The sequence below is a fragment of the Phascolarctos cinereus genome, unplaced genomic scaffold, assembly GCF_003287225.1.
Source record: "Phascolarctos cinereus isolate Bilbo 61053 unplaced genomic scaffold, phaCin_HiC Scaffold_8;HRSCAF=390, whole genome shotgun sequence".
NCBI lineage: Eukaryota > Metazoa > Chordata > Mammalia > Diprotodontia > Phascolarctidae > Phascolarctos > Phascolarctos cinereus.
Window position 1 is genome coordinate 1,306,457 of NW_027556291.1, and position 141,345 is coordinate 1,447,801.

A 141,345-nucleotide genomic window follows, 5' to 3' on the forward strand; every position below is an offset into this window, starting at 1 on the left:
GGCTGGCTGCTTGGTGACTGAGCATCAACCTCCCTAAGTCCGCGGTGGCAACAGGGGGTTGGCCAGAGTAGGGAAGCTTTCAGTCATGGAGACTCTCAGAGACCAGTCACTAAGCCAGAAAGAGGCCGAGATCAGCATCCCCGGGGGAGTCGCCACCAATGAAATGGCCTGTCTTTGACATGTTCAAGTCAGTTATAGTGACAAAAACATATTCTGTGCGGCCCCAAGGGCAGATCCTCCAGTGTTACAAGGAGGCTCAGTTCAATGGTGCTCCTGCTTCTCCAGGGAGAGGCTGTCTTTGGGGTGCTCTTTCCAAAGCTAAATGTGATGAGGTCATGTCATGTCCGGATTGGTCAAAGGATTTGGAGATGGTTCACCCAGAGGACATTAAGGATGCAACGGGCTGACTTGTGGAAGAGGGGCCCGGTGCTGCCTGACCCTGGAGGCTAGAACTAAGAGCAGCTCTTGCCTCCCATCATTTGGTGATCGAGCTCCCAAGTTCCTGCAGGTGAGTCTCCCAGATTTTCCCACTGTGTTCCCAGCACACATCACCCTAACTTGGCGCACTTGGGCTCGGCCACTCTGAAATCACAGATGTTTTCCCCACCCCACAGTGGCAGCCAAGTTTCATGTTGGTGCATGATAGGGCCAGCTAGCCAATGCACGGCCCTGGATTGCAGCAGACAAGCCAACTTGACTTCAGCTGCTGCTGTTTGCCAACCCACAGCACCAAAGCAAACACACACACGCGCACACACACACACACATGCCCCAAGAATGCGAGCATAGAATCAGCCATCAGTAAGCTCAAAGGGGAGCCTGGAGGAAGCTACACTGGGCACGGCCTTGCCGGCTCACTTCCGCTTTTCAATAGCTGCTCCATGACATCCCCAATACCTTCTGGAAGGAACAATCAGCCAGGGCTAGTGTTTGGCAAAATCGGGAGGCCGACCAAAGTTGGTGAGAAGGCCGTCCTCCAGCCGCTCCTTTCCCACCTGCCCCTGCCCCCAGCTCACAGGAGGAGCCCTGGAGCCCGTGCATGCTGGTGGCAGAACGGTACCTGGATATTAGCAAGGTCCAGGAGGACTGAGTGGGGGTGGGCAGCAAGCATCCAGCTAGCCCAGACTATCCCATCCAAACAAAGAGGAAGGCAAAGTCCTCACAATGCTAAGGAAGCTGGACACAAAGGTGTCTGAGAGTTCCACATGAAGCTCCACAGGCCTGCAGCAGGTCCGCTCACACTGGAGGAGGCCCACTGGCCACACCTCTGGCCCTTCCTCTAGCACACCCGTCTGGTTCCTGACATCCTTCCCTCCCTCCCCACACCAGAGCAAAAAGCTCACAGATTCACAGCTTTAAAACAGAGAAGGCCCTGACATTTTCTAAGTGAGGAAACAGAGGCGCAGAAAGGTTCAGGGTGAGGTAAGGAGCATTGGATCATTTTCTTGCCTCTATTATAGATGGCGACTCTTAGACTCAGGGAAAGGGACTTGCCCACGGTCACCCACTTGGCCTAAGCCCCAGGCCGCCTGCCCCTCAGTGTATTGGCGCTGGAGGGGATTCAGTGCTCTTCCCAACTCGATTGAATTACATTCTCTCCTCGCAGAGAAGCTACAGTTTGTGAAGGCCACACAAAGCGAAGCCAGAGAGCTGAACTGAGGCAGGCGAAGACATCAGCACACCGCATGTGATTTTGAGCAGCGTCTGCTTGGGCTCAGACATCAGGGTGGCCTTTCAGAGTGGCTTTGGTGAACGCAGCCGGGGGCTTTCCTGAGTTCAGAGAGACGAGGGGGAGATGTGGGGAACTGGAGCTTTCTCGCTGGGGCTGCAGGACAGCACACAGGTCTGGCTGGTGGGGGACCCACTACCCTGTGTGACGCGTGGGACCAAAGAGCACTTTCAGGGGCTCAGCCATTCCCTGCCCCCACCTCAGGTGCCTGGAACAGAGACCATCTCAGGCTAGAGAGCTGCTCTCTCCTTGTCAGTAGTCAGCAAACATCAGTCAAGCCCCTACCGGGCACTGTGCTGAGTGCTGGGGACACAATGAAAGACAAGAGACGGTCCTCGCTATCAAGCAGGCCCAGTCTCTTGAATATTTTGTGCTGAGTGTAGACTCCTCTAGAGACAGCTGGTGTCAGGTGTCAGGTGATGGGCCTGGAGTCAGGAAGACCCGAGTTCAAATCCTACCTCAGACATGCCTAGCTGTATAACCCTGGGCAAGTTGCTTAACCTCAGTTTGCCTCAGTTTCCTCAACTGTAAAATGGGGACAGTGATAGCACCTACCTTGTAGAGTTGTGAGGATAAAAGGAGCTAATATGGTAGGGTACTAAGCCCAGTGTCTGGCCCATTCTAACTGCCATATAAATGTGTGTCATGATAATCGTATCACGAGGATCAAATGAGGAGATATTTGCAAAGTGCTTAGCACGTTGCTTAGCATACAGCAGGTGATAAATACATGCTTATTTCCTTCCTTCCTCCTTCCCCCCCTTCTTCCCTCCTTCCTTCTTCCTCCCTCTGTCTCTCCCTGCCAAGTTCCCCATTTCCATCAAGGGCACCATCAGAAAAATTTGATAAGGGTTGTGTAGTCCCTCTGCAGGAGCCTGTTCAAATTCCAGGGGAGATCCCAGTACCCTTGGAGGCCCAGTCATGCTCAGAAGTCAGGACAGTTCAGCGATAGGCGGCAGTCCCAGGACCAAGGTTCCAATTCCATCTCTGCCAGTTACTGCCTGTGTGAGTTTGGGGCTGACCTCTTCTCTCTCTCTCATCTCCAGGTGCTTTGTGGGTAACCTTAGTATGGGAACAACCATGAGCAGGTAACCTATGTTGGCCGATGGCGCCCAGTGCAGAGGGCCCAGGCCAGGTGACAAGGCCTAGATGGTCTTGAAGGAGGCCTATTCTGGAGCTGGCATCCAGTATATATGTTGGTGACACAAGTAGCAGAAGGTTGGTCATAATCAAGCTTCCCGATGGGTCTCTAGGCTAAATCGGCCACGACATGCAGATGCTTTCCTGCCCCACCCCGACTCCACCCTCCCAGCACACCTCACCCTCTTAGTGCACCCCACCCCTAGCACACCGTACCCCACCTTCCCAGCATGTGCCACCCCCAGCCCAGTGCAGCACCACTGAAAGACCGGGGGAATGGGGGTGCCACACATTGCTTAGCCTTACATACTCTGCTGGTAATTATTGGAACACGTGCCTCCTAGAATAGCCATAGAGACCATCTAAGCCAACACTGTCATTGGGTTCCCAGGGCAATGGGCCTGGTTTGGCGAAGGGCACCTTGCCTACATTCATACAGGGCAGAATAAAACCTAGTCAGTATACTGACTCCAAATGCAGGGTAGGAAGGGAAGAAGGGAAGAAGGGAAGAAGGGAAGAAGGGAGGGAGGGAGGGAGGGAAGGAGGAAAAGGAGAGAAGGAAGAGGAGGGAAGGAGGGAAGGAAACTGCAATGTGCCAAGCACTGCCCTAAGCCCTGGGGATAAGAAGAAGCAAAAGCAAGATGGTTTGTGCTCCCAAGGAGCTCCCTTTCCAAGGGTGCAGGTTTGGGGGCTACAACTCGAGAGTCTGGATCCAGCTGCAAGCTCAAAGGAAAAGTCCATGGTCCTTAGGGGGCAAGGCAAACAGAAGGGGAAGCAGCTTCTCCAGTGCCCCTGCCATTATTAAGCCTGAGTCACTGGACAGTGCCAAGGACACTTGGTGGGGGCGGACCTTTTGTTCCTCTGGCCCTGTGGAGCTAGTTGCCAGGTGCCATCTCCCAGGGTTGCTCCCTTGGACGATGTCTGTGGGGCCCCCAGGGGCAGGGGTGGCATTGAGGTGGTGGATGTAGGGTCCCTTCTCCAGAGGTGAATGAAGGTGGTGGGGGCAAGGCTGGAAGGAAGGTCAGTGGTCTGCAGGGTTCTTGGGCTCAGGGCATAGAGGGGGCTGTCAGTCACCAGGAAGGTGGTGCTAGAGATGACTGTGGAAGTTTGATCTGCCTGGCACATCCCATCTTCTGTGTCTTCATCAGGGGTACTTACTGTTTCAAGTGGGCTGGTTTACCTGCCATACTGGTGGCAATTCAGGTTGGTGGCAGCAAAGATAGCAGCCCCTTTTCCATAGGGAATGATTAACAATAATGACAATATAGCAATAATAATAACAGCTACCATTTATATAATGCTTAATACTTGCTTTCTGGTTTACAATTTGATCTTTCAATCTATCATTTGATCTTCACAACAACCCTGGGAAGTAGGGGCTATTATTATTATCCCCATTTTACAGATAAGGAAACCGAGGCAGAGAGAGGCGAAGTGACTTGTCCAGAGTCATAGGACTGGCACTCTATCCACTGCACCACCCAGCTACCTAGGAAGCAGGACAGGTGGTCTGGAAGGCATCGCCAATCCTGGGACTCGTGGCTGTCCCTACCAGTGCTGGTGATTTGACCCTGCTTGGCACGTAATGCCCCCGTATCTCCCTTAAGAGATGAGCAAACCTTTATTTATACACTTCTGATTTCTCTGTTTATAATAATTGCCCAATTAAAACCCATGCTCATATACACAAAGTTGTCACATACATACACAGTTATTTCCTGTCTGTTATGGTGAGCGTTTCTTTTCTGTGGTGGTGTTTGTTGCTCCCCATGCTCAGGACCTGGTGAACCTCCCCTCCTATACCCCTCATCCTCCAACCAAGCTGGGGCGGGGGGCCTGGGGGGGAGGGGAGAGAATAGTTAGTAGCAAAACAAGCTTCAGAGAAAGTACGAGAATGAGTGATTGGTGTCTGTGGTAGAGAGAAGAAAGGAAAGAGTTGTATACATTCCTCATGTTGATTACCATATTTCTCTTTCACCAACTTCTTTGTAAATAGGGTGAGTGTGGAGCAAAGTGAAGAAAAAGTATAAAGTGACATTATGGAGAGAAATACACAATTAACAATCATAACCAATAATATGACCGGGATATGAAGTCACCCAGAAGGTACGATAAGACAGCATGATGTATTAGAAAGGAGAATTGAATGCTATGTTGTTTACAAGAAACTCATTTGGAATAGAATCACATAGAGTTAAAATGTGAAGTCGGAGAAGAATTCATTACATCTCAGAAATTTTTAAATAGCAGGGATGGCTACCATGATCTTAGATAAGGCAATAGCAAAAACAGACAACGTAAAAAGGAATGAAAAGGAAACTGCAACATGCTTGAAGGAAACACAGATAATGAAATAAAACTATAAATGCACCACATTTCACAGCATCTAAGTACTCAAAGGAAATGCTATTTGAATTAAAGGCAGAAATAGAAAAACTATAATGCCTGGGAACTTCAACATACCCCTTTCAGACTTAGGCAAATCTAACAAAAAGATAAACAAGAAAAGAGCTAAGGACCTGGAAAGAATTTAGAAAAAGTTACATATGATAGATGTCTGGAAATTACTAGGTGTGAATTGAAAAGAGTATAGTTACTTCTAACTATGCATGGCAACTTGAGAAAAACTGACCACATCTTAGGGCATAAAAACCTCAAAAATCTATGTAGAAAAATTAAACACATCCTTTACCAACAATAATGCAATAAACGTTATCAATAAAGGTCATTCAAAACAGAGTTAAAATGAAATGGAGTCCAAATGATTTAATCTTAAAGCATTGGTGGGTCAAAGAACAAATCATGGAAACAATATATAATTTCATCAAAGAAAATGACAATAATGAGATAACATACTCCAAACACTTTCACTAGCAAAAGAGAAAAGGTATAGATCAATGAACTGAGTGTGTAATTAAAAACACTAGAAAAACAGCCAATCAGAACACCACAACTAACCCTAAACATGGAAATTCCGAAAATTCTGAAAATCTAGGAAGAGATAAAACTGAAAATAAAACACCACTAAATTATGTGTAACAGAGGGATGCCAAGTGAACACTGTGTATTTGACTGATGCAATCTTTGCACAGAAGAGGCTGGGGGTCTGCTTCCAGAAAGGCACGATAATGTGAAATAGAAGGGTCCTGCTCAAAGGTTTGTAATCATGTAGTAAAGAGCAGACTTTTGATTGGCTCTGGAGCTAGAACTAGAGTGCACTGAGAAGGGCTTGCTCCAGTTCTTTTCCTCTTTGGTGGCATTTGAAGAGAGACATTCTGTGAGCCTCTAGTCAGGGCACAGACCTCCTGGGTTGAGGAAGAGGTGTTCCCATCCAAGGCCTTGTTGTTGCCTGGGAAAATGAACCTCTTTGCCTCTGTTTCTGTTCTGTCTCGCTTTTAGATGAAATAGACTAGAGATGCCCATGACTTTATGAGATCTGACAAATTGGGCGAGCAAGGTACCAGGGGTCTGGGAGCCAGAGTTCATGTCAGATTGTGTGGTGGGGATCCCAGGAACAAGCCTAGGCCTCACCTGGCAGCAAGGCCCCACGGAATACCCTGAAAGATTGAGCTGGGCCTTGCCCAAGACGAGGACTTCTACAGCAGCTATGCCCCACTTGGAAGTGAACTTGGTGGGACAAATGTACCCTTCCCAGGGATCAAAGTGATATAGGGGAAAACCTTCTTTCACTGTCTCTCCCTTCTCTCTCTCTCTCTTTCCTCTCTCTCTCCTCTCTCTGTCTTTATCTTTATCTCCTTCTTTCTCTGTCTCTCCCTTCTCTCTCTCTCTTTCCTCTGTCTCTTTCTGTCTTTCTCTCTCTCTCTCCTCTCTGTCTTTATCTCCTTTCTGTCTCTCTCTCTCTCTTCTCTCTGTCTCTCTCTCTCTGTCTCTCTCTCCCCTCTCTGTCTTTATCTCCTTCTCTCTGTCTTTCTCTCTCCCTTCTCTCTGTCTCCCTTTCCTCTCTCTCCCCTCTGTCTTCCTTTATCTTTATCTCCCTTCTCTTTCTCTCTCTCTCCCTTCTCTCTGTCTCTCTCTCTCTCCCCTCTCTGTCTTTCTTTATCTTTATCTTTCTTTATCTCCTTCTTTCTCTCTCTCTCTCCCTTCTCTCTGTCTCTCCTCTGTCTCTCTCTGTCTCTCTGTTTCTCTCTCTCCTCTCTTTCTTTATCTTTATCTCCTTCTTTCTCTGTCTCTTTCTGTCTCTTTCTCTCTCCCCTCTCTGTCTTTATCTTTATCTCCTTCTTTATCTGTCTCTCTCTTCTCTCTGTCTCTCTCTCTCCCCTCTCTCTGTCTTTATCTCCTTCTTTCTCAGTCTCTCTCTCCCTCTTTCCCTCTCTCTCATAGATCCAGCTGTGGCCTTAGAATTCCTGTCTGGGATGCTCCAGAATCAGTCTGATGCCCTGAATGGGCCCATCAGTAGCCTGGGAGTCGGGAGCATTAGCTTCCAGTGCCACCTTGACCACTAACTCCCTGGTCTGCTCAGGCCTGCTGACCTAAGTCATAATGGCCCCAGCTTCCCTGATGCCTACCAGCTCTGACACGCGAAGGTTCCAGGAGACTGTTTGTTTGGTCACTGTCATTCTGGTTAGGCTGGCAACGGTGATTGCCAATGTTGTCTTAACTGAAGGGCCTGTCTCTTTGTCACTGGGGCCGATACAACTCTTGAGAGGAAGACTTGGGAAGGAAGTGACCAGGACTTTAAGGAACACAGTGGCTGCCAAATCTCTGTAGGCCGCTACATGGAGCAGGCTGAGAACATAGCACCTGGGCTGGAAGAGGGCCTACTCACCCACAGCCCCACTCTCTCCGATGGCAGCCTTGAGGCCGATTTCAAAGACCTGGACAAAGTGAAGTACTTTGCGGCCATACTTCAAAAATACCTGATGTGTAATGGCAAGATGCAGCTGCTGTCCCCTGACTCAGCCACAGCCACCCCTGTCACCAGCTGTGGGGCTGACCTGTGGCAGCCAGTGACCTTCAAGGCCCTAGAGCGTGTGAGGCAGCCCTGCCTCCCCAACACCAAGGCCCTCACGAGCCAACTGCACCAATGCTGGGAGGCTGGAGCCTGGCCTCGCCAACGGGCCTTCCTCTACAAGGGCGACAGCCTCCTGGGTACCCCCGGCCACCTGACAGACCTGGTCCTCTTCACCACCCAGGCCAGCTCCAGAGAGCAGCTGCTCAAGGCGCTGGCCCACGTGAACCCCTGGCTTCCATTCCTCATTGGCAGCGCTGTGCAGCAGCAGCAATTAGACCATGTCAAACTGGTGGCTTCAGGCACCAAGCTGCAGTGGGGGACCCCTTGGTCCAGCGCTGCACTCAGCCGCCTCTCCTGCACTGACTGCAACCCCTTAGAACCCATCCTCAAGTACAGAAGAAAGTTGAAGCGCCACACTCTGCTCATGCTCTGAGGAGACACTGGAAAATTAAAGGCGATTTGGCTATTTCCTTTACACGCTTGCTGGGTTTCAAGGAGCGCTTGTTCTGCTATCTGGGTGTCTCTGTGTGTGTGTGTTTTGTGTACCCACATGTGTGCATGTGTGTGTCTGTGTGCTCACGGATGTGCTTACAAGGAGCTGCATCCTTCATGATAAGTAATTGGTGGAGTTACATCTGGGCCTGGGGCTAAGCCTGACCTTCGAGGCTTTCGTATATCATACGTGTAGGAGGATCCGAGGGGCGCCGGATTTAGGAATGTAAGAGACCTTGCAGGTCATCGAGTCCAGGGGAAACTGAAGAAGCTCAGAGGAAAGAGCCTTGCCTAAGGGCCCACAGGAAGTAGGTGGTAAAGCCAGGGCCCAGTCCCAGGCCTTCTGACTCCCGTGCCTTTGCGCAGCTGTTGAAGGGTCCGAGGAGACCAGGTCTGTAAAGCATTTAGCACTGTTCCCCAAGCACAGTAGGCACCGTACAAATGCTCATTTCCTCCCTGACCCCTCCCCCAGAGGGCTCGGCCAACTGGGTGCCAGAGCCAGAGCATGGGAAGCAAGGCCGGAGAGCCAGCATTGGCCTCGAATCTGTCTCAGCCTCCCAACACTAATGTGCAGGAGGAATTCTCAGCAGCTCCTTTAATGTCTGAGGAAACTGGGGCTCAGATGGGTCTACCCACTACTTCACACTGCCTCTGGATTTGGGGAGTGTGTGAGCAGGTCTTTGTAGAGGGGTCACCGAAATAGGTAGGTTGGGGGAGCGAGGAGCCCCTGGCTGTGGCGGCTCCCTCCTGCTCAGAGCTTCATGGGGCCAGGGACCTGGGCCCTCTGCCATCTGTGACCTTCACCAAGGCCTTCCAGGCAGTGTTAAGAGGATGGTCCCGGGGTGCAGGGCAAAGTGAGGGCCAAGGAGATCCCTGGGCCAGATGGGAGGATGGACCACAAGATGCCCAGGCCGCCAGGAGCTGCAAAGATGGTAAAGACAGAGCCCCTGGCCTGGCCTTCGAGACTCTCAGTCCAGGGGCCCTCTAGCTCTGGCCTCCCCTCCAGGCCATCCCTTGTGCTTTGGAGTCACAGTGGGCAGGAGTGGAGGGCTCAATCCACAAACATTCTTTGAAGGAAGGCTGGGGTGCTCAGTGCAGTGCTGTTCCCAAAGCAGGTGGTGGAAGTAACACTGGTTGGGGGCGGGGGGTTGGAGGATCCCGGATAGGGCAAAGGCTGAACCATAGGGTGGGAGTCAGAGGCAGGAAGGTGGCCCAGGGAGGGTTGGGCTGGGGCAATGAACCCCCACCCTTCGAGCACAGTGGCATTCAAACCACTGGCATGCAGACGAAGCGCAGGCTCATCTGGTGACTTGGAAAAGGTCTCAACAACCTGGCCTCAACCTACTTCATTCGCTTTGCACCCTTTTCTCCAGTCAGGGCTACCTGTATTCAACAGGCTTGTTGTCTTTACCCCATATGTCCTCCCCACCATCTTCCCCCACAGCTCCCCAAACTCAACCCAACCTTCGAGGCCCAGCTGCAGTCCCGTCTTTTCAACTTCTTTGAACCCTTCCCAATTCTGACACAACAGTGCTCTATGCTATAGATTAGGGTCACCTAGGTGGGCCTGGGGTTAGGAAGACCTGAGTTCAAATCCAGCCTTGGACACATACTAAGTGTGTGACCCTTGGCCAGTCACTTTACCTCTGTCTGCCTTAGTTTCCATATCTGGAAAATAGGGATCATAATAGCACCTTCCCCTCAGGTTTGCCATGAGGATCAAATGAGAAAGTAATTGTAAAGTGCCCGGCCCAGGGCCTGCTCCAGGGCCGAGCACCGAGCACGTCTCACAAAAACGATTGTTGTGTTATGATATATTACAAATCATATGATAACGATTGTTACAAATGGCACACATTTCTGTACTTCCCAAGAGCTGGGCAGACTCCAAGGTCAGCACAGCCCAGAGCAAACCTTAGCGGAGGCCTCTACTCTGCCCATGGACTCAGTACATGTTCTCCTGGGCTCTAACTAGGACTCCCAACGAGGAAATGTGAGGGTGGAGATCATTGAGCTCACACATCAGTGGAGTCAGTTATGAGACCCAGAATTCTCTGACTCATTTCCAGCAGATGTCCAGTATCCCAAGTACAGCAAGGACCCCCCACTGAGGCAGATTGCTCCCCATCTCCTTAACTTAGAATTACAGCCTTGGAGAGCAGGCAGGGCCTTCCCAGGCCAAGCCATACCCCAAAGGAATCCGCACTATTCCCCATCTGACAAGTGGGCCTCCAGCTTAGAGCCCTGCTCAGGGCCCTCCAAGCGGGGTGGCAATGCCTTATCCTGAGGCCCGCATTCTACTCTGGGACAGCTCTCCAGTTAGCTAGCTCACCCAGCCCTCTGGCCTCAATCTGTGGGCTCTGTCCCTTCCCCCACACGGCTCTGTCCTCGAGCCCCAGCAGAACAAGTAATCTGTCCTCCTCCGGACAGGCCTTCAAGGACCTGAGGCCCCTCTCCTTCTCTTCCCCAAGCTAAACATCTTCTAGGCCTATTGATCTAAAATTAACAAGAGAGTCTTAGACTGTGGCAATGGGTATGTAAGAACAGAGAATAAGACAGTTCCTGTTCCCAGGAAGCAGACATACTTATGGGGGTCAAGATGACGACATAGAGGAACTTATAAAAGAAGATAAAATGTGAGTATTTACAAAGGAGCTGGATATGAGATTGTTGGGGAGGGAGGGAGGGCCAGGAAGAGGACAGTACCTGAGCGGCCTCTGAAAAGAAGTGAAGGGAAGCAGGAAGCCCATTGCAGTCATGAGGAATGACCAGTGCAAAGGTGTGGAGATGGGAAATGGAGTGTTCTATGTGGGGAACCAAGAGAAGTCCAGTTTGGCTTGGCGGGTCTGGCGAGATGGGGCCGGGCTCTGAATGTCTTTCAACACCAATCAGTTCTAGAGGTAATAAGGAGCCATAAGAGTTGACCAACTAAGGGAAAGACCATGAGAAGAAAAAAAAAGAGACACTGGCAGAAGCAGAGAAGGTAGAAATGGCAAGACCTGCCCAGAGCGTGGCTGTGGAGTCTGGCCACAGATTGAAGCATACTGTTTTCTCTCTCACTCCCTCTCTCTTTTTTTTTCTCTCTCATGGTCTTTCCCTTTTGTTTTGATTCTGCTTTCACAACATGACTAATGTGGAAATCTGTTCAATATGATCAGACGTATAGAGTCTCCATCAGATTGCATGCCACCTTGGGGAGGGGGAAAATTTAGAACTTAAAATCTTATCAAAGTGAATGCTGAAAATGAGAAATAAAGAAATCAATGTACTTAAAAATAAAGAGCTTGGGTGTGGAGTCCGGGCTAATGCTGAGCCTCTGAGCCTCTGCCATAAATGGGGGGAAGGCTTTCAGAGGTACTGGGGGGAGGCGAGATTAGTCGTGTTTGGGCTGGACCTGAGACTTGCTTTGTGGAATGTCCAGGGGCAATCAGTGATTGAGTGGAGGGGAGAGCTAGGGCCCGGACAAGGGAGATGTCTGAAGAGCTCCCATTCAAGCGCCTCTATTTTCTCGGGAAATCAGAGGCGAGGCCCTCAGCTGGGAGGGCTGGGAGACACAGGGTCACAGATTGGACCCCATCAGCCAGCTCAGAAAGATTCCGGGACCTGGCCAAGGTCTCCCGACCTCTTTAAATAAACTCCTCAAATGAACACATTCTCTTTGCCCCCAAGCCCTCCTGTCTTCCAAACTTTGCTAACAGGAAATTACTGTCTTGGGCGCCACCATTCTTCTGTCACAGCCTAGGTGTCATCCTTGACCCCTCACTCCCTCCAGCCCCTGTATCCAAGCCGCTGCCACGCTAATTTCATCTCCTCTACACCCCCTGCTCTCCTCTGCCAACGTGCCTCCCCCCCCCCCCCCGTGCAGGTCCTCATCCCCTCAAGCCTCAATTATTGCAGTAGCTGCTGGGAGGAGGAGTGGAGGGCTCTGCCCGCCTCATGTGTCTCCCCAGTCCAGTCCATCCCCCATTCAGCCACCAAAGTGATTTTCCTAAAGTGCAGGTCTGACTGTGTTCACTCTGCTCCTGTCCCCCAACTCCGGCAGCTTCCTATCACCTCCAGGATCAAATGTAAAATGCTCTGTTTGGTGTTCAAAGCCTTTCGTTACCCGGCCCCCCTCCCGGCCTCCTCCCCCCCTTTCTAGTCTTCTTATCCCTTACCCGCCCCCCCCCCCCATGTACTGTGCAGTCCAATGACCCTGGCCTCCTGGCTGTTCCTCCCACACGACCTAGCATTTTCACTAGCAATTAGCATTCCCACATGCCTGGGTGGGGCCAAGGACTTTAGTAGTCAGGACTTTCCTTTCTGGGGCCTCGGGAATTGGAAATTGTAGCCAGAGGCTCCCGGTGGGAGCAGTCTGTGCACAGGCTGCATCGCCCCAGGGTTTGCTTTCCAGGAGGATGGCTGAGGGGCCTGTGCTCCTGGGCTCACAGGCCTGGGCTGTTTCTCTTGGGATGCCTGGCTTCTTCAACTAGGCTAGCTCACCTGCCCTGACTGGCCTTCTCTCCACAGGAGCTGTGTCCCCAGATGACAGCTGTGAGGGCCCGGCTGGAGGTTCAGGGTCCAGGGCAGGCTCCTGCAAAGTCTAAGGGGCTTGAAGCAGTAGTAGTTCTACTGGCCCAGCACAGGCTTGCTCCCGGTGTCTCCCTGGCTGCTAGGAGAGGGCATTAGGAAGCAATTGACTGAAGAGTGGAGAGAATAGAATGACACTGTCAACAGCAGTAAGACAAAAGAAAGTAAATAAAGATAGGCAGAGAGGAGATGGTGGTGTTATTTCAGTCGTTTTTCAGTCACGTCTGACTCTTTGTGACCCCATTGGGGTTTTCTTGGCAAAGATACTGGAGTGGTTTGCCATTTTCTCATTGTACAGATGAGGAAACGGAGGCAAACACAGTTAAGTGACTTGCCCAAGGTCACACAGCTAGGAAGTGTCTGAGGTCAAATTTGAACTCAGGTCCTCCTGACTCCAGGCCGGGCACTCTTACCCACTGTGCCTATCTAGCTGTCCTTACAAAGAGGAGAGAAAACTCCCCCTATTTGATGACAATGTAATTGTTTACTTGGAAAATCTTAGGGAATCAGCACAGATGCTAATTGAGACAATCAATAGCTTTAGCAAAGTTCCAGGCTACAATAGCAACCACATTTCTATAGAATAATAACAAAGCCCAATAAGCCATAATAGAAAGGGAAAGCCCATTCCAAATAGCTACAAAATGCACACAGCGTCAATCTATCCCACACAGACTTATATAGGTGTGGTGACAAAGAGGTAGAATACCAAATGTACGTAACGTAACATGAGGGGCACCGCCTTTGGCATCTTGGGGTCACAAAGAGTGAACAGCAACGGCACATCCGGAAATAAAGTCCAGGAAGAGTCAATGTTTCTGGCCGGGCTGTGCCGACATAATTAAAATGACGATTTAATCCAATCACCAGAGGAATGCGTAATAGAACTTGATGAAATAATAACACAATTCATTTGGAAAAACAAAAGCTCTAGACTTAGAGCGGAAGGATGAAGGGGCCGTAGCACACCCAGACCTCCCACCTGTTACAGGCAGACCCATCTGGCATTTGTTAAAAAGTAGAGAGGTGGATCAATGGAATAGACTAGAGAAGGGAAACTCGGAAACCATGGAACTTTGAAACCCAGTGTTTGGTAAAGGGGAGAATAGAAATTCTCTAGAAAAGACAAAAACTGCTGGGAAAACTCGGCAGCAGTCTGCTGGAAATGAGGCTTAGCCCAGCAGCTTACAGCAGGGGGCCAAACACGTGGGGACTCGCCACCTGTGACACTCCCACTGCAGTCAGTCCCAGATTCGAATCTAAGGAGGAACAGTGAGCAAAACACATCAATATACCATAAAACGTCAACACTCTCAGTAATTCCATCTGCGGTGTGCAGGGAGCCTTGGGGACAGTTCAGTGGAGTCTGTTCCTATTTGAATTTGACACCACTGCCTCACCCCATCTTCCTCCAAATCTTTTAAATGGATGTAAGACCTTAACATTCATGTTCACACTACTTGAAAAAGAGCAGCCAAGCAGCCCCCGAGACCTCTCCCAGCTCTGGGTAGACGTGTCCTCCCCTGAACAAGAGACAGAGGCAATTACAAACATAAATCAGGAAGTTTGAGGACTTGAAGCTGCAAAGACTCTGGAAAGGCAACCTTAGTGCACCAAGGACAAGAAGGAATGTGTTTGAATGGGAAAAAAGTCTGTGTATCAAATTTCTCTGATAAAGGTTTGGTAGCCAAGACGCACAAGCAATTAATAAATATATAACACTAATAGTCATTCCCCAAAGGATATGAACAGTTTTAAAAAGAACTGCAAAGTATTCACAACCACAAGAAAGAGGGAAAAAAAGAAGGAAGGAGTAAGAAAGATAAAGAAAGGAGAAAGAGAGAGGAGAGAGAGATAGAAGAGAAGGATAGAGAAGAGAGAAAGAGAGAGAGGAGAAGAGGGAGAGGGAGGGGGGAGATAGGGAGAGAGAGAGAGAGAGAAGGACAGAAGGGAAAAGAGAGAGAGGTGGGGGAAGAGGGAGGGAGGGAGGGAAAGAGAGAGAAGGAAAGAGAGAAGAAAAGAGAGAAAGAGAGACAGATAGAGACACACACACAGACAGAGACAGAGAAGGACAGAAAGGAAAAGAGAGAGAGAGATGGGGGAAGAGGGAGGGAAGGAGGGAAAGAGAGAGAGAGGAAAAGAGAGAGAGAGCAAGAGACAGAGGAAAAGAGAGACAGGAGAGAGACAGACAGAGATAGAGAATACAGCACAGAGAGAGAGAGGAAAAGAGAGAGACAGAGCAAAAGAGAAAGGAAAAGAGAAGGAGAGGGAGAGATAGAGGAAAAGAGAGAGGAAGAGAAGAAGAGAGAGAGAGGAAAAGAGAGAGAGAGAGAGAGAGAGAGAGAGAGAGAGAGAGAGAGAGAGAGACAAAGACAGAGAAAGAGAGAGACAGAAAGAGAGAGAGAAAGGAAAGAAAAATAGAAAATCTATGGGTTAAGAGGGTTTTCTTTTTTTCTTTTAAATTGAAGTGGGAAATGGGAAGGAGAGAAAAAATACTTATTAATTGAAAAATAAAATAAAATGAGAAAAACCTCTCTGAGTTATAATCAAGGCTAGACTTGGAAAAAACCACAGCCTGATGAGGCCTAGTCAGCAAAACCATTCTTAGTGTCTACTGTGAAACGCAGCTTCATGATGGAGAATTCAAGAATCCGGTTCACAATTTCCCGACCTCAACGCTAAATTCTGTAAAACAAAGAATTACCCCAAAAGGAGCCGTTCCACACATGCATTTTTAGCATGGTGTGCAGTTTATTGGCTAAGTCAAGACAATGAATGGCTTTGGTTTTCCCAGCTAGCCTTCGGACCACTAGAGGCCCTGTCCAGGTTGCCGCCATGGGCTCCCAGTAATGCTTCTTGCCACCTGACTCCTGGATCTCGCTGCTTGGACTGGGGTCTTGCCACACACCTGAGGCACCTGGAGCTTCCCCTGTTCTGGGAATGATTCTGCACCATGCATCGCTCTGCAGTGCCAGTCTGGATCCCTCCAAGCAGAGCACTTCCATGATAAATAGGGGCAGCTGGAGGTGGAGCCATAGTTAGAGTTCTGAGGCTAGAGTCAAGAAGCCTCCTGCCCAGCCTCAGACACTTGCTAGCTGTGTGATCCTGGGCAAGTCATTTTACAGTCTCTCAGCCTCAGTTTCCTCATCTAAAAAATGGGGATCATGAAAGCTCCTTCCTCCTAGGGTTGTTATGAGGATCAGATGAGGTCATATTTGTAAAGCACTTTGCAAACCTTAAAGTGAGCTAGTTATTATTATTATAAATTAGAGAATTCTGCATTGCTCAGATTGAAATTCTGTGCCTTGTGTGACATCGTCATGGGATCAGGGCTGGACTTAGAGACTATCTAGTCGAACCTCCCCCCCTCCATCACTTTACAGAGAAGGAAACTGAGGCCCACAGAGGGCAGGGGACACACCCAAAGTCACAGATGTGTGGTTCAGGCCTTTGCTAGTAAACATGGGCGGTTTTTTTTGGTACAATACGCCCCTTGGGCAGGAGTCCAGCAAAGAAGCTTGTAGATGCCTCAGAACTGTATGCTTTTCAATGCATAAAATAAAATACACAAGATTGTAGGAAAAAAGTTCTATTGAAATAGTTATCAAAATACATATTTTTTTGTTTGTGTTTTGGCAATCGGGGTTAAGTTACTTGCCCAGGGTCACACAGCTAGTGAGCGTTTTTTTTGTGCCTGGGGTGGGATTTGAACTCGGGTCCCTCCTGACTCCAGGGCCGCTGCTCTATCCACTGTGCCACCTAGCTGCCCCTCAAGATACACGTTTTTAAAAATTCCTGGACACCTTGGTTAAGTAGCCCCGCTCTAGACAGACTACTTCTTAGGGACCCACAAATGGAGGGTCTCAGAATCATAGAATATGGAAGCTGGATGGAGCTTTAGAAACCATCTAATATATTCCATGCCCCCTCCCCTTTTATAGAGGATGAACCTGAAGCCTAGAGAAGGAAAGCTACTCTGAGGTATTACAGCCAGGGAGTAGGAGGGCGTAGATTCGAACCCCAGCTCTCTGGCTCCAAATATGGCAGCCGCCGTCCTACCACGCCGAGCTATAGAACCTACAGGTCTTGGTCCAAATTGTCAGAAAGTTAGATTGGAAAGAGTGATTAGGGGGGATCTGCTATTTATGGGGTGAGCGGGATATTTTCAAGATGGGGAAACTGAGGCACAGGAAGAAGGGGCTTGCCCATGATAACACAACCTGGATGGGCCGAGCCTGAGATTTGAATGTAAATAGCGCCCGGCTCCACAGCCGCACCCTTTTCCCACGGCCACAACCCTTTGCCTCCGCCGCAACCCTTCACCTCTGGCTCCCTTGGGCCCCCAGCGCTACCCCTTCCAGCACTTTCTGGAATCAGCCTTCTGGCGTCCTCTTTTGTTACATTGTTCCAGAAAGGGGCTCAGGGGGCGGCACCGGCACTTCTGCGTCTGCGCCAGCCCCGCGTGGAGCCCCAGACCGTTGGGGAGAGCGGTGAGGCAGCATCTCCTGGTAGAGCTCTGAGCCGGTGAGAGTGCGCCCCGCAGAACCGAGCCCAGCGCCCAACCCTTGGGCTCCTCCACTGCTCCTCCAGGCCGTCCTCTTGGGCCAGGTCCACATCCAGCTCTGTTCTGTTCCAGATCCAGCCTGTTCCTGATCCAGTGGGTTCCAGCTCCAGTGGGTTCCAGCTCCAGTGGGTTCCAGCTCCAGTGGGTTCCAGTTCCTGATCCAGCTCCAACCTGTTCCTGATCCAGCAGGTTCCACATCCAGCTCCGGCGGGTTCTGGACCCAGCTCGGGCCAGTTCCAGATCCAGCCAGGCTGCCCTAGAGCTGACCAATGGCTTTATCTAAGCACCAGAGTAAGAAAGGGCAGGTCCTGCCCATCGCCCGGGAGGGGGAGAAGGTGCTCACCTTCCTTGGGCCCGTAGTGCAGGAGGCTGAGTGTGTCCGCGTGGTGGTAGAAGGCAGTGAAGTCAAGTACCTGGTGCGGTACAAGTCCCAGGCCGTGAAGGGGATGGGCACGGGAGTAGGTGTGAGTGGGGCTTCACAAGGGGCCGGGGCCTATTCCTATGCCCCACCGAAGTCCAGCAGCAGCAGCGCCACCAGCACGGGCTCTGAGAGTGGCTTAGGAGGGGCTAGCGGCAGCCCTTGCCACAGTGGCGCCAGCTCGAGCAGTGCAGTCCCTAGTACCAGCTATGCTGTGGGCGGCCCCAGCGGCGCAGGGCCTGTGGCCGCTTCTAGTATCAGTGAGCCGCTTGGTGCCACGGCCTGTTGGGACTATGAGTGGGTCCCCGAGAGCCGTGTGCTTCGCTGTGGCAGCTCCATTGAGAAGGATAGCGATGATGATGATGATGATGGTGGAGAGCAGGAGGATGATTCCTCAACATCGTCCTCTGGGGCCTGTGGAGAGGCCTCGGATGTGGGGGAGGGGAGCAGCAATGGGGAGGGCGAGGGAGGGGGCCAGGGAGGGGCTGAGGGAGAGGGAGATGGGCCCAGAGGTGGGGCGGGGGCGCTGCCATTGCTCAAGCCCGGGGGCCCTGGTGCCCGTCAGAAATTGTACCTGAAAAGGCAGGAAGTCAAGGTGACCCTGCCCGATGCTCTAAAGCTCCTGCTCGTTAAAGATTGGGAGCTGGTGACCCACGGCAAAAAGCTGTTTAACCTGCCGGCCGAGAAATCGGTCGATGCCATCCTAGCTGAGTACAGCATTTTCCAGCAGAATAGTGGGGTCCTCGCCAAATACTATGCGGCTTATGAGCTAGTGGCGGGAATCAAAGAGTATTTCAATGTGATGTTGGGCACTCAACTGCTTTACACGTTCGAGAGGCCCCAGTACGCAGAGATCCTGGCCAGTCACCCCAACATGCGCATGTCCCAGATCTATGGCGGAGCCCACCTGCTGCGCTTATTTGTGCAGCTCGGCTCCGTGCTGGCCTACACCCCCCTGGATGATAGCAGCCTCAATCTGCTCCTGGGCCACTTGCAAGATTTCCTGAAATATCTGGCCGCCAACCCCTCTGGGCTGTTCACCGCTGCTGACTACCAGGTAGCATCGGCTGAGTACCAGCAGAGAGCTGAGTGAGTGGCCCGGGGCTGAGGTGGGAGCAGGCCGGGTTTGCTCAGGCTTGCACCCTATATCCAGTTGCAAGCCCGAATCATGTGGGGCTTGCTTTGTTTGCAGACCATTTGATACTTTGTTAAATGTTGTGTTCTGTCTGGAGAGGAGGGTGGTTCTTTTCTTGCTGAGCTTGTGGGGGTGTGTGCAGTAATAAGCTTTACAGGCTAGACATTGTATAGAATTGACTAGAGTACACATTGCCTTGTAACTTTCGAGGGTTTGCGTCCTGTGCGTCCCTGGCCGCTCTTGTCGCCCGTCCCTGTGACCTTGTCTTAGTGCTCTGTGTACTGTGATGGTTAATGCTTTGTGCCCAAAGACCCTAAAATCCCTGGGATGTCGTCTTCGTGTTCAGTGGCCGAGGGGACGGAAATGAGCCAAGACCTCCATGCATGCGCCTGTAACCAACGTTTCTGCCTGGCGACCAGAGACTCTGAGAAGCTGGACTTGTCTTCCTCGGTGCTCAGCGACCCGACATCTCCTTCCGTGCACCTGCAGCGACTGGGACCTGCTTCAGTGACTGTAGACCTTGACCTCTGATGGCCAAGGCTTCCCGCGGTAATAGGTAATAGATGTAGGCTTTGCCTTGTGAGCTCAGAGCAGGCATTGCAGTTGCCCAACATGGTTTTCATTCTGTAACATCCACGCTTTTCTTACTGGTCTTAATGCTTAGGGACCAAAAGGGCCTTAAAATGCCTCCCTGTGACCTTGTCTTACTCTGTGTGCCGGAACTGTTACCTTTATTGTTCAAAGACCTCGAGGCGCCTGCTAGCTTTCTTAATGCTTACTGACTAGATCTGGAAGGCCTGTATTAACTTTGTATTAACATTTAGTGACTTAAGACCCTGATCCCCCCAATGCCGAATATTTCCCAGCATACTTACTACCCCCACCCCCTGCCCCTGGTTTTTTATGCGGCCCTTAAGGTTCCCTGGTCATGTGCCCCTGCTCTCTGTGTCCCAGTTCTGGTGTTTTCCCTCTTGATCCCAGTGGCCTTTAGGTGATGGAAGGAAAGTGTTAGATTTGCTATTGACACGTTCTCCAGGAAGCTCTTGCCAAACTGTTCCACAAGTCTCAAAAATAAATTGTTTTTTGCTTCAGAAAACAGCTGTGTATTTGACTATTCTGTGCATACCGGTAGGCCCCAGGGCCCCCACCCACTGCGCAACCAATCAGCAGCAGACTGGCTGTCCTCTTCCTCCCCAGCCCCTGGCAGTAAGAGGTGGATATCCTAGACTCAGCCACGACTGTAGGAGGGGCTCCATTCCTTCCGGGTGAGGTCCTTTGGGCTGGGCTGCTCAGTGGTGCTCGTGATGGCCAGGGGCACTACTGGAAAGTGGGAGAATGAGTTCCTGCTGATGCCACCAGCAAGAGAAACAGGCAAGTGTAGGAGCAGCTAGGGGGTGCAGTGGATGGAGCACCGGCCCTAGATTGAGGAGGACCTGAGTTCAAATCTGGTTTCAGACACGTAACACTTACTAGCTGTGTGACCCTGGGCAAGTCACTTAACCCCATTGCCTGGCCAAAAAAAACCAAAACAAAACAGCCCAGTGGTTCCCCTCCAGGAGGCCTGTTAAGGCCACTCCTCCTTAAATGCCCTAGTGGTGGTGCTGCCACTGGCCCCCTTGGTCCCCTCTTCAGCCGCTTCCTGTGCTCCCCCTGATGAAAGTGCTGCCCAGTGCTCAGGAACGGTTATGGTGCCTTTATTGCCCGTAGTGACCTTTCGGCTTGAGTCTCCCTCTGCCATGCTGGCTCTCTCCCTCCAAGGGCTCTGACTGGAAGGGCCCTTAGGAACCACTGAGGTTTCCTGCTTTGCCTTGATGTGGCCAGCACCCAGCATGGGGCCTTGCACATAGCAGGTGTCCAAGAAAAGATGAAAATCAATCGTTTTGAAATGTTCATTAAAACTTCAAAGCCCAGTACATGTTCATATCAATCATATTTTGTAAAAAGTAACTTTTCCAAAACAAAATTTTGGGAGAAGAAAGCCACTGTGTTCTATGGGTGTCAGCTTTCACATCTGGCATTGCAGACGGCTGTTAGTTAGAGTCTCCTGTCTGCTTCTGCATCAGCCTGTTGGGATGCTGTCTGGAGTGGGGTGTCGCAAGAAAATCTGGCCTTGTGAAGAGAGTGGGTGGAAAGGAAGCATTGGAAAAAGCCAGTAACGTCTGGTAAGGAAAGTAGTGTGGATCTGTGGGCCACACTTTCAGAACCACTGATCTTGGCCGATCCCCTCATTTTACAGAAGGGGAGACTGGGGCCCAGAGAGGTGGGGGGAGAAATAAACATTTATTACTTGCCTACTACATCCCAGGCACTGTGCTAAGGGCATTACAAAAATTTGATCCTCACGCCAACCCTGGAAGGTTGGTGCTCTTATCCCCCCCCCCCCCGTTTTATAGATAAGGAAACAGGCAGACAGAGGTGAAGGGGCTTGCCAAGAGTCCCACAGCCATTAAGTGTCTGAGGCTAGATCTGAACTCAGGACTTCCTGCTTCTAGATCCAGCACAGACTCTAGGGACGGGGAATCTCATCCTGGACAGGTGGGCTTACCAGGCAGCCCCCTACCCATTTTGGTGGCCTTTGGCAACAGTGAGGATGACTACCGGCTTGCAGAGGGCAAAGGCCCTGAGCCCCCAGGAGCCAATAGCAAGAGCAGGTGAGCTCTGCCTCGGCCGGCCCTGTGCCCTGGCCAGCTCTGGGATCCCATGGGAGGGGGGTGGAACTGTGGTCTGGCAGTTGTTTCCATCTGTTCAGTGCCTGCCCAGGGCTGGGGTGGGGGTGGGGGGCAGCTATCACTTGCTAGCTTAGGCAGATCCAGGTCTGCCAAAGCTCTCGGGCCTGAACTAATGCCTGGGGAGGGAGAGGCCAAGACGTGGCTGGGCCCTTCAGGAAGGGAGGGGCCTGGAGGAAGTTGCACCATGCTGGATGAGTGACATGGTGAATAAGCCAGGAGCCTTTCCTTGGTGTGGCATTCAAGGCCCTCAGCACCCTGGCTGCCAGTCCTGGCTCTACTGAGTGACCTGCTCCGGGCCCAGTGGGCCAGTGTTCAGGCCACAAAATCAGGTGGTAGGAAGTGCTTCCTTCTCGTGGGAAGCCTGGTTTTTTGCCTGGCTGCTGGGCATCTGCCCACTAGCCAAGCAAATGGCCCAGTCTTTGCTGGGTAGGTCCCATTTGTCAGGGCCCAGCCTCCCCAGTGAAAGGTTCCTATGGACAGAAGGACAAGGCTCTGCAAACTGAGGGAGCCTCAGCTGAGGCATCTTTTGGGTTGGGAGGTCCACCTCTACATTCCAGCTGTCAGGCACTTGAGGAAGGGGAGGTCAAGGCTCAGGGGCCCTGGGTGTGCATGTGTGCTTTCTGTGTTCAGACCCTTAAGGAGCCGAGTCCTGAGCACAGGGTTTGGAGGCCCTTTTCCCCTGGGGGCCTCAGTTTCCTCATCTGTAAAATGAAGGGGTTGGGCCAACCCTCTGAACCTGATTGCACAAGAACAGAAATCCAAGGCCATTTGAGACATGGGGACAGGGGGCGAGGGGGGGCAGCCATCCCAGCTGAGGCTGAGGTAACATGTTGAGGGCTGGAGGAGTCAGCTGGGATGCTTCTGCTTCAACAGTCATACAGGAGCTTAGAGAAACCAGGGAAACCCCCCACCTCCACCACACCAAAGCAGGCCCCAGAGATCCCAGGGGGTCTGCAGAAAGATCTAGGAGCAGGCCCAGGGCTCAGCCCCCTCCCTGTCACTCATTTGCTTGTCTTAGGGTAGCTGTGCCTCCCAAACCCAGGGAAAGGCCCAGAGATGAAGACCCTGCCACACAGTAGGGAGTGAGAGTCGACACCAGGAAGGCCCCTGCAGGAGGCCCAGAGGGACTCCAAGGCCCTTAAGGTCCCTAACTTCTTCCACACCTACTCTTTGGAAGCAGCTGCTGCTGTGGGAGGGAGGCCCCCTAGCTTCCATCCCGTTGCCCTGGTAACGGCCTCCCGTGTGGTGCACCGGTGATGCTGTTCCGTGTTCTTGTGGCCCTCTTGTGGTGAGCTAGCTTTTCTCAGTCAACTCCAAGGACAAAGGAACCCAAATGTTTTCCCCCTTTCTTCCTTGCTTTGAGGCATCTCTGAGATCACATGCTCAAAATAACATTTCCCAGGTCCTTCCTCCCACCCTGCCCCCACTTTCCAGAATTCTGGGGCCGATTCCTCAGCCTTTGGCTGTCCCTGGCCCGTGGTCCGCCCCCCCCCCCCCCCCCAGCGCGTCTGGAGTCCACGAAGTAGGGATGGATTCTCTTGGAGTGAGCGCTGAGAAGGCTTATATGAACTGATTCAGAGTGAAGTGAATAGAACCAGGAGAATGGTGTGTATAAGAACAGCAGTATTATCAAGATAAACAGCTAGCTGTGAAAGACTTGGAAACTTGGGCCGATGCAATGACTAATCACAATTCCTGCCAGAGGAGTGGGGGACTCAGGGTACAGAATGAGGCACACATTTGTGGACACGGCCAATGCAGGAATCTCTGCTGTTTGTGTATTTGTTGCCAAGCTCCTGTTTTTGTTTTTGTTTTTCAATGGTGAGGGTGGGGAGAGTGAGGGAGGAGGTGGGAGGGAGACAAAGTAGATTTTTCTTTTTTTTTTCCTTTTTTTTTAGGCAGTTGGGGTTAAGTGACTTGGCCAGGGTCACACAGCTGTGTCAAGTGTTTGGTCTGAGGCTGGATTTGAACTCGGGGCCTCCTGACTTCAGAGCTGATACTCTATCCACTGTGCCACCAAGCTGCCCTGATTTTTCAAACTCTAAGTATGCAGTGAAATAAGAGGGCTGGCTCAGCTGCTTTTCAAGGTCTCTCCCAACACCACATCTAGGCACTTAGTCCATTATTTGAGGGAGAAATGCAGCCCCCAAGGTCATCCAGGCTGGGCGGCAGGTCCAGAGGGTCACACTGGACACGGAGGGGCTTCACACATGCTGCAGGAAGCGACTTCTCGAGGTCCCACGGCTCGGGGGCAGCACATTAGAATCTGGGGCCAGAGCACTTTCTTCCTTCAGATTTGCCTTCGAGGCTACCACAAGCACACTCTTGGCAAAGTCTATGTGTTCTGGGAATAAGGTGGAGTGAAGTAGAAGTGAAAAACAAAGAAACCATGAAATGGGCCCGGGCAGATTCAACGACTTGTCCAAGGCCACAAATCCACCATCAGAGGCACCATGTTAGTCCAGGCACACAGCGAGCAAGGGTTCGAGTCCTCTGGTTCTATTGGCCAGATCAGGAACCGAGGGTGGAGAGAATGTGTATGATGGAACAGGGACAGACAGATTAACCGCAGCGGGTGTGCGTTAGGGCACCTTATGTACACACAGATGAAGGCTTAGGGCCATGAAAGGGCTGGGGGGGGGTGCATGGGGTAAGGGGTAGAGAGGAAGAAAAATCAGCGTGATGGAGTCTGCCACATGACCCGAAGTCTGTGCTCGGCTACTGCAATGTCTCCGTGGGGAGGATTCTTTCTCCCTGAGAGAACTGGGAGAAGACTGTTGGCTAACCATGAGGTGTTGTCATTCATTCTTTTCTGTTCCAGGTGAACACAGGAATTTGGGAGTCAGAATCCAGGCCAGAGGTAGAACAATGCCCAAGGAGCAAGAAATGATCTTCAGGAGTAACCTTTGAGACCCCAGATGAGGGGAAGGATTCCACCCAGCAGTCAGGCTGCATTGGGACATCAGCATGGCATGTAGAAACTGAGTTAGGTTGGGAGCCCACTTCCCCAGAAACAGAGGCCATGCAGGGGAGAGTATATCCCTAAAGTGTTGGGGGAAATGTTTGCCCTTTGGTAATGGTCCCTTTGGAAAGGTCACTTGATGTTAAGTGGTTAAATTAATTAGTTAATTAATTAATGTTAAAGGGAATTAGGGTACTAGGCACCGGCCCTTAACAATGGCAGGGAAATAAAGCTGGTGAGGGCTCATGCTGATAGTAGTAGAGAAGGAAAAACCCTCTGGAACCCTGAGGAGATAGGTCAAGCAGGCCTGGCTTTGGGAGAGGCATTCTAAATGCCCTTGTCTCAGAAGGCCCAAATAAATTGGGTCAAGAAGTTGGCAAAGCACTTCTCCTAAGAATGCTAGAATTTAGGAGGAAGTTTCATTATAAAGCAATGAATAGAGGAGATGGCAACAGATATACTGGAGAATTTCAAACACATGAAACTGAAAAGATTTTGCACTAACAAAATGAACGTAGCTAGTGTGAAAAAGGAAAGCAGATGATTAGAAATTTTGAATTTCTTACTTGACTAGGTAGGGACAAAAGAGAGAGAAATATATTAACTGACTAAATAAAAGAAAAAAAACAATGATTTGAGTAAATTCCAAGAACTTGGATTAGGGCAAATAGGCACAGAAAAGGAGAGACCCTCCAGCATAAAAGCCGTATGAGCAAAACCAATCATAGACACAATGCACTGACTTAAAAGAGGAAAAGTCATACAAAAGAAATAAATAGGAAGACCTAAACCTAACCAGCACATTATTTATTTTTAAAAATAATTTATTTATTTTTAGTTTTCAACATTCATTTCCATAAGATTTCGAGCTCCAAATTTTCTCCCCTTCCCTCTCCTCTGCCCTCCCCAAGACAGCATGCGATCTGATATAGGCTCTACTTACATATTCATATTAAGCATATTTTCACATTAGTCATGATGTAAAGAACAACTAGAACTAAGGAGAGGAACCACGAGAATGAAGCAATAAAACAAAAAACAAAGGAAAAGGAGAGCAAAGAGTCTGCTTCGATCTGCGTTCAGACTCCATAGTTCTTTCTCTGGATGTGGATAGCATTTTCCATCATGAGCCCCTTGGAGATGTCTTAGATCCTTGCATTGCTGAGAAGGGCTAAGTCTATCAATGTTAGTCATCTTATACAAGTCTTTCCAGGTTTTTCTGAAGTCAGCCTGTTCATCATTTCTTATAGCACAATAGTATTCCATTACATTCATGTACCACAGCTTGTTCAGCCATTCCCCAATGGATGGGCATCCTCTCAATTTCCAATTCTTTGCCACCACAAAAAGAGCTGCTATGAATATTTTTTGTACATGTGGGTCCTTTTCCCACTTTTATGATCTCTTTGGAATACAGACCTAGTAGTGGTATTGCTGGTCAAAGGGCATGCACAGTTTTATAGCCCTTTGGGCATAGTTCCAGATTGCTCTCCAAAATGGTTGGATCAGTTCACAACTCCACCAACAATGCATTAGCATTCCAATTTTCCCACGTCTCCAACATTTATCATTGTCCTATTTTGTAACGTCACCAATCTGATAGGTGTGATGTGATATCTCAGAGCCATTTTGATTTGCATTTCTCTAGTCGATAGTGATTTAGAGCATTTTTTTCATATGACTAGAGATGGCTTTAATTTCTTCAACTGAAAACTGACTGTTCATATCCTTTGACCATTTGTCAATTGGGGAATGACTTGTATTCTTATAAATTTGACTTATTTCTCTATATATTTTAGAAATGAGGCCTTTATCAGAGACACTGGCTGTAAAAATTCTTTCTTGTTTTTCTGCTTCCCTCCTAATCTTGGTTGCATTGCCTTTGTGCAAAAACTTTTCAATTTAATGTAATCAAAATTATCCATTTTACCAGCACGACTTTAAATGTGAATGGGCTGAGCAACCCCCCCAAAATGAAAGAGAATGACAGAATGGAGAAGAAAACAGTCAACAGACATATCTAGAAAGTAGAGACATAGGGAGTATAGGAATGAGGGACTGAAAACAACATTTACTATGACTCAGATGAATCCACAAAAGTAGGAGTTAGAATCATGCTCTTAAACAAAGCAAGGAAAAATAAAAATATAAAGAAATTGAACAGAGAAAGGATATTATGTTTAAAAAAATCAAAGACAATGAACCAATATCAATATTGAGCTGATAATGTACCAACAGGCATAGCATCTACATTTATAATAGAAGAATTCTGAATTACAAAAAGGGAGACAGTAACATAAGAGTATTTGAATTGTTTCTGTCCGAGCTAGACAAAGCTAAGAGAAAGATAAACAAAAATAAAAAAAAAAATTTCTGAGATTCAGCTAAAGGAGTCCTCAATGGAAAAATCATCTCTGAAAACATTCATTAACGAAATAGAAAAAGTGGATTCATGAATTAAATACTCAATGTAAAAATGAGGAAATCGACAAATACAAAATAAGCACAAAAGAGGAAATTTTGAAAATGGTAAGAGGAAGTGATAAATTAGAAAACAAAAGGACTTAGTCTTTGACTGAATGTAAACTTTACAGAACAAATCCTTTTATTAAGAGATTTCTTCTGTGAAGTTTGGATTCAGTCAAAGGGCCCCACTTGAGGACCTAGAGGGCCACATGTGGCCCCAAGCCTGCAGGTTCCCCACCCCTGCTATAGAACAAAACTCTAAGCTGATTCTTTGGGAAAAACAAACAAACATATCAGTAAGCTCTTAGATAAACAGGTTAAAAAGAGGAAGGAAAATCAAATCTGCAAAATTAGAAAACAAAATGAATAAGTTGAAATCGCAATAGACAGAAAAAACAAAATTAATAATCAGATTCTGCTACGAACAAATATATGCCAGAAAAACTGGAAATGAGAAGAAATAGAAGAATGTCTGCAAAACCAAAAGTACCCACATAAACAGAAATGAAATAGGGATCTTAAACAATCCAGCTTCAGAAAAAGTCATCAGACGTGTAAAGCGCGATTAACATTTGTACTACCCATATTCTCAAAAACTGAGAAAGAAAGCACTTTGTCAAACTCCTTTTATAAAAAGAGACAAACACAGTCCTAATACCTAAACCAGGGAAGGACAAAGCAAAGAAAAGGAGCTATAGACCAATGCTATTATTGAATATTAATCCAAAAACTCAAAATAAAATCTAGGCAGAAATCCTAAAGGAATGGCTCCCTCAAAATTAGTCTCTGTGATCCGGTTGGATTTATACCAGAGATGCAGTGATGGACCAACATTAAGAAAACAATGAATAGAATTAATGATATTTAAAAAAAATTACACCTCAAGCCACATGGTCTTATCATCAGATAAAGAAAAATCTTTGACAACCTATTTGCATTTATGCTTTAAAAAACGATAACGCAAAACAGAGATATAGAAGAACCCTTCAAAAAACCCAACGTGATTAAAACATGTATCCCAAACTAAAGGTGAGCATTATGCATAATGTGGAAACAATGGAAACTGTTCCAATAAATATAAGAGTAAAGCAAGGATACCCCCTTTCTCCGATGTTTTATGACATAGTTCTAGAAATGTTATTGAGAACGATAAAGGAAGAAAAAGAAAGGCATAAAGATATGCAAAGAGGAGACGCAACTATTCCTGTTTGCTGACAATGTGATGGTTTACGCAGAAAACCCCAGATAATCATCCAAAACAGTAAAGCATTTCTGTATAACCAAACCCAAGATGAAATAATGGAAAGAGAAGTCCCGTCGAAAATCATTACAAAGTACATCACGTATTTGGGGAGAAATCTTCGAAGCCATGTTGAAGACCTGTATAGATGTTACAAAAACATTATTAAAAGATAGAACAAATGACTTAAATACCTTGTACTCCTGGCTGGGCTGTATCAAAATAATAAAAATGTGTGCTACTACCTACATTAATTTATAGATCTAATGCTATATTCTAACAAAGGGATACTTTACATGACTAGACAAATAATAAGACTCCTTTGGAGGAACAAAAAGTTTTCAATTTCAAGGGAAATGATGGGGTAAAAAAAGTAGGAGTGAAATGGTAATAGCACTTCCAGACCTCAAATAGTAAAATGGAATAGAAATCATCCAAAGCATTCCACACTGCTTCAAAACCTAGATAAGTTGACAAGCAGAACAGACTAGATAAGGCTAGATTAGAAATGGGTGAACTCATCAGTTTAGTGTTTAAGAAACTCAAGAGCATAACTACTTTGAAAAGACTTCCCTATTTGACAAGACCTTCTAGGAAAACTAGAAAGAGATCTGGCAGAAGTCTGCCTTTGAACTAAATCTCACACCATACATCACTGGGGAATTAGGGTCAAAATTGATGTGTGGCCTGAATATTAAAAAAGAAAACAAGACACTTCATAACAAAATCACAAGAAACACATGTTAGGTACTTTTCACAGTTACAACAAGTGGGGAAAATGTTTATTCAAATAAGCAATAGAGCTGATCACAAAAGATAAAACAGAATTTTGATTACAGAATTACAGAAATGCTTATGCACAAACAAAATCCATGCAACTAGGATAAGAAGGAAAGTGGTCAATTAGAAAAAAAAAACATCGAAAATCTCCACTAAGGATCTGAAATCTAATTTACACGTGGAACAAATAACACAAATACATAAGATCAAAAGCCATTCCCTGATGGGCATGAACAAATAGCTCTCGAAACAATTGTAAACTGCTAATTGCCACATGAAAGATTGTTTTGAAATATTAACAAAGAGAAATACAAATCAAAACAACTCAGAAGTTGTACCCCCGCCCCCCCCCCAACAAATGAGCAAAGATGAGAACAGATGGGAATAGTCAATGTTGGAAGGGCTGTAGAAAGAGAGGGATGTTGCTTCGTAGTTGGTGGAACTGGACTTGTCCAGCCACTCTGCAAAGCAATCTGGAATTACTTTATGAAAGTGACTATTAGTGACTAGACGTATACCCCAAGAAGGTCCATGATGAAAAAGAAAGGTCCCTTATACACCAAAAGATTCAGCACAAAAGCCTAGAAACAAAGAACATGCCCGTCACTTGGGGAATGGCTACACGGAATATGAGGAGGAAACTTCTGTAACATGAGGCAAAGTGAGTGGCACAGAAGCTAGAGCACATGACAACAATGTCAGTGGAATGACCAAAAACACCACGTGGTCACAATGAGCAAGCTGGGCACCAAAGAAGAAACATGAGAAAGCACCTATGGAGGACTATGGGTATGGAGCACTGCCTGTACTGTTGGATTCTGGGTAGTGGTTAGTGGCACTGAACTGTGCTTTTCTCCCTCTTTCTTTATTATTCTTTGTTCTAAGGGATGAGAGAGGGGAAATGAAGGGAGGGGATGTGAAGACAAAAGCAAACTAAAAGGCGTGTGTGATTCAGCCAGCCTGGTCTACTTGCTCATTCTCTGCCCTCCCCCCCCATGCTCTTATCTCCCACCTCCATGCCTTTGCCCCATGCCAGGAATGCCCTGCTTCCTCACTTGCTCCGATCAGAGCCAGTCACTGGCTTCTTTGGAGGCTCTCTGCTCCTGGTCCAGTTCTTGGCGCCTTCCCCTCTGAGAATGCTCCTCCATACGCTCTGTGTGTGGCTTGTATAGAGCTATGGATTGGCAGCTCATCCCTTCCGTCTCCCCTCTCCCCCAGGAGCTCCTTGCTTTTGCCTTTCTTTGTATCCTTAGCCCTTAGCACGGTGCCTGGCACAGAGGGGGCGCTGCATCTGGCCTTGGTGACTGACTGACTGAATTCCCATATCCCATGTCTAGCACTGATGTTCTCTGATTTTCACCAGAAGGTGGGGCTCTCTCTCCCTGGATTCAGGCATCTGTCCTCTCCCCATTGGTGAACAGATTTTGCAGCAGGGACCTGCCTTTTTTGGAAGCCCAAACTCACAATACACAGTGCCATCCGAATACAGAGTTCTGGTCCCTCACCCCCACAGTACAAAATCCCAAGCCACCTCCCAGTAGGGTCTGAGCAGAATGCCAGCTGGGCTGGCCCCTCTTTGGCCCCCTGGCCTCGAAGCCTCCTGCTCCCACCCTTGAGGACACGCTTACCTGGAGACCCTGAGTGCCCCACCTTTCTCCTCTATTCTCCTCCTACCCCGCCTCTCCAAAATCCTGCCTTGCGTTTTGCCTCCTCAGTATTGGCTGCCAAGACCCAGCCTAGATTTCAGTCTGGAGGGGACAGCATGCTCTGGGCTAAAAGCACGTCTCTCCTCCCCGGGGGCTTTGACCGAAGGCCTTGGGCCAACAGAGCCAGGATGGGGGTAGGAGAAGGAGAAGAAATGCTCAGGGATGAGCAGTCCTTTCAGAGTGTCCTGAGAGCAGCGAGGGGAGGGCTGGGCTTTTCTCCCTGGACTCTGCAGTTCTTGGCCAGCTGGTCAGGGAAGATGAACTGAATGTAGAGGGAGAGCTAGTGGTCACCAGGGTCCTGGGTGGCCGAGGCATGTTTCCTGGGGAAGAGGGAACTTGCCTGGGGTCTGGAGGGCACATGATAAGTGTCCCAGACAATAAGAAATCATGGGAGAAGAGACTGGTTAGGGTGAGGCTGCATCAATTTTGCCCAAAAGGGCCTCAGAATAGTTTTAAGTACCAAGTCGGCAGGCAGTAGATTTGGAATGATGGACAGTGCTGGGGCCAGGGAGATGGTAATGTAGCATGTAGCAAAGGAAAGTCCCAGTTGGGTCCCCCTGTTGGGAGGAAGGGGACCCCCATCCACTCCCACCTTTTTGGGAGCTCCCATACTGGATGAGGCCTTCTGACTGGGGGCCCCTGAGCCTTGGCTGCTAGGCAGACCTTGGAGAACCCCTCCCATATTGGAGACCAGCTGCAGCTGTCCCAAATGTGCCAAGATGCCAGGGGCCTCTCCCTGTTCCTGGGTGCCCCTCTGGGCACTGGGGAATGACTTCTTTCCATTCTGCACTGGTCTCTGTTGGCTTTTTCTCAGGGGCCACTTGCAGGGTGTGGGTGAATCAAGAGAGGCACATCTGGACCCCTGATGGCAGGAAGTCATTGATGGCCAAGAAGACATGAACCGGAACATCCAGGTGGATAGGGCCCCAGGCTCATACACCAAGCTGAAGCTGAAAGGGCCTCCAGGGGCTGTCAAGGCCAACCCCCTGATTTTACCCAGGGAGATGGCATAGCCTCCTCGGAGTCACGCAGTCATGTGTGAGGGGGGATGGGAAGCCAGGCCCTCCCCCTGCACCACACTGTTCAGAAGGCCCACACTGAGTACCCCACTTCTAGGGCACTAAACTGGGAGATCCTGGAGAGCATTTAACACAGTGTCTGGCCTACAGTGGGTCCATCCTCTACACCACCTGCTGAAGGTGTGGCAAAGGACCCTGAACCAGCCAGGTCCTGGTCCTGCCCTGGCCCCATTTCAGAAGCTGAGGGCAGGAAAACTTATAATGGGTGGAAATCCCAGTTCATTCCAGGAAGATAAGGGTAGCCTTCCGGCTGGCCACTAGCATGGTCCTGCCTCCTGCCTCTGCCTTTCCCATCCTTGCTGCACTAGATCAGAGGTAGGACGCCCATGCCCAGGCTGGGGCTGGGCCTGGTGGATTCTTTCTCCTTGTTCTGGCCTCTCTTTCCTCTTCATCTTCATCTCCCTTATGCTCCATGATGTTATAAATGGAGGGAGGGGTCCTGGCTGGCAGGAATCCATCCATCCTCCCCTCAAAGGAGAGCTCAGAATATCCCCTGGTAGCTAGATATCAGGGCAGCCAAGGGAAGAACCCATCTGGGAAAGAGCAGGGACTCTCTCTGCCCCCTCTTTTCCCTCCCTGCAACATGGCAAGAAAGGGTTGGTCCCACAGGACCACCGCCTTTTTCACTGAGCCCAAGGCAGGGGTGGGACTTGCTTGAAGTCACACAGGTGGTAATCAACATTTAAACCTAGGCAGAAAGCCTGCCTCCAAGGCTACCAGGAAATCTGAGGACAGATGTGTTCAGCATGTGCTCAAAAGGAGTCCCCAGGGCCCTAACCCCCACAGTCAGAGGCTCCATTCCACCATCCTGAGTGATATGCAGGGACAGGGGGTGCTAATAATGCTCAGTGTGCCCCAGGCAAGGGAGAACTGTCCCTGCTCACACCTAGAGGCTCAGGTGTGTGTCCTCAAGCCCACTTGCTGCCACAGGCAGGCCATCTTGGCCTAAGGATCTCCTTGGATGATGGGGCCAGGGCAAGGTTTTTAGCTTGATTAAAACCCTCCCTCCAGTCTCTTCTATTGATCCAGAGGGGCCTTGACTGCACCCCCAGTGGCCACCTGATCATAACCATATGTGGCCAGAGTTTCATTCTTTTTCAACCAAACCTCTCTGAATACCAGAGCCAGAAGGAAATGAAGCATCCTCAGGCAAGCCCAACCCCCTCAGGCTGTGGCTTGGGAAATTGAGGCTCAGAGAAGGAAATGACAAGGTCACATATCTAGTCAGGAGTAGAGCCTCCCTGTAACTGTTCCTCTCTATGATATCTGCAAGGGGCCTCAGCCCAGGGAGCTGAGGATGGGATTGTGGGAAACTGGGCAGATGGGGGGGGGAAGGGTGAAAAGGGCATCTGTGACCCCACCACTGAAAAATCATATCTATATAGCTATAGATATAGCTAGACACCCAACATTACCATGTGGCTGCCCCATTTTTGGTAAGAGAACAAGGGAGGACTGAGGCCAGGATGGCATGGGGTGGGACAGTGGGTAAGATTGGGGGAATGAGGCTGGTGAGGGGAAGATAAACAGGGAGATGGGTGGCCTATTGTCAGGGGGTGGTTTGTGGGGAGGATCTATTGGGAGAAAGTCCTGGGATGTGGGAGTAGGAGTGTACCAGCCTGGTCTGAGGTCAGGGGGGAAGGCCTGGAGCGCTTCCTTGTTCTCCCATCCCCTAACAGAGTCTTTGGAGTAGGGTCTGATGACAGTGGGACCAGGGGCTAAAAAGATTTCTGGGCTCTTCTCTGACCTCTAATCTGAGGGTCCCAAAACACCCCAAACAAACACGACCTTAGTGGTTCCAGACAGCTGTGTGTGCATGTGTGCATGTGTGTGTGTGTGTGTGTGTGTGTGTGTGTGTGTGTGTGTGTGTGTTTGGGTGTGTGTTTGGGTTGGGGCAGGTCTGGGTCTTCGTTCCCATCTTCCAAGTGAGTATGTGTGACTTTGAGATGAGACAGAACCCAGGGGTGCCAATGCCTGACCTCTCCTTCTCCCTCCCTTGTGCCCCTCGTCCTTGGGCTGTCCAGTGGACACGAGGCCATTCTGCTGAGATGAGGACCCGCCATGGCAAGGAGAGGGGGCACTTTCCCCATCATGGTTCTTCCATTCAGTCCCAGAGCACTCGGGTCCCAGTTTGGGGGCCATGCTCAGGGCCAATGCCATCTCTGATCTGGGTCCCTGATTCCCTCTCCCCTCTACATACACACACACACACACAGGCACATGTGTGCTTACATGCACACACATACATGCACACGCACACACATAGCACACACACAGACACTCTCTCCCCCCTCCCCCCATATGTCACCCTCTTTCAGTCCTGAGGCCCAAACGCAGTCCTCCCTGTGTGCTGGGCCACTGGGCCCAACAGGTCTCTAGTGGCTTGGAGCGGCACCAGGGTGAAGCTTGGGCCTGTGGATTGGGAGGAGGGGAGAGAATGATTCTCTCGCCGAAGACACTGCTTCAGTCTCTCCTGGAAGGGTGACGTGGTGATGGTATAGAGGACGGGGTTAAGGGCGCTGTTGATGGGCAGAATGAAGATGACCACCCAGGAGGTAATTGTGCCTGAGGAGGGAAGCAGATGTTAGCCAAGGAGCTTGGGATCTATTGGAAAAGCAGGGCCTGGCCCCCAGCCTGACCAGCCAGGCCCCTCCACTCCCCGAATACAGGCTTACATTTGGAGGCTGAGGGCCTAGGTTCAAAGCCCAGCTTGGCCTCAGAAGGCTGGGTGACCACCGTCATGCCTTCTAAGTCCAAGTTTTCGACCTGTCCCTTTCTCTCTCTCCCTCCCCCCTCCCCCTTATGCCCATGCTTCATATTGTCAGCCCTTGCCGGAGACCCCAGATTTCCTCCCCATCCCCTAGTAACACTCACTCTCCCCAACCTCTGACCCTGGCAAGAGATCAGGCTGCAGGAGACAGAGACAGAGAGACAGAGCAAGGGTGAGGGGAAAGGATACTTCAGGGAGGATCCCCCTTGCTCTGCATACCTGGGATTTCCAGCTGCAGCAGCGACAGCAGCTTTAGGAGGAAGATGGGAAGCCAGCAGAGGGCATCGGTAAAGACAATGAAGAAGAAGCGCTTGGCAATAGAGACCTCCCGAGAAAAGGTGCCGGGCTCTGCTGAGCGGGCACGGCAGACACGGACCGAGTGGAACATGCTACTGTAGGCTGCGACCATGGTGATGAAGGCAATCAGGTTGACCCCTGCAGTGGGACAGAACAGTGTCCATGGATGGGATGCGCTCGCCCCTCCTTCCTTCTACCTTCCTTCCAGACAGAGCGTGTTCAGTGGTGTCTGACTCTTTGTGACCCCGTGGACCATGCTATCTGTGGAGTTTTCTTGGCAAAGATCCCATAATGGTTTGCCGTTTCCTTTTCCAGTGGGTCACCTTTTATTAGAGCTCTCTACTATGACCTGTTCATCCTGGGTAGCCCTGCATGGCATAGCTCCTAGTTTCATTGAGCTATACAAGCCCCTTCTGCCACAACAAGGCAGTGATCCAGGAGGGGCAGCACTCAACTACTCTGTATTTATTCTGTGTATGCGTGTGTGTGTGCATATGTGTAACACACGGTACAGGTGTGTATGCATATATGCACACATGTCTGGGTAGGTATATTGTACACAGTACATATGTGTGTATTTATGCATGCATGCATGCAGATACACGCCTAGGTCCAGCTTGTGTCCATGTGTACAGCACACGTATGCTGGCGCGTGCGTGCACAGTACACATGTATGCATGTGTGCATATACATACCTATGTGTGTACATGTGTATGTTATGCCTGTTGCCTCCCATGTCAGAACAGAAGATTCTTGAGAGTAAAGGTTCTCCCATTCTTCATCTTTGTCTCCCTAGCACCCAATAGACGCTTGCTGGAAGACTGATGGGTAATCGCTGATATTTACACAGTGCTCATCTTTGGAGAGCTGGAGCCTGGCTCCATGCTTAGGGCATGTAGCAGGCCCTTAATAAACGTATTGATTGATTGACTGGCTCTCCTTCTAGAGAAGGGGCTTTTGACCTAGGCTCCATAGACCCCCAAGGAGTCTGTGGGTGGATTTCAGGGGGTCTGTGAATTTAGATGAGAGAAAAAAAATGACATCTTTATTTCATGACTTTCCAATTGAATTCTAGCATTGCCTTCAAAGTAGGCACCAACTTGGATTCTGAGAAGGCATCCATCAGCTTCTTTCCCACCAGACAGCCAAAGGGCACCATGCTACCAAACCAGTGAAGAGCTCCTAGTCTAGAAGATGTCAATGTGGGGGGTGGCCTTGATCCCCTGGGAGGCCCTTGTGAGGACCCTTCCAGCTCTGGGTCTGGGATCGTAAGGGTTGGAGACACTGCCAAGGAGGGACCTAAACTCTGAGGAGCTTTGAGGGGGCACCTAGTGCCTTAGCAGAATTCCAGATGTCTGAGATCTTCTATTCATCTATTCATCCCTCCAGGTAACCAACAAGGTCCAGCCCGTGGTCTCAATGGCTGCTACTCCCCCCCCCCAACAAGAACTCCCTGTGCAGGCCCCCTCACCTAGAAAGATGGCAGTGGAGTAGTGCTGGGCCATGGCGCTCTCAGTAGTGTCAAAATGGAGAGGGAAGCAGACGCCATTGCTGCCGTAGTAATTGCCGAAGGGGCCTCGGCTCCAGAAGGGCACCACAGCGATGGTGAAGCCCACTAACCAAATGGCCACCAGAGTGGCGAGGGTCTGCCTGCGGCCGGCTCGGTAGCGGCTAAAAGGAAAGACGATGCCTATGTATTTCTCTAGCGTCATGTAGGTGAGTAACAGCACAGAGACCTCGGATGACAGCATGGCCAGGCAGCCCACGGCCTGGCACTGGGAGCTGGCCATCCAAGCCTGGGCGTGTTTGTTGTATTCGCCAGCGTAGCGCAGGTCAGAGGCGCCGATAAAGAACAGGTAAATGCCCATGAGGAAGTCGGCACCTAGAGTGGAGCAAAGATAGATGTGAGACCCAGCCCAATGGAGATGGCACGCGTGTGTGGCCCTGAGTCTGTGCGAGCCGGCGTGAATCTGCCCATGCGCACGCGTGCATGCATCTGGGCTGGCTATGGGCATACACGCGTGTATACACGTGTGTGAGAGAGCTTGGGTATCTAGACGCCGGCGGGGCAGAGGGGCAATTCCTGGAATTTCAGAGCCCAAGCATCTAGCTGAACGTGTCCTGCGTTCCCCTCCATTTCACAGCCAGAGGAGAGAACTGAGGCCAAGCCATGGGACTCCTTCCTGGCCTCCCTGTGTGTCTCCTCCATTTCCAGAGCTAGCGATTGCCTTCTCCCTCCGTGCCTCTCCAAGGTCCTTAAATTGGAGCTGCTGTCTGTGTCTGGGCCATCTTGCCCACCTAGAACCTAAGTTCCCTGAGGGCATCCAGTAAAGGGCTCAGTGTGCAAGAGGCTCTCTTTGCCCTTCACTCCCTCCTCATAATCCTTGTTGCTAGGTGCCTAGAGCACAGGGTCTGCAGTCAGGAAGTCTTGCAGTCACATACTTAAGAGATGTGCGACCTTGGACGACTCCCTTCACATCTGTCTGTCTGTTTCCTCAACTGTAAAATAAGGGTAATAACATCACCTTCCTCCCAGGGTTGCCGTGAGGATCAGATGGGATCCTGTTTGTAGGCACACAGTGGGTCCTTAATAAATGCCTGTTCCGTTCCTCCCCTGTATCAGCATCCTTTCGGGGGGTTATTGGGAGGAAAGGTAAAACAGCGCTAACCCTAAACCCAGCGAGAGGTGCCCAGCTCCCCTGGCAGTGCCACAGAAGTGCCACCTCCTCCCTGGCCCAGCCCCTTTGGGATGGCTCACAGCACAGACACTTGATGGCCATGGCGTGCTGGAAGTTCTCGGGCACGATGAGGGAGCGCATGCACACCACGAAGAGGTTGCCCAGGCAGGTGGTGCAGGCGATGACCCAGACGAAGACACGCAGCAGCAGGTTGGCCAGCAGGTTCTCCAAGGAGGAGATGCCGTCAGTGTTGGGCTGACAGCTGCGCACGTGGGGGGCGTAGCTGCAGTACTGAAAGTGGTCGAAGTAACTGCGGGGGCGGGGCCAGAGGGAAAGAAGGGGGTTACAAAAAGCCAAGGCAGGCTGGCCAAGGCTTCCCTAACCCTCCTCCCCCATAGCTTCCCCTCCAAGTTTCAACCTCCTGGAGCCTTTGAACACGTGAGGACAGAAGGACGGTTCCCAGAGCTCGCTGTCCCCTCAAGCTTTTGGATTCTATCCCCGCCCCCCCCCTTCTCATCCAAATGCCTCCAATAGCTGCCTCTGCTTCCTCTCTTCTCACTCCTCAGCAATCTGAGCTCGGCACTCAATCCACCAGGTGGCTAGCCAACCTCAGCATGCATACTCTCCTCTATCCTCTGAAAATGAAGGACTAGGGGTGGGACCAGGACCACCACCGCCTCTCTCTCCATCCAGTTCTCCTCCAGGAAACTATGGTGCCCTTTCTCTCTCTAATCTTCAATTTCTTCCTGTCTGCCGCCCACAAACATGCTCATGGCTCCCTCACCCTCTCTCAGTTGTTCCAGCTCTCCTGTAGCTATTGATAGGTGGCTGTCTTTCCCTGGATGGCCAAAGTGGAGAAGGCTCCTCCACTTCTTCTCTCTCTCCCCACCGCACGTCTCTCTCTCTCTTTTTTTAATGTGTGGCAATCGGGGTTAAGTGACTTGACCAGAGTCACACAGCTAGTGAGTGTCATGTGTCTGGAGCCGGATTTGAACTCAGGTCCTCCTGACTCCAGGGCCAGTGCTCTATCCACTGTGCCACCTAGCTGCCCCCCCTCTTTTCCTTACGCTCTGCAGTCTTGCTTCCAACTTCATCATTCACCTGTCACTGCTCTCTCCAAAGGTGATAGTACAAATCCAGTGGCCTTTCCTCAGTTCTCATCCTCCTCAACCCTTCTGTGGCCTCAGACACGGCCGATAACCCCTTTCTGCTGGATGCTCTCTTCCCTCTCCTGGGTCTCATCTTCCATTGCTGGATCTTCACTGAGGTTGCACTGGCCAACTGTGGGGGACCCCCAGGGCTCTGTCCTGGGCCCTCTTCTCCTTTCCCTCCATACTATCTCACTTGATGATCTCATCAGTTCCCATTGATTTCATTTTTAGCTCTATGCTGATGATTCTCAGAACTATTGAGGGAGCCCTAACCTCACTCCCGACCTCCAGTTTCACATCTCCAACTGCCTATGAGATATATCAAATTGGATGTCTGGTAGGCATCTTAAACTCAATATATTTATGAGAAACAAGAAACATTAGCAACACGAGAGGTCGTCTTTCTTGGCCAGACTCTCCCCTCTTCCCACCATGCTCCCTGGTCCCCCAGGCTCCTAGTCTAGATGTCATCCTTGATACCTCACTCTCTCTAACCCTCTCGTGTCCAAGCTGGTGCCAAATCCCATCCATATCACCTTTGTAACATCTCTCCTCATCACCTCAGACCTAGATTATCACAGTAGCTCCTGCCTCAAGTGGCTCCTTACTCAACTCCATTCCCCACTCAGCTGTCAAAGTATTAATATGACCAGGTCACTCCCTTACTCAGTAGACTCCAGGGGCTCCCTAGGGCCTCCAGGAACAAATACAAGATGCTCTCCTTGACATTCAATGCCCTTCATGCCCCACCCCCTCCACCCTTTCTAATCTTCTCACCACGTCCCCTTCTATCCAATGACCCCGGCCTCCCCGCTGTCCTTCTCTTCTTGGCTCTGGGCATTCTCTCCAGCTGTCCCCATGCCTGGAATGCTCTCCCTCCTGTCTCCTGACAAGCCTCAGCTAAGATCCCACCTTCTCCAGGAAGCCTAGTCCCTGACTGGATCTCCCTTAATGCTGGTGCCTTTCTTCTACTGTATTTGACTGTACCACAATTTACCCAGTATAAAGCTTGTTTATACATATTTGTCTGCGTGTTGGCTCCCCATTGGACTGTAAGCTCCTTGAGGGCAGGGACTGTTTCTGGCTTTTGTCATATCTTCAGCACTTAGCACACACAGTGCCTAGTAAATGCTTGTGGACTGACTGTGGACTCACAATGAGAGCGAACCCACTAGCTTCTAAAAGAGCCTAGATCTGCCTTCCTGGCCCTTCCTTCTCTGCAACCTCGGCTTCTAGTAGCTCTTCCACAAGACAACCCGTCAAATATCCCAAAACATCCATTCTGCGTCTCTAAGCTAGGCTAAGCATACCTCAGTTCCTTCAGTCAATTCTCAGACACAGCTAGGGGGTGTCACAGCGCACAGAGCCCTGGCCTGAAGTCAAGGAGACCTGAGTTCAAATGTAGCCTCAGACACTTCTGGGCTGTGTGACCCTAGGTAAGTTAGTGAACTTCTGGCTGCCTCAGTTTCCTGAACTGTAAAATGGGGACCAGAATGTAACCTACCTCTCAGGCTTGTTGCGAAGATGAAATGGGAGGATATCTGTAAGGTGCCTAGCACGGTGTCTGGTGTGCAGTCCACACCATAGAAATGCTAGCCGTTATGATTTGTTATTATGAAGCAAGGACTGGGGCCCCTTCCCCCTTCTCCGGATGGTCTGACCAACTTGTCTGTGTCCTTTTCCTAAACCGTAGGGCCTACTCAGTGCCAAGCACAAGCCCTCTGTCCTTCTCAGATGACCAAGTGTTGCCCTCATGTGCACCCCAAAACTGACCTCCCTAACTGGGAAGACCCAGGAGCCCCTCTTCCAGTGGAGGGAGATTCACACTCCACAGAAAGCTCTGTCCCCACTCTCTCACCTCAGCACTCCCCCCACCCTCCTGACCACAGAGAATGAGGTTCAGTAAAGGGGTCATCCCATAGTCCTCAGCCAGTCCCCCCGCCCCCCCAGGCTCTCACATGTGGGACAGGTTGGCCAGTTTCTGGAACATTCGGTTCTGAATGTTGGGGATCTCCATGCCCTCCATGCTCCTGAAGTGAGAAGAGGGAAAGGAAGAGGTGGAGAACATTGCCACTGAGTCCTACCCACTCTGCTCCAGTGCTGCCCCTTGAGAGGAAAGAATCTGGGAACTGGAGTCGTGGGAAACTGACTCTATGTGACCTAGGCAAGTCACTTAGCAGCCTTGGGCCTCAGTTTCTTCATCTATAAAACCCCAGGGTTGGACTGCGTCTCCAAATCCCAGGCCTTTAGTATTTCCTTCTTGCCCATAACCTAGGCCAAGAAGCTCCTCCACTTACAGTGAGTGCAGCTGGGGGAGGCTGTCAAAGTGGTCCACAGGGATCTGCTTCAGAGGATTGGCAGAGATGTTCCTGTGAGTAGAAAGCAGAGAGGCCTGGAGGGGCTGGGGTGGCATGGCCCAACCCGGGCATCACCCCGGGGTGATGAGCAGCTCTTTTGGCTTCTAAGCCTCAGTTTCCTCATCATAACACCCTGCTTGGTCTCATCACCAGCAATGTCACTTCTATTACCAGAGGCTTTATGGTGTCAGGGTAAGGAAGCACTCAGTGGGGCTGAAGGGAAACCACTGCCTTCTGTTTTGTTGAGGGAATAGTCCAGAGTCTGGATGCCCCAGGGCTGTCTTCCCCCTCCCCCAAGCCTCTCATCCTTCACCCCTCAAACCACAAGGGCTGTGACCTTGGACCAATTCCAATGCACTCAGATAAGAAGGAGGGTCAAGCTCTGGGTTCCGGTCATAACAACGCTGTGGATGCCCTTAGATAACCAAAGCAGGCCAAACTCACAGCATCTGCAGGTCTTGGAGGCCCTGGTACAGCGACGGAGGCATCTCTGTCAGGAGGTTGTTGGACAGGTCTCTGCAGGGAGATAAAGCAGTTCCAGATTCAAAATGTGGGGCTGGGGGTGGTCGATAGAGGGACAGTGCCCTCCAGCTCTGACATTGCCTGTTCTGAGGACCCCGGGACTCCTCCATTCTCTGTTCTAAAGGCACTCCCAGCCCTGACATTCTCTATCCTAAGAAGATTTCTTCCAACTCTGACATTCTTTGATTCTTTGTCCTACAATGGGACATAAGGAGACATCTCCAGTCAGCTCCTGAGGAGTCTCTGCCTCCTCAGCCCACCCCCCCATCCCCAACCCCTGACAACATAGCCCCGTCTCAGGGATGATTGACACTCACAGCTCCACCAGGCGAGGAAGCTCGGCAAAGGTCCCTTCCTCAATTGTTTTGATCAAGTTCCCCCGAAGAATTCTGGAAGGAGGCAAGAAGACAGAGCTCAGTGGGGGCCCCAGTCCAGGCTTGGTGAGTTAGCAGCCTTGGGGCCAGAAGGCCTCTCACTGTGTGCCATTAGAGCCCATGCTGACTCACCTCCGTCCAGTTCCTGGCCCAGATTTCTCCCTCTCTCTCAGTCCCCAAGTCCCTTTCTTCCCTTTCCATCTTCCATGGTGCCCACCCCAGACTAGTCAGTCAGTTGGTCATAAAGTATTTCCTAAGCACTCACTGTATGCCAGGAGCTGCATTAAGTAAGGGCTGGGGATACAGAAAAGGGAACAAACACGAAGCTCATGTTCCAAGGAGACACAGACATGACACGAATACAGCAGGAAAACGCTGGGGGGAAGAAGCTGCAGAGAGCCTAGGGGAGGCAGCCACATGGCACGAGGCCAAGAGGGAGGCAGAGCCCCTAGGCAGGACTTCTGGGAAGAGCCTGGGGTGAGAAGGAACAGAGGAGATGTGATCTAGATATCCGCTTTGGTGAAGTCCTTTTGGGTATCCAGGTGCCTGAACAGGATCCCACCTCACAGCTGGGAGGATGCGGAGGTGGGGAGGGAGGAGTACTGGATGACAAGTCTGGTGCTGCCTTAAGTGAGTGAGTCTCTGCCTCTTTCAGAGTCAAATGCCTTATCCATGAAGTGGGCATGGTAATTCATGCTCTTCTGAGCTGTACCACTGTAGGGGGTGCAGTGAAAGGCTAGGTCCTAAGTATAGCCCAGTGCCTCTGCTGGCTACAGGAAAGGTCCAAAGGGACACGCAGGGAAGGGGCAGGTTTCAGGCCCAAGCACTTGGCCAAGTCTGGAGCTCCAAGGTCCCCTAGGGGCTGCACTAGCCAGGTCATGGAAAGGACTTCCTGTGTAGGTACAGGGAGTGTTCGTGTCCAGGTGCCCCCCGGATAGTGGCAGGTCTCATTCTCCTCACCATGGGGGACTGGGAAGAGATGGGGAGTGGGAGCCAGCCCTCTGGGATCTCTGGCAAGCCAGATGCTAGATGGAGGCTTGGCTGCCAGGGGCCCTGAACACCTGTGGAGAAAAAGCAGGTGGCCTGAGCTGGGAAAAAAAGGTTAGAGATCCAGGGGTAGAGGATGGTAAGCAGCAGAAAACCCCGAGATGAGCTCCAATTTCAAGGAAAGGAAGCTTGTTAAGGTGCTCATCGACAGCACCTTCAATTTGGAACCAGAATAGAACTCAGCATCAAATCCCATGCCTTCACTTTACAGAACAGACCACGAAAAATGAAGGGACCTACCGGAGGTAGCAGCAGGGCCAGGATTTGGAGCAGGGCAGCCTGGGAGGCATCAATCCAAATGGTGACTCTGATCATCCTGGCTTTCTCACTTCCTACCTACCTGTGTGGCCTTGGCCTCCAAGGCCTCTTGTTCCTACCTCTGTGGACTCTCCTTGACAGTTAGAGGGGCTTTGGAGGGGAGGGAGAGAAGAGCTGGCAGGAGCCCAGAGTAGGAGATTCCTCCCTCCATCTGTTTCCTCCCAGGCCAGTGCTGGGCTCCAAATCCTGCCTGAGATTTATTCTCTGTGTATGTTAGTGTTTATGTTAAGCTGCTTACTTTACTGTGTGCTCTCAGCAGGCCCCATAACTCAGCTTTAGGGTCAGCCACACTGGACCCTGCCTGCCCCCAGAACACATGTACGGTACCTAGGACTAGCCAAGAGCTGCTGCCACCACAGCAGATGGATGGATGGGTGGGAGGGCACATGGATGGAAGGGTGGGTAGATGGGTGGATGGATGGATGGATGCACGGATCCCCTCACTAGGCTGGGGCTGGATAGGGAAGGAAGGGGTTCAGGGCAACATCAAGGCTTAGGGCACATCTTAGAGCAGCTCAGGATTTGGTTTGGAAAAGGAAAATGTCCTTGTCTTGTGTGGCCATGGTTCCTGCCAGTGGGATGGGAGTGCTGTGGGCCGTGTATACTCATGAGGCATTCCAACAGGAGGCTCTGCTGGCCCTGGGACTGAGGCCTGAGCAAAATGCCAAATTGGGGGAGATGCCTGGGGAAAGGAAGAATTGAGAGGATGGGGAAGGTGACTGACCCCCTCCTCCAGATGCTGGGCAGGGGTCTGAGAGCATGAAGGGGCGTACTTACAGCACGGTGAAGGCCCCACAGTCCCGGAACACAGAGCCCTCCAGGCTCTGCAGCTTATTTCTCTCCAAGTCCCTGTGGGAAGGTGGGGAAGGGACAGAAAGACCTCATGGGCCTCTGGGCCCCAAGAGACCATAGAGCACTGGGGCTGGAAAGGATCTTTTTCTCTGTCACTGTCTGTCTCCCTCTCGTCTCCAAATTACTAACAACCCCTTTACAGATGGCAAATAGGTCCAGGTTCAAGGTCACTTGGCTCTTAGGTAGCTGAGGTAGGATTTGAACAATTGAGTGTTGTTTCCACTGCATCTAGACCAAAGAATCCCTCAGGCTCCAGAGGAGGCAGAGGTGGGCTCATGGTGTTCCAGCAACAATGCAGCCCCAATGCTGGCTTCTGGAGTGGGGCCATGGGGCTGCTGCATCTAAAAAGAAAGGAGAGGGGGGCAAAGGGGGAAGGGAGACAGGACAAAGGGGGAAGGGAGAGGGGGCAAGGGGGCAGGGAGGGGGGCAAAAGAGGGAAAGGGGGAAAAAGGGGGAAGGCAGAGGGGGGCAAAGGGGGTAGGGAGAGGGAGAATAGTAGGAAGGGAGAGGGGGGCAAAAGGCATGATAGAAATGGAGTGCAAGGAGCAGGGAGAGGGAAAGGAAAGAGGAGTATGGGTGATGGGGATGGTGGGGACAGAGAAAAGAGGCCTCTTTCCCCCAGTCAGTTGATGGGCCCAAAGTAAGAATAGCCATGCAAGAATATTGGAGGGGGGGGGTAGAAGACCTGGATGTGAAATTCCAACTCTGCCACTTACTAACATGTGTGACCTTGGGTAAGTCAATTCATTCCCCTGGGCTGCAGTACCTTCTGTAACACTGATGTTCTCAAAGGGTCCTCCTAGTTCTAAGTCTGATGATCCAGGGTGACTGAGAGTCAGAAGGTCTGGGATGGAGGTTAAGGTCAGGGAGCAGGTGAGCCTCCAGTCTATGGCTCCCAGGTCTATACAGCCCACTCAGGTACACTGAGTCCAATAGGCATTGATGCTCCACATCCCTCAGCAAAGTAGGAAAGAGGAGGGAAGGCAGGTCCTTCCTTCTAAGCCCAGAACACCTTTGGCTGCCACTGCCCTCACCCCCAGGCCCATGGGGCAGACACTCACAGCCAGGTCAGCTCGGGCATCTCGGCACAGATCGATGGGGTGGGCATCTTGCTGAGTGAGTTGTTGAGCAGATACCTGGCAGAAGGCAATCAATCAACCAGTCTGAACCGAGCCCCTGCTGTGTGGCAGGTTACTACAGGGAGTCCAAGAAAAGGAAGGACCTAGTCCCTGTCCTCAGGGAACGTACAGTCTAGTAAATGAGGGAGAGAAAAATCTATCCCACCAAATGTATTCCATCATTCAACATTTGCACTGATGCTTACCTGGAGACCCTATGCTGGGGACAAGGGAGGCATAAGAGCCAGGCTCTGGCCAGAGGGAAACAAGAATCCCAGGCAACTCCAACAGTGGGGGCCCAGAGGAGGGAGCAGTGACAGGGCTTGAAGGCAGCTGCCTTTCTGGGATACATGAATGCTGGCCTTGGGAAGTCAGGAGGGACATGCCTTTGACTCCCACCTCTGACATCGATGGTAATCAGCTATGTGCCCCTGGCCAAGTCCTCTCCCTTCTCTGAATCTTTTTCCTCATCTGTAAAAAGGGGGCTAATAAGATCTGGAGATGCCTAGCACCCAGGTCTGGCAGGGTCAGGGTGTGTGAAGTGTTTTGTGAACTTTGAAGTTCTATATAAACAGGGGCTCTTATTGTTATGGATCTGGGCCATCCAGCGTGAGATCCCTCAACTCCTCATTTCCACGGTTTGGCTCCCTTTTCACCCTCCCTCTTTTCCTCTGCTGCTTTCACTCTTCCAGCTGGAGCCAAACCTTCCACCTCAGTCCTCTGGGACCTTGGTCCACCAGTCATTGCTCCTCTCAACTAGGGGGCGCCACAGTGCATAGAGTGCTGAGCCTGGAGTCAGGAAGACCTGAGCTCAAATCCCGCCTAAGGCACTTACTAGGTGTGTGGCCCTGGGCAAGTCACTTCACTGTCTGCCTCAGTTTCCTCCTCTGTAAAATGAGGATGATAATAATAGCACTTCCCTCCAGGGATTGTTGTGAGGATGAAATGAGATACTTATAAAGGGTTAGCAGACTTTAAAGAGCCATGGAAATGCTAATGACGATGATTATTGTATCTTCCCTTTGCTCCTGACTCCTTTCCCTCTATTTATCTAAACACCAATATGATCATGCCCCTTCTTTGGACCCTGCTAAGGCTTTCCACTACCATTGTTTCTGCCTTACCATTGACTTATTTGTTCTGCCCCCTCCCTCCCCGTCTCTCTCTCTCCCCTCCCTTCCTGTCTTTCTCTCTCCCCCTCCCTCTCTGTCTCTCTCCCTTCCCTCCTTGCTCTCCCCCTCCCCTGTCTCTCTCCCCTCCCTCCTTGCCTCTCTCCCCTCCCTACTTGCTCCTCACCCCAACTCTTCTTTCGTCTAGGCCTTTAGCTGTCTCCACCTCCCGCCTTATCCCGAAGCACCATGCTGTTGACTGCCCACTTTTCCTTCCTTGTACTTATTCCCACTTACAGAACACTTTAAGGGTTACAAGGTGCTTGCCTTTAATTGTTTTCCTTTGTAATGATGGTTTATTCACTTTTCTTTTTTACAGACATATCACTCCCCTGTCTCCCCAGTCCCCCTCCAATACTCCTTCAGGCAGTCCCTGATCTTCCTTGAGCTGAGCCTGTGCTAACCTCTTCTCTGGGTCCATCCACTTTGAGGGTGTGTGTGCTGTCAGCTTGAGAGAGCCACCCCACACACTCCTTCTGAGGATTCTCTTATTGTCTTTGGTCTTCACTGGCCCTTTCACTATCCCTTTATCAAAGGCTGGTTCCCCCACCCCCCTGCCCTTCTCTCCTCTCTCTCCCTCTATGAGCTCATGGGCCCCCCCACAGGCTCGGTGATCTCCTTTGTGTGACTGCAGCTTCCCAGATCTCCATGCCTAGCCCTGACCTCTCTCTGACTGACACCAGCTGGGGACAGTAGACAGACGGTCAGCCAAAGCTGTGCTCAGGATAGACTGCACCTCAATGCCTGCCCCAACTTTGGCCTTTCACCAATCCCTGGAGTTCGGAGCTCTAGCCTTTTAGTCAACGAGGAGGCCCTGTGAATTGTTGGCTTGGACCAGCTGCTCAGTCCTGCTATCCCCAGGGCCACAAGATCTCCATAGCTATCTCCTGATTTCTACAGCTACTTCCACTGCTAGGTGGAAGCCTGAGTACCTTTCACCTGGCCTACAGGGGCAGCCCCACCTGTGCTGACCCATTGGAAGCTGCTTCTTGGAATCCTGAGTTTCCTTCAAGGCTCATCCCTGTAGCCCGCCTCCATTGTGTAAACACTGCACTCTCCAGTGGAAGACCAATTCCTGAAGGCCAGGAGCTACTTTTCCTTTGACCTTCATACCTCCAGCCCTAGACATACTGAGTTCTAAATTAGTACTTGTTGAAGGGAATGGAATCCATTTCCAGTTCTGATCAAGTCACTCCCTTGCTCAGAAGCCCTCAATGGCTCCCCATTGTCTATAGGATAAAGCAAGCTTAAACACCTGTTTAGCATTTCAAGGCCCAATTTGATCTATCTAAGCTTCCCTTTAATATTCCTTATTCCTTAGATCACGACCAAATTGGATGGCAAAGGGCCAGTTACTTGTTTTCCTCTGTCAAGGGTCATAGCTTAGATTTGGTGCTTGTCCCCCCCCCCCCCCCAACTCCCTCACTGAGCTCATCTCATTTCTGCCTATGGAAAATCTAGCTCTCATCACTCCGCATGGAAAGGCTCTTCCATTGTGTCCTGGGTGCCTGGCCCTGTGTGGGGACTGTGGACATCGGACATCCCAAGGATATTGACACAAAAGCCAAAAAAGCCAAAGGGAGGAGTGGCTGCCTCAGTCCTCTAGCTGGGATACACACCCTGAGGCAGTTACTTGTTTCTCCCCTTAGGATGGAAGTTCTTTGAGGGCTGGGATCAAGTTTTTACCTTCTTTGTACACCCAGCCCTCAGCCCATAGGAAACTGTTAATAAAGGCCTGATGGCTGATGCTACTGGGGGAGCGAACAGGCACACATGGAGACATAAGAGGAGGCAGTGAGGAGGAAATGCAAAATCATGGAGGTGGGAAATGGAACATCGTATGTGATGTAGAGCAAGGTCAGAGGGGTTGGCCCAGGCAGGAGAGGACATAAGGCTACAAGGGTCACGAAGGACTTTTATGTTTGATCCCCAGGGCAATAGGGAGCCACCAGAGTTTATTGAGCAGGGAAGGGGCAGAGTCTAAAATGATTGCTTTAGAGAGCTCACTGGGGCACATGGAAGTTCCTTGAGGGCAGGGATCCACTGTAAATTCCACAATGCTGAGCTCAGTGACCGGAAGGGAGGAAGGAAGACTTGAAACAGAGACAAGGACAAAAGCAGAGAGAGGACATCAGACGGAGATGGGCAGACAAACAGCTTATTGTGGATGAAGAACCTGGGACCCAGTGCAGTGGAGAGAGAGCCCTGGGCCTGGAGTCAGGAAGAGCTGAGTTCAAATCCAGCCTCACGCACTTAATCAGCTGTGAGACCCTGAGCAAGTCATTTCACCTCGGTCCACCTCAGTTTCCTCAACTGTAAAATGGGGATTATAATGACACCCACCTCCCAGGGTTGTTGTGAAGATCAAATGAGATAGTATTTGTCCTACATTTGGTAAGACTTCAAGCGCTCTAGAAATGCCAGCTATGATTACTGTTGTTAATAATAACAGCAGCAACAGCAGAGTATTAAGTCCCCATGGCTGCTTCTGAGCTGTGGGACCTCGTGGGGTTGTATTAGGCAGATGAGAACAGACAAATAATGACTGGAGCCACCGTGAGTGATCAGACACAGGAAAACAATGACAGCGCACAGTCAGACTTGCGAAGACAATGGCCAAGACGCAGCTGAGACAGTGGCCAATGTTGTAGAGGGGAAGCCTCATTCACTGGACTAGATGGGGCTGGAGTCCCCTTCCAGCACACAGTTTCTGAGAGTCTGTGATTCTGGGTCAAGTCATTACAACATACAGACAGCTAAAAAACCAACAGATGACAGGAAATAGTCAGTCAATATGCAAAGGCAGAGGGTATCCTTCAGCAAGACCACACTGAGCTAGAAACTGGCAAATGGGAGCCATGACAGATGTATGATGAGAGACAATGCTAGCCAGACAATCAAGAGTATTTGTGCACTGGAAAGCAGTGGAAAGGGAGCTGAATTTGGAGTACAAGGGACCTGGGTTTGAATCCTGACTCTGCCAAGTTAATACCCGCGGGTCTCTGGGCAAGTCCTTCACTTCTTGAAGGTTTCTTCCTCGATAAGATTAAGGGATTAGGTTAAGGTCCCTTACGACACTGATCCTATGATCCCGCGCTATTTGGTGAAAGGCAACAGATGGACTGTGGGAGTAAAATGGCATACAGGTAAAACGAACTAGCATGAGGTGACTGGGGATGTCCCAGGTGCCATCATTTGGGAGGCACATTTTCTCTCCTGGTGCTGGCCTCTCAGCTAGCTTCTTGTTGCTAAGCTCCAGAGTATTGAAGCCTTCCAACTGGCCTGGAGGCCTGTGGCATGTGGGACACATGGAATCGCTGGGGATTACTGGTGAAGCTTGGTTTGATCCCCAGGGCAATAGGGTGCTCACCACCCCTGAGGGTACAGAGTGTCTCCCTCAGTCTCCATAGCCTCGAACACACTGCCCTGCACAGACCAAGCATTCCACAAATTGCCATCAATTATTGCAATGGTCAATATTGTGGTGGCAGAGGGGGCTTGCCATGAGTGACTCCATTTCAGTGTAAGTGACCCCAGCATGTATTTTGCCTTCTTGAACAAGAACAACCAAAACCCTAAGAGAGCCCCCTCTGTGTGAACCCCTGAGGCCAGTGACACAACAAGCCATCTCTAAGGATGGTGACCCAGCATTAGCACGTGCATTCCATGTACTCTTGGTACCTGTGGGAAATGACTCATCCCCAGAAGGCCACTTGCCAACCAATGCTGCTCTCTGCCTTGCTTTGTAACTAAGAACAAAATGAAGCCTCTGTGGGACTGTTTCAGAGTTGAGGAGGAGAGGCCCTGGGGTTCAGAACCCATTTCCCCTGCTAGTTCTTCCCAACTGTGGCCCCTGCCCAGCTCCCCCCTAGTCATCTCCAGTCCCTCCTCTTCTCTGCCCTCCCTTTCCATTGCATCTTCCGGAATGCCTTGTCCTCTGACGTGCATTCACTGAAAACTTACCTTTCTCTTGAAGATATGGAACCTCTTGGTACCTCCTTCAAGGCTTGTCTTTCTTCTCTCTGGTCCCCTGACATCCAGGACCAGGAGGAGGCTCTGGCTTCCTTCTCACAACCCACTGCTCCTTTGGGACCCTCCCTCTTCCACCACTACCCAACAATACAACAGGCGCACTCTGTCCTGTCTACATCCTTGTTGCTGTCACCTAGATACGCTGGTATCCCGACAGCTCGGCCTCCTGAACTCACTGGACCTATGGCTCTGGTCAACTTGAGCCATGGGCTGAACAGAAGTGACACTCTAGACGCTCTACCTCCCCCCCCCCAATAAAATGGAACTTGCCCCAAACGCCAAAATTCCTAGGTACGGCGCAGCATACAGTGACAGGCAGACAACTACAGACAGTAGCAAATTTCATACAGGGAAAGCCAATTGATCACACAATGGCAGACAATGGCAGGTGTAGAGTGAGAGCCAGGCCGGTGGATGTGCAGTAAGAGGCAGTGACAGCTCGACATCGTGAGGAGGTGAGGAATGGGTGGCATCGCTCACGTATTCACCAGCTACATGCCCTGGATCCGGCACTCACGCAGTACCTTTGGCTGGCATAGGAGTCTGCTTTTTAGCTCCCACCGGGCCCCTAGACTAACCCTATGTCCCCCAAACCACCTCAATCCTTGGTTCCCCGGCTGTGATATTCTTCAAGGCTCTGCTCAAACACCATCTCTGGTCTCATAGTGCAGGAAGTGATGCCTCCCTCCTTTGAGATTTCCCACAGGTTGTTGTCTTGGGCGCTAATCACCATGTTTGCAGCCCAGTTCTTTGTCTTACCCCCTTAGAGACTTGAGCTCCTTGTGGTCAGGGACTAGGCCCTATTCATTCCTGTCTCCCTCTTAGCACTGAGCACTGAGCCTTGGAAGAAGTGACAAGAGCTTTGTGGAATGAAGGAAGGAATGAAGAAATGATTGGTGCGGAAACTGCCCTGGGGGATCCACAGCACAAGCCATTGTGTCTGCCTTCAGGAACCAGCCAGTCTTGACAAGCACAAAGGACCGGGGGGAAGCGATGTCTGTGCGTTCTGTGCATGGAGCAAAGCGGAGCAGTCTTCTTGAATGACCAGTTGTGCGCTGAGCCCTCCCTTCTCCAGTGTGGCCCCTTCCCCTCCCCCCACATGCACCCCCCCCCATATACACAAACAGTGTCTGTGCTCCCCAGGGTGCTCTAGCACCTCAAGGGGGTCATGACTAGGACTCACAGAAAGTACAGAGACTTCAGTCCCAGGAAGGTGTCAGGTGGCAACTCGGTGATCTGGTTGTTGTCCAGCATCCTAGAGAGAGACAGAAGGCAAAGGGAGGTACCAGGGACCCAGCCCAGTAGGCAAGAGGAGACAGGTACCATATTCCCTAACCAGTGGGGCTTTTTTCCCACCTTCACACAAGGACCTGTGGCTGGCTGGCATCTGTGCATTGGGTACACCCAAGTTTCAGAGAAGACCCCTTCTGGAATTGACAGCAAATTCAAAATGGAGATGGGAACCCAAGTACTATCCCATCCTCCCCTCTACCATGGTCAGCTGCGCTCAGCAAGAGCTAAGCCCAACTTGGTTGTCTCTGCTTCCCCCAGTTGATTGCCTCCTGACCCCCAGGTTCTCCTGCCCTTCCCTCTGGTAACTCACAGCCATTCCAGGTGGCAGAGGTCCTGGAAGAGTCTTGGAGCCAGGGAGTGGATCCGATTGTGACTCAGGAAGCTGAGGCCAGGGAGAGACAGGGTCTTAGTTAAGGGCAAGGCCCCAGCCAGGACCCCCCCCCTTCCCTCCTCCTGGCCTTCAGTGCCCAGGCTGGGGCCAGTGATGATAGCCATAGGGAGAAAGCCAAACTGGGCTCCCATTGTGCCGGGGGTCCAAACCTCATTTCCCAACCAGAGAAGGGACACTCACAGCTTTCTCAGTCTGGTATGGTCCAGTCCTTGGCCCCTTCTCTGTCTCTCTGCCCCCTCCCCCCAGCACACTCTCTTCTCTTGTGCCCTATGCATATGCCTAGGTACATGGCTCTCTCTCGTCCACCACCCATTTCCCCCATCCAAGGAGGGACTACTCACAGCTTTCTTAGCTCAGCTAAGCCAGTAAATGCCCCGGGGGCTATGGAATGGAGCTCGTTGTTCTGCAGGAAGCTGGGGGACAAAAGAAAGGGGCTGAGAGCTGTCTGCGGATCCTTTGCTCCACCCCAGGGCAGCCCAGGCTCAGAGGCAGTACAACAGAGTGAGGACTGGCTTTAGAATCGGAGAACCTGAGTTCAAATCCTGCCTCTCTGACTGTGTGACTTTAGGAGAGTCACTTACCATTTTTGTGCCTTAGCTATCTCATCTGTATAATAAGGGGGTTTGGACTCAATGGCTTCTAAGGTTGGTGCCCACATAGGGCAGGTCCAGTGCTCCCTACTTCAGGGACCCAGATGAGTGTGGCCTTCCCAGGTAGTGAAGTCAATAAGCATTGAGTAAGTACGTACTATGTACCAAGCCCTATGACAAGGAAGGCAAAACCAGTCCCTGCCCTGACAAAGCTCATGTTCTAAAGGGAGAGCAATATGCAAGCAACTAGCTGTAGATATAGATAAAGTGGAGCGCAATCAGCATTAAAGGGGACCAGGAAGCAGAGCTGAGGAGGGAGAGCACTGGAGGCCTGGGGGACAGCCTGGGATAATGCTCAGAGTTGGGAGATGGAGGGTGGTATGCAAAGAACAGCCGGGGGCTAGTGTCACTGAACTGTAGAGTACACAGAGAGGAGGAGGGTGGAATAAGACAGAAAATGTAGGTTGGGAAGGGCTTTGAAAGCCAAACAGAGGATATTCTATTTGATTCTGGAACCACTAGGGAACCATTGGAGTTTATTGAGAAGGAGAGCGACACGGTGACACCTGGGTTTTAGGAGGATGTAGAATGGGGCTGGGAGACCAACCAGGAGGTTGCTGAAATAGTCTAGGGGAGAGGCGACAATATGGGATGCATATAAGAGATGTCGTGAAAGCAAAAAGATAAAGAAAAATATAAAATGACCACAAATCCGGGGGTGGAAAAAGAGGAAGAGACTCTAAAAATGGTGTCATTCTTAGCATTATGCGCAAAGCATCAACATCTGGTCTTCGGACTGGGAGATCTCTCTTCAACGGCCATCACGTTGAAATACTAGCAGAGGAACTGAAGCGCGGCCGTATTGACATTTCTCACTAGATATGAACCAGGAGCCAGAAAAACAGATAAGCAGATGCTGCCAAATGGAAGGATGCTCCAAAGAAGAGAAACAAAGGAGTTGATTTCATTAGGGACCCAATGGCCAGAGGACCCTTAGTTATAGATCTCATCCTGTAGTACTCATGAGGAGGCTGAGGAAGATGAGCACAATGAAGATAACTGTGCATGGAAAAGTGGAGGAAATCTAGGAAGGATTTGACTAAGTCCTCCAAACTGAATCAACATATACCCCCTTGGTGCCTGGGGATCTTCACACAAAGACAGTCACGTGGGAAAAGAGAAAAGAAGATTGGGAAACACGGCTTAGGATTTGGAAATGAAAGATGCCAAAGCTCGTAGACAACTCAGAAGACTTAGAGCCGCACAAGCAGACGCTCTCTTCAAGAAGAGCTTGAAGTTGCCAGATGGGCTGAGCCCTGAATAGCATACCGGCTATAACAGAGAATGGCTGATTGTGGATGGGGAGTTGTATCAGAAGCACCTTTCTATCGACAGACTTATGGATTAGTTGGGGCAAAGGGCAAATCGCTCCCAAATGAAAAAGATGAGGCAATTGCAATGGTTTCCACTCTGAAAAAGGGAAAACTGATAAAAGTAAAGATGTTGACCCTGATTATGGCCCCTCTTTACACCAAATAAGTGAATAGAAATTACATCAGCAAAGATTTTGTCTACTCATTAAGAGATGTGGAAGCCAAGGAAAGTGGAAGATTCACAGAATGGCAAAAAGCAGTGGAGGGAAAAGGAGCCTATAGAAAGCTTGTTAGGAAACCCAACTAAGTCACGTAATGAAGCATTTGTCGATGAATCTGAAAAGATGAAAACCCAGTGAAATATTTTACAGAAATGGATTCTCCTCATCAATGGCAGTGAAGACGCCACATTTGGACTCTCAGACCTCACTGATTGATGCTCACGAGGAAGGGGAAATAGCACTTAAAAAGATGAAGTCACCTAGAATGGGGGAGAGTGACCAAGAAACCACAGAAGAAATCACACTTCATGCAGCACAATTTGGAAGGCGCTCCAGAATCAGTTTTCAGGATCTGTCAAAGAGGGAGAGATGTTAAAGGAATGGAAACAATCACTGATAGACTAATGACAAAAGGATGCCTGAGAAGGTACTGGCCACTGAACTCTGTGCCACTTTTTTGTTTCTAGAAAATTGTTTGGAAAGTGGTCTCCACCTGATCTTCCTACTAGGTTATCTTCAAGGCAATTATACGAAGGCAACAGCCAGGCTTTTGTAAAAAAGAAAAATGTCTCTAGCCAACCACATCTTGATAGTCATACTATTGATTGAGGCTCCAAGATCCTAGTGAGTTTTCCGTTTCCTGACCTCAAAGCCACATTTGGTTTGGGTAGAGCAGGAAGCAGCCTCCTCCACAGGGGTCTCCGATGTAGATGGTTAGTTGACACAAGATTTCTTGATAGTTGTGGTCTCAGAGTTGACTTTGCTCAACAATGATTGGACAACATGCAATAGGGAGGCAGCCGTGTTATGAGTCAAGGGTTCCCCAGTATCACTATGGATGCCCAGAGTGGGACCAGAAGTTGGGGTTGAGAAACTGTACAGAACTGCAGTGAGCCCAAACTTCTCCTAGGGAGGTCATGTGGCTGTAAATATCACCACTGTCAAGAATCCAGACTGTAGGTAGTGAGAGACCATGGCAGTGGGGCTGGGGGCATGTAATGAGGCTCCTCACATCTTCCCAAAGATGACTTGTGTGCCATGAATGGCATGGAAGATGTCATCCAGGAAATGAATCATTAGGAAAGGAAGGGGTTAGGTCAGATGAGAAGAGCAAAGAATATGAGATGGGCAGCCCAACCAACGGTGATATCCAAAAGAGCTTCAAAGGCCTCGGTCAAGTTAGGAAGAGCTTTTTGGGAGGCTTTGTGAGAATGCATGGACGTAAATCACAGACAGGAAGCCAAGGGGGAGGCGTGACCTGCACTGGTGGAAGGCATGGCCACACTGAAGAGATCCATTGAGGCTGTGAGGTACATAGTCGTCTCAATTTCAAACCTCTCAGCCCAGAATCCCCAGGGACTTTACCCAGTCTACCCGACACCAGAAGAAGCTCCTTTACACCAGAGCCACTATGCAGTCATCTGGCCTCTGCTCGAGTTCTAGGCATGGGGAAGGTTCACCAACTCTTTGAGGTAGATGGGCCACTAGAGGCGTCTACACCCACTTGAACAGGAATTGCTTCTGCACTATCCCTGGCAAGGGAGCACCCAGTCTCCTCAGACCCAGAATAATGAGGATCTCATTAGCTCCCAAGGCAGCCCGCTTTGGAGAACTCTTCTTCCAATGCAAGTTTTTTTCCAGCTAAGCCAATATCAGCCTCTCTGTACCATCCACCCATGCTTTGCCTTCTGGGCCCAAGAAGACAAGCCAATGCCCCCCTCCACATGGTGATGCTCTGCATGTATGGAGACAGCACGCATGTGTTCCTCCCCGCCCCCCACACCCACCCTGCCGCTGCCACCACCACCAAGCTTCTTTTCTCTCAGATAAAGATCACCTGTTCCCAGTGGCCTTCCAATCAGAACCCCCCTTTCTACTTGCCATGCCCCCCCCCAGTACCCAATCTATTCTTGGTCCTTCATTATCTCTAGGCTCCACTCTTGACTCTGAACTTTATCTTCGCCATGATTTAACAGCTTCCTCATCCTTGAAGATGCCTTCGGCCGCTGCCTCTGACGAGTCAGTTCCTCTCAGACCTCCATTTGGAGGAAGGAGCCCAGGGCAGCCACACTCATTTCTTCATTGCTCTCTGGGCTCTGCCCTTGCTCCTGCCTCTGCCTCCCCACCAAGCCCCTTTGATGTGTTGTCTTCCTCTATTAGATGGTAAGCTCCTTCAGGGCTCAGACTGCCTCCTTTTCAGGCTTTCATTTGCATTCGCAGAGCTTAGTACAGGCTCTGACCTTGGCGAATGCTCATTCACTTGACTTAGTCAAAATGCCCACTGAAGACTGGCTGAGTATCCTGAAAGAACAGCTGCCATCATCCCTGCCAAAGCTCCAGGTCCACAAGGGGAGAGCTCTCTTTTGGGGTAGTTTCTTCAAGCTCCAAGAGGGAGGGGGTTTAGGGAGACAGGCCCCTTGGGTTGACCAGGGGGACGGAGGGAGCCATGGCCACGGGCAGCAAAATGGTGAAGGGCCAGAGAGCCTGCCCTCCCCTACACCCCTGTACTCTCTGACCCCTAGCTCCAGCTTCACCCCCACCAAGGTAGAGGTCCTATCGGCGCTAGGGTGAGGGGGAGCAGGTGTGCAGGCCAGAAGCCTGGGCGCAGTGTCAGACATGGCCAACCACCCAGGTGCACGCAAAGGCACAGCCACCCCCACCCCCCACCCCCAGAATTCCACACAGGGAAGAACCCAGCACAGGGGTGGGAAGAGAAGTACCCTCTGCTGGCCCTAATAGTAATAGAAGGCTGAGAAAGATGGCTCAGCAAGGGCTGAGGGGGCAGCCAAGGGGAAAGGCAAAGCTTCCAGGCTGTACTCACAGCCCCTCCAGGCTCTGGAAGCCAATGAACTGCTTGTCCTGAAGCTGGTGGATTCGATTGTGTTGGAGGTTCCTGGAGAGGAGGAGACAAAAGGGTCCAGACCTGCCCATCCAGCTTGGGTCATCTAGATCTCTACCCTCCCAATGCCAGGCTTGGAACTCACAGAAGGGACACGTTGTTCTTGTCAGAATCCATGGGTACTCCGCTCAACCCTTGAGCCATGCAGTCAACTGTGTGCCCCCAGCACTTGCATCCCTTGGGGTAGAACTCCAGTCCTGGGAATGAGAGAGCAGAGGGCCCAGGGGCTCAAGGAGAGAAGCTTCAGAAGGCAGACAGCTGGGGAGGGATTTTGTATGTTTTACCCATCTCCCTTACTTCCTGAAAGAATGCCCGTGGGTCTGTGTGGGGCTGGGGCAAGAATTTGGCATCTATAGCCATGGAAGTTGAGTTTAAAACATCTCTGACACAGACTCACTGTGTGACTGTGAGAAAGTTGCATCTCTCTCTGAATTCCAGTTTTGGCCTCTGTAAAATGGGCATAAATTCACCTCCCACTTCTGTTTGCTGTTAAGTACTTGGTATATATTAAAGCAATACACAGATGAGAACCATCTGTAGGGTGGAGTTCATGGGAGCTCAGCTCTGAAGAGAACCACCCCATAAGTCTTTGCCTACTGAATCCCTGGCCTTTTGCATGTGACACCCCCCCCTCCCCGGCCTCTCTCCTCTCTTTGACTGTTTTTAATAGAAGCTCCACTCAGATCTTCTGGTAGCATGGAGAGGCCATGGCACAGGGGCCAAGGAGGAAGGACCCATTCATGGAGTACGTGAGTGAGTGTGTGTGTGTGTGTGTGTGTGTGTGTGTATGTGTGTGTGGTCCATGAGAATGGTCTCCTATGGCATGTAGGAGTGAAAGAATACATGGGGAAAAGTGCAAATCTGCGATCTTGAAGTACATCTGTGCTCTCATGCCCACCTGTTGTAATCCTTTCATGCTACCGAGAAGGAAACAGAGGTGCTAAGCAGCAGAGTTTGAATCTGAACCTCAGTCTTCTCACTCTATACTCAGTATTTTGTATGGCTTATCTTACATTTAATTAGATTGTAAGCTTTTTGAAGGCAGGCTATTGTTTTCATATTTGTATATCCCCAAGGACAACACCTTGCACATAACTTGTGAAATGTCTGTCCTGGGTAGCCAGTGGCTGGCTGTGTTTTTGAGGGTGAAGCCTCTGAAGTCTCTTTGGACTCTGACGCAGATTCCCATGTCTACACACAAACATTCATTCCCTTGTAGGAACGACTCCTTTCCTGGTCTTTGGACACAAGCTCCATAGCATGTTGTTGGGCTCGCACTCAGAGCCTCTCCCATTGTGTAGGACCTGACAACATTTGTTCTTTGCTCCCATGAGCTTCAAGAGCCCAGCGTCACCTTCACGCTACGAGGAGAAAGAACTAAGTGAAACCTGCAAGGGAGAGGCTTCCTAACAGCAGCCTCCGTAGTAGATGGTAGAATAGCTGACGACCCTGAAGTGAGCCGGAATAAGAGAGAAAAGCTCTGCATTATATCAGAGAGGCTTGGGGACTAGAAACAGTCACAACGATGTGATCTTGGGCAAACTACTTAACCTCTTTTAGACTCAGTTTCCTCATCTGAAGAATGAGAATAATCCTGCCATTCTCTACATCATAGGGCTTTTGTGGAGAAAGTCCTCTGTCCACTTTCGAGTGCTACAGAAATGCAAGTTGTTATATCACCAATAATCATAATCATAATAACATTTATGTAGGACCTGTTACACTTCTTATTTCATCTTATCACATTATCTCTATCCTGGAAACAGGAGACAAAGGGGAGGGAAGCTTCAGCAATGACCCGGGATGGCAGAAAGTAAGTGGAGGGAATACCAGAGAACCTTGGGCACGGAGAGGAGCCCTAGCCTTCACAATGAGGTGGCACAGGAATCAGGGCCAACTCAGGGCAGGGCTGGGGGTGATGAGGGAGGGAGGAGGGTCAGAAAGCACAGACATAGAGCAAAAGCACAGGAGGGATGTCAGCGCAGCCTTAAGATCCCCTGAGACACACAGCCTGCATTCATTAAACAAATAATGCCCCTTTAACAAAAGAAATGTAGAAAAAGACCAGGCAATTAGGAGATAATGAAGATCTGATAAAAAGGGCTGTACAAAGGCCACCTGGGAACCCTTTCTGGGGCCTCCCATGGAGAAGAGGCACTGAGGCATTGCTTCTGACACAGAGGATCACAGGCAGATAATGGTGCCCATCCCCCAACCTAAGATCTCAGAGTTGGGAGGGCCTGAGAGGCAGCCTCTCAGCTCCTGCCTGAGACATCATGAGTCCTTTCTATGAGATCCAATTTCTACTTAGAGGCCTTCAGTCATGGGGATCTCACTACCTTCTAATACATCCTACTTTGGGACAGTTCCATCTTTCATTGTGTTATGCCAATATTTATCTGCACTCCTGTAATCAAACAATCAGACCCAGGCACTACTATGTGCCAGGCACTGTGCCAGCTACTGGACCTTTCCTCTTGGTTTGACTCCATTCTGAAGCCACATGAAAGTATAATGTCCTTACCATGTGCTAGCTTTTCAGATACTTGAGGACGCTTTCCATATCCCCCATAAGGCTTCTCTTTCTTAGATTAACTATCCCCGATTTACAGGATCATAGACTTTAGAGTTGGAAGGGTCCACTGCCCTCAGTTTACAAAGGAGGACGCTGTGGCCCAGAGAGCTTTGATGTCTTGCCTATGGCCACACAGGGTCTAGACTCCAGATTCAGGAGTCCCTTGAACTCCTGATAGAACTCCTCATAGAAGGAAGTTTCCAATCCCTTAACATCCCAGTTTGTCATTGTGGTTTTTAGAATGGAACTCGATATTCTACACGTAGCCTGGCCAGGCTAGTCTTGATAGGGAGTTATTTGGTAGTAGTATTATCATTATATTAATTTGCTCCAGCCTGTGATTTCATTGGGATGGGGGAAGTGCAGGTTCCTGCCAGTCTTAGAGACTTGCCCAGGGTCACACAACTGATATGTGGCAGGTGGGGCTTGCAGCCAGGTCTCCCTAACTCCAAGCCTGGCACTCGATGCCTTGGGGCTGTGTGGGTAATGCAGTGAAGGGAGGGGGAGGGTAGACTCAGCTTCAGAGAGGGGAGCACCAAGCCCCGATTCCTTGCCTGGCAGATACTTACTGCACTCCTGTAGTCTCTCTTCAGTCCTCATTCGACCTCCCTTTGTTCTCTGAAGCAGGTCCAAGAGGTGTGGCCACCCACTTCTGTCCACTGGAAGGACCAAAGGGAAGGAAGAAGACATGTAAGCAGGACCATCACTCAAATCAGCCAAATGCACCCCAAAGACTGCATGGGGATGATAAGGAAACTGAGGCCCTCTGAGGGAAGCAGGAGGGCAAGGCAAGTGGCAGTGAAGAATGTTCCTCTCTTGTTCCTTCCTCTTCTCAACTCCCAGAGGACAAAGCAGAAGATAGCCTGAGCTAATAAGACTTCCAGGCAGGAGCTTGGGTTTAGAAGCTACCAGAAAGCCCGAGAGGGGCCAGCCACTTTTGGACCCCCTGCCACGCTGAGGAGGAGGAGGCCTGAGCATGGGAAAGGGCAAGGCTCACCACAGTTTTCTTCATCAGCCCCATTGGCACAGTCTTGACGGCCATTGCAGTGAAGGAGCTGAGGAAGGCAGATGGTAGTATTACCACAAGGGAACTGACCCAGGGGACAGGCCTGGTGGCTGCTGCTGCTCCCAATGAGGCCAAGGATCAGAAGACACTCTGGGGAAAAAAGAGTTGAGGAAGGTGGGGTCAGAGTATGTTTGGGACCCCCTTTCACCCCATTACCCAAAGTGCCCAACTTAGAGTCATTCAGGTGCCTTTTGTTTATATTGTATTCCTGTAGAAGCTAAGAATAGGCAGGAACCTCAGAGGGCGTCCCTTACCAGGGGTCATTTTGCTTCATGTGTTCTTCCAGTGGTGGTGAGGGCCTAGCACTTCCACTCATATTTTTGAGCTGCTGAATGATGAAGGAAGACGTTTATATCCCACAAAGGATATAAACAGGCAGTTTTCAAAAGAAGAAAAGCAAGGTGTCAACAACCTTATGAGTATATGTTCCAAATCACTAATAATTAGAGAAATGCAAATTCAAACAATCCTAAGGTTCTACCTCACACCCACTGGATTGACAAAGATGGCACAAGAGTGAAATGGCGAATGCTGACGGGACTGTGGGAAAGCAGGCACAGTAACGTAGTGTTGGTGGAACTGTGAATTGGTCCAACTGTTCTGGAAAGCAATTTGGAAGTAGGCCCCAAAAGTCAGTTTGCCTACCCTTTGAAACACTGATACTACTACTTGGTATACATCCCAAAGAAATCAAAGAAAGAGGAAAAAGACACAGATGTATAGAAATATGTATATATTATATATATTTACTTATAAATATCTATTTGTACTGGCAAAGAACTAGAAATTAAGGGAGTGCTCATCAATTGGAGGATGGCTGAAAGGTTGTATTATATGAATGTAATTTAATATTATTGCACCATAAGAAATGATATATTAAGCCAATCAGGTATCCAAGTCCAGCCCTAATTTGGAGAGAGGTACCACCAAATGTCTAAGGAGTGGTGAACCAATCCACGTCAGGAAAAACAGTGCAGGTTGAATCTCTGTTCTGACCACTAATGGGACTGGGCTTATGAGTGGTCACTGCACTTTCAGCCTGGGTGAAATATGGAGACTTAGTCTCAAAAAAAAAATTTGATTCAGAGAAACTTTAGAACACTTGTATGAATGGATAGGAGGGAAATGAGAAGAATTGGAAGAACAATTTTCACAATAACCGCAATAATGCAAAGGAAACCAAATTTAAAGTTTATAGAGCTCTGATCAATCCAGTGACCAATCATGACTGCTGATGAAGCTACAGGTGCAGAATGGGGTATGCAATTTCAGACGTAGTCCAAGTGTTGATTTATTTTCCTTTATTATACCTATTACAAGAGAATATTTCTATGGGGGATGAGTTAGTGGGTAGTAATAAAGAGACAGAGAGAGAGAGAGAGAGAGAGAAAGAAAGAAAGAGCAAGCTTCAATGTAATTGGTTTTTTTAAAACCAGAAGAAAAGAAAGCAGTTGAAGAGGAGACAAAAATGGGGAAATGTTGTTATGGCTTTCTTCCCTCCTCAAAGTGACATACACTTTTAAAAATCAAACCAGGTATCAGAAGTTCACGGTTTCATGCACAACTCTTCTTGTTCTTTTTGTTCTTTTTATATTGAAATGTGTTTATTAATTTAAGTTCCTATAAAATGGAATGACTTTTGGACCCATTACAAATTCCTGTCATCAAATCTCAACTGGGTTCTCAAGGCTACCCAGGAAAACATCTTCCTTGAAATACCATTTCCCAAAGTGGCTGCTCTAAGCCTTGGCCCTTTTCTTCTTCCCTTCTTTTGGCTCCATTACCCTGACTGTGCCTCTTGCTACCCTCTCACCTGAGGACTTCACCAATGGATGGAGAAAATGGAGGCTATTTACCATGAGCTCTCTCTTCTCCAATCTATTTCTTCAACTGACACTGCTCTTCCAAAGTTACCAGTGATTTCTTGCTACATCTTTTAAAAATTGTTAATTTAATTTTTTTCTTTCTTGCTAAATCTAATGACATTTTTCCAATCTTCACTGATCACCCTGTCCTCCTGGATTCCTTCTTCTCTCCTAGTTCTCCTCCTACTTCTCTGACCGCTCCTTCTTAGTCTCATTGTTGGATCCTCTTCCAGATCATGTTCACTACCCATGGAGTTTCCCAAGGAGGCTGTCCTTACTCTTTTCTCTTACTCTATTGGTAAGCTCACCAGCTCTCATGGGCTTAATGATCATCTCCATGCAAATTATTCTCCAATTTATTTATCCAGATCTAACCTCTCTCCTGAACTCCAGTCTCACAATACCAGCTGCCAAATGGACATCTAAAACTGCCTGTCCTGTAGCTATGTTAAACTCAACAGAAATCACTCTATCTCTCACCTCCTCCATCCCTCCCCTTTTCCTTGGTTCCTTCTCATTCTCCACCATATTCCCAGTTGCTCAGGCTTGAAACCTAGGCATCATCGTCAATTCTTTACTCCCACTCAGCTCATCTATCTAAGCAAAACTGCCCTCCAGGTAGCCCTCCCTCCCACCTTGCTCTCTGGGGAAAAGAAAAAAAAAATCAGTATTTTTACCATGACAAACTGTGAAGGAACGTGGGACCTTATCCAACTGTTCTATGGTTTGCAAAGCACTTAATGTATTTTCTCTCATTTGAACCTCACAATGAGCCTATGAAGTGAGCACCGCAGGTGTTATAGACCCATTCTACAAATGGGCAAATGGAGGCATACAGTGAGTAAGTGACTTGCTCATAAGTCATACTTCTAGGAAGTGTGGGAGATGGGGTTTTGGAATCAGGTCTTCCTGACTCTAAGGCCAGTACTCAATCCTGGGGAACCTGGCTGATGTTCCCCAGCTCTGTCCCAGGTCTTAGCTGCCAGAGCATCTGCCCTTCTTTCTCTCTTCTCAACCTTGAGTCACGGGTGAGTTCAGCATATGCAAGGGAAGAGTGGAGTGGATAAAAGCGGCTTGTAGTGACTGGACGGTTGTCCGCCCTCTGAAGCTCTTACTAGACAAGAAGTCAGCAGGGGGAGAGCCCCCACTGTGCTCTTTTTCTTAGCCCACCTTCCTTGTACTAGAGAGTCAGCCAAGATCTGCTGCCATGGGCCACGGAGAACAATCAATTACATTTGCCTAGCCTAGACACCCTTCTGATATCATGATATCACGGTCCTTTAGTGCTTCACAGTTCTCACAAAGCCCTTTCCTTGCCATGACCTTGTACTGGAAGTAAGTGAGCCCTTCTCTCCCTAAGGCTTTTCTTTTCCAGGATGAACAAGCCCACCTCATTTTCCTGCTCCTTCGGTGGCACAGTCGTCATTCTGCTCCCTGATCCTTCCCCCAAATGTGGTAGCAAAGAAGTAGAGAAATGCAGCTGCCCGTCAGAAGAACACTGAACACATTGTGATATATTTGTAGGATCAAACGTCACTAAGACACCACAAACATCAGGAATTCAGAGAAATATGCAAAGATTTGTAGGAAAAGATGAGGGAAGAAGGCAGAACCAGGAAAACAGCTACAGGCAAATAAAGAAATTGATAATGACAATGTAATTATAATGACCAGATCTTGGCCTCAATGATGACAAGGGGTGAGGGTGGATTATGGGCACAGCCCATCATAGATGGGCTGGTTGGCTTTGCTTAACAGTTTTTCTTTGTCCAGAGGACAGGTTTTGGAGTGAGGAGGAATGTATCTAGAAATGAGGATAATGTACAAGCAAAAGGGACCATTGAAACTGCATCTTGGCGTATTAGGATTACTGGAAGCCACAGCAGACCTTGTTTTGCCAGGCACCAGGCCTCTACATCTTTGCAGCCACCATTTCCGAGGCAGGCCACCTTCCATCCCCTTTCTAGTTTCCTTTCTGGATTGACTTCTCGAATTAGAGTGTCAGCACCCTGAGGGCAAGGGCTGTCTTGATGACTAGTATTGGTGTCCTCAGTATTTAAAGGGGCAGCACCTTGTAGTAAGCACTTTCTCTAGCCTCTCTCTCTTTTGTCATATCTCAACCTACCTGTGACTGGGCAGCTCATTTGATCTTGCATACCCGGGCCAACCCTTTACTGGTACATTTTATCAGGCTGCATTGGGGCCAGAATTCCAGCCTGTCTGGTTCATTTTGGGTCCTGGGCTGTTCGCCCATGACTGCCTCCTCTCTCCCCCACCACCCCCATTAGCTTCACTCTGCAGTCTTCAGCAGGGACTAGGGTGGTGGTGGTGTTGGAAGCCAGAGATGGCAGGGGATCCATGAACTTCAATGGGGAAAAAACACCATTTTCACTAACTTCTAACTGAATGAAGAATGCAGTCAACAAACCACAGGCCTATGAGCAGGACTAGAGACTTTGTCGCCAATTGATGACTCGTTATTAGACCTGCCGTTAGATTGTGCTCGCTCAGAGCTTTCCCGTCTACAGGCATTGGCATGACCAACTACCAGGCTCCATGGGAAGGAAGGAAGCGGGGAAAGGGAGAAAGGGAGGGAGGAAAGAAGGGAGGGAGGGAGGGAGGGAGGGAGAGAAGGAAGGAGAGAGAAAGAGAAGGAGGGAGGAAGGGAGGGAGGGAGGGAGAGAGGGAGGGAGGAAGGGAGGGAGGAAGGGAAGAAGGAAGGAAGGGAGGGAGGGAGGAAAGAAGGAAGGGAAGGAGGAAGGGAGGAAGGAAGGGTGGGAAGGAAGGAGGTAACTGCTTAAGGATAACCTAGATAATAGTGGACCTGCCAGCCTACGATCATGAGTGTCTGCCTCAAACGAGCTTTGTTCATCCTTTTATAAAATGATCTCCTTCTTTCCTCCCTCCTCCTCTTCCTCCCTTCCTCCCTCCTCCTCTTCCTTCCTCCCTCCTCCTCTTCCTCCCTTCCTCCCTTCTCCTCTTCCTTCCTTCCTTCCTCCCTCCTCCTCTTCCTTCCTCCCTCCTCCTCTTCCTCCCTTCCTCCCTTCTCCTCTTCCTTCCTTCCTTCCTCCCACCATTCTTTCCTTCCTTCCTTCCTTGCTTGCTTGTTTCCTTCCTTCCTCTTTTCCTCCTTCTCCCCCCTCCCCTCCCTCCCTTCTTTCTGTCTTTCTTTTTTTTTTTTTAAATGTCTAATATGTGAAGAATGCTTCGCTTTTCTTGGGTCAAAGGTCTAATCACTTGATTATCAAGTGAGAAAATGGATTGTAACGATAAAATACTATTTACATGTGAGCCATAGTTACTGTTCTTTGAAAAGACACCAATTTCTCCCCCTCCCCCTTCGTTCTCTTCCATCCTTTGCCCTCACTCTTTGACCCCTCCCAGGGTTTCTCTGTAGTGCCTCCCCCCCCCCCACTTGGCATTGTCATGGTGGTAACCTGCTTTGGCAAGAGGAAGGGAGTTAGTCTGAAAAATGACCAGCTGAGCTCTGTCTCCTTGTGTTGACCTTAGCCCTGCCAGCCCAGGCTTGGGATGTCTTGTTGGCCACCTACTCCTTGTGCAGGCCTTTTATACAGAGGGCAACCCATGGGCTTGGGGGCAGGGGCACAAGGGGGAGACTTGAGCCTGCCTCCTCTGTCCCTTCCCTTTCTTCCCTCTGCTCCCTGGTCTCATCCCCAGGGCTCAGACCAAGGCCGGTTTCTGTACATATGTATATGTGGTAATCAGATTTGTCTGTGTGTGAGTGTATGATAGCCATGTATCAGTATGTTTGTTTATGTGTGTGTGTGTGTGTGTGTGTTTCAGGGCAGTATTTACTGAGAATGGAAGACTGGGAGCGTTAGCAAACCCAAGGGGCCAGACTCCTGGCTGGAGGCGTTCATTTTCTAAAATTATTCAATATTATTTTATTTTATTTTTAGGCAATTGGGGTTAAGTGACTTGCCCAGGGTCACACAGCTAGTAAGTGTGAAGTGTTTGGTCTGAGGCTGCATTTGAACTCAGGTCCTCCTGACTTCAGGACCGGTGCTCTATCCACTTCGCCACCTAGCTGCCCCTATTCAATATTATTTTAAAATGCCAACGATGAAAGAATAGGAAAAGGACAAGGAGGAGGAAAGTGAGGAAGAGAGGGCAAAAGACTGAGAGGAAAGAGGAGGAAGAGAAGGAGGTGGGAGGGGAGAAAAGGAGGAAGAGGAAGAGGGGGAGGGGAGGAGGAGAAAGAGGAGGAGGAGGGAGGGGGAGGAGGCAGAGGAAGAGGGGAGGGGGAGGAAGAGGAGGAGGGGGAGGGAAGGAGGAAGAAGAAGAGGAGATGGGAGGGGAGGAGGAGAAAGTGGAGGAGTAGGGAGGGGGAAGGGGGAGGAAGAGGAGGAAGAAGAAAAGAAGGAAGAGAAGGAGAGGTCCCTCAGGGGCTTGGGAGCATTTACACAGTATTTCCCATTTTCTTGCTCCTGCTTCTGTTCTCTGCAGAAGGTGGCCCTAGGATGAGGGGGTAGTGTTGGGGGCCTGATTCTGTGGGCTAGGGGGGCATAATGCCCACGCCCATGCAATAGGTGTAGGATCAAGGAGATAGCATGGGCAAAATGAAGCAGCTATGGGGCATCAGTGTATGTACCTACAGAATCATCGAGTCCTACCCAGTCTATCAGAGGTACAAGGTCCTGTAGATCTAGAGATGCAAGAGCGTCTAGTGTTCTGTAAAGTCTTGGAGCCTAAAGGACTTCCCCAGAGCCAGGCCAGGCCAAGCCAGAGTTTTCTCCTTTTCTAGAAACCCAGATACGCAGGGACAGAAAGAGGAGGGGAAAGAGGAACATAGGGAGGGAACAGAAGTGTAAGTGTGCGGGGAATGGGTGAGGGGTTTCAGCAGCCCCTGTGACCCTGCTTAGTTAGAGGAGCCTAAACCAGACTGAGCTGAGTTTCCCAACCACAAGCTGTGCACACCTACCCCCCCCCCCCAGCCATGTGTCTTCTCTCTGACCTAACTCCCCCCATCCTGTGGGCCTTGGAAACGTGCTTAGCCCTCAGGCAGATTTACTGTCTTCCCCAAGCACTGATTCTCTTCCAGGCCTAGCGGGCCAACTTTCTGGGCTGGGGAACCAAGCCCTTTCCAGGGAGGGCTCCATCAATCTCCATGGGCAGCCTGGCCCTGGCCATGACATTGCCCAGAAAGGGCCGGCTGCTCGGCCATTTTCCCCGCTTCAGCGGCAGCTGCACTGAGCCCCTCTCCCCAGCTAGGAGCTATTTGTCCAGATCGAAGTTCACCTTGGTGCTAAGGACGCTTTTGGGGGTACCCCCGACACCTCTGGAGCTCCTTATCCTCTGCCCTTTCTCCAGCCCAGCTCCACCTCAGAAAGCCCCCTGCCCAGGCACCCTGTCTCGTCTCCGTTTGTTCAGCCGTCTGGTCTGGAGTTTGCCGCTCACTCTACCTCCCCAGCCCATTTGGACTGTGCTCCCCTGTCCCTGTCCGCCAGGGGTGCTCCTCACTGGGAGAAGATGTCGGCTAAGGTCCGGACCCAGCTACTTCCTCCCTCCCTCCCTCCCTCCAGGGCCTTGGGAAAGTTTTCCCCATAGAAAGTAAACTCTTTAAGGGTGGGGCCTGATTTTGTGTTTGCATCCCCAGAGCCTCATGACCTGGCTACTGAGCTTCGGCATTTCTACCTGTTGAAAGAATGTAAGCCCTGGCAGCACTCCCTGCATTTTAGCACCTGTTACAGAGGACTAAACCAAAGCCCAGAGCTGGAAATGACTTGTCCAAGGTCACTGCCACTCTATCAGCCACTTCCAGGTCATCATTCCTAGGGGTTACAGCTAAGGCCCCTAGTAGCCAAGGATTCCAACCTGTGCAGCCAGCATAGGGCCAGGCCCAGTCTATGGGGAATGATGGCCAGCCCCAGCCGCAGGACTCACTCTCAGGAAATTAGGGATGCACACTAGTCCTGGCCTATCTTGTCCTGCCCAAAGCCAGGCTAAAGAATCAAAGAAAAGGAGGCCCAGCAGACACCTGGCTCAGAAAGCATCACTTAAGTTCAGAATTGGAAGAGGCCTCAGGACATCTGGAGACCCCTCTTGCAGAAAACGCCCTCCCTCCTGGGCCAGCCCATTCCCATTCTGGGAAGCTCTCTCTAATCACCTGGGCTGGGTACACGCTTCCCAGAAACTTCCCCCTATTGCTTCCTCCACAAGATGGTCCTTTCAGAGGAGAGTGAAGACGGAGCCCAAACTAAAAGCCAACTGAACCAAGAAATAATGAGAGTGACTTGGAGGTAACAGTGCTGGAAAGGGCCTTCTAGAGCATCTCATCCATTGCTCTCCTCACTGGGACATCAGGGAAGGGGCTCACCAAGGCCGCTTAGGGAGTAAGTGGTAGAGCCGGGATTAGAACTCACGTCCTCAGAGTCCCGTTCTCTTGTTTCCCCCTCTATTAGGATCTATGTCAGGAGTGTAATGAGTTCCACGAATAGGCAGCTCTTCCCCAGCTTTGGAGGCACCTTCAAACACAGTACCCCACCTTTCATTGCAGCTGTATCATCATAGTCATCAGGTATTTATTAAGTGGCCCCTGGGTGCCTGGCACTGGGCTGGGTGCTGAGGATGCCCCAAAGACCAAAGTGAAACAGTTCCTTCCCGCAAGGAAGTTCCATTTCATCGGGAGGAAACCACGTGGACACAGAGAAGTGAATACACAGTTTGGACAAAGGGATTTCCAGGAGTGGCCTCAGGTCAAACAGAATAGTGAGATGGACCCAAAGGAAGGAGGGGGAAGAATGGGGCAGCAATGCAGAGCCAACCTGGAAGGGTAAGAGCAGAGCCTCAGAGGATTTAGACACTTACAATCTCTGTGGCCTTGGGCAATTCAGGAGGTCCTGGATTTGAATCCACTTCAGACACCTGCTATCACTGGGGCCCTAAGAAAAACCACTTTACATTCACTGAGCCTCACTTCCACATCCATGTGAGGATGATGATAATAATGTCTAACCTGGGGGTGGGGAACATGCGGCCCTCTAGGTCCTCGGGTGTGGCTTTTTGGCTGAGTGCAAGTTTGACAGAACAAATCCTCTTATTACAGGGATTTGTTCTGCCAAGTTTGGATTCAATCAAAGGGCTGCACTTGAGGACCTAGAGGGCCACATGTGGCCTTGAGTGGGTTCCCCACCCCTGGCCTAACCCACAAGTTTGTTATGAATGAAACAGCTGTGTAAAATGCTTTGATAATCTTAAATACCACCTGTGGGGGTGCAGTGGCTAGAGCCCTAGCCCTGAAGTCAGGAGGATTTGAGTTCAAATCTGGCTTCAGACACTACTTGTGTGTCCCTGGGCAAGTCTCAACCCTGATTGCATCCAAAACCCCCACCCACAAAAGAAAAACCAACCAGCTGTTGCCCCCCCTTTCTAGGCCTGCACAATAAGAGCCCTGAGGTCCCTTCCAGTTCTGATGCTGCCTGTCATTCTTTATAAGAAAGAAGCAGCTTGGAGTTGTTCCCAGCTTTGCGATCTGGGCCTTTCTGGACCTTGCTTTCTTTTTGTATAAAACAGAAATCATTGCGCTTGCATTGTCTGTCTTACAGAGGTGTTGTGAGAACTCTGCATCAGGCAATAATCAGTGGAGGAGATGCATAGCGGGGGCTCAGGAAGCTCTGGGCATGGCGGGCCTCTGATACATATCAGCTGGGTGAGCCTGGGCAGTGACTTCCTGCCTGTGACCGTGTGGGCAGCTTGCTTTACCTTTCAAAATTTCTTTGTACATCTGCCAAAAGGAGATGCCACTTGGGCTCCCTGCTCCACTGGCTGGAGTAAGGAAAGTGACTGTAATTAGCTAGGTGTATCTGGCTAGCTGTTCTGTCCATCTCTCTCTCTCTCTCTCTCTCTCTCTCTCTCTCTCTCTCTGCCCCTCCCCTCCCAGTCTCTCTGTCGCTCTGTCTCTCCCTCTTTTCTATCTCACCTTTTCTTTCCCTCCCTCTCTATGTCTGTGTTTCACTGTGTCTATTTCTCCGTCTGCTTCCATCTCTCTGTGTCTTTCTGCCTCTGTCCTTCCGTGTCTGTCTGTCTTTTTCTCTGTCTCTCTGGGTCTGTCTTTAGGTCAGATCTCATGTTACTCACTGAGAGTGACCATGTCCTCACTAGCTCCCCACATTTGGGGGCAGAGAACCCTAGGCCCTGGGTTCCAATCTCTGCCCCTGCTGCCCCCTCCACCTGTGAGAATTTCGGAATAGAATTTGACTTTGTGTCCTCAGTTTCTTCATTTGTCAAATAAGGGGTGGGGCTGTACCTCCCAATCCCTTCCTGACCTGAGCCCTGCCATATTCTGATTTGAACAGCAAATAGCTTTTTTTCAAAGAAAGGGAATGCGGATGGCAGCAGGGCTGGGGGTGAGTAGTGGGCAACGGCTAGCCAGTCAGAGCCTGTTTCTCTTGTCTTTGCTACCTGCCAGCCCAGACTGCTCAGCAGCTCCCTCCCCCCTTTTTCAGCCCCATAGAAAGGAAGGGCTGGGCTGGGGCGCCCTGCCCCTTCCAACCCTCCTCGCTCTCGGATTGACAGAAGACCCTTCTTTAACTCCCGGCCTGTGGCTGTGCTTTGAGTGAATTCCCTGGGCAGCCGGGCCCCTTCTCTCTCACAGAGGAGAGATGTGGGGTCAGAGCCCACCCCACCTTCTCCCGCAGCCCACTTTCCAAGCCCCCCGCATCTCCAAGGAGACACGAGGACCAGCACGCCCCCCCCCCCGGCTTTGCTGCTCCTGTGGATGCCCCCTCCCCGGGCACAGCTACCGGGGTTGGAGCCCCAGCGCAGCGGCGCCCCCTCCCCAACGCCCCAGTCCCCTGGTCTCCCGGGCACTCACTGGTAAAGGCTTGGAAGCGAGACGGGAGCAAAAGGGAGAGGCTTCTCATGCTGCCGGGGCCGGGAGCCGGCTTCCAGGCACCGCAGAGCGTGGGGAGCGCGGGGAGCGGTTGGGGCACCGAAGCAGGAGAGATAGCGGAGGCTGCTGTTGCTGCTGCTGCTGCTGCGGCCGGCGGGAGAGAAGAGACCGGGAGGGAGGAGGGAGGGAGGGACGAAGGAGATGGAGGGAGGGGACAAAGGCTGGGCTGGGCGCTCCCACCTTCCCTCCTCCCGAGCTCTCTCAGGCACAGGCACAGGCGCGCACACGCGTGTACACACACACACACACACACACACACACACACACACACACTTTCCCATACATTCTCGTAGGTGTGAGTCACACATGTGCGCGCGCGCACACACACACACACACACACACATACACACACACACACACACACATACACACACACACACCCCGAAGCAGCCTCACACTCGGTCCCAGACACTCTCGTAAGTACACGACTCACATACATTGGAGCAGGCTCACACCCTCCCTCCCATACTCAAGTGGATGAGACAGTCAGTCACACACAGGTAGATAATGAGATGGCTCTCTCTCTCTCTCTCTCTCTCTCTCTCTCTCTCTCTCTCTCACCCACACCCACACCAAGGCAGTCAAACATTCTCTCTTACACTAACATTGGTCACACCCACCATCACTCACATGTACATACTATGGCATATACATGCACATACATAAGTTGTTTGTTCATGCATACACATAGGGACAGTCCAATCTCTCTCTCTCTCTCTCTCTCTCTCTCTCTCTCTCTCTCTCTCTCTCTCTCTCTCACACACACACACACACACACACACACACACACACACACACACACAAGAACCCCAATGGCATCTGGGAGCCAAGTAGACAAAGCCTGGGCCAAGGACCCAAAGAGCCTCAGAGGTCATCAAGTATACCCCTTTATTTGATGGAGAAGAAAACTGAGCACCCCCCCCGCCCAAGATTAGGACCTCAGTTTTCTGACCCCTGTTCTTTTGAACAGCCCCATTGCTTAGAGCTTTTATTATCTGCAAAGTGCTCCTAGCCAATACCCAAGATGGGAAAGAGTTCCCCCCTCCCCCCTTCTCCCCTCCCCTTCCTCTTTCTTTCCTCCTTCCCCTCCCCCTCCACTCAATCATCAGCCACCCTACAAGTGCATAGGTTCATAAGGCTCAGTTAAATTTATAAGTAAATGGATGAAAATGAATGAATGAATGAATGAATGAAGCTTTTAAGTATTTACTATGTACCAGGATCCTGCTAAATTCTGAGGCTCCAAATAGAGCCTGTGCTGTCCGGGATTCAGACTCCGGGGAAGTCAAATCAAGTGTTTGTGTGTACATACACGGTGGGGATGCAAATTGGAGATAATCTCATAGAAGGCTTGTAGAGGAGGAGTTTTAACTGGGACTTGAAGGAAACCCAAGAAGTCAGGAGCTGGAGATGAGGAAGGAGAGAATTCTAGGCATGGGGGACAGATACTTGGAAGATGAGTGGAGCAGCGAGGAGGGAGTGAGGGAGCTGTAAGAAGACTGGAAAGGAGGGAGGGACCGAGCTGGGAAGGGCTTTAAAAGCCAAAGGAAGAAGTTTCCATTTGGTCCTGGGGGCAATAGGGAGCCACAGGGCTTTATTGTTTAGGGGAGGGATTTAGTCAGACCTGCTCTTAAAGAAGCTCACTTTGGTAGACCACATGTATAGAAAGATTTAGCTGTCTGGTGGATAGAAAGGCCTGAGGCCCTAAGGTTTTCCCAAGCTAAGGCCCAGACCTTCTTAGGGTACATCCAATGTTTGCCTTTTGGGATGAGGAGCCTGGAACACCTAAGTGGTGTAGTGGATGGAGTCCTGGGACTGGAAGACCCAAATTCAAACCCAGCCTCAGACACTTTTGTGAGACCCTAGTCAAGTCACTGACCCCCCCTTCTCTCTGCCTCAGTTTCCTCAACTGTAAAATGGTATAATGACATCATCCGCCTTTCTGGGTGGTTGTAAGGAGCAAATGAGAATCTTTGCAAAGCACTTAGCCCAGTGTCTGACATATAGTAGGTGCTATAAATACTTGTTCCCATATAGAAGGCTTGTTAGTAGCAGGGCTGGGCTAGTGCCCTTCTATGTCTTGGGGATATCTTATGAACCCTGTTTGGATATTCTTGCCCCAAGAAGCCCCCAGGGCTCTGAGACATCATCCCCAGGGGTACAGCCCTGTTACCAAGTGCTCCTTGAAAGGAGACCACCCAGTGATATCTCCTAAGCTCCTCGTGCATATAAATATTCACAAACCATAAAGGAGTTTCCAAACAATTTACAGAGGCCCAGTACATCCTGCCTTGCAGAAGCGGGACCCCGGCCTGGGAAGGCAGAGTGCTCTCTTCCTCCATTTGGAAATCCAGGGGACAAATGCTCCCCAGATTCCTAAGGATATACAGTGGCTGTTATGGGCCCATCCCCATTCCAGAGCACCCCCCCTCGCCCCCCTCTACCCTTTTCTCCTTTGCCCAGGCTCCCAGCCGGCAGATATACTCTGACCCTGGCGCCCACATGATCCATCCCAGCCCAAAGTGGAGAAGAAGCAGTGATGGGATGGTACTTATTTCATGGCTGGGCTTTCTCTGGGCATCTTTGCTCATTGGATATGGGCTGTCTAGCCTCATGATCCTTCCCCTCTGTTCCCTGCTTAGTCTTTCCATGGGAGCACATGCTCACCCAACACCCTTATTCCCCTTTTCCTAGACTAATGACATAGCCTTCCCTGGCTCCTTGGTTCCTGCCCATTCCTGGCCATGTAGCCCAAGCCCCAACCACGTGATTCTTCCACTCTGAAGTGTGAGGTGGCCCATCAGTGCTCACACTCCATAGCCCCATCTTCAAGACCTTCCGTCTTCTAATCTAGTGCCTTTTCCCATCTCATACCACGAGTCTGCCCTTGCCATCTGTAAGGTTCTCTGCCTCCTATCTCCAGGTAAGTCCTGTTCAGGTGCCTGCCGCTTCCCTAACCCTAAATACACTCTCCTCAGAACTCTCAGTGCCTTGGTGGTGACCCTTCTTATGTGCTGTTTATATCTAAGCATGCAAGGAAGCAAACCACTGAGTGTGGGCCTCCTTGGGACCAGCAGGAGTTCTGCATTGTTGCAGGTGACCTGGTCATAGCAGACTTTAGACTCAAAGGTAGAGACCATGCTCATTTAATCCTTGCATGCCCAGGGCCTTACACCAATAGGTTCGCCTGTGATTTCATCAGAAGATCACTACAGATGTGCTATGGGGAGGACAGAGGACAGAAGTCCATAGCCTAGCTATTCCTGGAAGCCACATCTCTCACCACAGGCACTCACAATAGGGATTTTGTCTGCCACCTCGTACCATTATCTCATGGAGAGCTTGCAGTCCACTCAAACCCCCAGATCTTTTTTTTCAGCCAAACTGATGGGTGGCCAGAGTAAATGTAGGATCCAGGAGGTCCAGGCATTAAATAGAGGGTGGTGTTTTTCAAAAAGAGAAAAGCCTGATTCTTTCTGATGGGTTAACATTTTTTAATTTATTTTTTACCCAATAACATGTAAAAATGAATTTAAACATTCATTTTTTAAATTTCTGAGTTCCAAATTCTCTTTTTTCCCTACCCCCCCCCGAGAAGGCAAACTTTTTTTTTTTTTTGTGAGGCAATTGGGGTTAAGTAACTCGCCCAGGATCACACAGCTAGTGGGTGTTATGTGTCTGAGGCTGGATTTGAACTCAGGTTCTTCTGACTCCAGAGCCAGTGCTCTATCCACTGTACCACCTAGCTGCCCCAGAAGGCAAGAATTTGATATAGGTTGTATACGCACAGTAATGCAGAACATATTTCCGTATTAGTCATGTTGTGAAAGAAAACAGGCCAAAAAAACCCTAAGAAAAATAAATTTAAAATAAGCATGCTTTGATTTGCGTTCATACTTCATCAGTTCATTGTCTGAAGGTGGACAACGTTTTTTTCATCAGGGGGCCTTTGGAATTGTCTTGGATCATTGTAGTACTGAGAATAGTTAAGTCTTTCACAGTTGATTGTCATACAATAACGGTGTTCCCATGTGCAACGTTCTCCTGGTTCTGCTCACTTCACTCAGCATCAGTTCATGTGAGTCTTTCCAGGTTTTTCTGAAGTCTGCCTGTTCATCATTTCTTATAGCACAATAGTATTCCATTACATTCATATACCACAACTTGTTCAGCCATTCCCCAATGAATGGGCATCTCCTCAGTTTCCAATTCTTTGCCACCACAGAAAAGAGCTGTTCTTTTTGTACATATATTTTTTGTACATATAGCTCCTTTCCTCTTTTCTTTAATCTCTTTGCGATACAGACCTAGTGGAGATATTGCTGGATCAAAGGGTATGCACAGTTTGATTGTCTTTTGGGCATAGTTCCAAATTGCCCTCCAAAATGGTTGGATCAGTTCACAACTCCACCAACAATGCATCAGTGTCCCGATTTTCCCATATCCTCTCCAACATTGATCATTTTCCTGTTTTGTCGTGTTGGCCAATCTGATAGGTGTGAGGCAGTACCTCAGAGTTGTTTTGATTTGCATTTCTTTAATCAATAGTGATTTAGAGCATTTTTAATATGCTTATGGATAGCTTTAATTTCTTCATCTGGAAACTGCCTGTTCATATCCTATGACCATTTGTCACTTGAGGAATGATGTGTATTCTTATAAATTTGACTCAGTTCTCTATATACCTGAGAAATGAGGCCTTTATCAGAAACACTGGTTGTAAAAATTCTTTCCCAATTTTCTACCTTCCTTCTAATCTTGGTTGTGTTGGCTTTGTCCATGAAAAAACTTTTCAATTTAACGTAATCAAAATGATCCATTTTGCTTTTCACAATGTTCTCTATCTCTTGTTTGGTCATAGATTCTTCCCTTCTCCATAGATTGACAGGTAAACTCTTCCTTGCTCTCCTAGTTTGCTTACAGTATCAGTCTTTATATCTAAATCATGTACCTATTTTGACTTTATCTTGGTGTAGGGTGTAAGATGTTGGTCTATGCTTAGTTTCTGCCATTCTCTTTTCCAGTTTTCCCAGTAGTTTTTTTTATTAATTTATTTTGATTTATCAATAATCATTTCCATAAGGTTTTGAGGTTCAATTTTTCCTCCCCTTCTCTCCCCCCCTCCCTCCCCAAGATGGCACACAATCTGATATAGGCTTGACATATACATTCCTATTAAACATATTTTCACATTAGTGAAGTTGTAAGTAAGAATTAGAACCAATAGAAGGAACCACAAGAAAGAGGAAGCAAAACAAAACAGAAGAAAAAAGCGAATAGTCTGCTTCAATCTGCATTGAAACTCCATAGCTCTTTCTTTGGATGTGGGCAGCATTTTCCATCATGAGACTTTTGGAAATGTCTTAGATCCTTGCATTGTTGAGAAGGGCTAAGTCTATCAAAGTCAGTCATTGCACAGTGTGGCTGTTACTATGTACAACATTCTCCCGGTTCTGCTCACTTCGCTAAGCATCAGACCATACAAGTCCTTCCAGGTTTTTCTGAAGTCGCCTGCTCATCATTTCTTATAGCACAATAGTATTCCATTACATTTATATACCACAATTTGTTCAGCCATTCCCCAATTGATGGGCATCCCTTCAATTTCCAATCTTGGCCTCCACAAAAAGAGCTGCTATACATATTTTTGTACATGTGGGTCCTTTTTCCCATTTGTATGATCTCTTTGGGATACAGCCCTAGAAGTGCTATTGCTGGGTCAAAGGGTATGCACATTTTTATAGCCCTTTGGGCATAGTTCCAAATTGCTCTCCAAAATGGTTGGATCATTTCACAACTCCACCAACAATGCATTAGTGTTCCAATTTTCCCACATCCTCTCCAACATTTATCATTTTCCTGTTTTGTTATGTTGGCCAATCTGATAGGTGTGATGTGGTACCTCAGAGTTGTTTTGATTTGCATTTCTCTAACCAAGTGATTTAGAGCATTTTTTCATGACTATAGATGGTTTTAATTTCTTCATCTAAGAACTGCCTGTTCATACCCTTTGACCATTTATCAATTGGGGAATGACTTGTATCCTTATAAATTTGACTCAGTTCTCTATATATTTTAGAAAGGAGGCCCTTATCTGAGACACTGGCTGTAAAAATTCTTTCTGTTTTTTTTTTTTGCTTCCCTCCTAATCTTGCTTGCAATGACTTTGTGCAAAAAACTTTTCAATTTAATGTAGTCAAAATTATCCATTTTGTGTTTCATACTGTTCTCTCTCTCTGTCTTTTTTTTTTTGGCAAGGCAATGGAGGTTAAGTGACTTGCCCAGGGTCACACAGCTAATAAGTATCAAGTGTCCGGTCTGAGTCCAGGTTTGAACTCAGGTCCTCCTGACTCTAGCGCTCTCTTCACTGTGCCATCTAACTGCTCTCCTGTTCTTGATCTCTTGTTTGGTCATAAATTCTTCTGTTCTCCACAAATCTGACAGGTAGATTATTCCTTGCTCTCCCAGTTTGCTTACATATATTATAGATATGTAAAGCTTAGTTTGCCTTTATATCTAAATTACGAGCCCATTTTGACTTTATCTTGGTGTATGGTGTGAGATGTTGGTCTATGCCTGGTTTCTGCCGTACTCGTTTCCAGTTTTCCCAGCAGTTTTTGTTAAATAGTGGGTTCTTATCCCAGAAGCTGGGGTCTTTGGGTTTATCAAACAGTAGATGACCATAGTCATTGACTACTGTGTCTTGCATACCTAACCTGTTCCACTGATCCACCACTCTATATCTTAGCCAGTACCACCAATAATGATAAAGTTCTTAAGAGTTACAAGTATCATCTTCCCATGTAAGGATGTAAAAAATTTAACCTTATTGAGGTTAATCCCTTATGATTTCTCCTTCCTATTTACCTTTTTATGCTTCTCTTGAGTCTTCTATTTGAAAGTCAAATTTTCTATTAAGATCTGGTCTTTTCATCAGGAATGCTTGAAAGTCCTCTGTCTCACTGAATGTACATTTTTCTCCCTGAAGGGATTATACTCAGTTTTGCTGGGTAGGTGATTCTTGGTTGTAATCCTAGTTCTATTGCTTCCAAGTCCATATTCCAAGTCTGCCAATCCTTTATAGACATTGCTAAATCTTGTATTATCTTGATTGTGGCTCCATGATATTTGAGTTGTTTCTTTCTGGCTGCTTGCAATATCTTCTCCTTGACCTGGGAGCTCTGGAATTTGGCTAAAATATTCCTGGGAGTTTTCCTTTTGGGATCTCTTGCAGGACATGATGAGTGAATTCTTCCAATTTCTATTTTACTCCATGGTTCCAGGATATCAGGGCAGTTTTTTTTTTCTGATAATTTCTTGAAAGAGGATGTCTTTTGATTATGGCTTTCAGGTAGTCCAATAATTCATAAATTATCTCTCCTTGATCTCTGCTTCCAGATCAGTTGTTTTTCCAATAAGATATTTCACATCTTCTATTTTTTCATTCTTTTGATCTTATTTTATTGTTTGTTGATGACTCATGGAGTTATTAGCTTCCACTTGCGCAATTCTAATTTTTTTCTTTATGTATATGCACATTATCCCCCCCCCCAATTACATGTTAAAACACTTTTTTAAACATGTTTTTTAAAATTTTGAGTTCCAAATCCTATCCCTCCTTCCCCTCCCCCCTGCTCCGACGGTAAACAATCAGATATAGGTTATACATGTGCAATCATGTCAAACATTTCCCTATTAGCCATTTTGTACAAGAAGACTTGAATAAAAGAAAAAGAATGAAAGAAAGTAAAAAAAATAAAAGAAAGAGGTGAAGCTAAGATGGCAGAGTAAAAGCAGTGACTTGTTTGAGCTCTCCCCCAAACCTCTCGAAATACCTGTTAAAAAATGGTTCTAAACAAATTCAAGAGCAGCAAAATCCACAAAAAGACAGAGTGAAACAAATTCCCAGCCCAAGACAACCTGGATGGTTGATTAGAAAGGTCTATCACGCCAGGCTGGGAGAGGATCGCAGTTCAGCATGGGCACCCAGGCACACCAGGCCTCAGCAAACCTGGAGCAGGCCTCAGAGGACTGAATCACGGGCAGCTGTGGTGCCTTCCAGACTTCTCAACCCACAAATGCCAAAGACAACTTAGAAGGTTGTTGGAAAAGGTCTGTTGGACTTCGGTGAGAGAGGAGCTTGGTCTGGCCCCAGTCCCAGCACAGCCCCGGGGTGGTGGCTGCTTCCAGACCTCAGCCCACAGACTGAGGGAGAATCGAATGGCTGATCAGAGGGGGATTGCAGGGATCTCTTTGCCAGTGCTGAGGCAGGTTTCTCTTGCTTTGCCCATGCTTGGATCTGGGTCACAGTTCTGGGTGGCGGTCCTGGGGTGAGGAGGAGTGCTGGCGTGGTGGAACTTGTAGTGGCTGTGAAGAGAAAATCCTCCTCACAGTTCCAAGGCAGAAAAGAGTGCTTGCGGTCACTCATAGACCAGGGCACAGGCCAGGAAAGGAGTAAACACCTAGCCCTTGATCATAGCACCTTGGAAGAACTGAAAATCTACAGGTCCCTAGAAGTATCTCTGAAAACAGCTGCACAAAAACCCCTGTAGCTTGGGACAGTACATTCTCCACACTGGAAGCAGACCTCTACCTTGACAAAGAGTTTATAACTCAAATAATTGGCTGGGATCATGAGCAAACCTTGCAAGAAGTGTCAGACCACAGAATCTTTTTTTGGTAACAAAGAAGATCGAAACATACAACCAGAAGAAGACAACAAAGTCAAAGCTCCTATATCCAAAGCCTCCAAGAAAAATATGAATTATTAATTTTTTTTCAAAACAAAAGCTGCAGCTTTATTACTCTCAAATGGTGATAAATACTGTGTTTACCACAAGCCATAATCCCTTGGGCTGATACTAACTTAAAATGTTACAGAAAGTTTTTCTAACACTTACCCTAAACTAAGGGATTTTTAAAAATAACCCCCAACTTGCTTTTCATCTGGAATTTCAGGAAAGTTCACATTTTCTCAGAAAAACACTTTTGATTTTTGCTATGTTTTTTTTAATTTTTTTTAATTTAAATTTAAAATTTTAAAAAATATAAATTTATTTATTTTTGGTTTTCAACATTCACTTCCACAAGTTTTTGAGTTCCAAATTTTTGCCCCATCTCCCCCCCCCCACCTCAAGATGACATGCATTCTGAATATCCCTTCCCCTAGTCTGTTCTCTCTTCTATCTCTCCCCCCTTCTCTTATCCCCTTCCCCTTCTATTTTCCTGTAGGGCAGGATAGACTTCTATACCCATCTCCTGTATTTCTTATTTCCCAGTAGCATGTGAAAACTTTTTTTTAAACATATGTTTTTAAAACTTTAGGTTTCAAATTTTCTCTCTTCCTCCCTCCCCACCCACCCTCATTGAAAAGGCAAGCAACTCAATATAGGTTGTACACGTGCAGTTATGCAAAACACGTCCATAGTAGACATGTTGTGAAAAACTAACTCTATTTCCCTTAATCTTGCCCTGCCCTCCCATTTATTCTATTCTTTCTTTTGACCCTGTCCCTCCTCAGAACTATTTCCTTCTGATTACCTCCTTTCCCAATCTGCCCTCCTCTCTATCATTCCCCTGCTCTCTTGTCCCCTTCTCCCCCTATTTTCCTGTAGGGTAAGACAGATTTCCATACCCAATTGAATGTGTATGTTATTCCCTCCTTAAGCCAAATCCTATGAGAATAAGATTCACTCATTCCCTCTCACCTTCCCCTGCTTCCCCTCCACTGTAAGAGACTTTTCTTTTCTTTTTTTTTTTGTGAGATAATTTACCCCATTCTACCTCTCCCTTTCTTCTTCTCCGAGTATCATCCTCCCTTATCCCTTAATTTTATTCTCCAGATATCACCCCTTAATATTCAACTCACCCTGTGCCCTCTATCTATCTATCTATCTATCTATCTATCTATCTATCTATCTATCTATCTATCTATCTATGCATACATATAATTTTTTCCTCCAACTACCCTAATACTGACAAAGTTCTCATGAGTTATAAATATCATCTTTCCATGCAGGAATGTAAACAGTTCAACCTTAATAAGTCTCTTATGATTTCTCTTTCCTGTTTACCTCTTCATGTTCCACTTGAGTCTTGTATTTGAAAGTCAAATTTTCTATTCAGCTCTGGTCTTTTCATCAAGAATGCTTGAAAGTCCTCTATTTCACTGAATGACCATTTTTTCCCCTGAAGGATTATACTCAATTTTGCTGGGTAGGTGATTCTTGGTTGTAATCCTATCTCCTTTGCCCTCCGGAATATTATATTGCATGCTCTGTGGTCCTTTAATGTAGAAGCTGCTAAATCTTGTGTTATCCTGATTGTGTTTCCACAGTACTTGAATTGTTTCCTTCTGGCAGCTTGTAATATTTTCTCCTTGACCTGGGAACTCTGGAATTTGGCTACAATATTCCTAGGAGTTTTCCTTTGGGGATCTCTTTCAGGAGGAGATCGGTGGATTCTTTCAATTTCTATTTTGCCCTCTGGTTCTAAAATATCAGGGCAGTTTTTTTTTATAATTTCTTGAAAGATGAAGTTTAGGGGCAGCTAGGTGGTGTAGTGGATAAAGCTTGGGCCTTGGAGTCAGGAGGACCTGAGTTCAAATCCAGCCTCAGACACATGACACTTATTAGCTGTGTGACCCTGGGCAAGTCACTTAACCCTAATTCCTCACAAAAAAAAAAAGATGACAATGTCTAGGCTCTTTTTTTTTGATCATGGCTTTCAGATAGTCAATAATTTTTAAATTCTCTCTCCTGGATCTCTTTTCCAGGTCAGTTGTTTTTCCAATGAGATAGTTCATATTGTTTTCTATTTTTTCATTCTTTTGGTTTTGTTTTATAATTGCTTGATTTCTCATAAAGTCACTAGCTTCCAGTCGTTCCATTCTAATTTTTAAGGAAGTATTTTCTTCAGTAATCTTTTGGACTTCCTTTTCCATTTGGCCAATTTTGCTTTTTTGGGCATTCTTCTCTTCATTGGCTTTTTGGACCTCTTTTGCCATTTGGGTTAGGCTATTTTTTAAGGTGTTATTTTCTTCAGTATTTTTTTTGGTCTCCTTTAGCAAGCTGTTGACTTGTTTTTCATGACTTTCTTGCATCACTTTCATTTCTCTTCCCAGTTTTTTCTCTACTTCTCTTACCTGCTTCTCAAAATTCATTTCTTTTCCTAATTTTTCTTTTACCCTTCTTATCTATCTCTTAAAAAAAAACAGCCAAACAACCAAAACTCTCTTTCAGGAATTCTTTTTGGTCTTTTGTCCAATTAGCATTTTTTTTGAGGCTTTGGTTGTTCTTGTTTTCATGATGTTGTCTTTTATTTCTGAGTTTGTGTTTTGGTCTTCACTGCCACCATAGTAGCTTTTTATAGTCAAGTTCTTCAAGTTCATTTTTTTTTTTCTGTTTTGCTCATTTTCCCAGTCTTTTTTTTTTTTTTACTTTTAACTTTATGTTAAAGTTGGGTTCTGCTCATCTGGGTATAAGAAGACACTGTCCCAAGCTTCAAGCTTTTTCATGCTGCTATTTTCAGAGCTAGTTCTGAGGGTCTGCAAGTTTTTGGTGCTTCCAAGGTGGTATGATCCTAGGAGAGGCGTGGTCATGGCTCTCCTGGCCTGTGCTCTTGTCTTTACTCAGGAAGGGTCTCTGCTCCCCTATAGCCACAAGTGCTAGTGCTCCTCTTGGCCCTGGAACTGTGCCCCAGAATTACTTATGGGCAATAGAGTTGTCAATCAGCATCAGCTGCACCCTGTACCCAGTGAAGGGCTCCCTGTAAGTTCTTTCTGATTAGTTGTCTAAACCACTCCCCTACTGTCTCTGGCCTAAGAGATCCCGAAGATGCCACTACTGCTGCCACCTCCAAGGCCTGCCACTGGTACTGCCATCACCGGATTCACCCCATCTCCTGTGGTCCCAAATTTAAGAGGAAATAGTGTAGTAGATGTATGTGAGTGACCAGAAAGACAACTATCTTTCTGTTGTGCTATCTTTCCTGAGCTCCTGTTCCTTGTAATAATCACTTAGGAGCTTCCTGGCTGTGAAGCTTGCTCTATCCACTGCCCAGTGGCCACTAGGTGATCTGCTCTCAGGGGCTCTTGCAGCTGTGCCAGAGAAGGGTGGGGACAGCTCCCAGGAGCTGGCTGACCTTTGATTGTGGTTCCTGTATGTTTGGAGACGCTTCCAGTTTTCAGAATTCCTTCTCCCTTAGTCCTCCACTCTTTCGAACTTCAACACATGAAATATGTGAACTTTTTAGTCCCTCCCTCCAAGTCCACAACAGGATTCTTTGTTCTCCTTTGCTTTTCCTCCTCTGTGGGCATTAGTTCAGAAGGCCATCTCTAGGTTTCTTTATATCCATCCGCCTTATCTGTCTTCATCGCATTGTAATATTCTGTTCCTTTCATACTTTCTGGAGTCCAGCCTGTGGGTTCATGGGTATAGGGAATACCTGGCCTAGAAATCACCATAGCTCTTGCTCACAGAGGGCTCTCAGGTATTATATCCATTTGACAGAATAGGGAAACTGAGGCCAAGAGAGCAGTCATTTCTTGTCTTGGAGAGTTGTCCAGGGCATGTTGAGGTCACTCCCAGCTCCCGCTGACTCTTTACTGGTGATGTTCACATGCCACACTTGACTTGCTCCCTTGCTGCTAGACATTTGGGTGCTTCTGGGTTTTTCATTTGCATAAAAAGCTTCTGTGAAAATCTTTGAACCAGAGTAATTGCTTGCTGTATATATTCTGAACAATGGAATTATTGGGTCAAAAGATAAGGCTTCATTTGGGTAATTTTTTGCCGCGCACTTGTAGGTCTCCAGGTTGGGAATTTGCGAGCGTAGGCAACATTGGGTACACCTGTTTCTCCAGTTTTGTGGTTTGGTTTTATTCTTATCCTGGCAGTAGTTTTAATTGTCTTCCCCTTTTAATAGGCTTTCCTAAAAATCAGTTCACTTTGGGGAGCCTAAAAACAGACAGAATGGGACCCACGGCAACTTGCCACAGCCCTGGGTGGTTTCCCTCGTCTGTCTGCTGTGTCGGTCTTCGCCTCACATCACATCCTTTTTCTTCTCTTTCCCCTATTTTGACCTTAGGTGGGCTGTCACTCTCTAGGTTCAGATCTAGGCAAGGTCTGTGTTGTCCTGGCCGAGGGGCGGCATGCTCCCTAATCCCCAAACCCCCACCTGGAAAAGGTGACTTGGTCAGTGGCCAGCAAATGGCTTCTTGTCCGTGTGCTGCTGCCTCAATGACTTGATGGAGTGATACAACTTCACTTTCCTTTTGCTGAGTCCAAAGGGACCCTGGAGAGAAAGCTCCCCAAGGGGAGGCCCTCCTGAATCTCCTAAGGGTGTTGCTTGGGACACTTGGGAACATCCTCCCCATGAGGGGAGGTGGCTTCATGGTAACCCACTGGCCAACTTGGACAGAACTGGCATTGACTAGAAATTCAAAGAGGAAATCTGTCTCTCTTATCCTATGGAAGAAGATAATTGCAGCAAGAGACCCTAAAGGAACCCAGGAGATGATGCTCACTCTAGGCTTACTCAAGTCAGGGTGATTGAATATGGCTGCTGGTTCTCCACCAAACAATTGATGGTGAGACCAGACAATACCCTGCTTTGTGATGGGTCATGCCTGCCACAATGAGGGGGTGATGGTGAAAAAGGACAAGTCTGCCTCTTCTCCCTTATGGGACTTCCTATTTTTTAAAAGTCCTCAAATTGCCTTTCAGCTGGGTGCACATTCAGGGTTAGGCTTAAAGGTCAAGGTTAGGTCAGTGGGCCTATGGGGAAGAGCAGCCCCACATCTGGGATGACTTAGCTGACTTAGAACAAGTACTTCTGGCCCTTCCTGGGGTGGGGAGGCACCTAGCTGTTCAGATGAAGGAAGGGAAGTGTAATTTGGTTTTGGTTTGGAGACGGGTTCAATCCTCAGAAGCCTTTCCTCCCATCTTGTCAAAGAGGTCTGCCCACCTGGGCATCTCATTGCCTGGATCAGGGGAGACAAAACCAAAATTTCAAATAAATTTGAGTCAAATGCTTTACCTTAGTAAAAGAGCGAAGCCTAAAGCTCCTGGTGTTTGTCCAGCCAAAGGGCTGAAGTTTCAGGGATGGGGTATGACTATGCCCAGCAGGCTGAATAGGCTGGGCACCTGAATTTCTAGTGCCAAGGCAAGCAGTTCCAAGAGAGGTGCCCCTGCCACCACCAGCCAGCACTTTTCTTCCATTTCTGGAGTGACAAGAAGTCGAGTCCTGGACTTTTCTCTTTGGTACCTTTGGCATAAAGCCCTTTTCCCCTCCCCTAGCTTCCCCTTGGACCTCTGGAGAGAGAGAGGCCCTTCTTGGTGGGGAAGAGGTGGAGAGCCCATTATACAGGACCACAGCCTTAGAAGCGGAGGGACCCCTTCATTTTGCACAGAAGGAAATAGAGGCAGCCCAGAAAGGGGAAGAGACCTCAGAGCTCAAGTCCAACCCACTCTTTTGGCAGAGGAGGAAACAGGCTGAGAAATAGAAAAGGACAATGATGCTCGAGTCTCAGCCCTTTCAGCAGGGAATCTTTCCAAACAGCCCCAACCTCAAAGTTACCCAACTCTTCCTCATCTCCCATATCCAATCAACTGCTAGATATGGCTGTTTTCACCTCCCTAACCATCGCCCCTTCCTCTGGTCCCCAAAGACATCTCTCACCGGAGTGCTTGCATTAAACAGCTTGGCCTTGGTGCTGGCTGACTCAGCAATGATGAGAAACATTAGTTAGAACCGGAAACTACCAGATGGTGCTCTGCTCGCCTCTCTTCCCCAGGTGACTGAGAGACTCCCAGCTCTCCTGGTGGTGGCCTCCTTCCTCCTCCGTGTTTGTTCCTTCCATTCCCTCACCCCTCGTCCCAAGATTCATTTTCTCTCTGGGCTTCATGCCCCCATCAGTTGCTTTCCTTGGCCATGTTTTTCTTTTTTTCCAGAGGGGCAACCTATGGGGCTTCCACCCTAGCCAGGAAGGCTTTGCTTGGAGAGCAGACGAATGCTCTCTGATCCCTGGGGGTGATTAAACTTTAGTGCTTTCCATTTGGCCACCAGTAGCTGCTGTTTAAAGAAGGGTGTCATCTCTGGAATAATCTCAGGGCTGGGAGATAAGGAGCCCTAATTATTGGAATGGGGATGGGGTGGTGGGGGTTGGAGCAGAAGACGTCTGGCTCCTCTCTTTCTCTAGATGTGGGGCCTAAATGTTTACAGAAAAGGTGGGAACCTGTCTGATTCACTGATTTCAGAGAGTGGTGTTTGAACTAAGGATCCTCTGGGGATGTAAGTAAGGGCCGGCAGTAAAAAAAAAATCCAACCTCCTGGTTTGGCAAAGAAAGACATTGAGTCCCAGAGTGGTTATGTGACTTTCCTAAGGCCACACAGTAAGCAGCACATGGGGAATTCCCATCATCAGCTCCTTCCACTCATCTTCCTTGAGGCAGGTAGGTGGTCGTTGGAAATCGCTTTTCTCCTAATCTATGCAGCAACGCCAGGACCTTTCCCTTGATCCCCGGGAGGAAGAATCACTAGTAACTGCAGCACTTTGCTGTTTCCAAGGGCTCTGAGCAAGACAAGTGTCAGAGCTGGGCAGCATGAAGCCCAGGTCTTCTGATGCTGACTTTGCTCCTCTAGGCGATACCTGGGCAGAACTGCTGGACAGGGGAGTCCTACTCCAGCAGCTGGCAAGAGGCCTTCCCCATTAGAAGCATCCTAGAAGCTGCATGGCCCTGCACAAGTTACTCCCATCAATCGACGTGTCCATCATGAAGCATCGATTAAGCCTTGACCACGTACCAGGCGCCATGCTGAGCAAGGAAGGTTCAAAGAGAAACCCCTTGCCTGTGAGGGGTTTGTGATCTAAGGTGGGGGGATGTGTATGCATATGTGTGTGTGTGTGTGTGTATGGGCACATGTATGTGTGTGTGCACATGTGCATGTGTGTGCATGTGCACGTGTGCACATGTGTATGCATGAGTGTATGTGTGTGGGCATGTGTATGTGTATGTGTGTGCATGTGTGCATGTGTATATGTGTGTATGCATATGTGTGTGCATATGTACGTGCATGTGTGTGTGTGTGTGTGTGTGTGTGTGTGTGTGTGTGTGTGTGTGAGACAGGAGCTGGCCAAAGCCAGCCCTTCTGAGCATGTACTTCAGGCCTTTGAAGCCCGAATAGGAGGAAAGAGGTATTGTTTCCACTTGGTCTTACATTGGCTGCTGGTCAAGAACTGAAAATACCAAAGGTGTTCAGTGGACGCTAGGCCCCTCTTCTTCTGTGCAGTTCAAGGGAGGAATGCAAGCCTCCAAAAGTTCCCGACCTGAGCTGACTCACGACCTGTGACAATGGGCTTATCCAAGGCAACTCAAGCCTCGTCCAGGAAAAGGCAGCAGTTTCTTTAATGTGTCACTCATATTGCCAAGGGGAAAAGTCCAGGGTGCCTGAGGTTCAGGTTGGGGCAGGGCTCCCACTCACTGCAGTGCTGTTGACTTGGGCCATGGCTCCCACTTTTAAGGAGAGAACTGGGATGGCTGCTGGCCAAAATGGGGAAATAAAGCTTTATTGGGGGGTCAGGGGTCACTCACACAGTCAGGGGTGACTCAGGCCTTGGTGCCTGGGAGCACCCAGGAAACACAAGGGGCAGGCTAATAAGCACCCAGCATGGGTGGCGTGGCCAGGAGGGTGTTATGGGCTGCTTCTCTGGGCCAGTTAGGATCGGCATCAGGAGCAGGGAGCACCTATTTGAAGGCCAGGAGCTGGTGTTGACTTAAGCTGGGGGTGATCGGCTTGCTCCGGCTTGGCAGTAAACAGCCCTTTGTTAAACCTAACTGATGGCGATTGGTTATCCGTGATCCTGGAGCGGACTGCTGATCTAAGGGAGGTACTAACAGTGAGTAGTGATTGCTAGGAGAGACAACCCAGCCAAACAGAGGCTCGAGAAATGCTGCCCCTCTACCGCTCGGGGCCGTGGCAGGGACGGGTATGCGGCTGAGCTCGCACTTCGAACGGCACTCGGCAGTTCACCAGCGTGAGGTGGAGTCGGGAGAAGGACCCAGAGAGTTTTGACAAAGCCAGCCAGAGTCCATGGCACATCTATGTGTGCTTGTGCAGAACGAAGGCACCTTTCTAGGAAGGCGATAATAACTCTCGTACTCCCTATGTCTCAGGGTCAGTTGCTGAGAGGAAAGAATATGTTACAGGTAACATAAGAAAAGATACTGAATAATCAGTTACTGTTTTGGTCTATAGTTATCGTAAGTCACTGGCAAGTACTACTTGGTCCTAGCATGAGTATCCCCAAGGTACTCTCTGAGTTTTATTAAAGAACATTTTTTACTTCATTTCCAAGGCTACACTTCCCTCATCACTCCAGCAATGAGGTGTATGCTTTGGGGATGAACGGGGAGCCTGCTGGATGGGAGGAGAGGAATACACTCCAATCTATGCCCACCAGCCCATCACAGACATTTTGAGCTATAGTGCTGGGGGGGGGTGTGGACATAACCTGCTTTCTTGCTAATAATCGTGGCCTAGCTCTTCAGGTCATTTGGTCCCATCTGTCCCTATGGTGGACCTCAGGGGATTCTACCTCATGTATGGTCACTTGAGTCTTGAATGGGCTAGGCTGGCAGAGAAGGACTGTAGCTATGCCTGAGGGCATGGTAGCACTTGAGGAGGGGATGAGAAGGAGAGATGCCACTTGTAGTCTTCAGTGAAGAAATGGGGAAGGAAAGGTAGAGAGACGGACAGACAGACATGGACAGACATAGAAACAGACACAGAAAGGCGGAGACAGAGACTGAGAGATAGACAGAGATACTTAGCTGCACCCCCTCTCATCCTCCCATGTTCCACAGGGGCAAAGAGACTCGAAGAGTGCTTGGGGAGGCTCTGGCAGAGGGGGCCAGTGGCAGGAGGAATTTACCGAAGATAAATGGAAGCTTGTTGTTTCCTTAGAGACAAGGCGATTATCGTGAGGGTGGAAAGAGCCTGGGATCCTGGAATGCGAAATGAGGGAGCTCTTTGGGCTCATCTGCAAAGCAGGGGCCTGGTGCTGACGGGCTGTTGTGCTGCGACATTCTGGGGCACCAAAGGCTCCTCCCCTGCCTGGGCCTCGGTTTCCTCATCTAGAAAGAGGGGAGGGGCTGACAATGCTTGGACTCCCTCCCTCCCAGAAACGCTGTGAGCAAAGTGCTTTGTAAAACTCAATCTTCTAGAAAAATAAGGCTCTTCTTTTCTCATCCTGGAATTAGGGTGATCACCAGTGGTTATCACCAGTGGTTTTGGCTCCTGGAACTCATGAAATTGGCCACTTACAGTGTGGGGAGGTGAGGGGACATCGGTATGGGTCCAGGGAGGATCTAAACAGGTAAGATCCCAGAGCCTTGAGGGTGTGAAATGACAAGAGAAGTGTTAACCACTAGCCCTTCTGCAGTGGTTTACGGATATGATCCCATTGGAACCTGGGAGGCAGGTGCTATTATGATCCTTATTTCACAGTTGAAAAAACTGAGGCAGACAGAGGTGAGTGACTTGTCCAGGGTCATATAACTAGCAAGTGTCTGAGGCAGCATTTGCATTCAGGTCCTGTGGTGGACTCCAGAAAAGGGGCTCTAGCGGCTGTGGCGCTACTATCCAGCTGTCCTTAAGAGTGCCCCGCTCAGGAGCCTGCCTCACTTGGGTTGAGGGCATTCATCATCTTGTTGGCATTTTATCTACACCCCTGTGGTGCAAGGGTTACTATCATCATTTCACAGATGAGGAAACTGAGGCAGAAGGGTAGGAAATGAGAGGTGAGACAGCTTTGCTACTTAATTCCTGTGTGACCTTGGGCAAGTCCCTTCACACTCTCTGGGCCTCAGTTTCCTTATCTGTAAAAGGAGAGAATTGGACCAGATGATTGCTGATTGATCCCCTCCAGCTCCAAATCTGTGACCTGATCCATGGTTCCATGACTTTTCCTTGGTCACACAGGTAGAGCCAAGGTTGGAACCCACATCCTGAGATTTCAAAACTGTTGCAATTTCTACTACAGCCCCACAAAGAGCATAATGATGATCTCCTCAACTGCCGGAAGACCAGGCCACAAGACCCTGAAGGAAGGCAGTATTTCTAGAGTCAGAAGGCCTGAGTTCAAACACCACCTGGGACACATACTCTCTGTGTGACCTTGGACAAGTCCCTTCCCCTCCCATGGGCTTCTGTCAAATGAGGGGGTTGTGCTTGATGACCTTTGAGGTCCTTTTTTTCCTTTCTAAAGATCCTGTACTTAGTGAGCACCACCAGAGGGCCTTTGTGGGGGCTACTGTATTCATCCAGTATGATAACGGGTGTCCTGAACAGGTCACACTGAATCTGTTCCAAGGACACAGCTTACACAAAGCCTAAACATTCCGTCTCTTTGGGGCCAAGCTTTCGATTGGAGCAGCTGTGCAGGAGCAAGAAGACCTAACATCTGGACTGCTGGAGTTTTCACTTTCCAACCAGATGTTCTGGTAGCAGGGATAAATCAGCCAGGATGTGACTGAGCTGGGGCAGGGCCTGAGTCTGGCTCTGGCCATGAATCAGGAAAAACTACCCTGGGAAGAGACATGCTTTTGTTTTACTGGCTGAGCTGGGAGCTTGCCTCAGCACCAGAGAAATGGGGTGATCGTTCAGTTTTTCCATACCTTAAGGAAAATTTTCCCGATGCAATGTACCTAACGAGTCACCATTGACACTGACCCTAATTCTGTTTTGAAGCCAATCAACCTGATCAACATGTATTTACAAAGTGCTTGCTCTGTGCGTCTTGGGAGGGGCTTCTCTGTCTACCTCTCTAGGCACCATTTCACCGCTGGGCACTTCTAATCATTAGAGATTTTCTGGACATCAAGCCGAACTCTGCCTTTTTGAAAGCTCCAGCCCTGGCTGACTTTCGACCTTCTCTCTTATTTCACAGCGTGGATTCCATTATCATCTGACGGTCCTCAGCTCTACTGACTGAACTCTCCAGCCTTGCAGCTTCAATGACCTATCTCACATTTGGATTCCTTAAACACAACATGTCCCAAGCTGAATTTATCGTCCCCTCTCACCCTCCTCACTTACTGTCTGGGGCACCAGCAGAGGCTTCCAACCTATGTGTTGACTAGGAGCTCCCTGAGGTCAGGGACTAGCTTTTTTTTTGGCCTTTCTTTTGTATACCCAGCACTCAGCACAATGCTGGCACAGAACAGGCACTTAAGAAATGCTTATTGACTGAATTACTTTGGGACAAATCTGTTCAGTTGTTTTCAGTCATGTCTGACTTTGTGACCCCATTTGGGTTTTTTTTTTTTGGGCAGAGATACTGGAGTGGTTTGCCATTCCTTTCTGTAGCTCATTTTACAGAGGAGGAAACTGAGGCAAACAGGGTGAAGTGACTTGCTCAGGGTCACAGAGCTAGTAAGTGAGATCAAATTTGAACTCAGATCTTCCTGACTCCAGGCCTCGCACTCTATCCACTGCGGTGCCACCTAGCTGCCCACTGGGACAAAGCCGAGCAAATCTAATCCGTCTCACATAGACCAAACACTGAAATACTTTGAGGAAGTAGGGCTGTTTAGTCTGGACAAGAGAAGAGTCAGAGGAGACATGATAGCTTTCTTCAACTAATTCTAATGTGGTATGAGTCTCTTTAACATCTTGGTCATTGTACCCTGTATACTCTCCAGTTTATTAATCTTGATTCTGAGGCAGCCAGGTAGCACTATGGATAGAATGTTGGATCTGGAGTTCAGAAAGCCTGAGTTCAAATTTGGCCTCAGATACTTACTAGCTGCATGACCTGGGCAAATCGCTTAACCTCTGTATGCCTCAGTTTCCACATCTGTAACATTTAATTAAAAATTTAACTTAAGCACCTGCCTCCCAGAGTAGTGGTGAGGAAAAAATGAGTTACCTATAATCACTTTGCAAACCTTAAAGTGCTGTTATAGAAATGCTGTTACTGTTGTTATTAATGTTTCCTTATAAAGAATCTCCTCTGGGCTCATTCCTCTAATACTCACTGGTAGTGACAGGTACATTTCTGGAGGGATAGCTGCTCCTATTCCTAGGGCCCCAACACTAGCTCATGAGCCCCCATTGGCATGCTTCACCTTAATAATGTCAGTAGTTTTGAATAGTTCTTTAGCAAAGGCATTTCTTTGAATGATGTAGAAGAACTGTAGTTCCAAATTTGTTATCCCCAAACTCAGTGAGCACACTTTCCCACAAATCCATACAGAGTTTGTGGGAGAAAGAGTGCCCACAAAGTTGAAGTGAGGCGCTTCATGTAGGGAACACATGCGTCGGAGACATATCCCAGCTTCAGAACCACAAGGCCTTGCTTCTCTACCTTTTTCCAGAGGGTGTTTACACAGTTTGCTGCAGGCTGTGGTGTCAGAGATGGCTTCTTTCAGGCATGGCATCTGCAATGGATGGAGTGGCTGAAGTTTGGGCTCACCTTCAGCTGCTGCCTCATCTGGGGGTGGGGCTGAGCTCTCTTCACCTGGGACATTAGCCTGGGATTGGCACAAGCCTCTTCTCTCTCATTCCTCCTCAGCTCAGGCCAGAAGGGGAAGAGATTTAGCCTCTCCTTGGTTGACAATTATTTCTGATCCAGGATCAGTTTCCTGAGGCAGGTCTTTCTCAGCTTATGATGATCCATCCTAATTTAGCTAGTAATATTCCCCAGACTCCTTTTGGAGCCTAGGGAAAATGGTATGAATGAAATCTTTGCTATGGAGGCCAGTTCATTAGGTCACTGGCCTCTTCATCTACAACTGGGCAGTCTAAGCCTTTGGACCTGTTTTAGGTGTGGAATGTTTCTTGGGCATCTGGTGATGTCCCTTGTACATTTCTGTGTCTCTGTTTTTGTCTTTTACAGTCTTCCACTTAGACTTCTGCAAGAAGTGAGCATACCATCATACTACCGGGAAGTGCCATCATCCAGACCTCAGACTATATAGAAAGCCTATTGGATGTTGGTTAAAATGCAGAAAAGCAGATCAATTAAACATAGTATACAAGGAACAAATCTGTTAGTCGATCAACAAGCATTTATGAAGTAACTACCGTGTGCCAAGCACTGTGCTCAATGCTGGCTACAAAGAAAAGTGAAAACAATTCCTGCCCCCAAGAAGCTTCCAGTCTAACAGGGGAGACAGCTCTGGACAAAGAAGCTAAAGAGAACAGATGCTGGAATTAAGGGAGGCTGGCCAGGGCTTCTTATAGAAGGCAGGCTTTTAGCTGGGACTCGAAGGAAGGCAAAAAGGAGGGAGAGGGGCTGGGCATGGAGTGAGACCAGTCAGTGCCAATGCTTGATTGAAAGACAGCCCAACCAGGAGGCCAGAGCCACTGGGTCAAAGAGTGCTTGTCCAGGGAGGAAGGTGTAAGAAGACTGGAAAGGGAGAAGGGGACAGGGGATGGATGTCTCAGTGAAAGATGGTGAGTTCTTTGAGTGCCAAACCGAATGTATTTGATCCTGGAGGTGATAGAGGGCCACAGAAGTTTATTGAAGGAGGGGTACTCAAGCTTGCACTTCAGGAAGATCACTTTGCAGCTACAGTCATAGTCTAGGCAGGAGGGGATGAGGGCCTGCACCAGGGGGTGCAGTGTCAGAGGAGGAAGGAGTATGCCGTATGAGAGACGATGTTAAAGTAGAATAATGATAGTAAAAATAACAAGGCTTTAGACATCGCTTTATGATTTCAAAACTGCTTTGCATTTGTTTACCCATTTGATTCCCATGATAATTCTGTGAGGCAAGTGCTATCATCTCCATTTTACAGATGAAGAGACTGAGGCATAGAGAGCTTAAGTGACTTGTCCAGGGCCACACAGCTAATAAGTGTCTGAAATAGGATTAGAAGTCAGGTGTTTCGGACTCTAAGTCCTGCGAGCTAACCACTGAGCTGCACTTGGTAATAGGGAGTAAGAGAGAAGTGGAGAGAAGAAAGAGGTGGCAGTGTCACACAGGTGTGTTGGGGAATGTCAAACAGCTAGCTCCCTAAAACCAAGCCTCCAAGGGAAGGTGGGGCACAGGGATAGGAAAGAAGATGAGTTCTGTTTTAGACATGTGGAGTTTGAGGTGCCCACTGGACGTCGGGTTCGAGGTGTCTGAGAGGCAGAGGTTGGAGGTCAGCAGAGAGGCTGGGGCAGGAAAGGGAGATCTGAGAATCCTTAGCATAGAGATAGTTGGCCATTCAATCCACGGGAGCTGAGGAGGTCCCCGTGGGAAGTAGGATAGAGGGGCAAGAGCAGAGGGTCCGGGACAGAGCCCAGGGGACCCCTAGGGTTAGAGGGCGAGATCTGGAGAAGGAGCCAGCAAAGGAGACAGAGAAGGAGCAGGAGAGAGAGAGGAAGGGAGCCAGGAGAACTCTTCCCTGTCCCCTCACCCTTCTCATCTTTGTCTTCTGGCATCCACTTCTCATCCTATTCCCCTCCCCACCATCAATGACAGGCTAAAGAGGCAGACATAAATAGAGGTAGAGAGATGGAGGTCTCAGTCTCCTGGCCTTGTAGCCATGTCCATTTCAGAGTTCAGAGATCATGTAGTCCAATCTCCTTGTTTTACCTAGGAGAAAACTGAAGGCCAGAGAAGGGACACGACCCAGCTGTGAAGATGGAGAGCCAAGCCTTGAACTCATTCCAGAGTCTAAAGGTCCATGGCGTCTCTCCATGACAGACCCATAGCCTGTTGTTTAATTTCCTCACTTACATTACATGAGGGCTAAGGACTTCTTCATTCCACTCAGCAGAGCTGCGTAACCATTCCAGTGAGGTCCCCAACAACTTTGCCTTTTAAGAAGTGGATTCCCAGGTTTGAGAATAATCAAAAGACTTGCTATTGACTCGACATGATAATTCAGTCATGGTTTCCTCAACCAGGACCCTTTCCCTTCCTCCTCATTAAGATCCTCTGTCTCTCCTATGCCATCTTCCTCCCCCCCCCCCCTTGGCGGGGTTCCTGACAAGGAACCACTGGAGCCCTTGGCTCCGCCTGGGACCCAGAGCTGATCAAAACTCAGACATTTCCAGCCTACAGGTGAAGTCTTCAGGCCTGGTGGCTGGGAAGAGGGCGCCCTCATGTGGCTGTTTCCTTCAGACACACCTTGCGGAGAAAAAGAGATGAGTGGATTCAGTACGTGTAGGGGTGTGTGTGTGAGGGTTGGGGAGGAAAGAGGAGAAGATTCTCCTCCCAGGAAATCAGAGAGCTTTCTAAATCAGGACCATCGGCACTAGCCTACCACTACCTTGCTCAACTGAGGTTCTCCACAAACCTTTGCCATACTCCCTTGGGATCTGCCATCATCTGCTCCCCACCCCCCTCCTGTCTCCCCTCCCTCTCTCCTATTCTCTCTCCCTGCCCTCCCTAGCTGCTGCCTCTAACAGAGGATCCCGATAGATGTGGACTTCAGGGTAGGAAAGGTCTCAGGCATTTGCAGGAGACCTTGAGTGGAGGCAGGTCCACGGCATTGTGGTGACTGGGCAAAGCAGCCCCTGGAGCACCCTCGTTACCATTTTCCTTACTGTTTTCTATATGGTCATCAAAAAAGTCAATTGTCTAGGCCTGAGGCTGGTTAAGTCAGAGCTTCCTTAAATATGGGGTGGAGGCTCCGAGCCAAGTCAAGTTGCTGCAATTCTCCTATTTCAGGACTATCTTCTGTTTCTTTTCCCTAAGGCTAAATTTGGACCAGTCGTGCCCTTAACCCTGAAGCACTCGAGGGGGTGGGGGTGGGGGGGACTAAACAGGAGAATTTGCAAACAGTGCAGCTGCTACCCAAATGTTTCAACTGATCTGTGATCAGTCCTTCCAATGATACAGGAGGCCAGCTGTCCTGTGGGCCTCTTGTCAAGGCCCTCCTGGCCACTCCCCACAGGAGCTCTACCCAACACATCTTCTCAGGACATGCCTCCTGGCCACCCACTCACCCAGCTTCTCATCCTTTCACCTGACTCCCTCATGCTATCCCATACTCTTGCCCTCTGTAGGAGAAAGCCATTTTTAATTCTTTGGAGATTGCTGAAGTCCATGCTTTGCTGGGCCTCTGCCATCGTGGGAAGCTTGAGGTCACTTTCCAAAAGCAATTTAGTCTGCTGTCCTCCTCCCCCTTCCTGCTTAACACTGGGCCCAACTTGGCATCCATCTGACTTCCTAGAGACCTACTCTGATGGACAAATGCATGGAGACACTGGACCATGGCCATTCTCCAACCACTTGGTCTTCCTGGTGTGGATAGATAGAACTCCTGATACCAATTGCCTATGTCCTGGAGCTCCACACAAACAATGCAGTGCCATCCCCAAACAAGAGGACCCCTTCTTGCCTTGGTCTCTGAGCTAGATCTGGGCCAGCAGTCACAATGGCAAGGCAGCAGTCTTTGGCCTCTCCTCTGCCTTCTTCCTGGCTCCTGCTTTCCCATCTACTTCTCTCCACTCCCATCTTTTCTCACCTTTGCATTGAAGCTACCACATATCAGAGTGTATATTGATTTAGTCTGGAGACTCTTATTGGATTCTTCAGAGAATTTCTCAACCACTGCATCCTCAGCCATTGATTTTAGTACATAAGCGGCAATTATTTCCATGAAGGTCTTTTTGCAAATAGGTATCATTAGTGGGGAAGTAGGTGATGCTGCAGTATTCCATGAAGTATTTTGTGTGGCCTCTGGGCACAGGGCAAAATTCTATCTGCCAGTTCCGTTCTTTGCCTCTCCAAAGTAGATCTTGTGAGCCCTCCTTTCATGGAGCTGCACCTTCTGTGGGTTTGCTGCTGCTGCACCAAGTGCTATGGGCCTTCCAGCAGGCCTCAAGCTCTCTCTATGGAAGGTCTCGCTATTTTGGCCTCTTTAATGCAATTATCATGGATTCCTTGTTAGACTTCTCTCTCTTTTCCTACCTCCCTATCTCTCTCTCTGTCTATTCCTCACTCTTTCTCTGTCTCTGTCTTTCTGTCTCTCCTTCTCTCTATATATATATTTGTGTCTTTCTGTCTCTCTCTCCCTCCCTTTCTCCCTCCCTGTCCCCCCTTCTCTCCCTCTTTCTTTCTTTCTCCTTCTCTCTCTGTCTCTGTGTCTGTCTGTGTCTGTGTCTGTCTCTTGGAGCTCCAAGAAAGCAAGGCTCATTGAAACACAGTCCTTGACACACTGCTGGACCAGCAGGAGTGACAACCCTTCACATTTATATCAAATTCTTTACCCATATGTTTTGAGCTGAGCCACACTCAGGTAATGCAAGCTCCATGCAGAGTCCAGATTGAGAGCCCAAAGACCTAGATCTGGGTGCAAATCCTACCTTTGTCACTTCCTTTAGCCTCATCTGGAACACGAGAGGGCTGGACTAGCTGATCTTGGGCCTCCATTTCAGCTCTATATGAACCATTTTATAGATGAGCTAGTTGAGGATCAGAGTATATGTCCCAGTAGGCTCTCAATAAATGTTGCGTTTTTAATGACTGACTGAAGTGGCTGCTCTAACTTCAGGGACTTGGAGCAGGGAGACCACGCCCCCTGGCATCCTCCTGAGGGGAGCTCGGTTGCTGACGGGGCCAACTCTCAACCAGAATGCCAGACAGGGGCCAGGAGAGGGTGGCATCAGGAGACTGGCTCCAGCCTCAGCCCACCAGCCTTTGCCTTTTCCTAGTTGGCTGACCTTGGACAGCGGCAGCTGCAGCAACGCCAGGGGGCGCTCCTGGGGGCTGGGTGGGAGGAGGTTTGGGGCCACTGCTGCCAAGGCAGCCAGCACAGGGCTTTGCTCCTGCTTCCTGAAAACAATCCATCCGCTTGGCTGGCGTGTTAATTTGCATTGCGTCTTCCTTTATTAATCACACTGCTCTGCCCAGGCCTGTGTGTTTCCAATGTGTTTGTTATGACTGCAATTATGTGTGACCAGCCAGGGATCCAGCAGTCTGGAAATGGGATTTCCTCCCTCCCTCCTTCTCCCCCTTCTTCCTTCCCTCTTGCTCCAGCCCCAGAGCCCAGCCCAGAGTCCTAGGCTACTTGTGCGTGTTCTTGTGGGTGGGTGGGGGGAACCTATCTCCCTGCCACCTTCCCTCTATGCCCTGAAGGTGCCTGCTTTCTGCCCTGTGGGCCAAAGAGTCAAGAGAGAATACCTCTACACATCCCCTGGAGTACTGGATTTTTCCAAGACTCGGGATTTCAGGACTCACAGAAGGGGAAATGGAGTATATGAGAGGACTAATCTTAGAAAAACATGAGGAGCATTGAGTCATGTACCCACAGAAATGGCAGAGCTGGAAAGGATCTTAGAACATAGAACAAGGAGTACTTTAGTTGGAAGGGACCTTGGGACACAGAATATAGAATGTCAGAGTTGGAACAGAATCAAGAACATAGGGCAGAGAATGTCAGAGCACAGAGATCGGGGGGCCTTCTGGAGTTGTTCCCTACCTCTTCTGCAGATTCTCCTCCAATCGTTGGGAGGCTCTGGGCCCTCTCAGCCCATCTAGATGGTCCCATTCCAGGTCCAAACTGACATCCTGGAGAATCTTCCCCCATTCACATTCCTACTCATTCTTTAAGGCCCCTCCAGGGTCTTCCAGGGTCTTCCTCAGTCTCTAGCTTGTAAGAGCCTAGTGGCAAGGCCTTTGAGGAAAGGGTCCAGGGCTCCAGCCTGACTGAGACATGCAGGCTGGCCAGTGCTAGGTCAGGCAGTTGGTCAGAGTTGGTCAGCCAGTCAGCAACGTGGACCTGACAAGCTTAGCCAGACTTCTGTAAGGAAATTTAGATAGCCAACGGGGAAATATGGAGAGAAGCATTTGGGTAAAGATCATGGACCTCAGTTATCCGGGTACCTACAGGAGCTCTCTTTGTTTCTGTCCCTATCTCTGCATGTCTTTTTCTCTTTCTATGTCTCTCTGTCTCTGTCTCTGTTTCTCTTTTTCTGTCTGTCTTTGCCTCTGTGTGTCTCTCTCTTTCTCTCTGCATGTCTTTCTACCTCTATCTCTGTCTGTCTCTGTCTCTCTTTCTCTCTTTGTGTGTCTCTCTTTCTATCTCCCTGTCTCTTTCTCTTTGTATGTCTTCTTTCTCTGACCCTGTCTGTCTTTCTGTGTGTTTTAATGATAATTTCATCTTTCAGTGGGTGTTGAAACTAACAAGAATCATTCTGTTCTGGATGTGATTTCTGCCCGCATTGACCCGTAGCCTGGTGAGTTGACCCATAGCCTGGTGCGCATCCTGGATTTTGGAAGGATGCCGTGAACCAGACTGCTGCCAGGGCAGTCACCCAAGGAAGGATGGCAAACTCTGAACAACCCCAATTCTGAAGGCCCCAACTAGGAGGGAAAGATGAAGTGAGCTAAAGTGTTTGATATGGCTACCCGGGGAACTCTTGGAGTTAAACAACACGTGGTTAAAAGCCACGAGGAAAAGATGGAAGCTGAGGAAGGCAATCAGATGGATACAGGGGAGCTGAGGCTGGCCAGGGAAGGAAGGTTTGCAGCCACAAACATTGGTTTTTGCTTCTGTTTTGCTTTGCTTTTGACTTTGGTGGAGAAAGGCCAAAGCTTACGTGGGGGTAGACAGGCTGGTGATAACCAGCGCTGGAGGGAAAGTAGCGGAATGTATCAGGCCAGGGAGGTCGACTTCAATCTTGGACCAAGCTTGAGGCCATGTTGGCAGCACCCTCTCAAGGTGACCTTGAGAACTCAGCACTTTTAGGTTTTCTGGGGGATTCAAAGGAGGGAGAACGGAATGAGTATGTGCTACGTGCCAGGCACTGTGCTAAGGGCTTTATAAATTTTTTCTCCTTTGAATCTCACAGCAACCCTGGGAGGTATCCTGGGGTATTATCCCTGTTTTATAGTTGAAGAAATTGCCACAGAGGTTAAGTAACTTGCCCAAGGTCACACAGTTAGTCAATGTTTAAGGCATTGTAGATTTATACACTTAAAAGCCCCTATCAGCCCGCTGACTGTTGCCAGTCGGACGCTGTAGATTCGATGAGCCTAAAGCTAAGGCATAGCTGAGATGACATAGTTGTAGGTACCACGCTATCCTTCTCCTAAACCTCTCCCACCACTATACATGGCCTCTGTGGGAAGGATGGGCACACACATGGAGTATATGGTGGTGAGACACATAGAGGGGGCACACGTGGCCAAGGCCACTCACCTCCCATCTCTCAGTGCCCCCTATGGGTCTGTGGCATCAGTGCTGGCCAAGCCTCTCCTCTGGGCAGTTTGAGTGTCTACCACCTCTACTGCAATGCTCAGTTGGGATACTGCTGTGTTCTTTCAGAAAGAGCAGGGACCTTTACCCTAGCATGGGTAAGAGCCTTCCCTAGCCTGGGTTCCGAAACCTGCCCCCTTCAGCCAGGGCAGGCCTGCCAGCACAATGACTTTCTGCTGAGCCTTTCCTTTTGCCAGTTCTTCCTGGGGCAAGGCTCTGTCTCCTTGGTGAGAGACCTCACCATCTCATGGTGACTACCAGTCCATCTCTAGCCCCCTCCCCTCCTCTGCCCATTCTCCATCTCTGCAGCTAGGCCATAACCTGGCAATGGCCATTCACCCCACGATCACCAAACAGCTTTGAGGTTCAGGGTTCCCAAACCCTAAGTCTGCTGTTGGTTGACAAAAGTGAGTGGGTGTGGAAAAGGTCTATGCCCTGATAGGTTCATGATGTCTCCCGTTGTGCAAGGATCTACTTGCAGGAAAAGGAGCTGGCCCTGTACAAGGTACAAATGCAGGCTGAACGGGCTGCCCTCTTCCACGCCGCTGTCTTTGCTCCTCACCTCTGACACCAAGTCTGCCAGTGCTGGGACGGAAGTAGAGATTGGGCCGCAGGACGGACGACACGTTTGTCATATGGAAAAATTATCACTGGGGATAAAAGAAGCATCTTTAGGGTGAGGGAGGATAGACATTTTTGCCATTTGCTGCTGGATTTCCACCTTCTGCCAGTGACTGTGTGACTGTGTGCCCAGTGGATACTGGGCAAGGCTGGGCTGGGCCATTCCAAAGCTCTTTGTCTTAAGGTCCCTCCTGGCTGTGGTTCTTTCTCACCTTCTTTGTACCCAAGTCTACATCCTGTGACATTTGTCCTGAGATTTGTCTGCAGCCTGTCTCAGCCTTACTTTTTAGGCATGTGGGTGGGGGGCAGATGGCCAGTCCAGTGAAGCATTAGTTTTTGGGGGTTTTTTTTGGGTGAGGCAATTAGGGTTAAGTGACTTGCCCAGGGTCACACAGCTAGTAAGTGTCAAGTGTTTGGTCTGAGGGCGGATTTGAACTCAGGTCCTCCTGACTTCAGGGCCGGTGCTCTATCCACTGAGCCACCTAGCTGCCCCTCCAGTGAAGCATTAGGATCTGTAGAATGGGTGAGCTCTTTGCCAGTTTTTACCTCCCTTCCCTTCAGCTTCGGGAAGCTCTCGGAAGAGGCATGGCAGAGGAGTAGGAAGGTGCTCCCCTCTTTCCCCAGCCTCCTCTTCTCCCTTCTCTCCATTCAGAATTTTAGAAAAGGAATCCCAGGTTGGTGGGACCCTGGCAGCTAGGACAACCTAAGCCTGACCTCCCCCACCCTGCCCCTAGCCACACCCAACAGACCTGGAAGTGGCAGTGCAGCCTCTGGGGACCTGGGCAGAGAGAACACTGAATGCACCAAGCCAGGACCTCAGAGCCGAGATCCTAACATTGGAGAAGTGGGAAGGACCTCAGCACGGAGAGTGAGTGAGCTGAGAGAGACCTTGAGGGGCACAATAGGAAACATCCAGGCTGGAAGGACCTTGGAGAAGCCATCTAGTCAAACTCTCTTATTATGTAGATGTGGAAACTGAGGCAGCCTACAGGAGTGAAATGACTTGCTTAAGGTCACACAGCTTGGAAGCAGCAGAGACCAGTACTTAGTTCAGCGTTGCCTGCCCTTCCCCATCCTGCCTCCTTCATAATTCCTAGAGCCAGGGGATCTGTACCACAGCTTACCAGCCGTGCCTGGGGGCCCCAGAAGAGCCGCCGCTGTCAGCAAAGCTCTGGACTGTGAATTCTGAGAGCGGGGGGGGGGGGGGGGCTGGGCCTAGCACCCCCTCCCCCCCAGGAGAACTGGTCTTCCCATCAGTGGGGCTGGGAAGGTTAATGGCATTCCCAGGAAGGGCCAGGGATTAGGGGAGCCAGATTCCATCACCTCTAGTGAGTTTTCCAGAGCTTCCCCCCATTGCCCCCCAATGCCTGGCCCCACTGACTAAGCTGGGCCCCAGCAGGGGACAGGGTGTGTGCAGGGAATGGGGGCCCCTGGGCTAAAACCTCTTTGCCCTCCCTCCCCAGAGCACGACAAGCTGGGATCATGGCAGCACATCGTTGGCCTCTAGGGCTGTGCAAAGGAGTGACCTTGACTCGCTGGAGTTCAGCAGGGGCAGGGTGAGGGGAGAGGATGGGGTTAGGGCTGGACAATTAGAGAGGAGGTGCATTCTTGGGAATCCACATCTGGGATGAACCGGAGCTGGGGCCAGCCTCCTAATCCATCCCAGATGCCGCGTGAGGAAAGAGTTTGGGGAGGGAGCGAGGGAGGGAGCAGATGTGAGCAGGACCTGGCCCATGGGCGGGTGGGCAGCGTCTTCCAGACACTGGCAGGCCCTCCTCCCAAGGGGCTCCTACCTGGCCTACTTCCCGGGCCTGGGCCCTAGTGCTGGGAAGAGGCTGCATGAGCACTGAGGGAGGGGAGGAAAGTTTGGGCTGCAGGCATGCCAGGCTGCCCTCTGCCCTGAGCTGAGCAGGGAGACAGGGGCCTTGGACCTTGGCATGCACAGGCAATGCTACGGTGGCACCTTCCATTTCCAGACTTAATGTTGGGAGGAGTCTCAGCCTGGAGCAGCTGTAGCAAGCTTTTTTTGTGCCGGGTGCGTGGCTGCCTGGCCAGGAGGGGGCACCTGCCTGATGGATTCCTGACCACCTAGATAAAATCGTATGTCCCAGCTGGCACTAGCAAGGAGTGTGGTGGAGAGGGCTGGGGTGATTACCGAGGGCCAGCTCATTGGCAGGTTTCCTGATGGGGTTTGAGGTGGGGGACACATTTTCTGTTAGTGGCATCCAAAGTCAGGGGGCAGGGTGAATTCCTCTCTGGTGCCTTCTGCTCCCCTGTGTCCTGACTGTGTGTGTGTGTGTGTGTGCGCGCGCACACGAGTGCGCGCACAGGTGTGTTTGGGTGGGGGGATGGGATCAAGGAAGGGAGCAATTGCTCACTCACTGAACGAAGAATGAATGAATGATACTTCTCTGCAAAGGGAGGGGGCAGGGGGGAGCTGTGGGCTCAGGACAAGGTCAGTGGGGATATGAGATCTCCCCATTTTCCTGCCCCCCAGGGCAAATACTCCACAAGCAGCTAGGGAGCTCCCTTACACTTACTCCCCCCCATCCATCCTTATTACAGCTGCCTCATTTCCCTGAGGATCTGGGAAGGAAACAGAGGCAGAGACAGAGGGCTTTACTAGGCCTTGCCTAGCACCTCACGTCTCCCCACTGCTGAGCTCCAAGGCTCAGAAGTTACCCCCCACACTCACAGTGCTGGGCCCTGGCTACTGCCCCCACTACCACACCCTAGTTCAGGTTGTGGAGACCAGGCAGGCTGCAAGGTGGGAGCCAGGCCCACCCTGAGTGGGGCCCACGCAGATTGCAGGCTCAGCCTGCCACTCCACGTAACTGGTTCCTGCTGCGGGAGTGGCTAAGCAGCGGGTGGGGAGCAGGGCCGTCAGGTGGGGGGAGAGCGGCAGGAGATGTGGGTGGGGAAATGCTCAGAGAGCAGCAGATGGCAGCAGAGTACTGTGGTGGAGACGCCCCCCAGACTGATTGGCCTCCTCCTCGTGGGCCTGTTACAGGCTCTGGAGATTGTGGTGGAGGCCCAAGACACTTGTAGCCTGAGCTGGTGGGGGAGGGTTCAGAGCAATGGGCTGGGGGAGAACCAAGGCCCAGTTAGGGAGGAGAGAGATTGAGGCAGAAAGCCCCAGAGGCCTGGAGAGGGAGAAGGAGATAAGGAAAGACCAGTGGACCACAGGTGTGGGTTTGAGCAGAGAGAGGCAGAGAGCAAAGACAGAAACACAGACGGAGCCAGCCAGGAAAGGACAAGATCGGGGAACCAGTTCTGGGCTCTGCCTCCTTGCTGCTTCAGGGGCGGAGCCTAAGAAAGCCCCCCAACAGACTGCCTTACCTACCAGCCAACTGCCTCGAAGAGCCCACAATTGTCCCAGGCACCATGTAGCTTTTCAGAGCTATTGCTGAAGGGAAGCAGGACCATCTCGGCCTCCCATATCTGTGCACCAGGATGGCAGCCGTCCCTCCGTTTCCAACAAGAAAAGCACCAGCAACGTTCCCCAGGCCATGCGGAGAGCTGAGAGCTGGGGTGGCCTATGGGAGAGGAGAAGTTGCTAAAGAGTGCCACATACATGCGTGAGCCAAGTTGTGTGGTCCTCCTCCAGATAAAGGGGCTCCTCATCACGGGCTTCTTTCAGCACAAGGCATCTTCCCTTGGAGAGCAGACAAAGGCTTAGCTACAGAATGTTAGAAACGGAGAAATCTTAAAGCTTGGAACACAGAACTTCCGAGCCAAATTACTGCCCTTGTTTTAATTCCCATAGATGACACTCAGCCTAACAAAGAGCTTCCTTCCAATGCAGCCCCACTTTCACCCGAAGGCCCAGCTGAACCTAGCCCTCGGTGGCAGGTCACTCCCCATCACAAATCAAAACCACAATCATGAAATCAAACGGACACAGAAGACAATGATGATGACCTGTATGGCTAAGCGGCAGTGTCTGGCCACGGCACAAGCTGGCAAGGCCCCAGTCCCCAGGAGAGGGAGGCTCTTGCCTGAGAGGGACTGGGGGCACCCACGGCCTTCTCTATTCCTCAGTCTGAACAGTTAAGCCGCAGTCAGACTCTGGACAGGGGGTTTCTGTTGCAAAAAGATACAAAACAAAAGCGATTTTCATTTGGAAAAAAAAAAAAGAAATCAAATGGCATTCTCACCTCAATGGGCGCTTTGATTTACATTAAACAGAAGACATTAGCCAGCTAATCCTCTTGTGCCAACCAAACTCCTTCCTGTTACAACATTACCAGTGGCTGAGCTGCTGGACACCCTCTCCTTGTCTCTCTCTTCCACAAATGCTTGCTTTCACACACATTTACACATAGGTACATACAGACACACCTCCCCCCCTCCACATTTCACGTGCTCATACACATGCACATTTCCCTCCTGCAGCAGCACATGCACATTCCTACATGTGCACATACATGCCCATTGACAAACTGCCATATCACCAGCGGGAGAAAATCTTTTGGCGGTTCATGGTCTCCCTTCGAGGGAGCACCTTGGCAAAAGCCCCTGAGCAGAGGGTCTGGGGCTTCGCTCTTGGGGCCTTTGCTTGGCAGCCCTCTGGCCACATCCTCTCCAGCACCTATTCCATGTGCCCAGCAGTGAGTTCTTTCTCCTTCACACAACTCCCAACGAAAGACCCACCATGGCAGGCATTTGGAGGAAAGCACCAGATGGCACCAAAAGGGAAGAAATGTGCCCTGCCATCCTTGCCAGACTACGCTTAGCTCGTCCCAGAACACCTGGGTGCCTTGATCTCCTGTCTCCCTGCAAAGGGACCCTGGCTTGCCTTGGTACCACAGTGGAAGGGCTCACACGCTACCATCTCATAAATAACCTCAATCCTCCCTGCTGCTACAAATGCTCTCAGCTCATGCCCTGGCCTAGGTGGGCTCTGCACGAAGCTGCTCTCGTCCCCATTACTCACGTCTCTACCTAGCTGCCATGATTCACCTCATGCCCCTTTAGACACTACATGGCTACTGTTTTCCACAGGCTAAGGGATCCTTGTTCCCTTCCCCAGCTCTGGGCCTGCCTCTGACACCTTGGCTGGGAGGAGACCCTAGCTGCAATGCCTACTAGGCTTGCTTACCTATGTGACCTTGGCTGAGTCCCTTTCCTTCTCCACACTTCAGTTACCTCATGTGCAAAAGGATGGGGTTGGACCAGATGGCCTCTGAGCTACCTTCTCACTCTAGAGCTGGGCTCTTATGTCCCAGGCCCTGGTATGGTCCCTGTCCTCAGGGAGTTTATCCTCTACTAGGGCAGACGACCTACCCACACAGAGAAGGAAATACAAGGTCGCTTGGGGAGAGGGACTGACTCTTCCAGGGAGGGCCCCAAGGACCCTCAGGCAGATCTTAGTCCACTTGGATGTGTGTAGGAGTGTGTGTGTGTGTGTGTGTGTGTGTGTGTGTGTGTGTGTGTATGTGTGTGAGTGTGTATGTGAGTATGTGTGTGCATGTGTGTATGTGAGTGAGTGTATGTGTGTAGGAGTGTGTGTGTGTGTGTGTGTGTGTGTGTGTGTGTATGTGCCTAAGGGTGGGCAGTGAAGGGAGGAAGTTCTTCCCCATCCCTTCCCATGGCCCTCTTCAGAGCAGGTCTCACTGTCTATGAAGCTCCACGTCAGCAGCCAGACCCTGAGGACTTAGTAATCATCACCCCCTACTCAATAGACTCCACTGGCTCCCTAGGGCCTCCAGGAGCAAATACAAGATGGTCTCCTTGGCGTTCAATGCCCTTTATGCCCTGCCCCCTCCCCCCTTTCCAGTCTTGCCGGGCCTCATTCCCCCACCCTGGTCCCCTTCCATCCAGTGACTCTGGCCTCCCGGCTGTTCCATCCCCTCCATCTCTGGGCTCTGGGCCTGGAACGCTCTCCCTCCTCTGCTCCGACGACTGACCTCCCTGGCCTCGGCCGAGTCCCACTTCACACTGTCCCCTATCCCTCTTCTCCAGGGAGCCTACCCCAGGCCTCCTCATTCCAGGCCTTCCCTCCATTACTTATTTCCTATTCGTCCTGCCTAGAGCTTGCTTGTATGTATGTTTGCCTGTGGTCTCCCCCATTAGACTGGGAGCTCCCTGAGGACAGGGGCTGGCCTTTGCCTCTTTCTGTATCCTCAGTGCTTGGCACAGTGCCTGGAATACAGTAGGTGTTTAATCAATGCTCCATGACTTACTGGCTGACAGAGATTTCTTCATTGCTAAAGGTTTTCTTACGTGTGATGTCTTTAATCACTCAGCTACTGTATCCAGCCTTGGGTTTGGTGTGGATGGAACCTCAATTCATTGCATTTTGATGAACATCCACTAAACACTTACTGGGGCCAGGTCCCACTCCAGGGGCAGGAGCCCCAAAAGAAACAATTCCTGTCCTTAAGGTACTTCCATTCTTAGCAGTGGGGTGGTGTGCAAGCAGCACACAGACAAGCAAATTGCTGGAGGCTTGGCTGGGAGAGAGCATTCACCCTGGGGGAGCTTCAGAGAAGGTGGCTCCAGAGCTGAAAGCCCAGCTGCAGAAGGCAGGACTGATACGGTTTGGGGGACAAGTGTGTGGGGGGGTAGACTAACCGACCTCCTTTTCGGGGAGGGGAATGGGGCCAGGAAAGGGGGAATTGACTAGTCCACGGTCATATAGGGAGTAGGCAGATGGCAGAGTCAGGATTTGAACCTAGTTCCTTCGGTTCTCTCTGCACTGTTCCATGACAGTATTCAAGGCCAAAAGAGATCCTGGTTTGGAATACTAGTGGTGTGACTGGAAAGGAAGGGACAGAGTATTCAGGTATTAAGGGGGATGAAAGGACAGGATTTGATAGCTGATTGGATGTGGAAGCTTGGTGGTGCAATGGGTAAGAGCCCTGGGCTTGGAGTCAGTAAGACCTGGGTTCCAATCCTACCTCAGATACTTACTAGCTGTGTGACCCTGGTCAGTACCTTCATCTGACATATGGGCTGGAGTGGACTCAATCACCTCTTAGGTCCTGAGCCATGCCTTGTTCAGGCTTAGACTTCAGACTTCTTTGACTCCTCCTCACTTACAACCTTAACCCCTTGGAGAAACTTTTGTCCCGTACTCAGCACAGTGCCTGGCACATAGTAAGTATTTAATAATACGAATCAAAAAAGACTAATTCAGGAAGACCTGGGGTCGAGTCTGACCTCAGGCATTTACCAGCTCCTCATTTCACTTCTGCCTGCCTCAGTTTCCCCATCTGTAAAAAGGGAATAATAACAGAGTTGTTGTGAGGACGAAATTAGATAATTGTAAAGTTCTTAGCACAGTGCCTGGCACATTGCAGACTCCATATAAATGCTTATTCCCTTTCCCTAATAAGCGTCATCCATCTATCTATCTGTCTTCCAGCTCTCAATCTATGATCCGACGAATCAAAGATGACTCCAAATTTCCAAACATGGCGCCTGGGAAGATGGCACTGCCAGTGTGAGCCAACATAGCCTAGGAAGACTTCATGGAGGAGGTATTATTGGAGCGAGGGAGGGAAGAAGCTTTAATAAGCCTACTACGTGCCAGGCACTGTGCTAAGTACTTTTTACCAAGATGATCTCATTTGAGCATCCCAACTCGGCCGAGGTAGAGACTTTTTTATCCTACATTTTACAATGGAAGATTAGGGCTAGGGCTAAGGTAGTCCGGGCCTTCTTACCTGGAGAGATAGAGAGGCAGAAACTACCCCTGGGGCCCTGGATTTTGGCTGATGCTTTGTCTGGGGCGGCCCTGGGACCAGGAAGCTGAGGTGCCAAGGCTCTTTCGTCTCGGGGGAGTTCTGAAGCCGTTCCCTGCCTGCACTTCTCATCAGAGCCTGTAGGGGAAAAAAGAGAATGCAGATGAAATCTATCTATTTATAACAATCAGAATCATGATTCTTTCACCAATTTTCTCTTCCTCTGCAGGAGCCTGGGAGAAGACTACAGAGCAGGGAAAGTGCTAAAGTGGAGAGTAATGATGCCCTCAGGACAAATAAAGACGCAACTTCAAACCAGCAGATGCCGCCCGAAAGCCCCAAAGCAGGAAATGTCTGCAGAATCAATGGAGAATTTATAGGGGCTCAGGGTTGTTGGTTTTACAAGAAAGCTCCATGAGTCCAGGGGATAGGAGGCTGGCCTGGCAGGCTGAAGGAGGCTGGTGGGAGGGAGGCCGGAGCCTGACTCTCTGTATGATCCCAGAGGCAATAGTAGTCCAGCCATGGCCCTGAGCCCACAGGAAGTTCTGGGCAGCCCCAGGTACTGTGTGGGGACGGGGCACTTGAGGGCGGAATCAGGAATACCCCTTGGCACCAACATTTCCTTCATCACATCAGAGAGTCAGTGAAAAGTGCTGATTCCAAGTGCTTCAATGTTTACAAGGCAGATAGTATAGACATAATGTCTGTTTTACAGATGAGGAAACTAAGGCTCCATTAAGTACATGCCCTTGGTCACACAGCTAGTTAGTATCACAGAGGGGCTTTAAGCTCAAGTCTTTCTGAAGCCAGGTCCAGCCAAACTTGAGTGTCCAAAGGGCTCACAGCAGCCATCTAGTCCAATGCTTTGTCTTCTGTCACATGCCCGATGAATGGCCACTCGGCCCTTACCGGAATGCACATTTCTATAGTACTTTCAAGTTTATAAAATGCTTTCCCTACATGATCTCATTCAAGCCTTGGGAAGGGGGGTAATGGGGCATGCAGGCATAATTCCCATTATAAACTTGGCACCAATATTGATCTCATGACGGGTGGGCCTTAGGCAGAATGCCTGTGGGCAATGCTAGCTCCTGAGATCAGGTCATGGGTGGGACAGAGATCTGGATGGTTATAGGATATGTGTGGGTGGTTCCCAGCATGCCCCTTGGTACCAACATAGTCCCTGGGGCAGGTGAACTAGTGGCAGAAGGCCAGTAGCACCCTGTGCAAACACGCAGTAATGTGAAATCCCTAACAAGAATAATAATTACCATAATTAAGCCTCTATATAGAAGATGTAACTTTCTCAGAGTACTTTCCCATCCTCTCACAGGATCTGTGGGAGGAAAGCTACACAGAGAGCATGGAATGTGCCCAGCCTGGTGTTCTGGGCTATCTGGGGGAGAGGATGGTGGCATAAAGCTTCTCAGTCACTCTGTTACTTGTGATTTGAGCCTCCAGCTAAGTCCTGAGGTGGAAAGGGTATCTATGAAGGTAATGAAAGGCAGAAGAGATACTGAAGGGACAAGAGGGTCTTTAACAGAGGTGGGGTTTGGTTGGGGTGAGAGGAGAGGAGAAGAAAGGGCATCACTTCAGGGCACCAGAATCTAGAGGATGTTGGCAACAAAAGGGGTCTCCATCACCTGGAAGTGGCTGAAAGAACGGGGTGAGGGGGCATGAGTATTATGGGACCTTACTATGTATGTGATCAAACCACTCCATGATCCAAGATGCCGCTATTCCCTCCACTACTGCAAGCTGCAACCCCTCATGTCCATGATCCCCTGTAAGATCCCCATAGGGGTCCACCCAAGGTGCTGGGGACCTTCCTTACTTCCTCTGGACGTTGCGTGGCTTCCAGTTGTGATGTAGCTACACTCATGTCTTTTGATCATATGAGTCTCTGCTGAGCTCCTGTCCCCTGGCATGTTCATTTTCCTGGTTTCTTGTTTGCTGTATGTTGCAGTCTGTGCCTCACTCTTGACTGTCCCTCCAAGTGGTACTCAGTTTTCATTCTGCAGAAACTATAGTCTCTGAGCAATTCACAGCCATACAATGCCCTCAGTAAGATATTGATGTGAAAAACGTAGCCTGTAATTACTGACAGAAGGATTTAGGTCAGGAGAAGGCAAAGCCTTCCTGATATTGTGCAGCTAATGGAACATCCAGCAGTGGAAACCAAAATGCCCAATAGAAGTGAGCATGCAGTTCAATGTTATAATTGCGGTTTTCATCATTGATTCAGTAAAAATAATCTTGTGAGACCTGAAAGGGTCGGTAATTGGATTATGCTTTAAGTGACATTGAATATTGGACATTAGCTGGGCTCTCGCCTCTGGGTGCTCAGGCTGTGGAGAAAATCATCCCTGCTCACAAGGATCTGACTTTTGAATGGAGGAGCAAGAAGGACCCAAGCAAATAGATACCGCATAAATATAATCAATTAGTCCATTAAGGTTTATTAAGCATCTGCTATGTGCTGGTGAATAAAGTCGTTAAATCCATGGTAGTTTGAGAGGGAGGGAACCAGCAGTTGGGTGGTAGAGACCAGAAAAGGCTTTCATACATAATAATGTAAACATGAACATGTACAAATGTGCATACGTACATGCATACATATATACATGCATGCACGCACGCGTACATACATGGCTGTGTGTGAGCCTCATTGGTTGTCTCTCTAGCAGCATGTCACAGGCTGGACAACAGGCATTCTCCATTGTGGATGCTTAGGCCCAATTCTTTGACTGGTTATGCATCTTCTGGAAGAGAGGTTATGATGTTTGGGAGGTCTGGTCTACCATCTTGCTGATAATGATTTCTAGCTCCAATAGTAGAGTGCTTGCAGCTCTTCCCTCCACTGTCCAGATGTTCTCCCTCCCTGCTGGGTCTACTTCCTTCCTGGTGGTTCCCTGTTCTGGGCTTCCCCTAATATTCCCAAAGCAGGGCTGTCTTTGCTCTTAGAGCTTTTGCCGGTGGGTTTCTTGTAATCCTTCTGCATTCTGCCTTTGCTTTAAAGCTACCAAGCGTCAAGCGACACTGATTTCATGGGGAAGGACTCATCAAATTCTTTGTGTGCTTTTTCTCCTTCTTCATCCTTCGTGGTAGCTGTTGATGCCTAAGTTGCAATTCTTTTCATGGTAGTCTTTTTGCCAACGCTTATTGTGAGGGCTGCAGTGCTCAAAGGCCAAATGTCCCATGCAACGGTGTTGCCTGAGAGCCAGCCCTGCTGACTCCTTTCTTTGCTTCTCTCTCTAAGGTGAACCTGTGGGCCACCATCTCGTCATGCTTCCAAGGCCTTCTGACTTCTGCTTTCTTTGACAGCAGTGATTCTTTCAGTATCTCCAAGAGGATGCCCACTCATTTGTCATAGGGTGACGCGCTGGCATTTCAAGCACGAACAGCCAAGTTAAATTTAAGCAACAGGCAGAAAAAAAAATCATGTGGTTCTAAGCAACCTCTTCCCCCTTTTGGAAGTCTTCCATTGGTGCTGCAGACATGGAAGGGGGATCCTCAGGGCTGACGGGCATTTTCTGTTTGTCTTTTTGTCATGGGCTGCCCTGGCCAAAGTCGTCAGGACCTGGTGCAAACCTGCTGGCACTGAGCATCTCCGTCATTAACTAGGCTGGGCTTTACCACAGATGGGAGTTTGGTGCTGAGCTATAGCCTTCAAGAACCAGGGGTTTCTCCAAGACATAATGACAAGACATGACGGGATATTACTCTGCAGTATGAAATGACAAAGAGGAAGCATTCAGAGAAACTCAGGCAGATTTGTTTGAATTAATGCGTAGTGAACTATGCAAAACCAAAAGAATGGTTACAGTAAAGGGAAACGAAAAACTGAAACCCAACTGTGAAAGTTCAGCTGAACTCTGAGGGCTTGTCCTGGAGAATGGGAACGCCCTAAGCATTGGGGGCCTCTAGTCCGGGCTTAGCCACGCTGTTGGGGGTGTGGGGCTTATTACTGGGGAAGAGGCGTTCTTTTCCTTAATTGATTGTAACTGGGTTTTGGTTTTGTTTTTAATTTTTGCTTTTTATCTTTTTGTGAGGCAATCAGGGTTAAGTGATTTGCCCAGGGTCACACAGCTAGTAAGTGTCAAGTATTTGAGGTTGGATTTGAACTCAGGTCCTCCTGACTCCAAGGCTGGAGCTCTATCCACTGCGCCACCTAGCTGCCCCCGATTATAACTGTTATCACAAAAGACATCAATAAAATGCAGTTTAAAAAGCATGTTTGGAGAGGGCCCCGTGTGAGCTCTGCCCCCTTCCATGGTCCTGCCCATAGTCTGCACTGGTCTGGGATAAACCTCCTCTTTTACCATCCCACTTCCCCTCTGGGGCCTAACCTGTCCCCTATCCCCCTCCCCCAGCAGCCTAGAAACCTCAGAGTGTCCAGGGCATGCTTTGTTACTCCAACTCTGGCCCACCCCTCTCTCTGAAGGCTAAGCTTCGAGTCGACCCCCCGCCCCAACACACACTGGGCCCAGCAAGTGTTCATGAAGTTCTTACTGACAAAACCAGTCCATGCCCTCATGGAGCTCACAGTGAACAAACAAGCTGCAGACCAGGTCCCCCGCAGAGGAAGGTTGGGGCATTGGACTGAGTCTTGAAGGAAGCCAGGAGGCAGAGATGAGAGGGCAGAATATCCCGGCGGGCTCTTCCTACTTTCCCAGTTTTTTTTTCCTGATCTTTCTAGTGACTATTTCTCAGATTCCTCTGCTCCATCCTCACCTCTTCCCTCCCTCCTAATATTGGAACTCTCCACCATTCCTTCTTTGGCTTTCCTCTCTCTCTCCTCCCTCCCTTGGCAATCTCTAAGGAATCCTATGCATGGAAATGGCCTTGAGTTGCCTTTTGTTTCTTGGCAAGTAGACAGTGACACTTCACAAATGAGACATTTTGTAGAACTAGAATAAAGGGTGTCATCCAGAAAGGGATGAGTGAATATGGAAATGGGCCAGTCACCTGGTGAGAGTGAGAGAGGAGCTGATGGACATTACCCATGTCACTGCTGGGCCTTAGAGATGTCATTCGAAAGCAAAGGCAAGCCTCCAGCCCTGCCGCCCTGCGCCCCCACCCCCACCCCATCTAATTTAGGAGAGGGAGTGAATGAGAGTTACACAGGAAAGGCAGACATAGATGGGCTCTAATCTATACACACTGCTGAGATCATACATCTTTTGGACGATGCTTAGAAATCATAGCTCAAGCCTCCCAAGGCTTGTTAGACATAAGTCCTACCAGCAGACTTTGATTTGGGAGCCATCCACAGAGTAATGGAAGTTGGGGGGGTAAGTGAGCTCACTGAACTCTTTCACTTGGTTGGGGACTCCTACTTGGCACCATTCCACTCAACTCTCCACCCCAGCCAGTCCAGCCCCACTAGCCAGAACACCCTGTGGTCCTAATTAGTCAACTGAAGGTTTGTTTTGAAATGCAAATAGTTTGTAATCAGAATAAGAAGGGAGAACCAGACACCTCATCCCTTCTTCCTGAATGAGGCCAGTTTTAGAAGAGATATCTTGTGTAGTCCACCTCACCCCCCCCCACCTCTCTGGAGAGTGATTTTAGTGTGCTCTAAATAAGGTCTAGGGTAGCTAGGTGGCATGCTGCATTGAGTGTAGGTAGTACAATGGATAGAGTGATGAGCTTGAAGTCAGGAATACTCCTCTTCCCAAGTTCAAATCCAGCCCAGAAACTTCCTAGCTATGTGACCCTGGGCAAGTCACTTCACCCTGTTTGCCTCAATTTTTTCATCTATAAAATGATCTGGAGAAGGAACTGGCAAACAGAAGCCCTCTCTCAGTCAATTGGATTATTCAAAGATGCCCAAATGGAGATTTGGGAACAGATTATACCATGTGTCCTCACCAATCATTGCCCTAGAATCCTGGGGAAGAAAGGAAACAGATGAAGCATGGCCACCACACATCAGAGATATGTGGGGGAAAGCCAGAAAGTCATTTGGGGGCTGCCATTTCTTAGGACCTGCTTTGGGAACACTGACCATTGCATGGCACAGAGTAGCATGGCATAAGTACTATCATAGAGACCCAACCAAAGACATGTTCTCTGTTCTCGAAGTGCCTGGGAGAAAAATGAAAAGAACTTCGTCTTCAGATTTTAGTCCTTCATCCAAGACAGGGTTGGGCCATGGCCTTCACTAAAGGTTGCTAGGATACGTATGTTTTGTATGCGAACATTCTTCCATTTATCTGTCATGACCACCTTCCCTCCCCCCTCCCCAATCACAAAATTTAGAAAGCATTTGCTGCTAAATGGTGGAGCGAGTGATCACATGCTCCTCCCTCTTAATTACATCCCTGTGAAACCCTCAATTATATCCTTAGCAAGATAGGACTGACTTCATGTGGATGCAGGCATTCATCCATTCGTTTAGACCTTCCCTCCCCCCACCCCCAACATAACATGTGCGTGTGTATTTTGGAAAGAGAGGTTAAGACAATCCAGGCCATGGATGATCACACACACACACACACACACACACACACACACACACACACACCTATGCACTAATTATTGTCCACCTAATTTCTCAGCTATGTCTTCTGTGGTATTTCCAGAACTAAAGGCTGGTTCCAAGAGGTCCAGATGGTTAAGGCTAACATTGCCTTATAATACTGAGAAGCTGCAGCCTTAAAAAAATTTGGTGGATGCTTTTAAAAATATGACTATCCCTTTCTAATGACTTCAGCCTCACCATCCCTTGAGGCAATTAAGAGATAATTGAGCAAAATAAGCCAACATGTTGCCTGATACCTATAGCTCAGCTATTACTTTTCTGCTTAGAGAAGAGAGCTTTGCTTCAAATCCTATCCCAGATACTTTACTAGTTGCATGATCCTGGGCAAGTCATGTAACCTCTCTGGGCCTCAGTTTCCTCATATGTAAAAGGACGGGGCCGGGCTCGATGACCTCCAAGTTCTCTTCCAAATCCAAATCTATCATACTATGAAGACCTGGGCTTGTATCCCACTTCTGATTCTTACTAGTGTGACCATGGTCTAGTCATTCAAACTCTCTGAGCCTCAGTTTCCTCAACAGTAAAATGGCAGAGGTTAGACTAGATAGCATTTAAGCATTGCTCATAGACCTTTCAGTGTCATTTTCCTTGAAATTATTGTGATCCTTCTTCTCTGATAAAAACCTCATTTCTCAAAATAGAGAGAACTGAGACCAATGTAGAAGATTACAAATCATACCCCGCTTGGTAAGTGGTCAAAGCTCAGAAAAATGAGCTGGAGAAGGAAATGGCCAACTACTCCAGTATCTTTGTCAAGAAAGCCCCAAATGGGGTCATGAAGGACACTACTGAAAAGGCATGGGCACTCAATAGTCCTTCAGTTATTGAAAATGTTCTTATTTGTCATTGAATCTCGCCAAGTCTTTTGGGCTCCAGATAGTTTATGCATTTTGTAGTTAGTTATTTGGAACGAGATTGTCATTTCTATGGCTGCTTCTTGGAGTTTGTTATTTCATAGAAATGCTTTTGATTTTTGAGGGTTTCCTTTGTGGTATGACACTGCTGAAACTATTAATTGTTTCATTAGGATCTCTGCTGCTTCCCTAGGATTTTCTATCATCAGCAAACAGAGATAATGTTGTTTTTGCTTGTCTTCATGTCTTTAATTTCTTCCTCTTGTCTTATTATTGCTTTGCTAGAGTTTCTAGAACTCTATCAAATATAGTGAAGACAGTGGGTATCTTCGCTTTTCTCCTATATTTATTGGGAAAGTTTCTAAAGAGGTTAAGTGACTTGCCCAGCTCACACACATAGTAAGTATCTCTGGCAGAATCTGAATCCAGATGTTCCTGAAGTTTCCAGTGTATCCCCATTATAGGTAGCTATTTCACCAGACAGAGTGCTGGACCTGGAATCAAGAAGACTTGAGGTCGAATTCTGCCTCAGACACTTACTAGCTTTGTGACCCTGAGCAAGTCACTTAACCTTGGTCTGCCTCATTTTCTTTAACTCTAAAATGGGGATAACAATAACACCTACCTTACAAAGTTGTGAGGATCTAATGAGATCATATTTGTAAAGCACTCAGCACATGAAAGCACTTCATAAATGCTCATTCCCCTCCCCCCCGACACCTTCTCTTTCTCATTGCGCATGATACTTATTTAGCTTATAAAATACTTTTTTGATATCATAAAAATGTACTTTTATGATATCAAAGAAGGTCTTTCTGTGCCTACGCTATGTAGATGTTCTACATAGTAAATGAATGTTATACTTAAGGCAATCATGTGGTTTTGAATGTTTTGTTTTTCGTATGATTAAATATGTCTATTGTGTTCCTGATGTTGAGCTGTCCTCACATCCCTTTTACAAATGCAACTTGAGTGTATTGAAGGACTTTGTGGCATATGTTTGACAGGATTTTATTGAAAAGTTTTCAATCAAGATTCATTAATGATATTGGTCTATAGTTCTCCTCTGTTTTATCTTTCCCAGGTTTAGCTATTAGGACTAAATTTGTCTCAGCAAAGGGATCTAGTAGGGGTCCCTCTCAATTTTTGAGAATAATTTGTGCAGTATGCATATCATATGTTTTTTAAAGTTTGGTAGAATTCTCCTATGAATCCATCAGGACCAGATATTGATTCCTTGTCATAGTTCCTTTACAGCTAGCTTCATTTTTTCCCCTGAGATTGGATTATTTAATATTTCTATTTGGTCTCAGTTTAGGTGTTTACTATTTGAGGCAATAGGTGGCACAGTGGATAGAGCACTGGATATGACAGGGAGACCTGAGTTTGAATCATGCTTCAAACATTTACTAGCTGTATGGTGCTGGGAAAGTCACTTCACTGCTGCCTGCCTCAGTTTTCTCATCTGTAAAATAGGGATAATAACAGCACCTACCTCCCAGGGTTTTTGTTAGGATTATTATGAGATATATTTGTAAAGTGCTTTGCAAACCTTAAAAAACATTAGACAAATTCTATTATCATTATCATCACTGCATTTTTGAAAGCATTCCTATATATCTTTTGTGTTCTTAGTTTTATTAGCATATAACTATGTAATAGGTTCTGATAATTCATTTTATTTCTTTTGGTTTTGTTATAATTTCACCTCGTTCATTTGCTATTTTGTTCATTTGATTTTCTGACCTCTTTTTTTTTTTTTTTTATCAGATTGGCTTAAAAGTATAACAATTTTATTAATCTTTTCAAAGCACCAAATTTTAGTTTTATTTAACTTACATATATATATATATATATATATATTTGTTTCCAGTTTATCTATATCTCTTATAATGTTTAAATATCTCCTCTTCTGAGATTATTTTACATTTGTTTATTTGTTGTCTTTATAATTTTAAGATGTATTTTCAGTTCATTAATCTTTTCTTTTTTGTTACTATATGTGTGTCAGAATATGCTTTTCCCCCTGAGTTTTGCTTTGGCTGCCTCCCAGAAATTTTGGTATGTTGTCACATCGTTATTTTCTTTCAAATAATTATTAATTGTTTCTATCAGTTGTTCTTTGAACTGCTCATTATTTAGGATCTCATTGTTAAGTGACTGTTTGGGTCTGTGTCTTTTGTTTATGTTCCCTGAACAGATTACCATTTTTATTGAGTTATGGTCTGTAAATGATGTGTTTACTATTTCTGCCTTTTTACGTTTGTTTGCAATATCTCTATGCCCTAATATATGGTCAATTTTTCTAAAAGTTCCATATGGCTCTTAGAAATGTGCATATTCTTTAGCAACCTCATTTAGAAGATGCTATAAGTCTTACAGCTCGAGTTTTTCCAGCAATTTGTTCAGGTCCGTATTTTCTCTTTTGTTTTTCTTTCTGTTAGACTTATGCAAAATGGAGAGAGGGATATTTCAATCTCCTGCCATTATTGTGTTACTGTCTTTATCTTCTTACAGTTCAGTTTATATTTCCTTTATGAATTTAAATATTAAGGCATGTGGAGCACAGAAGTGTAATATTGATATTCATTTATTGCCTATGGCTCCTTTCAGCATAATGCAGTTTCCTTTGTTTATGCCTTTTTATGTTATGAATGTTTGTTTTTGCCTTGTTGATAGTATGTTTTCAACTCTGACTTTTTTGGATTCACATAGTCAATTTTTTCCCATGTCCTCATTTTTGTTCTGTGTATATCTTAATTTTTAAAAATTTCTTGTAAGCAGCACATTGTAAGGTTTTGTTTTCTTATCCGAGATATCATTCTTTTTCATTTTATTGGATTGTTTAATCCATTTGCATTTAAAGTTATGAAAATTAGGTTTATATTTTCCTCTTTTTGTCTCTAATATTTGTTATTTTTTTTTTCCAAATTAGGATTGCCCCTCCCCTTTTCTCTGTAAACACAGTACTTTGTCTCTTCGGTTATTTTAGCTTAATACACTTTTGTTCAGTCATTTCAGTCATGTCTGACTCTTTGTGACCACATTTGGGGGTTTTCCTTGGCAAAGATACTTGAGTGGTTTGCCATTTCCTTCTCCAGGCCATTTTTACAGATAAGGAAACTGAGGCAAACAGGATTAAGTGACTTGCCCAGGGTCTCACAATTAGAAAGTGTCTGAGGCCAGATTTGACCTTATGAAGATGAGTCTTCTTGACTCCAGGCCTGGCCCTTTATCCACTGCAGCACCATCTAGCTGCCCCTTTAAGGCAATCCTATTCCCACTGGCTGTTCCCTTCCCTCTTAAGCCCACTTTCCTGTTTCCTCACTCTCCTTAATTTTCCCTTTCCCTAGTTTGGGAGTTTAGTTCCTTTTTCTTTTTTCCATTTATCTAGTTATTTAATTCTTCCCCTCTTTCTTTTTCTGTCAGTTAAGTATAGTCAAGTGAAATCCTTCATCCTCTCCTCCCCTTCAAGTTGCTTTGTTTTAATAATTCCATTTTCTGTACCTTCTTCTGAAAAGGATTTTTCCTCTCTCTTCATTATTTCTCTTCCCTTTCTATCTATCCTAGTCTTTTGTTCTTTGATTCTTGGCCCTTAAACTTATTTAATTCTTCTTTAGTCTCTGTATTCTTCACGGAATTAAAGCTTCTAAGGCATCTTTTGGGTTTCCTTTTAAAAACAGTTTCTGTGCTATTGCCTTGTAGATCTTGCTCCTTGCCCTGACTCCCTTTTCTATTCTGCCTTACTCTTAGAAATATCCGTTCCTAGAAGTGATACAGAGGTTATTGCCCCATAGGAATTTTCCAATATCCCTGATTGTGCAATTCCTTGTTGACTTTTGCCCTCTCCTTGATGATTCTTCCCCCTCCCAATTTACCATAATATCTCCTCCCTGGGCCCAGACTATTCATTAATAGTCTCCAAAATGATGAGCAGGTGGACTTCAGAGAAACCTGGAAAGACTTACATGAACTGATGCAAAGTGAAGCAAGAAGAACCAGGAGAACATTGTACAGAGTAATATTGTACAATGATCAACTGTGAATGACTTAGCTATTTTCAGCAATTCAATGATCCAAGACAATTCCAAAGGACTCATGATGAAAAGTGCTATCCACCTCCAGAAAAAGAACAGATGAATTCTGAGTACAGATCGAAGCATACTTTCTTGGCTTTCTTTATTTTTCTCATCTTTTTTTGTCGGTGTTTTCTTTTGCAACATGACTAAGGTGGAAATATGCTTTGTATGACTTCACATGTATAATCAATATTAAATTTCTTGCCTTCTCAAGGAGGGTGGAGGGGAAGAGAGGGAAGGAGGGAATTTGCAACTCAAAATTTAAAAACAATGTTAAAAATTGTTTTTACATGTAATTGGAAACAAATAACATATAAAATATTTCAAGAGAGTTAAGCTCTGATTTGCAGGGTAGGTCACCTTTGGTCACATTTTGAGCTCCTTTATTCTTCAGAGCACTAAGCACATTATTCCATTCCTTCTTGCCATTTCTGGTGGGTGCAGAATAGTCTTGTTATTTGAGTTTCTTTTCCTGGTCACTTGCATGGCAATTGTTCAATTGAACCACTGTATGTCTTGCATTTTGGTTTTCTTCTGAAGGTAACCTGTGGATTATTTTTATTGGCACTTTGTTTTCTGTGGTCAGAAGTTCTGGGGAGTTTTTGCATCATGGTGTCTAGGTTTTTCGATGTTTCATGTTCTTTAATCCTTAAGTTGTCTCAACACAGACTGTCTTTGCTATCACTAAGTGTTATTCATGTGAAGATCATGTTTTCTTTTAAAGTCATTGCTTTTTGCTTCTCTTCCCTTGGATTGTCTTTCATTTCTGCATTTCCCATCAGTTATTTTCTCTTTTGGTTCTTGGATTCCACATTTGGTGGACAGTGGGGGAAGGGTGCTGAGTGAACCATTTCCTAATTGTCTAAGGAGCAATCTAAGGCACCCTCTGGAGATGCTATGCTTTGGTGCTTTGTGGATGCTTCTTTCCTGTTTCCTGTGGGCTTCTGGCTGACTTTTTGTGCATTTCTGGGTTGGAAGAAGTCACTTACTATTGTTTCTCATTTGGTTTCTTGATCATTTCTTGAAGTGGTGATGTGGGAGAGATCTAGCCAGCCATCTTCAGATATCCCCAGGGACGATTGGTTAAATGCTGTGTGCTAGGCTCCTGAAGCCACAAAGATGGAAGCTGCCTCTACAGTCACCCTTGTTACATTTGTAAAGTGGAGCTAAGAATATCTCCTTCCTCTGAGGGGTCTAGAGTCCCTTCCATCTCTGATGTTATGGAATGTAGAATATGGACTATGGACTATGGACTATGGAATATAGCCCAGACTGGAAAGACTTGCTGTGATCTCTTCTAGCCTGAGCTGTTGATAAAACTAGCATTTTCAAAGCTGGTAGGGACCTGAGAACACGGAATGTCAGAGCTGAAAGGGACCATGGAAGAGAGCAGAGAATGCCAGAATTGGAGGGGATCTGGGAGACCACCTCAATGAATTGTCTTCTGCCCCCCCCCCAGCCCATCACAGGGCTAGCTCGTGACAATGGCCTGACTCCAACGCAGGGCTCTTTGTGGGCCATTGGGCCTTTCGAGAGGGTGGGGTGGGGGCAGAGATTCCAGCTCCTTTCTTTCAAAGGGGCTTCTGCTGTTACAGAGGCATTGAGTTGCTGACCCCCCCCGCCCCATAGGAGATCTCAGGCGGCCCAGGCCCCTGGCCCTGGCCCAATGCCTGCCAAACTGGCATTGCCTTCAAAGCATTGCATTGTTTTTGCCATGAGTAACTGCATACCCTCAATGTTTTTGTTGGCAAAAAAAACGAGCTCCCAGGTAGTTGGACCTCCAGAGCTATTATCTAAGCCTTAGGGATCCCCCCACTTCCTTTGACTCCCCCTCCCCTGTCCCTTTCTCTCTTCCTTCTTGGCTTTGCACCTCCAGGAATGACTTTCCTGACACTGAGTGCAGTCGGGGCAGATGCTGCCACACACTGGCCTAGTGTGTCTTGGAGAATGCCTGCAAACCAAGTCACAAAGGGCTTCTTAAAGAACTTCCCGGTAGAGCCAGGGCCATTCTTAGTCCCTTGAGAGAAAGGAGGCCCAAAGCTGCTGCTGAGGAATCCAGGACTTGCCTGTCAGGCCACTGGGGGCTTGGGGTGTCCTTTGGGGAGTGGCCTGGGTGCTGAGCTAGGCCAGAACCTGTTTCCTGCCCTGCCAGTCCCCTCTTCTCTGGATGATGCTCTCCAACTCTACTTCCTGGCCCAAATGGGGCCTCTTCATGGACTCCTTTTCTTTGAGTCATCCCTCCTCGTCACTGGCCCCAGGGCTTCCTCCTGAACCATGGAGCAGATTGAGAACATTGTGAAGAGCCACACAGAATGTTCAGCAGGATGAGGGGCCCCTGGCACCCCTGCCATGCCTGGCGCTGTCTCAGCATGGGGCAGCTCATCAGGAGGATGTTTGAAAGAGTGTTCCAGACTTGTCTCCTTTCCCTCACCCCTGTCTCACCTATTATCTTCTTCCCCTGCTCTTCCTTCTCCCCCTTTTCCCTTGCCTTCCTCTCCATTCCCCCTTTCTTCTCTTCCTCTCCTCCTCCTTCTTTCCCTCTCTCCTCAGCTGGCAGGCTCCTACCCTCTCCCCACCCCTCCAGAGCTGGCAGCCACATCCTACTTCCTGCTGAAAGGTGGTGCTCAGCAGACCCACATGCACATTGCTACCAGAACAGATAAGGTTTCATGACTGGGCTGGTGAACAATGTGAACAGTGGGTTTTTGAGCCCAGAAAAGAGGAGCCGTGTTCAGAAATGGGAAGGAAGCTGCTGCTGCTGCAGCTGGCTGGCCTCGGTGCCCTGGCAGAGAGCCCATCTCAGTGTTGGGGGGGAAGAGCCACTGGAAGGCACCACCAGAAGGATTCTGGGGAGCCCCCAGGAAGAAGAAGCACTCACATTTTTAGAGTGAGTTCTGGCCCAGAGACCTCTCATGCTCCCTGTCTCCTTCAAGCCCTTCCACAAACTAATGAATGGCTGAGTAAGTGTTGACCTCCATTTTACTGAGGAGAAAACAGGCCCAGAAAAGTGAAGGGTCTTGCCCAAGGTCACAGCCCCAGGGAAGTGGCTAAGGCAGGATTTGAGGCCAGGTCCCTCTGAATCCCACTCCATTGTCTGCAGGCTGCATGGAAACCAGAAGTGCCATGGCCATCTGGTGAATGTGCAAAGGGCTTGAGTCCCCCCTATTCCCCTCCACCACTACTCACTAGCTGGGTGGCCTGAAGCAAGCCCCTTGCCCTCTCTGGGCCTCTCTTTCCTCTTCTGAGGGGTCTCTAACCATGGTCCTCTGCCACTCACACCAGTGTCCTTTCCCTTATGAACCAGGGGGCTGGGTTTGGGTAATACTAGAAAGTGACACCCAGAGCCCTTTGAGGACAGGAAACTGCACAAGGTCAACTTGAAATGCTTAGAAAGCCACGTGAACTCCCGGGGTGGGCTCCCTCACTTTTTCTGTCCCCCTAGAAAGAGCTGGCAGAAAGGTGCCTCTGGTCACTCAAGGTCACTGTCCTCCTTCCAACCTGGCTAGGCCTCAGGGCCAATGAGAGACTTCTGTGGTGCCCAGGGGTCGGTGCCTATACCAGCTGATGGTGTGCTGCTAAGGAACAAGGTGGGAAAGCTAGGGAGAAGGGGAGACCTTCCCCAACCTGTGCCATCAGCCCTCTGATCTCTGGAGGGATGGAGAAGCCATCAATTTCTTTGAGAATGATGGCAGGGGGTGGGGTGGGACAATGTTCAAAGGACATTCCCCATGGAGCCTGCCAGACTGGATCATCCTACAGGATGGTCCCTGCTTCACTGCCTAGCTGAGCTCCCTCCCTCCAGAAGAAATCTCATTATTCAGGGGAAAGAGGCTCCAGGTGGGGAAAGAGAAGACAAGTGCCAGAAGCGTCTGTGGATTGGTGAGGAGGAAGGAAGGAAAGGGGCATGGGCAGTAGCGTGGGGAGGTGGGGCTGGAAAGGTAGAAGTGAGAGGAATGAGAAAAGGAGAGAGTAGATGGCTAGGAACAGGAAGGGAGGGAAGAGGAATAGAATCAGTCCAGCCCTAAGACCTTTGTTTTCTTTATTGAACTCCCTCAGGACTCATTGAAGATAATAAGGGTCTGAGGGAACACTTATTTCCTCTCCTCCTATTAGAATGTTAGACCTATATCCTCATACAACCCCTTTCAAATGTGCAAATGAATTGACCATTCTAGGTTTCTCTGTACTCTTGTGCTTATATTTCAAAGCAGTTCTGGTCTTTTCATCAGAAGTACTTAATAAACCTTCTATTCCCTTTAAGGTCCGTTTCCCCCCTGAAGTATTGCATTCAATTTTGTAGGGTAAGTTATTTTTAATTGTAAACCTCTTTCTCTTGCCTTTTGGCATATTGCATTCCAAGATCTTTTCTGGTTTTTAGTAGAAGCTGCTGGGTCTTCTGGGATCCTGACTGCTTCCTTGGTATTTGAATTACTTCTTTCTGAATGCTTGTAGTATTTTTTTCTTTGCTGTAAGGGCTCTGGAGCTTGACTATCACATTCCTGAAACATTTTTCTTTTGAGGTTCCTTTAGGGGGGGAATAGACTAGATTGAGTTCTTAACCTTATTTTTTTAAAATAATATTTCAATAGAATTGGATTCCATTGTAATTCTATGCATTTTGTTTCATGCATTTAACATGACTTTGAGAAAAGGTTCATGGAATTCTTCCCTAGACTGGCCAAGTGGTTACGACACAAGAAAGGTGAAAAACTCCTGGGTCAAGTGTGCTTAGGGACAGGAGATACAGCTTTCATCTCTGGCCTTAGGTATCCCAGGTGGGAGGGCAGGCTGACTGCCTTTAAGGACCAACCCTGGAGGTAAACCCAGGCTCTTCCCAGCAGATGGAGGTAGGTCTTCCTATGGAGCAAGCATTGGGTGAATGGCTCACTCAATGGTTAGGGTAGCTCCTGGAAGGACCAGTTCATGAGTTAGCTCTCTACACCTGAGGCAGTTTCTCTCTGTTCCCTAGTCACATACTGTACCCTAAATTCTAGAGAAGGAGATACTAAGAGGGGGAAGAAGAGGGAGAAAGACAAGAGGCACCAGAGGTCAGGGCTAGGCAGAAGTAGAAATGCTACCCAGGTTGTGTCGTGTCCCGCTCCTAAATTCCATAAAATCTCAGTTAGAAAGGACTTAAGGTCATCTGGGTCCTGACCTGGAGTTTCTTCTACATCCCCTACAGGTGACTGAAGGCCTTCAGAGATGGACGGCTCATGTCCTCCTGAGGTAACTGGGAGTGGCCAAGCAGTATAAATCTGTCCTCTTCCCCTCATCTCCTGGTCACCCTTCTCTGGGCATGCTTTCTAAAATGTGGCCCCTGAACTGAACCCCATCTGCCAACTGTGTCCTTTGGTTCAGGCCAGTGGCCCATGCCAAGGGCTCACAAGTCATTTAGCAGTGGTCTCACACTGGACTCCCACTGAGCTGAGAGGCCGCCTTCTCTGAGTGTTTGCTGACATGAATCATTGATGGGTCAGCCCAGGAGGGGTCCTGTTTCTGGGGAGAAGGGGCTCAGATTACTCCTCACACCACCTCTTCTCCCCTCCTCCAAAGCAGGAGACTGGGAAAGAAGGGGGGGAGTGGCAGCTGCTGTCTAGCTAAGCTGCCTGTATTTGTCCGCTTGGAAGAGGAGACCTCCAAATGGAGGCCAACCCAGACCTAAAGATGCTCAAAGCTGCATCTCTGGAGACTGATCACCCAATACCAAGGATAGCATTCCCTCAGATCCATTTCATGCAGGGCCTTTTCTACTCTTCAGAAGTTCCCTTGTTCAAGGAGGGGCAAGTGTGAACCTTCAACCTCTACTCTCTGCTCCTCCCTCCCCATTACATATTTGTTAGAATTAATGCAGCAGAGCTTACGTGTCTTCAGTATACATGTGGACTCTGGGAAAGTGTAATATTTGACACTGTACATCTGGGTTGGGCTGGATGAGAGAGATTGACAGGAAACAGCTGAGAACAGAGCCAGAGAGGTGAGGGGAGGCATTGGGCTACCTTAGGTAAGCCCCTCTTATTCACTGGGTCTCAGTTTCTTCATCTCTTAAGATAAGGAGTTTGAACTGAATGATCCTTAGGTGTCCCCCATGTCCCCAGGTCTGACGGCCTCTGTTCTAAGGGCCCCACAGCTCTGACAGCCTCTGTTCTAAGGGCCCCCAAGCTCTGACAGCCTCTGTTCTAAGGGCCCCCCAGCTCTGATGGCCTCTGAATCTGAGGCTAGAAGGAAACAGCAGAAACCAGAGAATTGCAATGAGGACCCAAGGCTACTGAGAAAGGGCAGGTTGGACATGTTGCTAGATGGGTAAGGCAAGGACGGGTAAGAATTCATGTAAGGATGAAGGCCCAAAGCCAGATTTTCAGGGAAGTGGCAAATGAAACCTTAGACATCTTTTACAAATTAGGAAACTGAGGCATAGAGAGGGGAAAGACGAGGCAGGATGGCTCCCCCTCCTAGAGTCTTTCTACCTTGCCCAGTGGCTTCCTCATGTTCCAGTCACTGGGCTCTTATTCCCTCCCAACCCCTGATGACCTTGGAGGGGGGAAAGGAGGGTCAGGTCTGTGCCACAGGCACATGTAAGGAGACACAAATTATACAACATCCCCTCCTTCCCGGCCCCCCCACCCCGGCCCCTTCTGCTAGGATGAGACCTGGCTTCTGACTCCTATTTCCCCCCACAGCCTTTTGTCCTTTTACTAGCTGTGTGGCCCTGGCTAAGTCAGGTAACCTCTCTGTGCCTCAGTTTCTTCACCTGTAAAATGAGGGGCATCTAAGGCTCCTTCCAACCCTAGACCTATGTTCCTGGGATCACAGGTGCAATAAGTCTGAGAACAGCAGCCGAGTTTGGACAATTGAACAGGCAGCTGAGGGCAGTTCCTGTTCTGGGGCACCCTTAGGCTCTCAGGGCAACAAGAATTTGGGGCCAGAGCCAAGCACCTGCCTTCCCAATTTCCCCCTTCTCTTCTCTTTCAAACTGTCCAGTTCCTTGACACTTTTCCTTGCTTAGGGGACTCTAGGATGGTCTTTTGAGAAGGGTTGGGGCCCAGGCTTAAAAGGGTCTGGTGGGTGCGTGGTAGAGATGGTGGCTAGGTGGCATTCATCTGGAGGAGGAATAAGGTCTCTGGCCACTTGGGGACAGGGGATGGGGCCAGGGCCAAGGCCAGGCTTTCCTTCCTTGTGCCCCTGGCCCGAGTTGTGCTGACTTGGGCTTGCCCTCAGATGCCTAAGCCCTTTGGTAACCCAACTCCTCAAGGAGGGGCTGTTGGAGGGCAGGACTCATCTGAAGTGACAGGAGGGGAAACTGGAGGCTAGGAGGGGAAGGGGCCCAGCAGGGAGGAGGAAACAGGTGGCAGGGAGGGAGTGAGAGCTGGGAGAGGAAGCAGGCCTCCTGCTAGGCCTATGGCCTCTGCAGCCGAGCATTTGCTGGAGAACAGAATCTGGGAAACTGAGCCTGCAGAATGGTGCGCTCCCCTCCCCTCCCCCTCTCCCTCCTCATCACCATCACCATTTTCACCACCCTGAGCCTTGTGATGCTGAGGAAACCCCAGCAAATAAGCCTGATGAAGTTCTTAGCCTACCTGCTGTTGCTGGGAGACCAGGTGTCCTGGGATTTCAGCAGAAAGAGGATCGGGAGAACAGATTGCGGTCAGAACAGGCTCTGCCCCTAACATCCGGAGTGACCTTTCCCTTCCCTGGGCCTCAATGTCTTGGTCATCAGACTAAGGGGCTTTGCCCTGTGAAGTTTGGGTTCAGTCAAAAGGCCACACTTGAGGACCTAGACTGGATGGACTTCGAGCTTCCTCCCGACTCTCCCCTTCTGTGTTCTGAGTTCGGGAAGCTTGAGAGCTCTCCCAGCTCAGACATTTTGGAGTTCGGAGAGTCTCTGATTCTGCAGGATTTCACTGCCTGCTCTCAGCTGCAGCCCAGTTTGGACAGATAGCCCTCGACCTGCCTGCTGGTATCTTCCTTCCTCTTTCTTAGACCGAGTTCTGGATAAGCGGTGTCCAGTGGCTGCCTCCGCTTTCTTACCTTCCACTCCCTTCCCAACCTTTGGGAGTCTGGCTCTTTCCAATGGCCTTTTCTCAGTCCTCATCCCCAGCTTCTGCATAACCTTTGGCGCTGTTGCTCAGCCCTTTCTCCCAGATGCTCCTCCCTCTCTAGTGTGAGCTTGGGTTTCCTCTGCAGCCAGGCTCGCCGACCATGTCCTTCCTGCTGTGGGTTCTGGGATGGGTCCTCTCCTTTTCTCTCAATACATCACAGGTCTTCACCTTTTTTGTGTTATGGCCTCCCTTTGGCAGTCTGTCAAAGAAGTTGATGGGCCCTTTCTCAGAAAGGATTTTTTTTTTAAATTGAAAGAAATATGAAATTGCAGTTAGAGTTCAGTGAAAATAATGATGTCTTTTTTCCCATTCAAGGTCATGGGCTCACGAGGTTCTGAACACTCTCTTAGGGACCTCATCAGATATCCTGGATTCACCTGCCTCATTTCTATGCAAATGTCCTGCCCTGCCTTTTGGACATCTCACCACCTTCCCCTATAACACAGCTGCTATGGGGCTGCTCTCCCAGTCCACACTGGACTCCCAGAACAAAGCCAGTCACCCCCCTCAGATGTCTTTTCGGATGTCTTTTCATCCCTCACAAGCCCCTCCCCATATCAAATGCCAGTTAATACTTCTCCAGGGATTAGGGCTCTAATATCAACTGACCATTTATCTCTCTGATAACCAGTTAACATTAATTAGCTTTTACAAAGAGATATTTACTGAGAAGATATAAAACCCTTCCTACAAAAATGTCTGCAATTGGGTGGACACTCTCTTCTACCATCTCTGGCTCTGGGTTCAGACTCCAAATATTGCTGCAAGCAAGTTCACTTCGGGAGTGTGCTGCGAACAATGAAGGTGTCACAAGCGAGGGCTTGTAGGACCTGGTGTCTCTCTGGGCTCAGCCTGACTCCAGCTGTTGAACCTCTTGTGCCTCTTCTGACTTGTGGAAGCTCCCAAGGTTGGGACCTGCTCTGTTTGGTCACCTAAGATCAGCAAAGAAGAATAAGAGAAAGATAAAAGAAATGGTACCACATGATGACTGGGGAAGGGAAATAAGGCAGCTACAGCTCTTCTTCCTCCTCACTCAAAAGCCACTAGAAGAAAGAGAACTCTGCCTCTTTGGACCTTCTCTCTACGAGCTGTCAGTTTCAGCCTAGCAGGCAAAAGGATTTCTGTCACTCAGTAAGCCAACAGGATAAAGTCGTGCTCTATATTGGGGAACAGGCCCCTCCACTACGGGTCATTGTGTGTTTTCCCTTTTGTATTGTAGCCCCAGTTTTTAGCATAGTTCCTGGCACATGTTAAGCACTTAGTAAATGCTTTTTCATTCATTCCCTTCCCCATAGTAATCAGTTCCAAGTCTTATCTGTCCCCTTCTCTGTATTGACCCTTGAACTCCCTTGGTCCTAGGAGATTGCCCTTCACCACTACCTGGACTCCATCACCTCTTGCCTGTACTATCCCAATGGCCTCCCAGTTAGTCTCTCCTCTCTCCAATGTAGGCTGCCAAGGACCATCTCCTTTCACAGCCCAATTCTGGTGATGGTCAGTGTCCCCCACCTCCCTCCTCATCGATTCCTTGGCTGTTTGCATGATGTGTTCCCCACCCCCACTCCCACCCCGAGAATGCAAGCTCCTCCTCTGGTGTTTCCGTCCCTAGTGGATAGTAGAGCTCCCAGTACTTAGCACACACTTAATAAGCACCTATCGATTGCACACCAAATGTCAGAGCTGGAAGAGACTTTAGACATCATGTCACTTGATCTTTTTATCTTATAGGGGAGGGAACCAGAGAGGACAAGTGATTTGTCCAAGGTTGAACAGCAAGTTAGCAGCAGAGTCCCTTCCTGGCCTTTGCTCCTGCCGTCACTGGGCATTTCCTTCTGCTGAGCTTTTTTAGTCAGTATGTGAGTGAACAGCAGGCGAGGCGCCAATGGTTAGCTAATATAACAATAACGGGGAAGAACAAAGGGATGGCGAATGGAGCAGGGGAATTATTGTTTCGTTAGCTCCCCACGCATAGATTCCTTGTTATGGGCTACGGGGGAGGAGGAGGAGCCTGGACCTGCGATTTCATTTGTCTAGGGGACTCCTGGAGAGGAAATTCTTTCTATCGATGAGTTGCCTAGGAAACTGAGAGCTGTAAGTGACCTGCCCACGCTGGCCAACGATGGCACTTGAACGCCTCTTTTCCCACTCTCAGCCTATCTGGTTTTGTGGCTACTCGACAATTCTGCGTAAAGGAAAGGGGATTGGATTTCTGAACAACGTTGAGGATCTCTTGATCCCCATCCAAAATTCCATCGAGTAAACACTCACCAGGAAGCTGTAATAATACTACAGGTAGTGGCAGTAAGGAATTCCCGCTGAAACCGGGCTTTAGGCTTTCTTAAGGCTTTTCTCTCCAAAACTTAAAATGACATCAAAGTCTAGGCTGGAATTATGAAGAGGCATGGTGGGGACACTGGCCACTGGGTCCCACTCCTTGCAGCTTGGGCAATGGTCCCTTCTTGTTGGGTTGGACAGAGCTCTTCCTGGCCCACAGAGAGTGAGTGAAAACAATTTCCTGAGGCCAAAGGCCTCCAAAGACCACTGAGGCCTGAATGGCCGATCTAGAGCAGAGGTTCCTGCTGGGTGGCTCTCTCCTCTCCCCCTTCCCCCACCTCTCTGTCTCTCTTCTTTGCTGGCTTTCTAGTGAGCTAGAGGGAATAGGGGGAGGCTGGCCTAGCTTCTACTCATCACAGGGCCCTCTCTTTCTGGTGGGTTTCTTCATTCCTGATCATAAGTAAATGAGCATCCAGAGACAGAATAGACTAGGTTATGACCTTGTGAGCTTCAGAAGATCAGGAGAGCCATCAGAGACCCCCCTTAGAGAATAGGGAGCAGCAGTAGCTCCCTGTAGTAGTAGTACAAAGACAGTCCTGAGGAGTTCTGGTGGCTCAGTGGCTAGGGCACCGGGCCTGGAGTCAGGAAGATCTAGGTTCAAATCCAGTCTCAGACACTTGCTAGCTGTGTGACCCTGGGCAAGTCACTTCACCTCTGTTTGCCTCGGTTTCCTCATCTGTACAATGGGGATGATAACAGCACTTACTTCTCGGGGTCGTTGTGATGATCAGATGAGATCACGTTTGTAAAACTCCTGGAACATAGTGCCTGCTATTATTATTGATATTTTATTTTTCCCAATTATATATAGAAACAACTTTAACATTCATTTTTTAAAATTCTGAGTTCTAAATTCTCTCCCTCCGTCCCTGTGCCCTTGACAAGGCAGGCAATTTGATTTTGATTATATATGTGCAGTCATGCAAACACATTTCCACATTAGCCAAGTTGCAAAGGAAAACACAGACCCTCTGCAAAAAATAATGAAAATAAAGCAAGTAAAAATAAATACGCTTCGATCTGCATTCAGACTCCATCAGCTCTTCCTCGGAGGTGGATAGAATTTTCAGCATGAGTCCTTTGGAATTGTCTTGGATCACTGTATTGCTTAGAATAGTTAAGACATTCACAGTTGGTCATTGCACAACGTGGCTGTTACTATGTACAACATTCTCCTGGTTCTGCTCACTTCACTTTGCATCAGTTCATATAAGTCTTTTCAGGTTTTTCTGAAAGCATCCTGCTTGTCATTTCTTATAACACAATAGTATTCCATTACAATGATATGCCATAACTTGTTCAGTCATTCCCCAATGGATGGGCATCCCCTCAATTTCCAATTCTTGGTTGCCACAGAAAGAGCTGCTATGATTATTTTTGTACGTGTGGGTCCTTTTCCTTTTTTTTTTTTCTTTATCTCTTTGAAATACAGACCTAGTAGTGGCGTGGCCGGGTCAAAGGGCATGTATAATTTTATAGCCCTCTGGGCATAGTTCCAAGTTGTCTTCTAGAATGGTTGGATCAGTTCACACTTCCACCAACAGTGTATTAGTGTCCATATTTTTCCACTTCCAACATTTGTCATTTGCCTTTTCTGTCATTTTGGCCAATCTGATAGGTGTGAGGTGGTACTTCAGAGTTGTTTTAATTTGCATTTCTCTAATCAATAGTGATTTAGAGCATTTTTTCCTATGACTTTCATTTAGCTTTCACTTCTTCTGAAAGCTGCCTGTTCATATTCTTTGACCATTTATCAACTGGGGAGTGACCTGTATTCTTATAAATTTTACCCAGTTCTCCATATATTTTAGAAATGAGGCCTTTATCAGAGACACTTGGTTTTTTATGTTTCTCTTGAGTCTTGTATTTGAAAGTCGAATTTTCTATTCAGCTCTGGTCTTTTCATCAGGAATTCTTGAAAGTCCTCTATTTCATTAAATCTTCATTTTCCCTCTGAAGGATTATACTCAGTTTTGCTGGCTAGATTATTCTTGTTTGTAATCTTAGCTCCCTTGCCCTTCTGAATACCACATTCTAAACTCTCTGATCCTTTGATGTAGAAGCTGCTAAATTTTGTGATGGTGACTCCGTGATATTTGAATTGTTTCTTTCTGGATGCTTGCAATATTTTCTCCTTGACCTGGGAGCTCTTGCATTGGCTATAATATTACTAGGAGTATTCATTTTGGGATCTTTCTTAGGGGTAATCAGTAGATTCATTCAATTTCTATTTTACACTCTGGATATAGGATATCAGGGCAGATTTCCTTGATAATTTCTTGAAATATGATGAATAGTTGTCGTTGTTTTTTTTGATCATGGCTTTCAGGTAGTCCAATAATTCTTAAATTATCTCTCATTCTGTTTTTCAGATGAGTTGTTTTTCTGATGAGATAGTTCACATTTTCTTCTATTTTTTTCATTCTTTTGATTTTTGTTTTATTGTTTCTTGATATATCAAGGAGTCATTAGCTTCCATTTGTCCAATTCTAATTTTCTTTTTGGCTAGGCAATGGGGTTAAGTGACTTGCCTAGAGTCACACAACTAGTAGGTGTTATGTGTCTGAGCCGGATTTGAACTCAGGTCCTCCTGACTCCAGGGCCGATGCTGTATCCACTGTACCACCCAGCTGTCCCTACCAATTCTAATTTTTAAGAAATGATTTTCTTCAGTGAATTTTTGTACATCTTTTTCCATTTAGCTAATTCTACTTTTTAAGGACTTCTTCTCTTCAGTGGATTTTTGTACCTCTTTTACCATTTGGCCTATTCTGTTTTTGAGGTGTTATTTTCTTCAGTATATTTTGTGTCTCCTTTGCAAAGCTGTTGACTCCTTTTCATGATTTTCTTGTATCGCTCTCATTTTTTTTCCCAATTTTTCCTCTACCTTTCTTATTTGATTTTTAAAATCATTTTTGAGCTTTTCCAGTAATCCTTTTTTTGGGGGGCAGGGCAAGACCAATTCACATTTTTCTTTGAGGCTTTGGATGTGGCTGTTTTAACTTTATTGTCTTCTTCTGAATTTGTGTTTTGATCTTCCCTGTCACTATAGTAACTTTCTATGGTCATGTCCTTTTTTTCCTTTCTGCTTGTTTATTTTTCCAGCTTATTTCTTGATTTTTTAAGTTTATGTTAAAATTGTGTTCCGCTCCTGGAGTAGAGGGGACACTGTCCCAAGTTTCGGGATTTTTGTGCTACTGTTTTCAGAGCTAGTACTGGGGATCTGGAATGATCTAAGGAGAGGTGTGGTCACTGCTGTCCTGGCCTGTGCAAACACCAGTAGTCTTTTTTGCCCTGGAGCTATGACTAGGGTCCGTGCTTCTGCTAGTGCTCCTCTTCGCCCTGGGACTAAAGCCTGGAACCAAGTATGGGCAATGCAACAGAGTCCCAGTGTCAGCAAAGGATCCCCTGTAATCTCTTTCTGACCAGTTGTATAACCCCCTTGCCATCTGTGGGCTGAGACTCCAGAAGCTGCTTGCTGGGGCATGGCCTGTGCTGGATTATGCTCCACTCTCACCCCAGTGTGACTGATCTTCCTTGCCAGTCTTCTAAGTTGTCTTGGGCTGGACAATTATTTTTGTTGGTTCTGCTGCTCCATTTTGAGGCCTTATTCTAAAGATGTTTAGAAGGGAATTTGGGAGAGCTCAGGTGAGTCCCTGCCTTTCTTTTGCCATCTTCAGTAGCTATTATTATTATTACTATTGACCAAGCCCAGGAGAAGATTGATCTGTCCGCTGAGTCCCTGTGCCCTCCAAGGAGCTAGCCCATTTTAGCAAGGGAGTGACTGGTTCACTCAGAAGGGAAAACTTTGGTCATGAGCCTGGAAGACTGAGAGGTTAGTGGTGACTTTGACAGTGATGAGAGAGGATTTGGGGGACATGCTGAGCTGAAGATATCTCTAGTATATCAGACTTGAGATGTCTAGATGTGAGACTGAAGATCCTTTTGTAAAAGCTAACTGATTAATTGTTTAATCAATATTAGGGGAATCACATTGGATAATGGCTTGTGATCTCTGGTTTTCAAAACTACTGTCTTTCAGGATTATCCCTAAACCCTGAGGGGAGAAGTCAGCAGCAGACCTCTGGGAGCCAAACCGGGGGAGGGGGGCAAGAGAAAGACTGGAGTGGAGTGAGGGGGGTTCACAGCAGTGACTTGCTAATTGCTCTATCCTGCTTGATCACTAGCAGCCTTGGAGCTTTCAGCATTGTGTGTGTGCATAACACAAAGTATTCTGTCTAGGTTGGAAGGCACATGTTTGGAAACCAAGGTGGGAAAGCCCTCTGCCTATGTTCTTCCCTCCGAAGGCTGTTCTGGCTCTGGGAAGTCAGTCCACAAGATGAGGCTCTTCCCTTTCACTCACCAGTATCCCTTGGAAGACTTGTCCTGTCTGGGAGAGAGTCTGTCTCCTTTGAACCTGGTAAATGTCACTTCCCAGGCCTGCAGGATGGGCCTCCAGGGAGGGCTTTTTTGCCTTTTGTATCATATGACTATTTGCAGTGGACCATGAATTATTCCCCAGAAAACAAGCATCTCTCATTGTCTCCCTCAGGGGAGTGAAGCTTTTGGAGCCAGGTGATCAGTGCCAGCCCCCAGCCCCCTGTCCCCAGGAGGCAGCTCAAATGGCCATTAGTCTCCATTGGGGGAGGATGTGGCCCAGGGTAGTGGTGGGTGACGGATGGGAGTCTGGAGGCCTCAAGCATTTTGTTCTCAGCTAATTGCTCTTCTGTACTTATGAGACAGGGTTAGGGGCCTGTGGCCTAAAAGGGAAACAGTAGCTTCCCATCACTGGAGCCCCCCTCAATACAAGCACACGCGTGCACGTGCACACACACACACACGTACACACACGCACGCACACACACATGCACACGCACACACACACACATGCACACGCACACACACACACACACACACACACACACACACACCCTCCTCGCAATCTGACAGCTGCTGGCCTGGAGAAGCTGGGTTAGCACATGCCCTGAGCCAGTCGGGGCCCAGTTACCAGACCCTCCTCTAGCATCTCCCAGCATTTGGCTTTTTCCCAGTCAAATCCCTGGTGATAGAACCTTGGGGCTCCTCCCCAAGATGGATGGCAATCTCTTCAAAGATTCTGGGTAGGTTCCTGAATCCATTTGGAGGGTCCAGTTTGGAGCATGGAGCCTTGCACGGATGACATAGCACCTAATGCATGCTTCCCTCTCCATCAGATCATATGAGTTTTTCCATGTTTCTCTGTATTCATGGTCATCTACTTTGTTCTCAAGTCTTGGTTACCACAAAAAGTGCTGCTGCAAATGGTTGTGTACAGAGACTCATTTTTATCAAGGCTCTCTTGTGATATTTGCACAGCAGTGGAATCAAGGGATATGACATTTTAGTCACTTTATTTACATATTCCCAAATTGGTTTTGAGAACAAATGGACCAATTTTAAGCTCCACAAGCAATGCATTAGTGTACTTTTCATTCTCCAAACTCCTTCAACACTGACTACTGCCATCTTTTGCCTTCTTGGTCATTTTTCAGGGTGTGTGCTAAAACCTCAGGGTTGTTCGGATTTTGATTTCTCTTCTCATTAGTTATTGTGGAACGTTCTTTCCTATGTGTGTTACCAGTTTGTAGGTCTTCTTTTGAGAGCTGCTTGTTCTTAGCCTTTGACCTCTATTGAGGAATGGCTTTTGGTCTCTTGTATTTCTGTTATTGCATCTTGGTTGCTGGCCCTCATCAGAGATATTTGATAACAAATTGGCCCACTTAACCACTTCCCTTTTTGTCCTAGATGCATTCATCTTTAACAAATAAAAGCTTTTTGATTTTACAGGATCAAATCGATATTTTTATCTTTGTAATTGCTTATTTCCCTTTTTTTTAAATTTTGGTTAAGAATTCATCTTGAACGCATAGCATCTGAACTGCTTCTCTTCTATTTTGGTGTCAAGTGGTCATTTTGAATTTATTGTTGAGTATGGTGGCAAAATGTTATGTGAGGCCTAATTTTTGCCAGACTACTTTCCCCAGCAATTCTTATAAAATAGGAAGTTCTTTCCAAGGTAGTTATGTTTTAGGTTTATTGAATACTAGGTCAGATTCAAATTTTCTGATTCTTCTTTGTCTTCTCTGCTCCCTCAATCCTCTCTCTATCTCTCTGTGTCTGTCTGTTTGCCTCTCTCTCTGTTTGTCTCCTCTCTGTCACTCTTTCTCTGTTTCTCTCTCTCTCTCTCTCTCTCTCTCTGTTTCTCTCTCTCTTCTCTCTCTCTCTCTCTCTCTCTCTCTCTCTCTCTCTCTCACTCTTACTCTCTTTCTCTCACTAGTACCAAATAGTTTTGATGATTTCTGCTTTATAATATAGTTTGAGACCAGTAAGTGCTTTACCTTCTTCATTACTACATTATTTATCTTGATATTATATATCTATTTTTTAAAAATAGCCCAGTTTTAGAAATCTTTTTTTTAAATTGCTATTTGTGCTAACATGCCTGATGAGTAAGTTCTTTTGCTCATTGCTAACCTGTGTGTGTATCTGTTGCTCTGTCCTAGGCTGCGGAAGCTCCAGGAGAGTACAGAGAGTTGATTTCCAAGAGCTGTGCAGAGCTGGGACCCCAGGGAGTTTTGCATATGATTTCTACTATTGGGGGCTGCTATTGGGGCTTTTATAGGAGCCTGTGTGCATGTGTGTGTGTACACCCGCACAGGCATTTATTATACATCCCATTTATGGGACAGTAGCTGACTGAAGCACATGAAGCTAGATTCATTCATTCATTCATTCATTCCACAAATGCAATTCAATTCAACACGCATTCATTAAGTCATTACTGAGTGTGAAATATGTACTCTGGAGTGGGAAGTGGGTGGAGAGGTGAGAGAAAAGAGTTTTTGTGGAAGTAGGATCAATAGGACTTGTTGACTGAGCCTTCAGATATGTGTGTGTGTGTGTGTGGGGTGTCAAAGAAGAAGAATGAGTTAAATAGGACTCCAAATTTTTGAGGCTTTAAGACTAGCAAGACAGCTGGTAAGAAGGAAAAGAAGTACGGAGAATTCAGTCCTGTGTGGAAAAGAGCATTATAATAGAGAGTCTAATGTGTCTCCATGCTTAACCACAGCACCGAAGCATCTCTATATCACATTATAACTGCTGGGCATGATGTCTCTGCTTCCCATGGTTGCTGAACTGCTCTCTGGTACCGTTGGCCTTTAGCCTTTTCGGAGTCATCTGTTGCCCTGTGTTATTATCTGCTGGAGTTAAGCAGCTAGGAAGCCTCTCCCTGGCAAGGGAAATCTAAAGCTTTTCTAATGCATAGCTGACTACCATAAGCCACTATACCCAGGCATGTACCCAGAAAAAAAGCCAACAGAAAATTCCAGGCTAAGGATAAGTTTATTCTTTTCACTACTTTTCTCCTTAGACCAACTTAATGTCCTTAGCTCTAGGCAACTATCTGATTCAGGACTAGAGAATCCCTTTTATGAGCAGCTAGGTGGCGCTGCAGTGGATAGAGTGCCAGGTGTGGAGTCAGGAAGACTCATCTTCCTGAGTTCAAATCCAGCCTTAGACATTTACTAGCTGTGTGGCCCTGGGCAAATCACTTCACCTTGTTTGCCTCAGTTTTCTCATCTGTAAAATGAGCTGGAGAAGGAACTGGTAATATAGAAATATATTATACTTTATATCTTGCTTCAAGGTTTGCATTATATACATAATCTTAGTTGAGCCTCACGGCAACACACTTCCTATTTTATAAATGAAAAACCTGAAATTCAGAGGGTTGCACAGCTCTCAAGAATCAGGGGCATGATGCAAAGGGAGTTCTTTATGACTTCACACTCAGGACTCTATGCAGTACCCTATGTGGTGGACAAAAAGAAAAAGATTCAGTAAAGTTGCCAGGGCCATTGTCCTCCACTCTTGCTCCTCAGCCCTTCCTTGATCATGCATGCCTGCCAGCAATGAAATCCCTGGTCATTGTTTCTTATTCTGGCTGTCAGAATTAGAAGGGCCTTTGAAGCAGGGAAGAAAAGGTTAGAGTTGGAAGCGATCCTAGAACATGGAATGTTCCAGGTGAAAGGGACTTTAAAGCACAGAACATTAGAGGAGAAAAGAGAAGAGAGGAGAGGAGAGAAAAGAGAGGGGGAAAGAGGGAGAGAGACAGAGACAGACAGAAAGAGACAGAGAGACAGAGAGACAGAGACAGAGAGAGTCAGAGGGAGAGAGGGAGGGAGGGAGGAAGAAGAGCCAAGACTCCCACCCAAGTCCTTTGCTGCTTTCAGGACACTGCTGCCTCCACACATACACGTGTGCATGTGTGTGCACTCCACCCCCACCCCCTACCTCCCTTGAAATCCAATCTGTGCAAGGTTCAGAAATGTGACTCTGCTGTAGCCCTTGCTAATCTTTCTGTTCTGTGGAAATGGGGGAGGGGAAGGACAGAAGGGGACCCAGGGCAGGAGGGAGGGGGCCCCCAAAAGCAGGAGGAGAGAGGTAGGAACGGCCCAGGCCTTTCAAGCAATGTGTTCAGCCCTGCAGCTAAGGAGCCCATTAGTGCAGTCTTCTGCTTTTGGGCTTCCCAGCATGCCATGTCCCACAGACCACACTCTGTTTATTTGGAGAAGCTGAACAAAATTGTTTGTTTAATTAGAGCTGGTACAAGGGCTGCCCTTGAAGGGTCTCTCCACAGGAAGCCTCAGCTCTGAGGCCCCAGGCTCCCACCAGCCGCCCAAGGAGAGCCAGAGCTGGGAGGCCAACAACAACAGAGGCCAGCTCAGCTGGGCCTCTCTGGTCCTCCCTCCCTCCCTGGTGGCTGATTGGACAGAACTCCATTGTTCCCAGGCAGACAAGCTTGGAGATATGGAGCCAAAAGGGCACTTTCTTGAGTGAAAGTTAAAGGTACTGGCTTAGCTGCAAAGTGGCCATTAATGGACTCATGGTGGGCAGGGCCACATTGCCTACGGGTAATGGAAGGAAGGCCAAGGAGAATGAAGGAGAGAGAGAGAGAGAGAGAGAGAGAGAGAGAGAGAGAGAGAGAGAGAGAGAGAGAGAGAGACAGAGAGACAGAGAGAGAGACAGAGACAGAGACAGAGACACAGAGAGAGAGAGAAAGAGAGACATAGAGACAGACAGAGAGAGAGGCAGGCAAAGACAGAGAGAGGTAGAGGAAGACACCTGAGGGTTCCCATCCCCTGTGATCCTTTCCTGTTTCGAATGAGGCGACTGAGGCCAGAACAGACAGACTGAACTGGCATTCCTGAGCCAGAGTGCTGGGTAATAGTGTGTGTGTGTGTGTGTGTGTGTGTGTGGAGGGAGAGGAATCATCTTGGGAGGCATCAGGACCCTGGCTCTAAGAGAAAGGAGGGGGACCTCAGGTGTTGGGGAACAGCCTGCATGGAGATGGAGAGGGAGGGCTTGGTGAGGAGCTGCTCCCCATCTGGATTCAAAGTTCAGCATGAAAGTTTCAAATTGTAGCCACAAGGAATTTAGTTAGACAAAGTAAGGTAGGGGCTTCCCCCCTTACTCCCGTGAGGGTGAGATGAGATCAGAGTTGGCAAGCCTTCAAGTGCCATTGAAATGCTAATATTAATTATCATTATTAATGATAATAACAATAATAGTAATAATAATAACAATAAAACCTTGTTGCGCACTCCCTAACAAAAGCCCCTCCCCCCTCTTTGAAGGCTCACAAAGCCTTCCTCACAGAGGTCCTGGAAGGGAGCTCATGCAGATATTTTATCACCATCTTGCTGGAGGGTGCCCAGGGGTCCTTTACACCCAGGCTCCCACTGACATATTTACTTTGACCAGGCAACATGTTGAAAGCCAAAGATATATCACAACACAGCATAGATAATGGAATGACAAGATCTTTCCTACCTCAATGGGTAACTTTCCCTAAGTTGACATCCATGGGTGGTGAAGAACATATATGACCAGGGAATGTCCACAAAAGGTACTTGCATCTGGAACACATGTGGCCAGGGTATGTGCACAAGGGGTGCACACACCAGGAACCACGTGGCCAGGGAGCATGTACGGAGGACATGGGCAGCCAGGGCACTTGGGTGGCTGGGCACCT

The 141,345-nt window shown here is 48.5% G+C and overlaps 3 protein-coding genes and 1 pseudogene across 4 annotated transcripts; 1 reads left to right on the top strand and 3 right to left on the bottom strand.

The window, feature by feature from the left end:
- Positions 1-17,353: 17,353 nt before the first annotated feature.
- On the top strand, positions 17,354-20,109 carry LOC110201066 (mortality factor 4-like protein 1 pseudogene; annotated as a pseudogene). The gene is made up of 2 exons (XR_013483537.1): positions 17,354-17,426; positions 17,539-20,109. The product of XR_013483537.1 is annotated as a mortality factor 4-like protein 1 pseudogene (transcript).
- Positions 20,110-29,164: 9,055 nt separating this feature from the next.
- On the bottom strand, positions 29,165-51,112 carry LOC144455021 (relaxin receptor 2-like). Its single transcript, XM_078147899.1, has 15 exons — positions 51,015-51,112; positions 49,792-49,924; positions 45,382-45,483; positions 44,639-44,688; positions 44,273-44,344; positions 43,035-43,191; positions 42,396-42,424; positions 42,074-42,145; positions 41,679-41,750; positions 41,175-41,246; positions 40,836-40,907; positions 37,807-38,036; positions 36,520-36,930; positions 34,971-35,186; positions 29,165-34,546 (listed from the first exon to the last, which is right to left on the bottom strand). Exons 1-15 carry the CDS (start codon positions 51,110-51,112, stop codon positions 34,296-34,298), a joined length of 2,037 nt encoding a protein of 678 aa, XP_078004025.1. The 3' UTR covers positions 29,165-34,295.
- On the bottom strand, positions 51,009-98,668 carry LOC110201042 (uncharacterized). Its single transcript, XM_020976504.2, has 10 exons — positions 98,515-98,668; positions 71,773-71,934; positions 61,006-61,164; positions 60,578-60,667; positions 57,519-57,630; positions 57,356-57,427; positions 52,692-52,763; positions 52,270-52,341; positions 51,850-51,921; positions 51,009-51,672 (listed from the first exon to the last, which is right to left on the bottom strand). Exons 1-10 carry the CDS (start codon positions 98,666-98,668, stop codon positions 51,471-51,473), a joined length of 1,167 nt encoding a protein of 388 aa, XP_020832163.2. The 3' UTR covers positions 51,009-51,470.
- A 5,873-nt stretch (positions 98,669-104,541) lies between these two features.
- Positions 104,542-128,967, bottom strand: LOC144454990 (uncharacterized). The gene is made up of 3 exons (XM_078147807.1): positions 128,415-128,967; positions 109,343-109,498; positions 104,542-105,208 (listed from the first exon to the last, which is right to left on the bottom strand). Exons 1-3 carry the CDS (start codon positions 128,505-128,507, stop codon positions 105,008-105,010), a joined length of 450 nt encoding a protein of 149 aa, XP_078003933.1. The 5' UTR covers positions 128,508-128,967; the 3' UTR covers positions 104,542-105,007.
- Between the last annotated feature and the right edge of the window lie 12,378 nt (positions 128,968-141,345).

Excerpts from the sequence above, each read along its gene's own strand:
- LOC144455021 (XM_078147899.1), bottom strand. The coding sequence starts at position 51,112 with ATGTCGAGCTGTCACTGCCTCTTACTGCACATCCACCGGCCTGGCTCT. Across the intron at positions 40,908-41,174 it reads CTCCCCCAGCTGCACTCACT|GAGCATGGAGGGCATGGAGA; the intron begins GTAAGTGGAGGA and ends TTCTCACTTCAG. Across the intron at positions 38,037-40,835 it reads CTGGCCAACCTGTCCCACAT|TTACTTCGACCACTTTCAGT; the intron begins GTGAGAGCCTGG and ends CCGCCCCCGCAG.
- LOC110201042 (XM_020976504.2), bottom strand. The coding sequence starts at position 98,668 with ATGCAAATTAACACGCCAGCCAAGCGGATGGATTGTTTTCAGGAAGCA. Across the intron at positions 71,935-98,514 it reads TGCAGCTGCCGCTGTCCAAG|CAGCAGCAGCAGCAACAGCA; the intron begins GTCAGCCAACTA and ends CGCCGGCCGCAG. Across the intron at positions 57,428-57,518 it reads AAGAACAACGTGTCCCTTCT|GAACCTCCAACACAATCGAA; the intron begins GTGAGTTCCAAG and ends CCTCCTCTCCAG.
- LOC144454990 (XM_078147807.1), bottom strand. The coding sequence starts at position 128,507 with ATGTTAGGGGCAGAGCCTGTTCTGACCGCAATCTGTTCTCCCGATCCT. Across the intron at positions 109,499-128,414 it reads TGGTCTCCCAGCAACAGCAG|GCTCTGATGAGAAGTGCAGG; the intron begins GTAGGCTAAGAA and ends TTTCCCCTACAG. Across the intron at positions 105,209-109,342 it reads CTGCCTCTCTATCTCTCCAG|GCCACCCCAGCTCTCAGCTC; the intron begins GTAAGAAGGCCC and ends CCTCTCCCATAG.